We start from the raw sequence: 114,891 nt of genomic DNA on the forward strand, positions 1-114,891 counted from the left end.
ACCCTACTAAACCCTACTAAACCCTACTAAACCCTACTAAACCCTACTAAACCCTACTAAACCCTACTAAACCCTACTAAACCCTACTAAACCCTCGAAGAACTGTTTGGCTGCACTTAGTCCGCATCACCCCTGACTTGCAGCCCTACCCCGCAATGCAATCGGCTAACAACTTCTTCCGGTAAGGCTTTACATGGACAACATCAGGACGGTGTATTTCTGGCTGCCGGTGAATAGCGTTATTAGCTCAGTCACTTCATTCTCATCACGGTTAACGAGGTATCTTGCTGCATTTCAGTCTGGTCCACAAAGCGTAGATAGCTGCACGGCTGGCACCACCCGCGCCGTAAACCAATCCCACTCTTCCAGCGACATATCCAGAGTCACGAGCCACAATAGCGGAATGAATCCCAACTCAATCTGTATCTGTCGCATAAAGCTGCCCAGTCGGCGTAAGGTAGACAGAATTACACGCCCCGAGAATGCTGACTAGCTCGTCGTGATGATCGATGAGAGGGATGACCGTTCGTTTATGAGGCATAGTCACAATACCACCAGCAAAATTTGGCGCCCGAAAGATTTTTATGACTTCATCAATTGACTCCAGTTGCAAAAACTAACAATTCCAATCGAGTCCCAATGATTGCGCAATATATTCGTGTACATTGGGAGCGATAGAGTTGCCTCCCGGACCTCCGGTAATATATATGCGGTTTCTGCTTCTGATGATTTCTAGAAGTGACATACCAGATGGCCCTATCTAATAGTGTCAGGCAGAAAATTTGCCGGCGGTACGAAGTACAACTAATATCGCTAGTGAGATTGTAGAGGCCATAATCAGCTCAAGCCAGCTCTTTATATAAGGCAAGTATGCTCCGTAAATACTTCCGAGAGTACGCCTAAAGTAGTAGTCACAATATTTCCAATCTGACAAATTCGGATGTTACTCGAACAGAAATTTTGATGGACAGTCTTCACCAGATGTCGGATAAATCGTATAGCCGCGATATACCTCTAAACCCTATTGAAGGGATCGAAATCACCACCAGATATATAGAGGAATCAAAATATTCTTACTGAACTAACTGCAGTAGATTAATCCAAAATTTTAATATGTTTTAAGCTTCTTCTAAGAAAGGCATAGCTGACTTGACTATCGTGCATCAATAATCTGAGCTACAGATGACCCATGTGACAGCCGAAGTCTTAAAGATATAGACAGGCGAGGTTTTTTAATGAGAAATGTACTATTAATGAACAGATTACAATTCATATTCCTCAACTGCTTCCGTAGAATTATTCTCCACTGCCGTTCTTATAGCATCACAAACCAACAAAGAAGCGAGTCCTGCTCTCGCTGTACAGTTTGGCGTTTTTTCTCCTTGGATTGCCTTAATAAAGTGCTGAAAATGCGATTCGAATGGCAGCACAGGCACCACAGGATAGATTTCTTTTTTTAATGGAGTAGTCCATGACTTTACGCCATCGTGAGACCAGATTTTCATGTCTGGTACACTGAGCGTCGCATTAGTGCCAAATATTCGCCAAAAGTCTTCACCGCTCTTTGGATCTTGTAAGTACTCGCCGGTACCACCTTCGACGTTGTAAGGCGAAGGAACGTTATCCGCAATTAGGAAGGTGCCAACCATACCAGACTTAAAGCGGAGTGTCAAAGCAGCACCTTCCTCGGCCTCAAATCCACGTAGGGATTTTATCTTTTCTGCATGCACACTTACTATGGGTCCGAAGATAAAATGAAGGCAATCAATTTCGTGGATCATATTTATCAGAATCACGCCTCCCACCTTGGTTCGCCTCCACTCCCAGGGGTCGTTAAAGTAATAATCAGATCTAAACATAAGCCACAGACCATTGAGGGCAATAATATCTCCCAACTTTCCAGACTCAACAATCTCCTTTGCAGCAAGTATGTATGGATTGAACCGGCGATGATGGCCAACGAAGGCAACTACTCCGGTCTTATCCAAATGCTCCAATAGACTCTTGCCACTGGGAATGTCAGAACTAATTGGCTTCTCGATCAGCACATGAATCCCCGCAGCCGATAGTTCTCTAGCCACCGGCGCGTGCGTATCATTGGGAGTGCAAATAATAGCCGCATCAGGCTTATCCGGCGACGCGATGAGATCAGCAACAGACGAGTAAGACGTGGCACCTAGCTCAGACGCAAGACCAACGCCTGCTGATGACCGAGTAACAATGGCCACAAGCTGTGCATCCGGATTAGCAACAACAAGGCGTGCATGACGAGGGCCAATTACACCACATCCTATGACGGCAAATTTCAATTTCGACATATTATGTTGATAAAGAAGGCGGTCGGAACTGTATGTACTAAAGTGAAAGTAGTAGATCACAAATAAAAATAATACTGTAATGCATGAATCGAAGTAATTTATAAGACTTCATAAGGAGCGCTGTTGATGGTATAGCTTCAATCTGAATACACGCCTAAGCCGCACTGACGATGCCTACCTTAACTGCGGTGGTCGAGGGGGAATGAAAAATCTACCGCTGTGTAACCCGGCTTCATTCTCGCTTTTCCCCATTCGTAGATACCCCACAGCTTCTCCACTCTAACTTTAACTACTTGTAATATGCAGAAGGCTGATTCTTTTTGCGACGCGATCGCCGATATCGGCGAGCTGTGCTTCTGTTGGCGGTATGTCGCACCTTCAAAGGTCCTAGTCCCAAGCTTTGCTGCCGAGGTGAGGCAACTCTAAGAGGACAGAGCTTTATACACGGCCGTTAAACAAAAAGGTGATAACTGAATAATTACAACGCGATATAAACATGATACTACAGCATCTGCCAAGTAGTACTCCCAAGCTTGCCCGCACACATTATATACATCATTCGCGCTAATCTATAATGCCAAATTATAGTACCAACTTGTATGCTAATATACAATACCAGTTTACAGTACGTAAACCAAATAAAACTTCTCAAAACCTCCTCAGGTAATTATGTTTTTTGGTATTAATAGGCCTCTTGAAAAAAAACATTCTAGGTAAATCTATCAAGTTTAAAGTTTATCTAGTGTTGCGGCCTGCCAGGGTGGAAAAAACTTACTCCGCGCGAGGAGCTAAAGAATAACTAGACATATAACTATGGCTTGCTACAACTATTTTCTCTACTAATATAATATACATCATTTGCTGATCAGTTTTTTTTTGAGGTCAAGTACTGATAGGCTAAAGCTGAGGTATGCTATATATTTTTTTTGATGAACAAGATCGATGCTTATCTGTTTGTCAACTGACCGCTCCTCCAAGTATTAACGTATTCTGAATTATGTTCTAGAAAATCTCGAAGCCAAGCATAGACAAACTTTGCTATTTCTTTTCATTTTCTTAACAACATAACGCAATGACTGCTGACGCTGTGGCATTGGTGCCTACTGATCTGAAGGTACCCAAAAAGACCTACCTGTTTGGTTATCCCATCTCGCATTCTTTAGCCCCACTTTCACACAATACGTTGTTTGCCGACTTGGGAATCCCTTGGACTTACGAACTGCTGGAATCTACAAATAAAAATGATCTTTTGGAAAAGCTAAAATCAGAGGACTGTGTAGGCTGCGCTGTTACTATGCCTCACAAAATAACATTCATTCAAGAAATCGACGACGTCACGGAAGAAGGTGGTGAGATTGGTGCAATTAACACAGTCTTCAAACGTAAAAATCCAAGCACAGGAAAGATAGAACTCATTGGCACGAATACCGACTGCATTGGAGTCCGCGACGCCCTTTTGCTCAATTTTCCTGACATATTAAAGGATTCCACCGGAAAACCGTCATTGGTAATTGGATGCGGAGGAGCTGCTCGGAGTTGCGTGTATGCTCTGTGGAAATGGTTTGGAGTGAGCAAAGTTTACCTTATCAACAGAGACGAGGATGAGGCTCTGGATCTCATTGAGTACCTGAAGAAAACTTCAAAAGGAATTGTCCTCCAACTTGTTAAAACTGCCGAAGAAGCTGAGGCACTGGAGGCCGCTTCGGTTATAATTAGTGCAGTTCCTGATAGGCGACCTGTCTTGCCTACTGAGATTGTTCTGGATAACATAAAGAAAGTGTTTCTTGAAAAGCCTAATAAAGGTTATGCGCTCGAGATGTGCTATCATCCAAATCCTGCAACATACTTTTTCAAGGAATCTAAAGCTATGGGATGGAAAGTCATTAACGGCGTTGAGCCTATGATTTATCAGGGAATTGCGCAGCAGAAACTGTGGACCGGTCTTCCTGGTTCGGCCTTTAACGTCAAACACGTTGCAGAAGTTCTTACGAAGCGCATTAGTGAGATCTGAGTGAGAGATTCTGTTTTCCTAACTGTGAAGAATGATTTATGCTATATATAGATAAAGAAATAAGTAACTAAATAAGTGTAATCCGTTGTGCGTTAGCAGTTGTGCTAAATGTGTTACATTTATGACTGATAACTATATTCAGTTAAGTCAGTGTTATGAGGGCTTTCGTGCAAGACGAAAGAAGATAAACTACCTACTGCATTCGTATAATAACGTTAATAAAATTCTCTCTTTACAGGACCCTCTGGAAACATGGTAACTTCTTTGCATTCTTTGAAGAAGATCTGTGCTACTCTTCTAATGATGAACTGCTGCTACATTGTAATGTGTGCCTACAAACAGATACCCTATAAACTGAGCTATATGTTACTAGTTACTGCTGGCAATAGTAGGGTTTATTAGGGTTTCTGGTTTTATTTATTATCTGTTCTGAGCTAGAGTAAACAGCCGCACGGATAAGACTTACTCCGCTAGTACTTCCCAATCTACTTCCCAATCTTTGGCAACGACGACCGCGATCCGCCAGATATTCAAGACTTGACTCAACGCCATAGTCCTCTTCCTTCACTCCGCTGCTGTTCGAACTCTCATACGTTTGCAACCACTGTTTTCCAAGAATTGTGAGGAACAGTTTTTAATGCCTGTTGATTTGTTCACATTGAATCAGAGTCTTCATGGCCGAAATTCAAGCAAAAGCCCTTCCATATCGGGAGCAGAAGCAGCTAACAGATCAGCGCCGAGAGCCGCCAGTTCTAGTCCTAGTCCTCTCTTTTCTGTATCTGCTTCTTTGTTTCGACATTTTAATCCAGACTCTTCAATAGTCCTAGTTGGTATTCGTGGTTCAGGACTCTCAACTTTGGCCGTGATGGCTGCCAGTGCACTCGGTTTCCGTTTATTAGACGCAGACCAGCATTTTTACGACACAACCGGTCTCTCGCGGGCTCGATATAAATCTACTCGCGGAATATCTGCATATAAACAGGAGGAAATGCGTTTACTGTCTGAGATGCTGCTAGAAAATCCTTCCTCGGCGATCATTGTATGTGGACCGGGAGCTGTAGAAGCGTCTGGCCAGGCACTGCTTGCAAATTATTCGCAAAGTCATCCTGTAATTTATGTCTCTCGCGATCCGGAGAGTATCAGACAGTATCTTTGTCTTCCAAGTATCGACAAAATTACGACTCTTACTCGTCTAAGTGCACCAATCCTTCGCTCACTGTCAAATTTTGAATTTTATAATCTGTCTGATCTGGCACAGCCGCCTCGGCATTTACATCCTTCCGGGAGATACCTACCAAAATCGCTTGCCTTGAAACAGCTCGAGCTTGACTTTTTGCATCTACTTAACTCTTTGAAAAAAAACCAAAATCAGCTTCAACGTACACGGGGCCAAGATAAGAGCTATAGCCCATCGCTGAGTCCTATTGAAGATCGTCTCTTCACGCATGCTCTTACAATTCCGATCTCTATCTCTGACAGCTTTTGGGCAAAAGTCCTAGCAACAGATGTCACGGCCGATGCAGTCGAGCTTGTCGTCACTCTTTCGGACTCTAGCTTTAATAATTCGTTAGCCGATTATGTCAGTCGTCAATTTTACAATGTTCGCAGAACTATCCGACTGCCAATTATCATTCATGTTTTGGCGAAAGAAACTCAATATTTTAGTGTGCTTCACCATTGTCTGCGCCTTGCTCCTGAATTTCTTACCGTCAATTTGAATAGCGATGACGATTTAGTCAAACAGCTTGTCGCACATAAGGGAGCTACGAAGTATATCGGCCATAAGCAATTTGAAACGACAGGATGGACCGACCCTGACCGAGAAAGAAGTGTTGAGAGAGCTGAAATGCTAGAATTAGATCTTGTTCGCCTTTGCCAAGAAGCGACCATGCCAGTTGACAACTTCTCTCCTAGGCATTTTGCAGATGAGATGAAGGCAAGTGGAAAGCGAATTCCTGTTATTGCGTATTATACTGGACCTTTTGGAAAGCTGTCGCGCTGTTATAATACCATTCTCAGTCCTGTCACTAGCGGCCTTGTCATTGAATGTTCGGGGCCGTCGTCTCTACTCAGTACTCAAGAAACTCTTAATGCATTGTACTCATCTTTTGCTCTTGACTCAATGTACTTTGGTATTTACGGAACGTCAACCTCCTCGAGCTTCTCGCCTGCCATGCACAATCCTGCTTTTCGACTTTATGGCTTGCCACATAATTACTCATTTTTTCAAAGACCGACTATCGATTATCTAAAGCAGCTCATTAAGGATCCGCATTTTGGCGGTGCAAGTATATCTTCTCCTTTTAAAACCGAAGTTCTGTCGCTAGTTGACTACATGAGTCCAGAAGCCCGCGTGATCGGTGCTGTGAACACGCTGATACCTCTGCGATCCAACGATCCTAACTCACTTATGACTGACAGAAGTCGAGCCGGGCCATGCTTGGCGTTGTTTGGCGAGAATACGGATTGGATCGGAGTCTCCACTTGCATTCGCTCGAGCCTGTCGCCGATCAATGCTGTTAGGCGACGAACTACAGGACTGGTGGTTGGTGCCGGTGGAATGGCTCGTGCAGCCACATACGCGCTTATTCGTCTAGGAGTTCAAACAATATTTGTACACAATCGTACTCAGGAAAATGCCGAATCTTTAGTGTCTCATTTTCATAATTATATTTCGAGTGTTGAAGACGATAGCTATGGCGACAGGAATCGTGAGACTGGAAAAAAAGCAGTGAAGCTGAGGATTATGGAGAAGAAGACTGATAAATGGCCGAAGGATGAGTTTGATTACCCGACGATTATTGTGTCCTGCATTGCTACGACGCAATTGGCAAACGGTGATTGTTCTGCAGATACCAGTCTCCCTGCAAACTGGCTAGCTAGTGAGACCGGTGGAGTTGCCGTAGAGGTAAGCTAGTTATTGTTTTCGTTTTCATTCGTAATACGCGTATACTAACAATTTGAGCAGCTCTCTTATACCCCTTTAGAAACGCCATTGATAAAGCAAATTGGGCAAATGGGTGATAGAGGATGGATTGCTGTTGATGGGCTACAAGTTCTTCCGGAGCAGGGCAAGATGCAATTTGAAATGTTCACTTCCCGACAGCCACCAATTCAATTGATGAGAAAAGAAATAGACGGAGCATATCAGCGATACGTTGAAGCGCGGAAATGTTAATACGAATCTAGAATACAAACTTCTAATTGCGAGACTGCCTAATACCAAATTAGGACAGATTATATTCCAAGTTTTTTATATAATCTGCTCTCCATTGCAGATATTAATATATCAGCAGCTAGCTGTTTTTCTCAATTCGCTAGCTTGCTGTGACAGAATCTTGATAAAAGGCGCGTCAGTAAAATATGGAATATGCCTAGTCATAGTCGTGCCGATCTGTATGTATGACTGTCTTTCACGTTATATCTGTATATTACCATATTGAGAAATAAGGAATGAATTTGACTGCCGCGGGCCGTGATGTAATAAATATATCAGTGTGCTTGGATTTCCCTTGGCATCAGAGTATAGTAAATTAGGATGAGAAAATATTTTTATTACTGCTACACTTGCAATACGGCTAGAGTTGGAAATGCCTAAATATAAATCTGCTGGAAGTCGATTTAAAGTTATGACTGAATAAATGCTAAAGAGTTATTTTAATATATGCTATTATAATACAGCTACAATGATTTTATTGCGTACTTTGTAAGTCAGGATAACAGCGATGCTAAAACATAAAACAAAAAAAAAATGTAATTTGGCTAAATAAATAGTAAAATCTGGCTGGTTCTAATGCTGGTTCCAGCTGCCGCCTTCCTGTTCATTTCAAAATACTCAGCAACAGACATGCGAGAAAAATCTCTTTTAATTGTGCAAGATATATTTTTTTTATACAGATCTATTAGCATTTCTTTATAATAATTCATAATAAGCTATATTTATGTATATTCATAAAAGATTTATACAATTCAATGTAATGGGCAATGCAGCAATTTACTGACTCTTAAACTACAACGCCGGCCAAAGAAATATCCGGCGTCTTAAAAGATTAATAAATCTCGACCTGGCCAGGCTGCTTTCTTGCCAATCTGATTTACCAGGACGCGAACTACTAAATATATTATATTATTTTTTTTAAGCCTGCTTTGTACTCCATCACACGAATTTCAGGCAAACCGAATGCATAATGAGCTTATGCCGAGCGGCGAGAATGCGGTCGCTATGCAAATGCGGCTCATGACGCTAGTTTTGTCTTCCAGGCACGGGTTAGAAACCGGAATCTTAATTCACGACATAGCAAACTACTCAAGCAAATGACAGTCTTCCGTTGTTCGGATGTACCCGGGTTGGTCCTACAATATAAATCTCTGGCAACCGCTTCAATCATTTTTAGTTGCGCATCCAGTTAAACACACTAATGAAGACATTAACCTCGTCGAGTCTTTACACGGTTGCTACTGCGCGGTCCCCTGCTACTGCTTTATGCAGATTATCGTCGCAAACTTTTCGAGTTGCCCTACTTGAGCGCAATACTCGCTTATTTTCAACTACTCAGCAGTCAAAGAGCAAAGTATCTACTCCTCATGAGGCTCTCAAAAATGTCAGCTCGAATATTACCCTCTTATGCGGTGGATTTGGTCTATCTGGTGTTCCCGGTAAGGATTATCATTCCCGGCTTGCTAAATATTACTAACTTATGCTGCTTTTAGACACCCTGATCAATGCTGTTAAAGATCTGCCTTATATCAACAACATTACCGCTGTTTCCAATAACGCAGGAACTGCCAATTCAGGACTTTCCAAGCTACTAGAATCAGGCCAGATCTCTAAAATGGTTGCGTCCTACATCGGAGGCAATAAAGTTTTTGAGAAATTATACTTGACTGGTAAGATTGATCTTGAATTGACTCCCCAGGGCACACTTGCAGAGCGATGTCGCGCTGGTGGGGCTGGTATTCCTGCAGTCTATGTTCCAGCTGGATATGGCACGTGGGTGCAGACAGGTGAGTTACCAGTCCGATATGACGAAGAAGGAAAAGTTGTAAAGAAATCAGATCCTCGTGAAGTTCGTGAATTTGACGGACGAAATTTTCTATTGGAGAATAGTATTTTTGGCGACGTTGCGTTTGTAAAAGCCTACAAAGCTGATACTCTGGGCAATTGCTATTTCCGAATGGCGTCTCGCAATTTTAACAGTACTTTTGGTAGGGCGGCCAAGTTCACTATTGTTGAAGCCGAAAATATTGTTGAGCCAGGGGAAATCAAGCCCGACGATGTTCATTTGCCTGGAATTTACGTCAACAAAGTCGTGCAATCTACATCCGAGAAAAAGATAGAGATTTTGACAGTTCAGAAGACGAAAACTGCGTCATCAGAGCGCAAGAAGAGAGAGCTAACGGCGGATCCTAACTCACCAGAGGCTCGACGCAATCGAATTGTCCAGCGCGCAGCTAAGGAGTTTAGAGACGGTGACTATGCTAACCTTGGTATCGGCATGCCTACTCTTGCCCCAAATTTTTTGAACGATGAGATTTCCGTTACTTTGCAGTCTGAGAACGGCATTCTTGGACTTGGACCAGTGAGTAGTCCAGTAGTATTTCTCAGCCAGAACAGATTTTAAATATTGTTACTTTAGTACCCCAAAGAGGGAGAAGAGGATCCAGATCTCATTAACGCTGGCAAAGAAACTGTCACCGTCAAGCCTGGTGGATCTTTCTTTGGTTCAGACGAATCATTTGCTATGATCAGATCCGGCCGAATTAACCTTACAATCCTTGGAGCAATGCAAGTATCTCAATATGGTGATCTGGCTAATTGGGCACTTCCAGGGATGGTTAAAGGTATGGGTGGTGCTATGGACCTAGTTGCGTATCCGCAACGTACGCGTGTTGTTGTGGTGATGGATCTGGTTGACAAAAAAGGACGACCAAAAATCTTAAATGAGTGCCAATTCCCGCTGACAGGACCAAAATGTGTTTCTAGAATTATAACAGATTTGGCCGTTTTTGACGTTGATCCAGAGAAAGGGCTTACTTTGATTGAGGTCGCGGACGGATACAGTGCGGAGGATATCAAAGATATGGTTGCCGCTCCTTTTTCTTTGTCGCCGACTTTAGGGCCCATACAAATATAGGTATTTGACGGTCATTTCTCTAACATTTTAAGTTGAATTTGAACGTTGTAAGATTCCATGATTATACTGTTGGTGCTGCAGGAACTGCACAAATAACCGACCTGTAATAGTTGACTCTTTCGGAATTTTTGATAATAAACCCTACGAAACCTTACGTCCTAGGATCAAGGACAGTGTCAGTTGATATATCTGGTATACGTCATTTATGCAAGAGAGTAATAAATTTATATCATTTGAAACTAAGCAGTTGACTAATAGGCAGCTCATAAGCCTAATCTGTCAACCAGTTTTTTCCAAGATGCTATACCACGCTGAGCATGCTCGCGTGGCACATGCTCTCCTTCCTCCGCCATTGTCCGCGAGAATAACTCCATAGAAACAGGTCCTTTATAGCCCAATCCGAAAATAATTGCTTTTGCAACGTCTTCAACTGGAAGATAAGCACCACGATCGGTCTCGTACATGAATGTGCGCGCATTACGTGACCAGTTCATGCGAGCCGGATTACCTTCGACGTAAAACGGGTGACCCTTTACGAGAGGAGAATTCAAGCGTTCAGCATCGACAACTTGAATGTAAAAGACTTTGCGAACATCTATCTCCTTCACCATCCGTTCAATAGAGTCCTTAAGATCAGCGTCGGCGTTGAGTGTTTTACCGGTTGCCAAAGAAGGATCAGCCCAGACACGGCCTGCGATGTTGAAGGTATCAAGGCAGACGCCAAAGTTTGGCCGATCAACTAGTTTAGTAACTTTCCAGAGCATCTCCCATGTATCGACAAATGTGCTCCAGCACAGATTCTCATATGCAAATCTAATAGGCGGTTCTTCCATCGCACCCATATCGGCAACCTGCTGCAAATCCTTTGCGATAATGTTGAGGTCGCCAGTAAGTTCATTAGCCGGAAGAAAGTTAGCCGGGATCTGGATCGTATTAGTCTTCAGAATTTTAACAATTTTGAACCACAATTTTAGTTTTTCAATCAGTTTGTCATGCTGATCACGATCTACCAAGCCTTCATAGAATAGAAACGGCTGCAGCCCGATAATCTCAAGACCGTTTCTCTCACAAGCATCGTAGCAATGTTTGGTCGCCTCAAGTAGCTGATCCGCGTTAGGATTATCATTTCCAGCAATTTTGCGAGCGACATAGTCGAGGTCCTCGTAAAAAATCTCCACGCCTTTAAAGCCGGCCTTTGCTGCCTCATCCATTTTAAAGTCAAAGTCGTGCAGCCAACCTCTGCCGAGCGAGGCGCTCATGATTACTGGATAGTAAGCCATGCCAGATACTTGAATAAAATGATGCAAATTAATAACCGTTGATCCGTTGGGCGTCAAGGAGAGTGCCCGACTTCCAATGATTTATCTTGATCTTAGTTATATCACTAGCGACGGATAAATCCTTTTGTGTTCCGGAAACTGCCCGCCCCTGGGTCATTTCAGGCAGATAGTATAAGGAGTGAACTCTAAGCTAATAGCTAACGCTAACGCCGCACATTAGACGGCTTTGCTTCCCGCCGACCAGAATGTACAGGACGGAAAAAAGACGAGATAGGTTCGTAGCAACTCACTTTGATTTGTCTGTTATTTAATGATTGTGATTCTGATAGCTTATAAAATTTATTATTTCTCTGGTCTCATGCAGTTTACATTACTGTTGCAGCAGTGATTAAAAGTTGATGCCCTTGCTCTCTTCAGCGGCCTTCAATAAAACATTCCACGCGCCATCCTTATCAATCCGTTTAGAGTATTCCTCGCCTGCCCACAGCTTCCACTGCTGCTCAATCTGATATCCGATAACGTGTGTACCCTCGACGGTAGGCCAGCCAAGAGACTCTGAGAGCTTGATCATTCTAGTTCTGCGCGGCTTGAAGCACATATCAAGTAGAACGCCTTTCTCCGGACGCTCTAAAAAGCTCTTCAATATCGCGGCCACGTTCTTTTCTGCCTCAGTCTTGGGCTCAAAATCAGGTACCGTGCCGACTATATAATAGGGATCTTTCAGAGTGGCAGCCTGCTCGAGAGACTTGACGTGGATGATCTCTGGAATGATAGGAAGTTTCTTTGAGTCACGGACCAGGTCTGCAACCTCCTGATCATCACGATTTAGGATATAAACGACCCGACAGTGCAAATGCGAGGCAAGACAGTAGATCGCTGCGCGACTGGCGCCCCCTGCGCCAACAATAAGACCCGCCTCGGCAGTCGCGCGCTTTGCTTCGTCGCCTTTTTCAAGCAGACAGCCACGGATTCCGAGGTAGTCAGTATTGGTGCCACAAGTCTTTCCGTTCTTGTAGTAAACGTTGTTGCAGGCTCCAATCGCGGTCGCGAGCTCGTCTATTTCGTCTAGAAGAGGAATCACCGTGGCTTTGTAAGGCATAGTCACAACTAATCCTGCAGTTTTTGGGTCTTTGGCAAGAGCCATAACGTCGTCCATAGTCGGGCATTCGGTGGAGTAGAAAGTCCATGGCAAGTTTAGCGATTTTGCAATAAAATTGTGCATTCCGAATGCAATCGAGTGCGTGACGCCAATGCCAACAAGATGCAGCAACTTTGGGTCTTCCATGATGTCGATATATCGGATTGATCGAAAAGGGGAAAGAGAAAGTAGATAAATAACAGATCGCAATGTGTAACCGCAATTATCAATTTATTGTATTTGGAGGGGTGGATATTTAAAGCTGGGCGGGTGATGTCTTAGCCTCCATTTCCACGGCCGGATGAGAGTTCGCATCTTCTTTTATTTCTGTTCCCATTTTCTCAGAAATTTAGATAGAAATCAAGTTAACGAGAAGCAGTTTTGTTTTCTGGGCGCATTGAGCAAATAGAATAGATCGATTTTCTCTTAACTGCAAAGTATGATCAATTTCAGATATTGACAAAATCATTACAGGTTATTGGAACTACCCTAATCCAGAACGATTAAAAGTTTAAAGGTTATATGATTATGTAATAAATTTATAATAAGTTCATCACAATGAAGTAAACTGCTTACAGGTCTGCTCGAGCATCCTCGCCAGCCCATGCGCGTCTAATCAGCTCCTCAATCGCACTTCTCTCAACTTCACGCGGATTCCAGTATGGGTTGCTAACCGCGATATCGGCAGCTTTGCTGATATCCTCCTCCTTCATTCCGTATGCCTTTAATCCCTTCTCAACACCGAGCTTGCTAGTTAAGATGTTCAGACCCTTTATAGCATCGCCGTCACTCTCCGGGAGTGCCTCAGCAAGTTTTTCGAGGGCCTTGGGGATCTTTGGCGCGTTATACGCGAGCGCATGCGGAAGCACGATCGTGTGCGTCTCGGCATGAGGAAGATTGAATGTTCCTCCAAGGGTATGGCAGAGCTTATGATGAAGCGACATGCCTACACTTCCAAGGCATGTTCCGCAAAGCCATGCACCGTACTGCGCCTTTGTTCGAGCATCTTTAGATTTTGGGTCCTTCACTATGACGGGGAGCGACTCAGCGAGAGCCTTGACACCTTCCTGGGCAAGCAAATCGATGATCGGGTTGCCGTTCTGCGCATAAAGAGCCTCGACTGCGTGCGCGATAGCATTGACGCCGCTAGTAGCGCTAAGGCTGGTGGGCAAAGACATTGTGAGGTCAACATCGTAGACAACGGTTCCGGGCAAGATGCGCGGATCAGACTTTGTAGTCTTACGGCCGTCCTCAGTCTCGCCGAGGATAGGAGTCACTTCACTTCCGGCGTACGTCGTCGGCACAGTGAGATGGTAGATGCCAGTTCTGATACTGATAGCCTTGCCCAAACCGATCGTACTGCCTCCTCCGATCGAGATCACAATGTCGCATTTGGAAGCCACTGCAGCATCAACAGCTTTCTTGGTGATGTCGACCGGGGTATGCATAGTGGCCTGGGTGAAGATGCCAGCAACATTGTCCTTGAGAATACGCTTGAGGTCTTCGGCCTGCGAGACCTGCTGCGGTGTGCAAAGCAAGAAGGGGCGAGAGAATCCCAGACGAGAAACCTCCTCGGGAATTCGGTTGATGACGCCGCTGCCGAAGATGACGCGCGCCGGATGCGCGGTGTAGACGAAGCTGGTCATAGTAGTAATTGGTTAGAGTACCGACGGGTGGGTCGAAGGTGGAGTGATGTAGACAAGAGCACCTGATGTGAGCGACTGCGAGGATTAAAAGAATTATGTAGTAAAGCGTGAGATTGGCTGGAAATTGGCTATTTCTTGAGTATTCGATAGCCGGCCGGTAGATGTCAGATCCGGTGGGGTCGGAACCGAGTACTCAAATAGACGACAGCCCACTATCAGTAGAAAGCCCACTTCTATCTCAATTGTTCAGATTTCTTTCGGATATATTTAAATCAAGAGAATAAAATTACGAAAAGAATTTCAGATTAATAAAAAAATGCAGCATACTCCGCCTGATCTTCCTCCAATGAAGGACCTCACAATCGAAAACATTACCGAGAATGTCCACATCATAAACTCAAAATGCGACAAGCCGCGGCTCAAGTTCCTCATCAACACCCTCGTTACCCATCTCCACGATTACGCTCGTGAGACCAGACTCAGCACCGAGGAATGGGAGCAAGCAATCAGCTTCCTTGTCGCGGTTGGTAGGATTAGCACTGAGGTACGTCATGAGTTTGTGCTCTTGTCTGATATCCTTGGTCTGTCGCTGCTCGTTGATGCCATCAACCACCCTAAGCTGCCTGCTGCTACTGAAGGAACCGTTCTTGGTCCATTCCACACCTTGGACGCCGAGCACATCAAGCAGGGAGACACCATCTCGCATGATCCTGATGGAATTGCTTTGTTTGGTGTGTGCTCAATTAAGAACTCGTCCGGCAAGCCCATGGCTGGCGTCGAAGTCGATGTCTGGGAGACCGACTCGAAGGGCTTTTACGATGTGCAATATGAGGACCGCACTGGGCCAGATGGTAGAGCAGTTCTTGTCAGTGACGAAGAGGGCATGATCTATTTCAAAGCAATTGTGCCAGTGCCGTATCCCATTCCACACGATGGGCCTGTCGGAAAGCTACTCGGCTCACTTAAGCGACATCCTTATCGTCCAAGTCATATGCACTTTATGTTCAAGAAGGAAGGCTTCGACCGTCTTATCACGTATGTTATTTCTACCTCTGTTTTCTGACAACCCATCATACTAATATTTGCAGTGCTCTCTACCTGCGCGGTGACCCTTACGAAACCTCGGACGCCGTTTTTGGCGTCAAAGAAAGTCTTATAATTGAGCTGAAGAAGGTCGGTGACGTCGAAGGCCTAAGTGAGAAGCACGGGGTATCCCCCGATACTGTGCTCTTGCAGCATGATTTTGTACTTATAACCGATGAAGAATCGATGCAGGTCCGGACAGAGGAAGCGTGGAAGGCCGCCAAAATGGCGGACAAGGACCTTACTGTCGTCGACGGTCTGCTTGTGCCTCTGGACTGAGTTGTTGACTGTATTATCAATTGCTATCGCAAATTGTTTATATCTGCATATGCTCGCTACCTACATGAATTTTATGTAAATTTGATAAAATAGAAATTGTTTGAAACCAGAGTTCCGCACATTGAAACCAATTTAACCTTATTGGGTATTGCGGGGGAAGGGTATCCGATTCAGCAACTGAGTTCTTTTTTTGGCTAAGCTTCTATGTGGGGTATATTTCTCGGCCGCTCGTCCGATACGAAAGAGAATAGCAAATATCTACCAGAATGCGATGAATAAACAAAGAGACGCAAGATATCAGACAGAGTGTCTATTTGAAACTCTGCATGAACCACAAACTAGGCCGCGCTAAGTTGGAAGATGCAATCGAGAGCCGCATGCCGTAATTCATGACGTAAAAACTACATGAAGCAGATTTTCAGCAGTGACTCTTTTAATTAGTATTCCATTCATATTATTTGACTTATTCTTATTATATTTAGGTATTACTTGACTCGAAGCAGAAACATCTGATAGTGCTAAATTACGCCCGTCATACCGGGTAATCAGTCTCCGCCAGTGACTTTATATACTGACAGCAGGCGGATGCATACCCAACAGCTCACAAAACAGCCCAGTAACACAGATAACTATTAATGAGACGGAAAATCATTCAGCACTCTGCGCAGAATAAGAAAGGACTCCCTGTGCTTTGCGACGGACGGTATTCTTAAGTGTCTCTCATGATCCATAGTTTCGGCATGTAAGCACCGTAATTTGTACTTTACGATATAAAAGTCTTCTGGCCGTCTGTATTGCACCGGGCAAAAACAGGCAAAAACATGCAGGCAGACCGAGACGTCGACTGCTACGGCTTACAGTCATTCCAACCATTGTGCAGGTGCTGCTTCGGCGGGCATACATACAGTCAGGTATTTTGCAGGCTAAGGACAATAATAGTAGTCAGAAAAAGTGACGATAAGACAGCAGATCGCATGAATTGTTCTTAAAGTCGTGAGTCGATTGAGCTGAGGGTATATATGGAACCTAAATCCTTATAGATAATGTTAATCTAAATACCATGGTTAAACCAACCGTTGAGAATAGCTCTACCGGGTAGTCTTATGAGGACGGATTGAAAGCCACCTAGCAAAAGGTATCCGAGACCAGAACGCCAGAGCTGCCCTAGACCACTCATTATTTATAAAACCTATTCCTTTGCAACCGATTGGCTGGAAATCAAACCATAAGCGGCTGCTATGTTCTAAAGAGGTTTTCCAAGAACAAGTAGCAAATCATACTAGAATAATACTATATGAAACATCATTGTACCTTACTATCAGTTATCGCGTTGATAAGTTTTTGTATAATATATTTGAGTGTAATAATATCGCTTAAACCACAGTACAATTGTCAGTCATTTGTGCTCAGCAAGACGAAACTCTAACTTTAACCTACTTGGATGCATACGATAAAAGCCCAGGAACGTCCAGCTGAAAGCGCATTCTAATGGATAACTCTGAAAGAGTGAGTATTCTAACAGTAAACTACAAATAGCAGTACAGATTATAGAATCAATAGTTCCATAACTGAGCAAATACGAACAAAGAGCAGAGATCTATTGATATGAACGATAGAGTTCTGACACGGATTCCAAGGAAAAATCCGGGGCGGCAAAGTCTTTAGCAAGCACATCTAGCAGAAGCATCTTTATAAATATGCCAGCGCTCCGAATACTCAATGAGTCTTTTATCTAACAAACCGTTTTAATAGGTTTCTGTAAGGTTCAAGCAAAATGGTCAACTCAGTTCTTGTTATCAATGGCCCGAACCTCAATCTGCTCGGCCTTCGCGAGCCCCAGCTCTACGGCGCCACAACGCTCAGCCAGCTCGAATCAGGTCTGCATGAAAAAGCTGCCACACTCGGTGTAAAGCTTGAGACATTTCAAGCTAATTGCGAGGGCGCAATCATTGATCGAATCCATAAAGCACGTGGAGAGTTTGATGTCATTGTCATCAATGCCGGAGGTCTGACCCATACTAGTGTTGCTCTTCGGGACGCGTTTTCAGGAGTCTCTATTCCGTTCATTGAGTTACATGTCACCAACACACACGCACGCGAAGAATTTCGACATAAAAGTTTTCTAAGTGAGAAGGCAGTTGCTGTGATTATGGGATTCGGTGTTCATGGTTATTACTACGCGCTTGACCATGCGGCTCACAACGTCGTCAAGAAATGAGTATCGCTCTGTATCATCGACTTCGACAGCTGCCTTTACAATTGGCATTTGCAAACCAGAGATTGGAAATCTTATAGACAAAAACTTCTCAAAGTTCTCTAGCATTTTGTTGTTTTGCAATATATAGTAGGCCTCTCACTCCCGGTAAGTAACGGCATTGATTAATTTTTTGCTACGCCGTCAACTCACCGAGCTTGTATAGATTTCAAATATGTAATATTATTTGGTAAACATATTGCATATTGATTTATAAAAGCACTCCATTGTTGATTCTGTAATTTTGATAAAGACTCTAGTTTTTTTTTGTTTTATTGTGCATTGTAAAACCACTAGTACTGAATTGACTAAATGATCGATTCTAACACAAATTCAAGTATCTGAGCTATCAGCGATTAAGATTGTAACCTTACTGATTAGCAATTATTGAGACGTTAGATTCTCAATTTATAACTCCTGTAGATAAGTTTTGGTCGTCGGCTATGAATCTATCCACTGATAACAACGCGATTATATATCCCTAGCAAAGTCACTTTCTTAGTATTCAATTCCGTACTCAAATCAGAGATTCCTCAACCAAGCGGTCTAAGAGTGATAGGAAACCACAAATTTGTTATTTTTTATATTGGCAACTTATATTACTCGATAAGTTTCTGACAACGTATACGCTTCAGAGTTCTAATTTTTGACGTCGGACTCCATGTCTAAATAAAATCTATGCCAACAATGATACTTGTATTTAGCAGAAGCTCAATAAGGTTGTGATATATATTTAATCAGATGAAGGGGCTGGCTCTTCATGCAAGAAGCCAAAAATTCTACTAAAGAAAATGAGACAAATATACTCTTTAGTGAATGTAAACCAAACGAACTACTCTATAATGATATACACCAAACAGAAGACAAAAAAAGTAATAAAACCAATCTTATACTTTTTCGTTGTTAGTATCTTCAACAAAGTCAGATCCAGTCTTTTCTTCTGCAATGTCGACAACTTCACGACGAGTATCCTCATCCATTTCTCGTAGCCTCGACATTACCTCCTTGTGAGCTTTTCTAGGCGCCAGCCCCTTGGCAAAGAGTAAATCGATCTGCTCAAGAGGTACACCTTTGGTTTCTGGCACCAAGAAAAAGACGTAGACTGCAGATAGCAACTGCAGAGCAGCAAAAAACAAGAATACTCCGTATCCCATCTTGGAGAACATTTGAGGCGTAAAACGTGCAATAAGAAAGTTCCAAAGCCAGTTGTTAGCCGCCGAAAACGCCTGGCCAAGACTGCGCATATTTTGATCAAAGATTTCACTGCAAATACACCATGGCGTGCCACTCCAGGATGGCGTATAAAAGACTGTCCATATGTAAAAAAATGCCACGGCGGCTCTTCCACCAGCCGATTGTGAGCTGTTTGCGCTCGCGACAGGATGAGCACCACCGACGTAGCCCCCAACAATCCACAAGCTAATTGAGCCACCGATAGCGCCATAAATTAGCAAGTTCCTTCGTCCAACAAAATCAATAAGCCAGAGAATCCAGATTACAGTCATGACTGTCTTAACAATGCCAAAGATACCGGTCGAGAGAAGGCTTGAGTTCGTGCCCTGGACACCAATGCTTTTGAAGACGGTGGGAGAGTAGTACTGTAGACATTAGTTAATATATTTGCAAATAAAAGAAAAAATGATTTTGAGCAACAGACATTGATGGCATTGATACCAGATCCATTTTGCCACACAAACAAACTGCCGGCAAGAAAAAGTCGCCACTGAACGGATTTATTCTTCCTCGCCTCTTTAAAAGGAGCATAAAAGCCAAGGCCAATTGATTGAGCTTGAAAGTCAATGGCCTGATCAATAAGAGCAACTTCTTCGCGAATATAGGAGTGATCCGATGGAAGATTACGAAGACGACTCAGAACGTTGATTCCTTTCTCACGTTTCCCATTGGCAATAAGCCATCTGGGACTTTCGTCTGTAAAGCAGGTTCCTGCAACTAGAATACCCGCAGGAATAAGCTGAACGCCAAAGGGAATCATCCACTGTTTTCGAGACTCGGCCATAGTCTCGGAAAGAGCATAATTAATCCAAAAGCCAACCAAGCCACCAATCTGCCAGCCTACTTCCCACATTCCTACTAGTCGGCCGCGAATAGCAGGTGGAGAAAGTTCTGAGACATAGATTGGAATAAGATTGGATATTCCACCAATTCCCATCCCAGCAACAACGCGACCGGCGTAGAGTGGTCCCAGACCGCGCTCACTATTCATTGCCAGCATAATGCCGGCACCGACTGCAAACAGAGTACCAAAAGTAAGCAGACCAATGCGACGGCCAAGATAGTGCCCGCCCAGGTATGCAAATAAGGCGCCAAAAAAGGCACCTGCCTGATACAAAGAAACAATATTTGCCTTTATAAGATCAACTTCAGAAGAAGACTTGGTATTAAAACCAAACTCATCGCCAAAAGAATCTAGGGCAAGAGTACCGCCAATAAAGGCAGAGTCGTAGCCAATGGTTGCTGCGCCCGAAGAAGCAATCGCTGCAAAGAGATAGGTTTTGAAGTTGTATACTTCTTTAGGAGTCGGTCTGTCCTCTTCGATCTTTGGCAATAAGCGTACCATTTTTATTATTATTATTATTTTCTTGTACGCGGGTCAGCAGGGCAAGACAAAAAATAAGTAGCAATCAGATTTAGCTGCAAACGAGAGAGTAGCAAAGGTTTTTAATGCCGGCAACTGACTACAAACTGGGCTCGGTACCAAACGCGAAAACATTCTGCCGCCAATATAAATTGTGGAGAAACGCACGAATGCGGAGAAGCCGCACGCCATGAGCCATTTACCCCGCGAGCCCCACACTCTAGCACAAGGGCCTCGTGCTAGTAATCATTTTGTTATCCAGTATAAATCACGTGCCTCAGCATGCTGCGCGCAGCCTTGTCGAGCACGCCATGTTCGGTTTCCTGCTGGTTCTGAGGTTTGAGATACAATGCTGTTCTGCTATGTATGCTGACTGGGAACAGCATTTTCTTGATAATCTTGCTTCTGCGAGGTGCTGTATGCATAACCACGAAAATAGCAATAATTGATATACTCTGCGACACCACGTACATGTAGCCCTGTCTCAGGGCTCTATGCTTCCATCTCTAGCGCTGGCCGGCCAAACCTTACTTTTGCGTAAATTGCACGGTACCGCTCGCGTCACTTATCGGTGCATAGCTAAGTGCCTTACTGACGGGGACTGATGACAGGCGGCCGATAATTCATCCCTCCTTATGTTTGTATCAAAGAGCCGAAGGCACAATTCTCTAGGCATGCCATGAACTGGCATCAATTGCATCACCGTATATTTGCAGCCTACTCTAAATATGTGTTGGTATTTAATAAAGATAAATTCAGACAACTTGTCTACATGCTTCTAACTCCTGCAGTGACCACCTGTATGTTCGAGCATTATTCCTACATCCTAGCGAGTTTTGAAGACACTAAATCATACCTTCCGTATGCAAACCTTTCATAAATTAGCAAGAATCTTGCCAAATAATTAAAGAATATAAAGCGCAGCACTTGGGTGCACTCTTCAATAAGCGAAAGCCGAAGCTAATTCATCTTGTCAATACCCTACTCTTGTTGCTTGAAATAGCAACGACGCATCAGCGGATGGAATTTCCCATTCATACTTACCTCTATTTCTGCTTGAAATCTCAGGAAATCTCAGAAAACTAAATATTATGATTGACGTTAATTTCTCGTGACCATACTCTAATATCTCAAATTAAGCTGCAGATGGACCATGGAGAACAGACGGGCTTCATGTCTTCAGTTCTACAGAGTGAATGCATTTGGTTAGTTTCCATATAGCTTATTAGATTACCATGAATAAGTGCTTGGAGCAATTGGCAATTTACCTAGATGCTAGGAACAGCCGCCCCGAACTTCTTGTGTTTGTTTGTTTGCAGTCTTAGCTCTAAATATCAATTTGGAACTATATCGTCTCTCTTGCGTCGTACCTTGGGCGGATTTTATATAGAATGACTGCTCTATTTGCTATCCACAACTTTATATCTGCCGTTTTGTATTTACAATGGATGAATTATAAGTAGTTTCTGATTGGCAGATCGATTGCAAGCCTGAATATTAGCTACCACGAACTTTTACGGCCATATAGTACTCTGATTTACTTCACGCCTTTTCAAATCGCAGCATTCCTATATCCAAATGCACTAGCAGTTTCTAAAAGTATACAATGAATGATATCCTGATAATATTATGTAGTAGTAGAAGCCATTTGTGCCGAACTGTATGCTAGGGTTTAGTAGGGTTTAGTTCTCTTTCTGTAAAAAAGTATCAGTTGTCATTAATAAGACAGACAGGCTCGCGCGGAGTCTCGTCCGCGTTATCAAGTCTAAAGAAGCGGTTTAGTGCGGGGTAGACAGTTGGAATAAGGTCAGGGCACGGATCAACGGTCCAAGATATAAAAAGAAGATCCGGGGGCGGAAAAGTTAATCAAGAGCTAGTTGCGTCACAATACGGCTTGCGTTCTATTGGATATACACGATATACCTACTTATCTAATTTAAGGAGTTAAAACCAATTCACTCGAGCCTCTAAAGAAATGGTCAACTCAGTCCTTGTTATCAATGGCCCGAACCTCAATCTGCTCGGCCTTCGCGAGCCCCAGCTCTACGGCGCCACAACGCTCAGCCAGCTCGAGTCAGGTCTTCGTGAGCGAGCGGCCACTCTCGGTATAAAATTTGACACGTTCCAATCTAATTGTGAAGGCGCAATCATTGATCGAATCCATCAGGCTCGAGGAGAGTTTGATGTCATTGTCATCAATGCCGGAGGTCTGACCCATACTAGTGTTGCTCTTCGGGATGCGTTTTCAGGAGTCGCTATTCCGTTCATTGAGTTACATGTCACCAACACACACGCACGCGAAGAATTTCGACATAAAAGTTTTCTTAGCGAGAAGGCAGTTGCTGTGATTATGGGATTCGGTGTTCATGGCTATTACTACGCGCTCGATCATGCTGCTAATAATGTGAATTCAAAGAAATAAGTGTATGCTGAGCATCGCAATAAAATTGAATACATTCCATAAAGATAAAATAAATCAAAACTAGGTCGATATGGACGAAACTGCAGGAAACAGCATAGAACGAATATCAAATGCATTTAATTCTTTTCATATCTCTTTCTTTAGATCCTCAACGAAATCCTGTCCACTCTTGTGCTCTGCGACATCCACGACCTCACGACGAGTCTCTTCGTCCATGGCTTGCAACTTCAACATGACTTCTCTGTGGGCCTTTCTAGGTGGTAAACCTTTGGCAAAAAGTAAATCCATTTGTTCAAGCGGTACACCTTTGGTTTCTGGCACCAAGAAAAAGACGTAGAAAATAGATATGATCTGGAACGTTGCAAAAAAGAAAAACACACCGTAGCTCATTTTATCAAACATTTGGGGAGTAAATCTCGCAATAATAAATGTCCAGAACCAATTGTTGGCGGCCGCAAACGCCTGGCCAAGACTGCGCATATTTTGATCGAATATTTCACTGCAGATACACCATGGCGTTCCACTCCAGGAAGCCGTGTAAAAAACTGTCCAAATGTACAGAAACGCCATTGCCGCTCTTCCACCAGCTGATTCTGAGCTGTTTGCAGTCACGACAGGATGAGCTACGGCAATATAGCCCCCTACGATCCATAAACCGATTGAGCCACCGATTGCACCGATGAGAAGTAAGTTTCTTCTGCCAATATAGTCAATAAGCCAAAGAATCCAGATTATAGTCGTGACTGTCTTGACCACGCCAAAGATACCGGTTGAAAAGAGACTGGCGTTGGTTCCCTGGATTCCCATACTTTTGAAGACGGTGGGAGAGTAGTACTGTAGAAATAGTTAGTATATTCTCAGATGGAACAACAGATGATTTTGAGTAACATACATTGATAGCGTTGATACCAGTTCCATTTTGCCACACAAACAGACTGGCACCGAGAAACAGTCGCCATTGAACAGATTTATTCTTTTTGACCTCCACGAATGGGGCGTTAAACCCAAGACCAATAGTTTGAGCCTGAAGGTCGATAGCCTGATCAATAAGGGCAATCTCTTCACGGATATACGAGTGGTCGACAGGAAGATTTCGTAAACGACCTAGAATAGCAATTCCTTTTTCACGTTTGCCGTTCGCAATCAGCCATCTGGGACTCTCGTCGGTAAAGAAGATTCCTGTTATCAGAATACCCGCAGGGATAAGTTGAATGCCAAAGGGAATCATCCACTGCTTCCGTGACTCTGCCATAGTCTCGGAAATAGCATAATTAATCCAAAATCCAACCAGCGCACCAATCTGCCAACCCACTTCCCACATTCCTACTAGTCGGCCACGAATAGCAGGTGGAGAAAGTTCTGAGACATAGATTGGAATAAGATTGGATATTCCACCAATTCCCATACCGGCAATGACGCGACCGGCGTAGAGTGGTCCCAGACCGCGCTCACTATTCATTGCCAGCATAACTCCAGCCCCAAGAATAAATAAAGTGCCAAAGACAATTAGACCACGCCGACGACCAAGATAGTGGCCGCCGAGATAAGCAAATATGGCGCCGAAAAAGGCACCTGCCTGATACAGAGATACAATATTTGCCTTTATAAGATTAACTTCAGTAGAAGACTTGGTATTAAAACCAAACTCATTGCTAAAGGAGTCAAGAGCGAGAGTGCCACCAATAAAAGCAGAGTCATAACCAATAGTTGCCGTACCCGCGGAGGCAATAGCAGCAAAGAGATAGGTTCGAAAATTGTAGACCTCTTTAGGAGTTGGTCTGTCCTCCTCCATTTTTGGAAGTAGACGAATCATCATTTTTATCAAGTTGGTAGATAATACACGATCAAAAGCTTTGCAAGGGGTGAGTATATATTTTAGCTGGCAGAGGTGAAGCTTGTCGAGGGGCGACGGGTATTAAAAGGGGACAGACTCAGTGGTTCTTCAATTGTTCATCGCTAGCCTAGTCTCTAGGCAAATAAACTACGCAACTAGAAAATTAGCATACTGCAGGGATCTGGTGACAGTTTTGCGCAAAAGGATTCCTCCGAGAAAATAAACTTATGGCCAAGGTGTAGATTACTTGCGGTGGATGCGGGGAAAGGTTCAGACCTTCAGACCCAAGACCCAAGACCCAAGACTTCCCCGCACGCAAAGCGATCTATCTGGCCAGATACCTGGCCTTCGCTTAGTGTTGGTGGAGCATAATTGCAGATACTGTTGCGTGGCTTATGCGGACGAAAAAAAGGCAGTGGATAATATTTTCGACCCTCCTCTCACATGAATGAGGCTTGGTTGGTCTCAGCAGGATTATAGATAGCAATAGGCAATTGCTTTGTTGAGTCCCCGGTGTAGAAAGAAGCCGTAATTCTCACTTAGCCCTGGTCGTAATGTTTAGGACACTCTGCTTAGCCTGGTGTGTTTCAAGGGTACTTTCGTAGGGCTTGCTCGCGGGGATGGTAGTCCGCTGATTGCGGGGAACCTCCTAGTCTCATTTAGGTCCTGCACTAGCTTCTTTAAAGGTGTACCTATTGTTTGTACTGCAACATGTCGACGGGTCTCCAATCGAGCAAACCCATGACAACGGCATTCTGGTACTAATAAATATTTCTAGGCATTAAAAAAGGTTTCAGTGGTGCTATAAATTACTGTAGCAGGTACATATTTCCATGAGCACGGACCCCAAAATATCAAGTATGTACGTTTCTATCATAGCTATAGCGACGAGATGCTTTCATAAAAGTGGTATAGACTGAACGCTTTCAGAGAGCGGTTCGAGAATTTCGCTAGAAGTAGATATTAACCCTAGAATAAAGTGGCGAACGGTCTTTTTTCATTTGCTACGGTATTAAAGCTATATTTGTCACGCTACTACTACTAAACAAGCGGATGTGGTTGGTATCTTGTGTCGTAAGTATCTAGTCGAGAGCAATTTATTTTTTTCTGCATAAAGAAAATCTGTCACTACTCGAGAAGACAGATTGCAGTATTACAATTCAAATTTTGACATCTGCACTGTTCGCAAAGTAAAAAAAAAATAGTATGTCCGACAGAGATATCAGACATAATGGCGATAATTACGCACAGAATAATATATCAACACAATCACAATGATTAGCGCAATCAATGTTAAGCACAATAGAGCTAGTAGATAAGTGATAAATGTTTTTGTTGAAACAGCAATAACAAACTCTGATGAGATTATGCATAGTCAAACTGCTTGTCAGAAAACAGCAACTCTATTTTGTTTTCGCAGAGATCCAGTAATAAATGCTTTCTGTGTGAAGTATGAATAACACAAATGAGGAATGACTATCTGTGTGCTGATAATCACATCCCTTTTGACTACCAGTCGTAGATAGCTGTGTTATTTCTCTTTGCTTCGGGGTCTGTGAGTTCAACATTCATTTGGGCTGCTGATATCATTCGGTTGAAGCATCTGACATATGATACCCTGCTCTTTGAAGAAATAGCAATTTTCAAATTCTACAAGATGCTCTCACTATAGTAATATCAGAAGAATGAAGGAAAAAATTCTATTCTCGTTTAGTAACGGTTGTAAACTCTTGCAGTGATCAGTTCGGCAAGAAAAAATCCCAGGATTCTTGAATCCGCATTTATTGTCAAGACAGGCATATTCGTTTCAGAAGTGAAGTTAGCTGATATTTTAAGTCCTAAATAACTCATGATTCAAGTTTTCAGGTTGGGTACGAGCAGTAGAACGAAATCAGTGTGGTTTCTCGCGCTGACGATATATAGCCTATGTTCAGAACGCGTAAAAGTTGCGGAGCTTGACTCAGTCGCCATTTGCTTCATAGAGAATCTTTTGATTGCTTATTGACTCCAGCAGATTGAGGTGCTATTTGATGATACTGTCTAGCTGAGTTCTATTATCGTTCACCGTAATACTATTAGGTACGCCTGCTCTGCAGATATACCTATATTCAGTGCAGTCTTTTTTAAACTCTTCTGTCGCTGACACGCGAGATATAAAAAAATTCGTCTTCTGTCTCATAACTAATATCTTGGAAACTTGACATGGAAATTCTCTTGAGATGGTCGTGCTGTTGTATGTGGTTATACAAAATAGAGAAATCAAATTGATGAATGGACTGGCATTGCCGTCTGCTATATCCATTTCTATGCAATATGGATTCCAACAAATATGCGATTATATATGGAATACTGATAAAGTATTCTTTTTTTTTTTTGGAGATTAACCTATAGCATATCAAGCGTGCTTTTTTGAATAGCGCCTGTATTTGTAGTCTAGTAAAGGCGGTTAAACAAACAAGGGCCTCGCGGGGACAGAAATTCGCCATCAAAACTCTAAAGGACTTGCCTATCCGCTATTTTCCTACTCAAATATTTACTCATCTCACTTTTTTAATTTTATTGGTTGATTTGTTCTTATTTCAATTAAATATTTGCGAACAAGATAAAAAAATCCAACGGAAGCTGCCGTTCAACCCTCTGCTAGCAACGGTGCAGATGAATAAAGAGTGCTAGGCAATCAGCAGGTTTCGCTTTCTCAGGATACGCTCAGCGCTGGCTTCAAGTGAATACAAAGTAATGACAAAAGGAGTAGGTGCACATGGATTACAACTTGATAAATATACTTCCCATTTGGCTCTGAATTATGTTACATGGTATAAAATATCGTCGAGCTAGCAGCTGTTCACTTTTGTAAACGCTACGCTATTGATTCTTGATTTCGATCTGACGCAGTTCTTAATATTACCGTTTCAGATGTCAGATATTTGCAAATTTATGCGGATATATTTTCAAATGCAAAATACAGAGATCGAAAAGAAGCTGGAGCCAGTCCCTGATACCGATACCTCAAAGGTAAAACAGTAATACTATTTATATCAGCCGATATATTTTGTGTTGGATAAAAATGATTCTGAGCTACGCACTTTTTTCAGCATTGAAGACAGATTAATTATGCAAGAAAAAAAACTACCAGCAAGGGTGGGGAGATTCCAGAGACATAGATGGGAATAATACTAAAGATAACTTCGACTCGAGGTCGATAAAGAAAGAACCAACATGAAGAGGTTATACCACCCCTTGCCAGCATAACAGCAGCGCCAGCAAGAGGAAGAAATTCAAAAAATAGGGGACGAAAACGACGTCCAAGATAATGGCGACCGCGATAGACAGATGTCACAAAAAGGCTCTGGCCTGATACAGAGAAACAATTCTGTATTTTATAAGATTGGTGTCAGAGAAGTGTTAGCTATTTATACAAAGTTCATTGACAAATGAATCAAGAGTAAGACTGCTGTCAAAAATGCATAGTCAAAAAGCCAGCGCATGTGGCAGCTATCGCAGCAATTAGATAGGTTCGAAAGGGAAATCCTCCTTGATGGGTCATTCTGTCCTCTTCAATTTCTGAGAGTAAAGTAATCATCATCTACCAATTCAAAGAGCCAGCATGTAAGGTAGAGTCTTACACAGGAATATGACAATGATGGTGGTCTCATTTGGGAAATTGAAAGAACGAACCAAAACAAAATGAACGGTCATGAATATCGAGAAACGCGGCGCCACCAAATTCAACTTTCTCTTGGATGAGATGGTTGACCATCAATGGAGAGACCAACTCTCACTTAACATAGCAAAATATATTTTCAATTATCTTTATTTTTGTTCAGGTCTCAAGAGTCCCAGCTGCAAATTATTCATTCGTCTTTTGAATGTGACCAAATTGAATGAATATGACTAGAACTAGCTAATCTCGTTGTTTGAGTCTTTGACCAGAACCTAGTCACAAGATCATTTTAGCCCACTTGCAATGATATATTGCATGATCCTTCTGATCTTGTTCTTATGCCCCGCCGGCAGAGAATTGATTCTGTTGCTGCTTGTACTAGTCTCATTTAGATTTGAGTCTAATTTAAGGTTGAACTTTATGTGAGACTTACTATTTCGGCTCAGACGAGGTCGACACATCTCTCAAGTCAATCAAATACATAATTTTTTCTTCTTGTTATTGCATTCGTGCTTATCTGCTTTATTGTTTCACCTCATCTGGCCTAGTAAAAAAATACAGTCCTTCTCTCCCCGCAAATATGTGCTTCATACTTTGTGAGTGTGTTATGGTTTGAAACTTTGGAGAGGTGGTACCCTCACAATGGCGCTCTGGAAATAGCGAAATCGATTGGCAAAATACCACTGTCGTCTGAGTACTCGTAACTACTGTTTCAAAGAATATTTTGCTCTGGTGAATTCACATTCATTCTGTATACCATTTACACTCGCAGTTCTTCATCTGTTGTGTATGATGTTGCTCGGTACGGTTATAGTCCAACAGCAGTAGCAGCTTCATATTATGCGAAAGGTAAGCGAGAGCATACTAAATATAAGCCAAAGACTTCTAGAATCTAGCATTTCACATAACTAACTCTAGAGCAAAGTAAGCTCACGCTTTTTACTTAGCACGGCATTCAGTTAGTGATGGCGGTTAAACAAACAAGGATCTCGCGGAGATCAAGATCCGCTATCGAAACTTTAAATAGCTATACCTATCCGCTATTTTCGCCGTCGACCTTTGCATTTGACCATTAATCCCTTTTTATTATTTGTCCGTTTGGTGATTTTCTTGTTTTTATAGATAATCCAGGGAATGGGTTATGATACTTCTAGCCCTTCGGAAGCGGTTGCTGAATATGAGAAAGAGTTCCACATTTTTGGCAGTGGCATATCTTATAGCATCTCGCCCATAATTCATAATTCGGGCTTCCAGTACCATAATTTGCCGTATAGTTATGATATAAGAGAGTCTCCCAGTATTGACGATGTGGCTGATTTGATTTCTGCAAGCAATTTCGGGGGTGCAAGTGTGACAATGCCTCATAAACTCCACGCACACAAATTCTGTGATAAGCAGAGCGGGACAGCGATCGCCATAGGAGCAATAAATACATTGATAGTCAGTAACGAGAATGGCAAGCGACAAATACTGGGTGATAATACGGATTGGTCGGGTCTATATTCAATCTTACTATCCTATGCAGACAAACACGAGGAGCCAGAGATTGGTCTAGTTATTGGAGCCGGCGGAGCTTCGCGAGCTGCGCTATATTCTATGTATAGAGCCGGAGTCAAGCGAATCTACCTCGCCAATAGGACGCTTTCATCTGCCGAGAGTATCAAAGATAGTTTCAAGAATCTCTTTTCAATTGCAGTCGTGCCTACGGTAGCCGATCTCCCGGAAAGACCAGATGTGATCATCGGCACAGTTCCAGCTAACGCCACCACTGAAGATCAATTCTCTGGACTGTTTAAGACGAAAGGGTTATGTATTGATATGGCGTACATGCCACGTCAGACACCGCTGCTGACGATGGCGCAGAAGAATAAAGATTGGCAGACAGTCACAGGGCTGCAGGTATTGCTTGCCCAAGCATATGATCAGTACAGGCTTTGGACAGGATTAGAGCCGCCTCAGAAGGTGATGGCTGAGGCAGTCGCCGCGCATGAGTTGAAAATAGTAAGTAAGTGAGGATCAAAAGTTCTGACTTGTGGGTCTGGATCGTGTCGCTTTATGGATAGTCTAGTTCACTTCATTACCAAATATTTGTACAATTCATATTTGTATAAGTCAATCCTTATCAGCCATAGCTAGCCGTATTTGCGTAGTAGATCCAAGTATCAAAAACTTCTAATAGTTTTGCTAGGGTTTACTGGTAGGGTTTTGCCCACTACTAATAATTGAAGCTCATTTTTAATGAAGCAAATAATAGAGCTTGGCATTTCAGCCAATACTTATGAATTTTTCAATGAGTGTTGGTTTGCTCTGGTGTCTTAGAAAGTATTAAATGTCTGTAGATGCCAAATTCTAAATTGCTAAATGCTGATTCAGTTGGAATCTCTCCACTGAGCTAAATAATCAGGGAGATCATTCAGATTATTTAGATTATTCAGATCATTCAGCCCACAATCATATCTGATGCGTTATTATTTTCGCTTTTTATTTGCGTATTTTTTAAAAAAAAGATCATATTATCATCTGTTCATAGGTGATATTGTATAATGATATTCTCGGATGCGTACTTAACCCGGCAAAGCCAATCTCCATCGGATGTTTCATCTTCCGCAATCCAACCCCCGCTCTTCTCATTTTGACCAGATCGATAGATTTGATATAAAGTTACTGGTGCCCCACCAGCCTGTCTTGTCTTTTGGCCTTGCAGATATTTGGACATTAAGGGAACACAAGAATTGGAAAGGAAACATGCCGGATCTACACTCACTTCCCGCCGGCAGCAGGCCAGAGACAGCGATTCGCAACAATGGACCTGAGAATCTCGTCATTGAGCGATTGAAACTTCGGGAACTTGCAGAAGGGTGGCCATGCTACCGGTAAGTCTACAGAACGACGCATGATTTATTGTTATACAAACACGAACGGATTGCTAAATTGATGGTATCAGGGATGCCTGCGAATGGGAGAATTTCAAATCAATATTCCATCCGGATGCATACGTCTACACGACCTGGTCCGGACGTATTTTGGCTGACGATTTCATGGAGAGCTCAAAGATAGGTATGGATAAAGGTGCATTCATCATGCACCGCTGCCACGGTGTTACGACCGATATTACACCTGATGCGACGCGCGCGGTGACGAAGATGAAGGCGACCATCACACAGCGGTTCACTATTGATGGTTGCGAGGTCGATGCTGAGGCTGATTGCAGGTTCATTTTCTTCTTTGAGAAAGTAGGTGACAAATGGGGCGCGCGATTTGTGCGTCATTGGTATGAGAAGGATAAGATAATTCCAGTCAACCCAAATAAAGTCCCCAAAATCGACGAGGCAAAGTTGGAAGAGTATCCTCAGGGCTACAAGGGTCTGGCGTACTGCCAAGAGCTTACTATGGGCGTCTCTGTATCGAGAGATATGCCTGGTCATAGAAGAGATGCTGGAACCAAGTCCGGTGAGAAGCATGACCTGCTTTACCTCCAGGCAAAGGATTGGCTAGACGGAAAGGTGCTCGAATTTTGAAAGAAGCACACACAGCAAAACCAAAAGTCGATTTTGTTGCTTTTCCGCGACGCATTTAGAGACTATCATCATTGGCTTTCGCTTCTGGCTTCTCATGAGAATATTTAATTATAAGCAACTAGTTACTGAATTGTTTGAGGTTATATATTTCTTCTATCGTTTAGGGTTCTCTTATCCAGCGTGTAGCTTATATTTCAGGGATTATCAATCCGGAACGCTACTCAGACCATTGAACATAAGTGAATTATAGAAACATAAGAATACACCCATTTCCAGTACTCTTCTCAGACAATCCAATCCACCTTCCCCAAAAACAAAGAAAACCTGCATCAAAGGAAGTGGAGTAAGTCTTTTCCGCCCTCGCTGGGACCAATGCTCGCTAAGTTGATTTACCCTGCCGAAGTCGCATACCCCGCAGTTTTGTCAAGAGACTGGCTCTCGATGCCCTACCACTCTTCGCACGCGAAAAGGCAGAGAATTGTGCTCTAGGTAAAGAAATAGAGTACTAGCCGCGGCAGAATACAGCAAGAATCATTCGATTGAAGAACATATTGACTCAGCAAGATGGACGCGGCTGAGCGATCTCGTCGCCGGCACAAGAAGCGCAGCGTCGACGAACATGATGACCTCAATAGTGACCTTAGCAACGATAATAACCCATCCAGCAACAACAGCATCAATAGCAACAAAAGCAACAAAAGCAGCAAACTAGACGAGTCGAGTAGGCCTCGAGTGCGTATCACTCGAGCCTGCAACGAGTGTCGCCGACGAAAAGACCGCTGCGACGGCCAGCGACCTGCTTGCGAGTCCTGTCGTCAAATAGGCCACCCTTGTAGCTACAATCCGTCAAAGAAGAGAGGTCTGCGAACAGGCTACGTTCGTGCACTTGAGATATTGCTTGGCCTTGTTTTTGGCAGCGTCAATGGTACCGAGTCCTGGGTCGCTGGTATACTCGATGGTCAGCGCACTAGCGCGAGCTTCTGCCTCGCGCAGCAGCAGCCTGAGCATTCCGTCGAAACCATCATCGAAGTCTGGCGCAAGAGTAGCGTGCTTCACCGTGTTGAAACTCTGCTGACCGAACATGAAGATGATACAGAATCAAACATTTTTGACTGCTGCGTCACATTGGCACTTTCACGCAAGCTCGATGTAGTTGTTCCACCAAGCCCAATAGCTACGGATACAACTGACATTACTTCACCGACATCGTCGGTCAAGCAATCTCAATCACAGCTATTATCCTCATCTGCTTCATTATTATCGTCATCTTCACCGCCGCGGCGAAGGCCTCTTCCAAGCAATTGGTCGACTCTGCTCGACATCTACTTTAGCACTACACACTCATGGCTACCAATATCGCAAAAGCAAGATCTTTTACGGCCAGCTTACGTTTTTGCTAATAGTGTCACAGACTCTGACTCTGTATCTGACGGCGACCTTGCCTTTTTGATGGCGGCATTAACTTATGCGTCATGTCAAGCAGAACCTGCCGAGCCTGCTTCCAAGGTAGATTCTCTGCTCTCTTACACCCTCTCATTTTTTCCAGCCGAAAGTGAAAGATATGATATTGGGCATGCGCGAGCTTTACTTGTACTGGCCTTGTTGAGAATTTATCGCGGACAGCAGTCGGCGGCTTGGTTTGCTGTCGGTCGTGCAACCTACGTAATATCAGCTTCTCTGTACCCGTCGCTGTTTCACGAACCGTCAACTTTTAGCGAAAGTACGCGACGCACTATCCTGTGCTGTGTTGCTTTAGATACACTGGTAGCCAGCTGGGTTCGCGCGAGGCCGTATTTTCACTACGCGGATATTGCCGCAATTGGATTATTGACGACGAATGATATAGAAGAGTGGGAACCGTGGCGTCCGGCTTCAGATGGATTTGCAATGACTCAGGCGCCGGGTCGTGTGTTGAGCACCTTTAATAGCTTTATAGAGTTAATTGGTGTTTTGAATAGTCATTTGCGGCGAGATAAAAGTAAACCCTTCATTGATTGTGCGATTGAGGCAGGCGGAGGCGGGACGCCTCAGACTCTCAATTTGCAGGTTTTGAGATTGCTTAGTGTTTCTGAAAGTGAATTGCTGGTTAGTGATGAATTACGTGAATTATTTCATATTGTCAAGAAGCAAAAGAGTATTCCGCCAACGATGCGAATATACCGAGCGATGAATCCTCAGGTGGAAATCTATTTTAATTGTACGTATGATGAGATTGAGATCGACAAGCCGCTAGTGAGCAATGGATTCAATGAGGATATGATTATTGAGGATGCTCCTGCAGTCATGATAGCAGAACAATTGGGTCCATCACAAGAAACAAAGGAAGTAGAGGCACCGAATGTGCTGCTGGATACGTTGATGAGTTCTTTGAGTGGAGAGCTTAATGAGGACGGGCTATTTCAAAGTCTGGCAGAGTTAGATTCTAACGAATGGTATGTTCTTTTGTCTTTTTTATTTCAATTTTATCTAGCAGTGACTAAGCTTACTTGATGATTATTTAGGACTGTGAATCCGCCAGAGTTTATGAGACATCTTGGAGTCTTGAATGATTCTGCTACTGATTTAAGGGCATATTTTGATGATAAGTGTTAATTTGGGTATAAAATGATACAAAACAATAGAAGATTTGAGAGACAATTAGATTATGTAAATATAGTTCTTTTTATGTTCAATCAATTTTGAAGCTCTGATTGTATTACATTATATGGTAAATTCTGCGAGTTATAACTCATATGGCTCGAGGGTCTCCGTAGAATTATTATCCAAAGCAGTTCTAATTGCTTCGCAGACCATCAGAGCGGCTAATCCAGCTTGTGCCGTACAGTTCGGCTTTTCCTGTCCTCTAATAGCTTTAATGAAATGACGAACTTGCAGCTCAAAGGGAACGGCGTCTTGGACGGGGTATGTTTCCTTTTTGAATGGACTGAGCCAAGTCTTTACACCCTCATGTGACCATATTGACATATCGGGTACACTCAGCGCTGCTTCGGTACCGAATATTCGGTAGAAGTCAGCTCCGGTTTTTGGAATCGTTGGGTTTTCGCCTGTGCCGGACTCAAAATTGTATGGAGAAGGCACATTGTCTGCAATAACGAACGTGCCGACTACACCTGATTTGAAGCGGAAGGTAAGCGCAGCACCTTCTTCGGCGACAAATCCACGACGAGAGATAGCTTTCTCGGCATGCACGGTTAAGATGGGTCCCAATAGGTAGTGAAGGAGATCGACTTCGTGAATCATGTTAATCAAGATAACACCACCTGTACTGCTCTGCCGCCATTCTGTTGGCGGCTGAAAGTAGTCGTCAGGCTTGTAAAGTGTCCAGATACCATTGATGGCTATAATCGTGCCGATCTTGCCTGAATCAACAATCTTCTTTGCTGCCACCATGTACGGATTAAAACGGCGATGATGACCTACCAAAGCGGTCACGCCTGTCTTTCCCAAATGCTCCAATAGATTTTTGCCGCTTGGAATATCTGTACTGAACGGCTTCTCAATCAGGATGTTAATTCCAGCGTCCGACAACTCCGTTGCGACCGGCACATGAGTATGATTAGGAGTGCAAATAATTGCTGCGTCGGGCTTATCTGGCGATGCAACAAGATCGGCAATTGACTTGTAATGAGCAGTACTAAGTTCCGAGGCAAGTTTAGCACCACCGGGCATTGGGTCTACAATAGCGACGAGCTCGGCGTCGGGATCAGCAGCTACCGTGCGAGCATGACGTGGGCCGATTAGACCGGCGCCAATCACTGCAAATTTCACTTTGGACATGGTTATCAGACACGATAAGGGACAGAAATTAAGGAAGTGGTAGAAGTAGACAATATGGCCTCCATCTATATCTATATATAATAGTTATAGCAACGTTGTTGACTACTTCCCCTTTCAGAAAGCAGACATAGATTAGAACTTTAATGGTCCAATCTTTTTGCGTGGGTCTTGCGAAAACTTTACTTCATTATGCGGGGGGATGATGAATCCGCCGGCGGACAAGTCTATTCTTTGAACAATGGTGAGCCGGACGACTGTTACTTGTGACTTGATGTTTATTCGGTAAGTTTGTAAAATTAGAAACTATGTGGTCGAGCATGTCTGGAAATATTCCTATTTATCTTTTCTTACTGAAATGAGCGCAGAAAACTGTTAACGGCAGCCAACTCGGTGTTTCGCAGAGATCTATAGAAATGGTCAATGGCATAGTCTATGCTTAGTATTATTTCATTCATTGATTATTTATGCGGATTGCTATGTTTGTGAAGATTGATATATGCGTTTATTCATTTGGTTGTTGTTTGAATAGAACTTGTAGCTACAGCAGCTGCGTATATACACGTCGATGTAGATATCATATATAAATCACTACTTGTCTTACCTCTCCAAATAAGAATTCTTGTTCAATCGAGTTAGTTACTATGAAAAAGATAATATATTAGTATATGTACCATAAAAGAATTAGAGTTACTACAAACCCCTTAATATGTTCGCATTAGGCTCTACAATTGTCCGGACTAGAGCCGACTATTCTCACGGCTGCTCATCAATATCATATTCGCCTTTCTTGTTCACGGATGCATTATGCCGCCTAAGCAGTCTGCAGCCGCTATGGCGAATGCCGAGAGACCGCGTTTTGCCTGTCGCCATTGTTCGTCGACATTCAAACGCAAGGAACACATGACCCGTCATGAGCGGTCGCACACTGCTGAGCGTCCTTATGAGTGCAGTTATTGCGAGACTGCATTCACAAGAAAGTTAGTACAGAATTCTAAATTTTTTGAAAATAAGTAGAGCTTTTATTTAATTTGGAATATCAGAGATCTACTAGTAAGACACAAACGAACCTGCGCTGTCGCGAACGCCGCCCAAACCGGAGATGAAGAAGAGGAAAATATACAAATCAAACCACGCACAGTAACCATTTCCAACAAAAAGAAATTTCTTGTTGAAAACGACAACGAAGAGGAAGATGAGGCGATGGAGGATGATACGCTTCGAGTTGCCTCCGAATATGATCCTTCTAACTTAAGTCAATTTGATCATCTAATCCCCCCGGGCGAGCGAGAAGATTCTATGTATGAGACCGGGACTGAGTCGGAGACGTCTGCTAGTGGAGATTGGGATTCGGTACCGGATGATATATCTCCGTCAGATTCCGGTTCGCCTCAGCCTGATTGGATCGACGCCGCAATTTCAGACTCTGCCGTACTGTTCACCGAGCCACTACTTCACGACTTGTCATGGGTTTTGATGTCGACATGTGGTGTAGATATTTCGGCGTCTACTATTGCTGTAGACGAGCTCAATGGCTATATTGCGGCGTATCGCATGCATTATGCCAAGCAGATGCCAATAATACACTCGTCAGTGTTCGAGTGCGATTACATTCCTTCGATCGATATATCACTTCTTGAAGATATCGATTTATCTGTCGCTGCAAACTGTGTTCTTTTGTTAATGGCTGCTGCTCTGGGAGCCACCTACTCTTCAATGCATGAGCCGGCACGACTATTACGCGATATAAGTTTCAAATGCGTGGTAGCTCTGACAGAGTTACCAGCCACTCGTCAGTCGGAAGAGTTTTCGCTTGGAATTATGCAGGTGCGCCTCTTATGCGGTGTTTTTGATGCTTGGAGTGGTAATAAGCAGCTAGCTGAGCGGGCCCTTGACGAGCAAGCCGCTTTGGTACGCGCTTGTGTCACCGGGATCTCAAGGAGGTCTTCGCGAGCTGTAGAGTCATTTAATGCATGGAAAATTCGTGAGTCGTATCATCGCCTATATTGGGGGTACTATACTTTTATGTCAAATCTATATCTGTCTTTCGGAGACATTTGTCCGCTTCCAAGAATTGGTACGGAAAAGCTGCCCTTGCCAGAGTCTGATGCATTATGGGAAGAACTAAATGAGCAATCCTGGCAAGAGCTGCTGTGTCAAGTAGACGAGCCAGCGACTTCTGATGTAGCTCTTGCGCGTATCTTAGCTTTCAGTGATGTGAGTGGTTTAGTTACTGCTGATGCAGCAGATAGTTCGTACTCTGGCTTTGCAACCTGCGTTATGCTGAGAATTTTGCTGCATCATTTATCTACGACAAATCAGGTTCTTCGATTTGGTGGAATTCATAGTGTTCCCGCGACTATCGAGCTTGACTATCTGCGGAATTTGTCATTTGAACAAGTCGATCGGATTGTTGCTCACCTATCTGCGCGATCATCTCGTCAGAGTAAGTCGTCGACACGACCACAGTTTGAAACGCTCGTTCATATGATTAAACTGCGAAGGCTCAACCTGCCTGCTACGCGACGACTTGGGGTTTTAAGCAGTCTAGTACTAGATGAAGATCTTGGCCTTGATCTATTGGAGGCTCTGGAAAACAGATGCAAAAGATCTACAAACGTAACAAAGACGTTGTCTACGTGTCTGACCTATATCCAGCCTTATTTGTTCAAGCGAGGTCGCATTGACAGTATAGAGGAATTATTGTGCACATGGGAGTCTGTGCTTTGTCTGATAATTTGGATCCGAACTATTGAAATCAATTTTAGCTCTGGAATCAGTGTTCAGCCTGAAGAAGCAGCCATGATAGACGACGTGACTCGAATAGTGACAAACAAACGTAACACTTTTTTCCAAGCGACAGCCCCAGCTTCCGGTCAAGAGAAAATGTACTTAACCACCAGATTGGCTTATACCTGGTGCGGCGTATTGCAAAAGGAAGATATGCTTAGTTGCGGAGAGCAAGTGCGGGTATTTTTGGCAAATTTGATTTCAAAGCTATGATTGGGAATGTTTGTGAGGTTTTTTTTTATGGCATTTAAGTCGATTGGAGGCGTATTTGTGTTATGTCTTACTTTGAAGTACTAATAAATCGTTCATCTCGCAAATGCTGCTTGTCAGTGGAAGTATCAGACAAAGCAAAGTTGATAAAGCTGTTATCCATGTTGATAAAATAGCTTGCTGAGGGTTTTGTGTTAAGATTGCCACTGTTTTTATTTTAATATTACGAAACACGAAGGGAGTACGGGCTCAATATATAGACAAATATTAATCATTTCGGATAACTACCGGTTGTTATCGTTAGCCGGCACCTAGCTGTATGTAGGTCTTGTCTCAAGGAACCTAATTAGTCGAAAAAGGACACGATAGGCCTCGAAGTTACTTTATCGAGGAAGCTATTCAAGATAATAGCTTGATTCTTCTCTTCGTGGACTCAGAAGCAATGCAATATGTCACTTCATTTTCTCGAGGCGGAAGTTAAGATACGATTGGGGCGATTTGGTCGCAAAGTTATGTAAGCGCAATCGCCAACATCGATTTACCCTTCCCCGCACTTCAGGTGTAGAGTGAGCGCGGAATAGTGAAACGTCGGACCCATTCATTTTCTTCTCTTCTACAGTAGATTGTCGATCAAAACAATCAAAATAAAATGCAATCAGTTTGGCGAGCATCAGGATTTCAGCACAATCGTCAGCCATTGAGGACAGATGACGCAGCGAGTGCTGATGGTTACATCTTTATCTGTGGAGTATGCAGAGCAAGATTCAAGAGGAAAGAGCATATGACTCGGCATGAGCGGTCGCGTATGTTGAATAACCTATTTCAACTACATTTTTTTGCTTTGGTTAACCAATGCATTTTTTAGATTTGGCCATTAAACCTTTCAGTTGCAATTTGTGTGGAATATCATTTGGAAGAAAGTATGTATAAAATCAGTGACGCTAGTACAAGATACTGACTACAAGTAACAGAGATTTATTAGTTCGTCATGCTCGGAGGTGTAAAGACAAGAAACTTAAGAAATCGGAGCTCAAGGTAGATCATGAATCCGAAAATTGGGACTCGATATTTAGTGCAACGGAATATTCATTTTCACCAAATTTATCATTCGAGCCTATGGTTATCGAGGCGGCTCTAGCTTCTAATGGCCCAAGTGATGCTTTCCCCTCTTTTATGAATGAGTTATATGTACCTGAGTCTAACCTTGACTTGGTGGCAAAAAATGAAGCATACTCGGCAGCTATCCATCATAACCTACTCTCAGCTCTTCACTCCCAGATGGATTCTACGATAATCCTAGATATTAACGTGGAAGAGTTTAGGCTTCTGCTGCAGACGTACCAGCAATGTCCCGAATATCAACAGCCAATTACCCACAGTTCTGTTTTCTCAGATTTTGCAGACCTTGAAGATGTGACCAGCGCAATTGCTCATCAAGAGAGATGCCTTCTCTTGATTACCTGTGCAGCTCTAGGTGCGATATATTGCGGTCGGCCAGAAACTGCTCGCAAACTGCGGGATGTTTCCAAAAGATTTCTGACTCTGTTAATCAAACGCAGTCAGTTTGAAGATCTAATCGAGGATGAGAGTCTGGTTCATTTACTACAGGCTCGATTACTAAGTGCTTGTTTTGACGCCTGGAGTGGAGAAAAAGAGCTGGTCGAATCTGCTTTAGATGAACAGCTTTTGATGGTCCGAATGTGTATGAAATTTACGTCAGGGAAGTATGAACGTGACATCACTAATTGGAGACTATGGATTATAAGAGAGTCTTTCCATAGAGTGTACTGGGGTTGTTTTTCTCTAATATCTGACTTTAATATTGCGTATGGAGATATAACCTTAGATCCTCTAGTTCCGAGCAGACTCTTCCCTCTGCCAGAATCAGATGTACTGTGGGAGGAAGAAGATGAGGAGAGATGGATGAAGTTGGTTGCAATCTGTAATGAGCCGCCGACGGTGGACGAGGCGACGGCCAAAATTATCGAAAAAGTTGACACAGGAGATTATGTTCCGGAATCAAATTCGGATTTGTCGGCATTTGCAACATGTGTCTTACTTCGACTCGTTATGCATCAAATATCAGCTGCTAATCATGTTGTCAACTGTCCTGTGTATTTCAATTCTCAACATATGGAATCGCATAAGATGACGACAAGTCTGCTACAGCTTTCAACGACACAGATTGACCGGCTATTAACGCATTTATCTTTCAGGTCCATCCAATTTAATTACTCGCCCACTCGCTTTAGTACAGAATCATTGCTTCAAATTATCGAACTACGTCGTCGAAAATTGATGGACTCCAAACATTTAGGTCTATTGTGTAGTATTCTGCTTGAGTATGATGGAGAAAATACAGTCGAAGATTTTCTAGGCTACAAGACTGTGAAATCTTCAGAGATCTGTCAGACTGTGATTATTTGCATGGAGTATATCACGCCGTACGCAATATGGGGCTCCCGAATGAAAACATTCAAGGAGTTATTGTGTACATGGGAGACAGTGTTGTTGATAATAGCCTGGCTGAGAACACTTACCCTTCAAGGCGAACCTATGACTGAGCTCGAAGAATCGGTGGTAAGCCACGTTAAATGGGAAATAGGTCATTTATCATCCGAAGCTGATGTTGAGAAAGACAATTGTTATGAGTTGGCGAAAAGATTAGTGAAGATCTGGAGAGGAGTCTTGGGTGAAACTAGTAGCTATGGGACGCTGCGGAAGATGCAGCAATTTTTTGATCAATTGGCGTTGGTTATGTGATTATGAATACATTGTTCTGAATGCTTTAATCGTATTTTTAGCAATAAGCTCAGAAAATATGACTTTATTGCATCATTGTGCTCTCGGTAAAAGCTATGATCTTCACTTGCTACTGAGACTTTCTCTTAAGTAACTAGACTAATCAATAGTCTTCTACAAACTCAATATCAGCAGGAAAATTCATATTGTTCTGGCGTCGGACTTCGTCCATCAAGCTCATGGCAAACACGCTTTCATCGAGAGGATAATTTTCATCCTCCTTCTTTCCATCTCGAATATCGCGAGCGACGGCGTCGGCTTCCCAAAATAGACCCTGGCCGGGAATCGGATATTCCAATGTACAAGTATCCATCCCATTTCCCTTAAGTTTGACAAGGATCTTTTCAGGACGGGAGCCATGAATAGGGATAACGATCTCACCCTTGGTTCCCTGAATGCGGATAACGCAGTCGGCGGGAGAGTCGGTCATCATAGAAGCAGTGCCGATACACATGATCTGAGGTTTCTCCCAGACGGTTATGACAGTAGTCGACTCATCAATCTCAGGACAAATAGGAGAGCGTAGCATAGATGCTTTCAATACAGTAGGCGGAGAAAGCTCGTTATCAGGGTGATGGTAGCAGGAAAGGAGCGTCCAGACATTCATGTATACTCCTAGATCGAGCAGGGCGCCTCCGGCGGTGTCTGCACGATACATTCTCAAGTCCCTGGCAGGGTCAAATAAAACTGAAAAGTCAGAGAAAACTCTGTGAACCTTTCCAATGATCCTTTCTTCATGTAGCATGCGTTTAAATGCGATCGTAAGAGGGAAGAAACGAGTCCAGACGCCTTCCATCAAGAAGACATTTCTCTCCTTTGCAACAATTTGCAAGTGCTTTGCCTGAGCTGCATTCACAGTAAAAGGCTTTTCACACAGCACATTCTTCCCAGCACGAAGAGCCTCGAGGGTGTTTGCGTAATGCGAAGAGGCCGGAGTGGCGATGTAAACGCAGTCAACTGATTCGTCCTTGAGTAACTCAGTGTAGGTTCCGTAGGCAGTGATCTCCGACTTGAGCTCGATTGGGGCAAACTCGTCAATAAAAGCTTGAGCCTTTTCAATCGAGCGGGATGCAACAGCAACGGGAAGATGAGCGACGTCGCTGACTCCTCGAAGTGCCGGGTCCGCGATGAGATCCTTAAAGAAGAGTTCGGCAATCTATATCCTAAATTTTGTTAGCATCCTAAATAACTTCAGAGTAGGACTCGTCAACGTACTCCACCAGTGGCAATAATACCCCAATGCAGAGTGAAATGGCCAGCCATTGTGCTCTATAATCAATTGAGCGAGTAACGATAGTGGGCGTCGAAGGAGTAGGTGAATCCATCTAAACTAGTGTGCGGCGTGCGTGTTGATATCGGTCCCTTACTCTTGAGATATTGACTAGATACATACTATAGACTTAGCACAAACTTGTCTACTGTGAATGTCATCTACAGAGCCATTTGTTCAAGGACTGAGCATCGTGGAAGAGAGCGGGCACGGATTCTTGGCACTATTCATCATTTAGTCGCAGAGACCTTCTGGAAGAGACAACAGACTAACATGTTCCTCCAAAACCAAGAATATACTACTTTGTATCCAGGCATCATCATAGGCTCCGAATAGCAAATATATTCTAGCTTGAATATGAGAACTTGTGCAGGTGTGTGAGATTCCAGTTTAAGTATTGGATGTTGCGTTGCTACCGCTTTAGGAAATCTGCCGTTTAAATACCAATAATGTATTATCAAAGATTGGCTGGCTTGAATACTTACGCTGAAACAAAATATCCAGAAACAGTACACATGATAGTCAATTCGAAGATCTATCTTTACTTACTGCTCAACTTGATTCAACCAGCGGTCATAAAAGTAAGCTTGTTAGAAGATTCTACATTACACATTCTGAGTTGCACGCGCGAAAACTGCACGCATAAAAAAAACAAAAGCACTTATACAATCTTCTTACATAAATTCCGGAAGATAAAAGATAATAAACATATGAATTTAATAGAAAAAGTAAATGCGCACAAACAAAATATAATATCAAAACTCCACTTCTAAAGTCACGCAGCATATTTCTTAAAATCATCAATAACAAATGCAATCAAAGCATTCAGCACATTCTTTTAAGTAAATACAAGCGTAACAGATTTAATCACGTAAAGTCCAATTATGCAAAGACTAGCGACACTGCTTGAGCCCTCACCATTTTTTTACTCTTGTTTATATTAGAATAGGCATTATAGTAGCCAACATCAATCGCAGAAGTACAATTGATAATTCCCATACATACATAGCTCCAATTTGTCTGTCTGTTTAACAAATTAGAGCTTGGGCGGCTTATACACAATTCTTCTTGTCTTGATCGGACTCCACTTGAATCTCTTGACCCAGAGCGAGATAGCCCAAAGGGTACCAGTGATGATCAAAACCTTAAGACCTGTCTTCTTTCGCACGTCATGCTCAGGCTCAGCAGCCCAGTTCAAAAAAGTAGTCACATCCTTAGCCATCTGCGAAGTAGTAGCGGGAGTGCCATCCTCGTACTCGACAAGTCCGTCAAAAAGAACACGGCCCATAGCAATGCCACCACCGGGGAAGTAAGGGTTGTAGTTCAAACCAGGAGCAACAGTAGCACCCTATATATAACATAAAATCAGAATCAGGGTTACTATTACAACGATTCTCGAAGTATGAAAAGTACTTACAGCTGGGGGCTCATCAGGGTATCCTGTCAGCAAGCTGAAAACGTAGTCGCAGCCACCGTGACGAGCCTTGATGATCAAACTCAAATCGGGAGGGAGAGCGCCCTGGTTAGCAGCACGGGCGGCCTGCTCATTGGCATAAGGAGCCGGAATGTAGTCGGAAAGTTTACCCGGTCTCTTCTCAATTTCGCCCTCGTCATTGGGCTCGTCGTCGTATTCAAACTCCTCAGCCATAGCCCGGACTTCGTCGGAAGTATGTGTAACACCAACAAGTGTACGCCAAGCCTGTGTCACGAATCAGCAGCTTCTTTAAGAAAAGCACAGGACATTATTAAACTTACAACCAAGTTGAGAGAGTGGCAGGCAGCGCAAACCTCCTTGTAGACAAGGAAACCACGACGTAAACTAATCAACTATCCGTCAGTACCTCTCCAATATATTAACAACCAGAAAGCTATTTTTCGGTGCGTACCTAGAGTGATCAAAAGTATCCAACCATCCATTGTGCGACCAAGGATACTCAGCAGGATGGAGTCCATGCTCGGCCAAGGTGACGGCCTTGATTGGGTTTCCGTAGAGGTTGACGTACCACGCTGCTAAACCGCCGGTAGCGACGGTAGCAAGAACAGCATTGCGGGTAGCTCCCGAAACCTGAACATGGTCATATAATTAGCGTTCAATTCGTTTTGGGTGCTATCGATGATAGTTTGACATGCGCAATAGTTGATTTTCATGTGCATTCGCTCAATCAATTTGCGATCCAACTTGTCATCGCTGTAGTATTAGACAGGAATTCAGGAATCAATTTACCTCTCCAGATGCCTGCTTGGTCGAAGTCGAAAAGCCTCTCTGTTGTAAACAGTTAGCAAGTTGTAAAGACCGGGCCATCGGAATCAAAAGGTTTTTTCTCGGTCCTAAGTAGCCGAAACACGAGAACATGCAAGAAACAAATAACATACCGAGACAGAAGATGCCAGTCTCTTAAAAAGAGGAGATCCGGATAGTCGGTTAACCATGGCCGAACAGAGTGGGTGATGGTTAAGAAGAAAAGTACGAAATTCAACGGAGAGGAAGAGCGACGGGAACTTCGCGTCTGCCTCGAGACGCTGCGCACTAACACAAAACAGGCCCGCGCCGATTGGCTGAGCATAAATGTAACGTTTACTTTGCATTTGAGCCGCTTGACCTGATTTGCTCGCGGCTCGGATTGTGCCACGTTTTGAGTAACATTTATGCAGGGGCAAATTGTAGTCTAGAAGCAAGAGCCAAGTCTTCGGTGCGGAATCATAATAGTTTATATACTAGTTAGAACAGAAGCAATAGAAAAGCGCAGAGCTGCACCATATGAGCTAAAAATAAAAACAATTACTTGTCGTCATTTTCAAATGTCAATTGGTGATAAACCATCGAGTATAAGAAACTCTACAAGGAAGACAGAGAACAGAGAACGGAGAATAGTATATAGCGGAACATCACTATGTCAATTACGGCGGTGTAAGGCTGACCAGCAACCCAGTCAATATGTTGGACGGTCAACTGCCCTCGTCAATCTGCTAGAAGGAATAGGCCAATGGCAACAGCAATAGTAATTGCTAATTAACAAACGTGATTCGAAATCTTTGCAACAATGCAGACTGAAGTAAAGACTACAATGAGCTTTCGCAATTTTATAATGCGAAGCTGCATCCGATTGGTTAGGGAGACATCGATATCAAATATATTTGAAAAATTTGAATAATAAATCCAAGACTACCGAGAACATATGACTTGAATTCCATAGGAAAAGTCACCCAAAATACCCCGAACTGGTTTTAAGTAGCGCCTTAGCTCGATCTAATCTGTAATCTGGCTAGCGCCAGCATTAATGATAACTACGCTTCACGACAAGTCTCAGCTTAGTAATTAGTTCACTCTTTTGAGTCTTTTGGAAACTGTAGAGGGAATCCAAGACGTCTCGCACACTTTAACATACTGCTCTCTCGAAGCTTTCTCAGCTAACGTGGAGCCATTATGTCTGCAGCAAATGAGAGAGTCTAATCGACATTGAAGATTGGGAAACAAATATCTTGCTGGTTGCTGTATAAATTATCTTCATTGCAACGATTTCACATTGTAGATGATCTATGCCGTCATCCAAAATATATCTGGTGATTTCTTCGAAAGAGTCTCTCTCTCCGGCGACAACTCTCAAAAATGACAACATCAGGACTCAGGACGTCCAAGAATCCATTCAATAATAGCATATAACAAATTAATAAGAGAAAAAATTACCGATAGCATCTAACCCGCTTTCAAAATTCCTTCAAATTCTTCGAGAATAATGCGATACTTCCTTCATAGATCGTCTGTTGGCATATGCGTGAGACAATCCGAGCGCAACCTTCGTTGTTTCGCTGCGATATTTACAGCTTTTGCACCCTTATCAGCATCCATCACGACAGGTTCCTGAGATATGACACCGACAGAATGGCCAATAGTGCCATCCTCTTCCTGCTGCTGCTGCTGCTGCTGCTGCTGCTGGCATCATACAGCGGAGAATTTGAAGATACCTAGACTCCTCTTGATCGAAATCTAGCTTTTGTTCGGCAACTGTGTGCGTGGATAACTTGCGTTAAAGTTGCACAGGACAGTCAAGGTCTTGGGAAAAGCCCTCTGGAGGGTAAGCTTGCATTCGAAGCATTCTGCTGTATCGACGTCGTTGAGCTCTAGATCAAACTCGCGGATGTCGGCTGAAAGTTGGCGCCGACCGCCGACTTTCCGTTATTTCAAGGGCGTTGTACTAATAGTATCTTAGATAAGGAGCGCTTCTATTTCTCCATAAATTCTATATTCCTTTATCCAAACCTGTAGCTCCCCTTTTTATTCTATACTCCAAAAGCCCCTATTCAAACATTCTACGTAATCAAAACTACTCAAGACTAACTTCGTATCTCCGCTTGGCTTCTCTACTCAATGCAATACTCTTCTCAACTCCAAATCCATCTTGGAATAGTCCTTGGATATCCTCCAGTGTCAGATACGACGTCTCCGGATAGAAACAGTACACCAATGCTTCACCAATCAGACACATAACTGCATACAGCACAAACGTGCCGCCCGGAGTAATCCGTTGCATCAGGGTCAAGAACGAAGCACTGGCAATCAAATTCAGACCCCAGTTGGTCGCGGTGGCCATTGAGGTTCCAATACCACGTACAGACATTGGAAACAACTCAGATTGCTGCCATGGAACACTACCAATTCCGGTAGCATAAAATGCGACATATCCGATCATTGTGACAATCACCACTTTCGCCCAGGGACTCGAAGAATCTACCGCGGAGCCCATATCATTCAATACTTTTGAGATTGCAATACCTGTCAACACAAGCATCACCGCCATAACCCATAGCGTTGATAAAAGTATCCGTCTCCGACCACTCCTGTCAATAAGATTGAATGCTACCACTGTGAATATCAAATTCGTGCATGCGATAACCAGCGATACTACAGCAGGATTACTAAATCCAACCATTTCAAATAAAGTCGCAGAGAAGTACATCATCGAGTTAAATCCACAAACTTGTTGAATTGCCTGGAGCCCACAAGCAATGGCAAGGGATCGCAGATAAGCTGGTACTCCAAATATTTGCTTTATCTCAATTCCCAGCTTTTGTATTCTCGATATATCGCCATGTTCCTCGTGATTAAACTCAAGCAATAACTTGACCTTTTTGATGACCAGATGCTCATCGACCGGACCTGCACGGCCAGAGTAAATATTTCTTATTACTTTTTTCGCCTGGTCAATTTTATTGGCACGAATTAAAAATCGTGGAGTTTCCGGCATAAAAATAAAAACAACCAACTGGATCAATGCCGGAACACACCCGAAGCCAACCAGCGCTCTCCAACCCCCATGTCGATCTCCCAAAATTGCACCGAAAACATATGCAATGACTTGACCGCCTGTCACTGCGATAGTATTGATAACAACCAGTCTTCCACGATAGCGACCAGGAGCCATCTCAGAAATATATAGTGGGGCGACAAGAGATGCAATACCGACACCCCATCCCATAACAAAACGACCTTCGACCATTGCCGTCACAGAATGCGACCCGGCTTGAACTAACGCCCCAGTGACAAACAAGATATTGGCACCTAGGGTAACCCACTTACGGCCCAGTATGTCAGCCAGCGTGCCTGCAATGATAGCGCCCATGAATGCACCAAAAGATGTGGCGGACGTGATCAGTTCTTTATCCTCAGGAGTAATCTCCCGACCAAGGTCGGTTCCAGTTGCAATCAACGCGGCAGAAATATACCCGGTATCATATCCAAACAAGAATCCTGAGAAGGAGACCAGTACAGTCAATAAGAAGATAAATGGGATATTAGGTTCTCCATCTTCAATATCTGCATCATCACTTTCAAATATATCGTCGTCAATAGGTTCAGGCGGTGCCTCATAAAGATCGTAGAGAGAAGTAAGTCCTTGCTCAGTCAAGTGAGTTGGATGATTCCCATCACTGCGCAGTGGGTGGCTCTCGGATTCCTCTGTTATGTTCATTCTTTCGTATTTAAACTGTAAAGAATTATAACTTCAAATATTAAATAAAAACTATAGCTGGCTATTTAACACGGACATTCTTTTTGTTTGCTGAACGAAACCGCTCTTTGTTAGTCTGTCTGGCTGCACGCAACACAAGAACTGGGGAAGCTGCACTATCGCGGTAACCGCCTCGCATGGCTTTGAGGATCACGTGACTCATCTTTCTGATAACAACAGCGTTCATTGTTTGTTTTACTTCTGGTTATTATTAGTTATCAATAGGTATTTCTATTGTGGTTAGAAAAAGATAGGAAATGCAGGTAGAAAAGTAGAGATTCCTCTGTCGGCTGCATCGTAAACGAGAAAGATTCAGATAGTTCCAAGAAGGATCACAGTCAAAATGTATGTAATACGCATTTTAATCAGTGATATCAGCCAGTAATTTTCCATTAAGAAGGGATCTTATATATCATCTGCTAATGACTCAAATCCTGTCCACAATTCAGAATTTTCAGCAAGCAAAAAAGACAGAATCGAATTCTCAAATCCGGCAGACTCGGTAGACATTTCCTCCAGACGAGAAATTACATCATTTAACATTATTGCTTTCCCAATTGCGGTCCCATCACCAGCATCGTATTGCACATTTGTGACATGAATATGAAAGTGGTAGTAAGAAGGAAGGTAATGTACGTAAAGTCGGAGTTGAGAAGGATGAATGTCGCAGTATGTGGCGGCAACATTTGTGATTATCTCTTTTCGCACTTTTTTAAGCCACGGAATATGCGTTTTATTCAGACTTCGTACCGAGAATATATCATGGCGGTGTACTATGGCCACTAGATATAAGGAATCCATCGTGGTTCGATCCCACTTCCTTAAATATGATAGTCAATATGGTTTCTGCCGTACAGAACTCTACAAGAATATTTTGCGAACTCACAAATCTGGAAGTAATATGAATCCCTCCAATGAGTCGGAGTTTTCGTACACAATTCTATCTGTCTCCACCTTGTGTTCCAGAATGTTATACACCCTATCATCCAGTCAGCTGCCCAATCTATGCTACTACTTCAATGCAGTACTACCATTGAATACGACTGCCACGCATCTTCTCAATATATGGCAGATGAATAGATTTATACATTGCTGGTGTTTCAGTAATCATTCGCCGCCGAGGAATAGAATACTTTGCGATATGCTAAGAAATGAATGATATATCAGCCTCTGAATAGTGACCGTATAAATGTAGTGACCGTATAAATGATCTGATACGTACAGTCTGAGTTGCGGGCCAGATAATGGACAGTTTGGCTGCGGGAGCAGATTCAACGTCTTGCTGCAAAGTCACCATAAACCATCTATAAATGTCATTTTCGTCGAGTAAACGTGCACCGATCACTCCTGTACTAGTCAACTTTTCCATATTGTCAACGTCAAAAGCTGTTTTTTCAGCAATTATAATGGCAGATTCTAAGTTGATCTCTCCTAATAAATATATCATTTTTGTTTTAACATCTGGTTTAGGATTAGCATGCTGAAAATCTAGAGTAGGCAAGATTAGATATTAGGCTCACCGTGATTGAGCACTCTTTCGAACTTGAACAAACGAATCAGCTCTGTTCTGTTCTCCATCTGTGCCATTCTTCTATCGAAGATCTATTAAAAAGAGGATTGAAAAGTGAGGTCTATTTTTTAATGCTGTGACGTCTGAGAGAGTGTGGTTTTCATTGGCAGATTGATGTGAGCGCGTTTAATTAAGGTTGCTGTGTTCTCATAAGCCGTAACAAATAAACAAGCAACCATCTGTCTAATTGTCAACGACATATCTCGACTCTTTGCGTCATTAGGTTGATGGCAGAATTAGGAAGCAAAATATAGATAAAAATCATTTCTATGCGTTAGGAAATTTCTATTATGACTAATGCAATTTTTGAAATTGATAAACAAGATAAACTACAAAAACTAAACCCAGTCATATTGCCAATTTAAACGCCAATCCAATAAATAAAACATGCTGACAAGTAGAGTGAGATCGATGTTACTTTATTGTTCACGGTCTGGTATTGATACTGGTCGATACGCGCGAAAAGACAACATATGACAAGACAACAACACATAGACACATAAATTTGTGTGTCTTGATCCAATTTGTGCCGCCTCCACCATCACCATTTCTATTTATGCTAGTAGAGTGCTTTGAATCTCTAGCTGTTCCAACAGCAGCGGCATTATAAACTCCAAGTGGCGCCTTTCGTTGCGACGCCGCCGCGTTGTTGTCGACACCGATCGCCAGATTATTACTTGCAGGTCTGCTGGCCGATTCTCTTACTGCAGCAGCAGTAGCAGCAGCTACTTGACGCTCTGCTGTTTTCTTATGCAAAATTTGCTCGCGATTTTCTGCTGCTTCTTTCGGAAATTCTTCGAGGAACTTTCTGTTTGACAAATTCCATTCCTTAGACAATTTGGCCAATTTGATTTTCTCCTCATCAGACGAGATCAAAGCACCAGTTGTGAGTTCATTAGACGTCATAAAGCTCAAGAGACCAGTCAATATCGTGCTGACTCCCCAGGTTGGGTCCCAAGTCTTTGGATGAAAATCTGAAATCGATAAGCAAAGTCTTGTGTTTGGTTGGAACCGCCCGGATGGAGTAATCATTCTGATAGCAGGGGGCTTAAAGGGAAAATCAGCGGGAAAAGTCAGGGTACCATGGTATTGTCCACCTTCGTACGGCGTAGCTGGTGGACCAGTAATGATATAGTGCCATCTGAATCTCTCGTATCAGCCCACCAATCCTCATAATTTATTTTGACTCGGATACGTACATTAGAATATTCTTCTCACTCGGATGAGCGTCAACAAATGGAGTCGGACTTTCCTGCATGCGCTTGTAATCGCGCGAAAGCTGTAAAAGCTATTAGTATCCAAATAGAAACATTAGGAAAACAAAAAGCTAACAAGGACTTTTTCACACTTACCCGCTGAGTCGCCGTTCGCGTTGCCATATTAGTATTATTCTGTCAGATATTAAACTGAGAAGAAGATTCAATTTATTAACACTCTTGAATTGAATACTTGGTGCAAATTGTTAGCAGAGTGCAGAGACTGATTTAAATCAGGGTCAATATTTGCGGAATAATTAATCGTCCTAGAGCTAGCCTATTTACTATCTAATCACAAAACCCTTATGCTTACATTTATTCATTTATGAAAATAAAATGTTGTACAACAGTTACAATGTAATTATGAATAAACTTGAATATTATTAATCCTAGAGTCGAAAACCTCTAGCCACTAATTTACTTTTTCTAGAATCAAAAGATAAAGTACAGCAGTAGCAGCAAATTGGCATTTAAACCTCAATCTCTTCCATTTCTCTGTCTAAAACTATTTCATTGTCAATTCCAAGCTCACTGTTGATCCGTCTCATTCGCTCTGCCGTCTCCAAACTCTCCGAGCCACCCCACAGTTTATCCATTTTTTCCATGTCTACACCCTTAGTTTCTGGTAAACACAGCCAAGTCCAAAGAAATAAGGTGACTGTACAGCTTGCAAAAAAGAAAAAGGTGCCATACTTCAACTGACGCAGCATTATCGGGGTAAGCAGGCCTACCAAAAAGTTGGATATCCAGTTGATAGATACAGCAATGCCAAGGGCTTGTGCTCGCACGCCTAGAGGGAATATTTCAGATGGGTATATCCAGCTAATACAGCCAACAGAGTAAGCGAAATTGAATACAAAAAGCCACAAAAATACAGCTGCTGCCCATCCTGCACCAGGGTATTGATTCCAAGACTTTTCAAACACAGCATACAACGTTCCAATAATCACATGCGAGACTGTCATGGCTGAGGCACCAAGCATCAAAACACTTCGTCGGCCGTATTTATCAACAACGGCAATTGCTGGGATTGTCGCTAACACATTGATAATGCCAATGACGCCAGTCGCCAACAGAGATACTGATGCGCCGCGGAGACCAATGGCCTGGAACATCTTGGGAGCGTAATAAATAATGGCATTGATTCCACTGAGCTGCTGGAGAACTTGCATAAAGCAAGCCACAAACAAGCGCTTCGCAAGATGTCGTTGCGTGACAAGCTCCTTATACAGCTGCAGAGCGCGCTGGTTGTGTGTCTTTGCTTCAGGAAATTTCTCTTGCATGGTGAGTTCATCAAACATGGCACCGGCTTTGATTTGAAGCATTTCTTGTTCTAGATTAGGGTCATTTTCAGGCAAAATGCGAAGCTTACCCAAAACATAGCGTGCTTCCTGTTCGCGTCCCACTTTCATAAGCCAACGAGGCGAAAACTGTAATTGTCTGTTAGTACGGCCCAATCCTAAAACATCCCCTACTTACCGGCAGAACAAACAAAGAAGAAAAGAGAAGAACAGCAGATGGAATAACGCGAATTCCTAATGGTAAGCGCCAGGCCGTTTGAGATTGCGAGTCTCCCACGCCTCCAATATGTTGGGTGCCAAAATCAAGCCAGAATGCAACCATAATTCCAGTAGCAATTGCAAATTGCTGAAGACTAACCGCTGATCCGCGGATATTCGAAGGAGCAATCTCACTAATATAGAGGGGGATGACCATACTGAGCTGCCCTACACCAATACCGCCAACAAAACGGCCAACGAAGATCATCGCGGTATTGACTGCACCGGCTTGCAATAGCGCCCCTATCAGATAAGATACATTTGCTAGTGCAATACTGTATCTACGCGATAAGCGATCAGCAAGAGGACTATTGATCAGAGCCCCCAAAAATGCTCCAATTTGCATAATCGAAACTGCCCAGCCTTGTAAATCGCCATCGCCGCCAATTCGAGGGAAAGACTTGATAAAGTTGTTCATAACAAGCACACCGGAAATCACACCTTGATCATATCCAAACAGAAATCCTCCAAGACTAGCGATCAAAGATAAGTGCAAAATCTTGCGAGACTTTAACAAGCCACGAAATCCGCCGTGCTCAGCCGACTCCCACAATAGATTCTCATCATCTGATAGCTTATCGGCCTCCATCTTCTCAACTCCCACTACATACGACATACTGACAGAATTACAATGCGGGTATTATCAAGGAGAAAATATACATCAAGTGTAATGTGGGAGGCAAGAGAAAGTACTTGACATCTTGAAGTGGCCTGAACAGTGAACACTGTATCACGTGATGCGACAACAAATAAACTCGCGTCCAGTGCGCGTCTTACACGCGAGTTCTCGGCCGCCTGAACAAGCACTCTCATTACCCGTAAAAAGGGCCAACTCATGGTTGTATTATGAGCGGGTCTGATGAGGCCAAAGGCATACCCGATAGACCGAAACGATCTTTTGAACTGGCGTTTTCAAGTCAGCAAAATCGACTAGTTGATGCTCTCGAGGCTCTGAGATCAGTTCTTCCGGAATATTTTAATGATAACGGCTTTCTCGAACCAGGTTCTGACAGATTCCTTGGATATATAAAGTACTATTATAGTTTAAAAATATTCTTGTGAAATTGCTAGCTGACTGTTTAGATCCGGGAAGTTTGCTTCTGAGAATCGAGATAAGAAGTCATTGCTGTTACATGCATTCAGTTTCTTACCTTGTTTGAAAAGCCACACACTTGAAAAGTTCATCGAATTCCGATGCGCGAGATGTGATTCTAAATCCTGTCTACTGAGCTCTTCAAGAGTGGAAACATGGGTAGAGCAATTTCAAATTCTTGATGCGTTAATAGGGCTGGCAGATGATAATCTGCAAAAGTTTGAGGTTCTATGCGCAATCAGACGCTATCTGACGCATTATCATCCACCGATGAGCAGTGACTTATACAGTGATACACCCGTCTATTTGTGGAGTGTGGATATGATTAAAAGCAACTCTCGTGAACTCCGTCTAGCTGCTAGGTATGTGTTTATATAGATCATACTGGTACAACGCTAACAGATCTCGTAGCCGGGTACTTCCTTTATTCATTCATGATTTAGGGTCTAGCCGGAGAATATTTAGCTTGATCACCGATATAGATATATCGCCATCCCATCTAACTGAAGGCTGCATCCTGACTTGGGCGGAAATTGCAAAGATATCTGAAGGAGAGGATCTCAACGTTGCTCTGATCAAGCTGGTATCATATCTCACATCCAACCATGACTTCTTTTCTGCTCTTGCATATCATGAGGTAAGTAAGCTTTCATTGACTGTAACTAGGAAAAAAATTGACTGTTTTTACAGCTGAAACGAGTGGCCTCGGCTCGAAACGAAACACCGCTGCAACTGCTTTTGCCGTTTCTAGAAACAATCAGTGGACTAGTTTTTAGGCCCTTCAAGATGAGAAGTGCTCAAATGTTATGCAATTTATTGAATATTTCAATGGCTGAGTTTTTCGAAAAAGCTCAGGAATATGCCCTGCCGTATTTAGTATTAGAGCACCGCAGAAACGACATCCGCAAAATCGCTGAAATTTTAAAGAAAAATACAGCAGAACTATGCTTTTTGTATTTGCAGGCAATTCTTGCGGCACTGCTCAGTAGCGGTCTGGGTGATCCGATTCTAGAATCCAAAGCATACCTCACCGAGATTTCTGAAAAATTGTCGAGATTGAACATTGCGAAATATGTGCAGATCAACTCACTAATTATCTCCGTTGAGGTGCTGAAAATGTACTCAGACAGCGACGATCAAATTCCTGAGGAAAAAGTGTCTGTGTTTCGGACGATCCGATTTCTGGCTGACGTCGATTCACAGATCGAGTCCACTTCAGGTAGTAATGCGAATTTGGATAAATTTATCAGTAAGAATATTTTAGGAATAATGTGCCATTTCTCAGATATGCTGTACAAGAAGCCATTCTGGCCAGATAGAAGACGATATTTGCGTGGCTTATCGTCAACTATTCGTCTTGCCAGACACCACGCTGTTACGGCAACTCCACAAATCTGCTCAAGTCTTCAAGCTACTATTGGTGACAGAAACCTGCAGGACGTAGTAATTGGTGCTTGGATAAATATGATGCGGTACTTTCCGAAAGGAGACGCAGCCAAACTGATACCTTTGGTTTTGTCTGTTATGTTCAATAGTTGGGACAAATTTACTAATCTTGCCAAAGCTCGCGCTACGGAGCTACTGGAATATATTTTGACTGCGTATCGAGACCATCTTGGGAAAATGCGCATCTCGACGATTCCAACGACGATATATGTGAGTCATCAGATACAGTCAGTAATTGACCGCTTTTTAGAGTTACTGCTTCCCTGTGCCGACCTAAAATTAATGCTAAACGACATGTCAAGTCGTTGTCGACATGAAAATTTTGCTGTAGTGCATGAGGCTCTACTGGAGCTGCGTACGATGCTATTGCAAAAGCAGTCTCTCCTGCAGGATCTAGCTCTTGAATCATCCTCTGAATCTGTGATTTCCGAAGTATCTCGTGACCTAACGGGAGTGTGCCATAGGTTCTCGGAGCGACGCCCGGATATTACGAAGGTAGCGGTCGAATGTATCGGCTTGATTGGCAGTATTGGGTATACAAAGATCGTCGCCTCTGATAACCCGCAGGATTTCATATTAGTGTCCAATTTCATGAAGTCCAAGGAAAACACCGACTATATAGCATTATTCCTAGATAATTTTCTTGTCCCGGCATTTCAATCTTCTACTGATACGAAATCTCAACTGTTTTTAGCTTTTGCTATGCAGCAACTGCTTGCTACATGCGGTTTGAATACAAGTACAATTAAGCCATCTCATCTGCAGCAGTATACGACTTGGGGTGCGTTCAGCGAGGCTGCCAAGGTTACGCTTACACCCTTCCTATCGTCTAGGTATGAGCTTGGACATCGTCAAGGACATGAACTGAGTTTCGAAGAGTATCCTCTATTCTCGACAGCAAAAGATCACAAGGCCTGGGTCCAGAATTTTGCTCGGGACTTACTTTGCCGCGCCTCTGTACATTGGCGCAAGCTATGGGAAGCAGAAAATGGATCAATAAGCGTGACTGAGAATATATTTTTCATCTTCTCAAAAATTATTAACAATCAGGATGTTCGACTTGCGGAGTTTCTGCTCCCTTCTGTCTATCAATTCCTCGTATGTCACGGAACTGAATCGGAACGAGGCTATATCTTAGAGGAGCTTCTTATAGTTTTGAATGTTGAGTCAAATAGTAATGAAGTGAAACGAGATGATATCAGATTGTCATATCAGGTGTGTTTCAATTAATAATTGATTGCTGACAAGGGCTGACCAACTTGCAGACTGTCTTTTCGATTCTCGACTACTGCAGTCGATGGCAGCGGGCACGCCGTCGCCGTAACGCGAATGAACGACTTCAGGAGAGTAAACGTTCGCGCTCTGGTCTACCTCCAGAAGTTGCTATTGGCGACGATGAAGGCACGCTAAAGACTGAACAACTGATCAAAAGTATTCCCGTAGATATTGTTGCCAATCGAGCCCTTGAATCTCATTCATACGCACGAGCACTCTTTTACTACGAGCAATCTCTTCGAGAAATGAAAAAATCAAAGGATGACGCGAATTCAGTTTATCGAAAGCTTCAGCATATTTATTCGCGATTAGACGATGCTGATGCTGTGCAGGGAATATCTGCTTTACTGTTGTCATCTGATCTCGACCAGCAAATCGTGGAGCACGAGTCTACCGGCAAATGGAACCTGGCATTGAATTGTTACGAGGTCGGGCTTCAAACACAGCCAGAGGCAAAGGCGACAATGAGCTCCGGAATCTTAAAATGTCTGCGCGAGCTGAATCAGAATGGTAAGCAGCGCAATCGTAGTACGAGCGAGCTGATGCTAATAATGAATTAGATGCACTTTTAAGTCGGCTGGAGTCTTGCATGAGTGATCTAAAAGGCAATTCGGCAGCGGGAATCAATCTGGGAATTGAATCATCTTGGATGAATTCAAACTGGAACTTACTTAAAAAATGGCTTCACGAAGGAGATGCAAGTACGTTTGACTATAGTGTTGGTAAGGCTCTGTCTTGTATACATGATCAAGATTTAGTAGAGCTGTACAGGACCCTCTCTCAATCGCGAATCAATATCGCGAACGAGATTGCCTTGTCAGGAATGACTGCTCCCAAACAGAGTCACGAATTTATATTTCGACTGCATGTGTTGGCTGATATTGAGACGATATATATGTGGTCAATTAATCCGAGGAAAGATTTTTCCTCTTTGTCATCATATATGGCCGGTCGAATGAATCAATTTGGGGGATCATACAGAGAAAAGCGATACCTACTAACTCTTAGGCAGGCAATTTTAACTGTTGTAAAGTACGTTCTTGGTTGTTTTTTCTTTGTGTCTCGAAGAGAGATTCTAATTTTAGTTCGCAGAAACTCATTTCCAAAAGATGCCACGTTAGAGATATTATTAGAAAAGGCTAAGAACGCGCGCAAAGCACGGAATTTTGACGAGGCGTACTCATATGTGCTGGAGGCTTGTACTGATTTTGACTCGCCTCTGGCATTACTTGAACACGCACGATTGCAATGGAATAAAGGAGAACAGCGACAGGCGCTGAAGAAATTGGAAGGGGTGTTGCAGCCTAGTGAAAAGTCTTCTGATAGCTCTTCGCTCGGCTTGGCTGGATCTAACAGCGTGGTCAGAGCTAAGGTGAGTCAGACATTATTATGCATCGAATGCTGCGGATATTAATTATAGGAATAGGCGTTACTGCGGTACGCGAAATGGTTTGATCAGTCGAACCAGGGTAATTGGTCCGTGGTACTGCACAAGTATAAGATGGTGGCATCAGAGTGTGTATCGCTCGAGAGCGGCCATTACCATCATGGCAAATATTGTATCAAGATATTAGACGCTCAAAAGGCTCTTGCACCAGAGCAACGAAGCGCACAGTAGTAAGGATTCTTTCTTTGTGTTTGATCTGTTTCAATGACTGACCGGAAACAAATAAACAGTACGAACGGATATTACCACCGACTTGCTTGCAAGTCTTACTGTAAAGCATTGAAATTTGGTGTAAAATATGTCTATCAAACGCTCCCCAAGCTGCTGACAGTCTGGCTTGATTTTGCTGATGAGGAGGCTAGAAATGAAAAGACTGAGCGTTACGATAAAAAGAGGTGTGTTTTCTTTGTAAAACGTTTATTGGTGTTTTGACGAATATCTCGCTGACGACGAAGGCTGTAGCGAGCGGGTACAGAATCTAAAGGCGATATCGGAAGTTATTGATGCAGTCTTTGCAAAGATTCCTCGATATGTTGTGAGTCAAATTAGGTTTGCTATATGAGATTCTAAGCTAACTACGCAAACTAAAAGTTTTTTCCAGTATTGTCACAAATTCTGTCAAGGGTACGGACGGTAGATGATCGTACGCTTAAAGTATTGTCAAGGACGCTGATTGAGATTGGCCTAACTTACCCTTCTCAATCGTGGTGGCAGATTTTGTCGCTATGTAAGACGAGCGACAAGAAGCGGCCGCCACGTGCTACGCTGCTTGCTCGCGACCTGCGAGCAGCATGTGCGAAAAAGTCGAGCAAGCTAGCGAGTGCGTTGAGAGCTGCTTCAGAATTGATGGATGCTTTGAATGTGCTTTGTCACGAAAAAGTACCCGCTCAGACAAAGATCCTGAATATTAATTCACTGAGTGGAGTTAGCTTTAGCAGGGTACTTCCCTCTGAGCTTATAGTTCCTGTACAAGCCAATATGACGATAACGTGGCCAGCGAGATATGCAGAGGCCACTGACTCAAATCATACGGCGTTTGCACAGAAGGTGACGGTAGTGAATATTGATCCGGTAGTGGAGGTTCTTAGTTCACTACAGATGCCGAAGAAGGTGAAGCTATATGGTAGCGACGGTCAAGAGTATTATGTTCTGTGCAAACCGATGGATGATCTACGAAAGGATGCAAGGTTGATGGAGTTCAATAATATGATTAATATGCTGTTGGCAAAGAATATGGAATCTAGCAAACGAGGTTTAGGTGAGTTGTGGTTGTTTTCTTTATTTTCTATTATACCACTCTAACGAAAGCAGAAATCATGACTTATGCTGTGACGGTATTGAGACAAGATTCGGGTATGATTGAGTGGGTAACAAACACGAGGACGTTACGAGACATTATACGGTCGGGATATGTTTCGAAGAACATTGTTATTAATGTAGGGCTTCACTCCGTTTTCTGGAATCAAGAACTCAAAGACTAATAATGATATAGTTTCCTGAAATTCGACAATTGCTAGATAATGCGAGTAGCCGGCAGCAAGTGTTTGCGGACAAGGTGCTTCAGATGTAAGTTTTTCTATTGTAAATTGTGAGGTGAGGGCAGTGGTTAATAAAGTCCAAATAAGGTTTCCTCCGGTACTGTACGAGTGGTTCATAGAGAATTTTCCGATTCCGACATCATGGTACGAATCGAGGACAGCTTTTGCACGGACCACGGCGGTGATGTCGATAGTGGGATATATCCTTGGATTAGGAGACAGGCACTGCGAGAATATACTATGCGACGAAGATACGGGACGAGCACTGCATGTTGATTTCAGCTGTTTGTTTGAGAAAGGTCTTGATTTAGAGGTACCAGAGTGTGTTCCGTTTCGGTTGACGCAGAATATGGTAGACGCGCTTGGTCCATACGGCTACGACGGTCCATTTAGACGGTGCTGTGAGATCACGCTCAAGATACTTCGAGAGAACGAAGAGGTGTTGCTTCCATTTTTAGAAACGTTTATTCATGATCCGCTTGTGGACTGGACGCGGAAGAAAAGCTCAAAGGCCAGAGGAGCGCCGTCGACGCCAGAGGAGGCGCTGGAGAGAATTAAGAAGCGATTTCGGGGTACTACTGCTGCTGACTCGTTTGCGTTAAGTGTTGATGCGCAGGTGGATGGATTACTGAAGGAAGCTACGGATCTCAGAAATCTGTCTGCCATGTATATAGGCTGGAGTGCTATGTGGTAATATAATAATGTATAAGATTAATGCAGTGCTCAAAGAGATCTATTTGAGATGCTCGACGATAATCAAGCCGCTCACAGTGAGGCGCTCACGTGACTGTAGATGTCATCTGCACGCTCAGCTTCCGTAGCTGTTAGTCCGCTATCCGATAGCTGCAGTTTCTGAATATATTGATAACGGCAATGAATAGATTACGGTCGCGGTCGCGCCGGTCAAAATTTTGGATGAAGATAATAATACATGACTTGAATAATATTCCGCTTGCAAGCGGTACGGTGTACGTTCGGTGGCACATGAAGGGCAGTGATGCGCGGGGGAGGACTAATCGAGTACCAATCAGAGACCACAAGGCTTCGTGGGAGCACAGTTGTGAGGTGGAGAAAGTGAGGATGGGAATTGACAGAGATGGAGTTCTTGAAGGACGAATAGTGGAATTTGAAGTCGTGAATCTGCATTCTGAAGAGAAGGTTATACTAGGTGGACTGCGGTTGAACGTGGCCGAGTATGTGCGAGTCGAACCAGCTGGACGACGATATCTGCTCGAAAACAGCAAAGTAAACTCGACTCTCAAAATCACGATTGAACTTCGACAGATTTCTGGCGAAGAGAATTTTTCGACGCCGCCCATGTCGTCAGGCCAGGTCTTTCGCGGTATCACTGGTGTCATGCTCGAGCACAATCATCAGTCTCTACTCTCTGACACTCTTCATGCGCCTTCCATACCCGCCTCACTAAATACAGTTGCAGCAGCATCATCGACCCCTAGTTTGTACCGAAAAACACTTACAGCATCCTGGCAGCGGCAGGATGGCGAGCTGCCCGCCGAAGAAGCTATCGAAGATATCTTTGCAGGTGGCGACGGCTGGGCTAAGGACGCTAGTAGAAAACTCATCGCTGGGTCTGAATCCGCGACTACTGACGATATCATCGTTGGAAGTGTGCCCAATGCAGGCGTCGATGCCGTGAAAAGGAACGGGGAAATCATGCGTTGGGCAGAGAGCGATGATTTGAGGAGCTGGGTTGTGCCTACTTTTACCTAGACTTGCGCGATGGACGATTCTGCAGCTATATCCGAACTATCGTCTTATGCTTACATACGCGCAGATTACAGAATTGCATCAAGCTTCTGTTGCATAGTGTCGCTCATGCATGCGTTCTTTTGCGCACATTTTTAGCTCTTACTTGGGTCATGTGCATTTCTCGAGCTGCTCCATCTACGCCAATCTTGCGCGTGATTCGAGATCTTCAAACGAAGACCTAATCAGCCACTTCGTGCATTCATCATTTGTGTGTTTATCAAACAAGGTATCTGTATCACTAATAAATAAGGCACCCATCTGTTGTGACAGGTGTCTGTATGTATCATCCATAAATCGGAGTATACAATGTAGACAATTATATTATTCTATCGCCAAAGCTTTGTCTATTTAATTTTTGTTTTTATGTCATAAATGTAAACATCCCAAAAAAAAAACAGCAAAACAGCCAAAAACTAGGACACCTACGATTCCAGCGTGGTCTCCCACCGCAGTACTAAGTAGGCCTAAAGGAGCTTAACTAGAGTTGATCGGACGGGAAACGGTGCTTTTTCCTTAGTATGGTCCTAGCTGTTATTTTACATCTCCTGCTCACTGTAATTCACTCTTGTGCATACGTTTGTACTTATTACACTTCGTATATATGATTTGATTTGCTTTTATTTGAATCTTAATTGGGCGTCGGCAAAAGGGCTATTTATAGCACTATATTGTGGTTCAGGGATCTCGGATTATGATATTATAAATTGTCCATAGCAATATACCAATCAATCAAATATTGCGCCTTTATCATAAAAACAGGACTACAGTGCAATCCTTCAAATCAATTATTAATTTTAGATCTCATAGAAAACCAATATATGTATGAAAGTAAAAATGCTGATTTACAACGCTAGATATGTTTTTAGAATATAAAGAGGAAGATATTGGAATCAACAATGAAAGGCTTCGCAGCAGTAATAGTACAGTATAATAGCCTGATTCTAAAATAATCCCAAATCAAGCAAACTGCGCGCAGCTCCAAGTTGTCCTGGTGTACCTTTCACGGAAGAACTCGGCACATTACTCTTCAATGGGCTGCTAAACTGATTCTGTGCTGCGGATGCTACGGCTGCGGCGGAGGCAGACGCGGCCGCAAGCTTGCTAACCGCCCCGGAAACTGGAAGACTGTAACGCTTACGTGCGGGAGTAACCACCGTCGACGCTGCTGCCGGCAGTGTTGTTGGCTTGATCGAGCTCGAGGTTGTTGAGCGAGCGCGCTTGGCGTTAGTGGATGCTCTTTCAGTAGACTTGCGCTTTCGTCTCAGACGCTTATCATCCGCGTCGATAGCGTAATGGATGAATGTGCCGCTGCTACGCTTGCGTGGTAACTGTGGACGCAAGTCACCTTGAGCCGCGAGCTTTTTGGCTGTTTCTGACAGCACGGCTTGCACGCTCTGTAGCTTGGCTGCGGCGGCAGAAATAGGTGGAGGTTTCAGCACTGTATGGCTTCTAGTATTGTGAGAGTGGCTCCTATAGGTGTAGTTACTGCTGTGGATGATGCCATTGTAAGCATTCTGGTTGGCATAGTTGCTGGAGTTGATAATGTGAGGTTGCTGGATATTGTGATAAGATAGCTTCTCGAAAGAAGAGGGTAACAAAGCCATAGTCTGTGCCTTTTGAACTGGTTTGTCGCGAAGACAAAGCTCAGAAAGTGGCGTCGAGACCTCGTGATGCTTGACCTTGTAGTACGCCAGTCTAAGTCTTAGCCGCAATCGATCCGCGTGCTATATTGAAATGTCAACCCATCTTTCCTATTTGTGAGCAATGTTAAAACTGCTAGAGAGCGTACCTGTCGGCAAATTGGCTTCGCGATCGCTGTTGGTTTCTGCAACTCGGCAGCAGGCGTCAAAGGCTAGAACAACTTAGTATTCGATCAAAATAGACTAACAGTACAAAGAAGACTATACGTACAATGGGACTGCTAGCAAGAGCAATGCTCTGGCTTTTGTCAATCCGAATCTCATCTTCTCCCGCAGTCGTGTCTTTCTTCCTCGTTGACTCTTTGAGCATTGGCATTTTAAGCATCTGCATCTTTGTAGGCGACGATGAAATGTTTGCAGACACATCTGCCAGCGCCCGACGCGGCTGAGATAGACCAGCCATGCTCACACAATACTTAATACTTGATAGAGGAGAAAAAAGTGTGAGAGGAAGTGGACAAAGGTAAGAATCAGTGGGTAGAGACGAGGAATGCGCCAAAACAAACACGCGTATACACACGCCCCTTAGTGCTTACATATCTGGCAGCATTGGCGCTCTCCGACGCGTCGTCTTCTGCGGCTCAACAGCCTCCGCCTCATTTCGGCAGTTCTTACAATATACTCTCCTTCTTTCTAAACGCTCGTAGTTTCTTTTGTAGCTTTGTAATGTTTCTTTTTTATTGCATGCGCCTCTTTGGAACTAATAGTTACAGTTACTTCTTTCAAATCAATAGCCACAAATAATGACGAGTAATATTAGCTCGTCGCAGCATCTTCCTTGCCGAGCAAGCGGACACTGGGCCGACTCAGATGTCGGTGAGCGTACGAAATGGGTTGCAGATCGCTTTTCTTTGTGTCCATTGACTACAGCTGATGATACCAACTCCACCAGCTGCAGTACTTATAAAAGTGCCATATTGACCGATCACTGCGAAAGCGGAAGAAAACTCGATAAGAAAACGGAACAGAATCCTGAAAGAATGAGCAGACAAGAGACAAGCAGCAGGAAGGAAAAGGCAGGAAACGAAAAAAAAGATGTAAAAGAATTATCATATTTGAGTAAAGAACTACGGCAAATACTCAACTTAGAACCAAGCTCCTTACCTCCAGATTTCACCTCATTCAATCCGCACAAGCACAAGCACAAGCACAAGCACAGGTACCAGACTGTACATCAGCACACTGCTGATCGCAACCACAAACTCACAAAACCAAGTATCAAAAGAGAATTAGAACAAGAAGATGAGGCCGTTATTCAGAATGATGAGGATGATGAGGACGAGAAGCTAATTAAAGAGTTGGCGCACATATGTGACCTGCATGATCTGTATCCAGGACAGACAAGTAATCGCGAGAGTTTGACAAAAAAAGAAAGCAGATTAGATCGGATTATCAATGAACGCTCGTCAGCCACTATCCCTGCTCAGAAGCCACACAAATCTATTCGGTCTCGTGCTCGAGAAGTTACATCTCATTTTCTCAGGTGACGAGAATGGTAATGCCCATCGATAGTCAAAAGACAACCGGTCGCGAAAATGCATGGAGTCCAAGCACAAAGACGTGAGCATTCATTGTTGAATTCATACTCAATCAGTGAAATATAAAAAACCGACACCGCTCCCCGACAGTCAGCGTGATAATCAGCTCCGCAGACCGCGTCGTCGTTCGCGCTCCAGTTCTCGCCATTCTAATCGCCATTCATCAAGGATATCAGTAGCTTGTTCGATCAGTTCATCCCAAGTTTCATGTTCAGTAGCTGGTAATTCCGCCATTTGAGCAAGAATCTTCTTTAGCTGCTCGCATTCTGACGCTGTCGCCTCTGATGCACATGTTGACGATGATGAGCCTGCTGTATTGGGTGGAGTGACTAATTGTGAATTACTGTCTTCCATATCGTCTTGGCTTGTAAGAACTATTCTCTTTTTTGGTATTATTGTACGACTGGTGACCTCGCCTTTTCTTTGTAATATGCGGATTGTTGGAATAGTTATTCGCTTGCAGTGTTTGTTGATTTGCTTTTCGTTGTCATTGTTGTATATTATTTCCTTTCTTCAATAAAACATGCATCGTCAGTTATTTTGGAAATATTTCATTTTTGAATCCCACCCTCTTTCCTTATTCTTAATTTGCTTGTTTTATGGTTGACTGCAGTGTAACGAGTATAATCAACAGACTATTTCAAATAAGAACCATCAACAAGCCGCACGCCACAAATTTTTGAATTCGTCTAGTTTTTAAGTAGGCGACGACAAGAGAAATACAAAATCGCCAGCTTTCGTCTGGTAAGTTCTGATTGACATATAAAGAAAAAGCTAGAATTTTACAGCCAATTTTAATATAGAAATGAAAGTTCCTGTTTGAGATACTGTACATGATTTATCATATTTAATCGTAATTCATACAAAATACCAAACTTTTTCCATAATAACCCAAAAACTTATTATAATTACTATTAAAATAAAATTCATCAATCATCCAATCGCTGTCTACCGATGTCAACGCTTGCTCCTCGATCTCCTACATCTCCACCACCAACAGGCCTAGAATTAGCGGTCGATCCCCAAAAATCCAACCATGCAACGACATCATGACCGCGTTCATCCTCGTACACATACAAGATTTCGTTTGTGCTCTCATGCAAAAATCTGATATTTTCGCCTGTAATGATATGCACCAGAGCACCGCTTTCAACATGTCGGATCTCAATAAAACTAGACTCAAATGCAAGGATATAAGGATACGACAACGCAAAAGACTGTGGCAAACCTTCCCAATGAATCATCCAATCAGAACGGGACCTCCATCCGTTTCTATTAACAAAAAAGGAAAAGTCAGAGTAAGAAAGAAGGAAATCGCCATTAAGACGATAAATAGCAATCGGCTTCAATCCTTCGCGGTTCATAACAAAATCAAGGGAAGTATCAGCCGGATCAAGCAAAGACTGTGTATCAAGAGTCTCCAGAGACACAATTTCAAATCCCTTGGCACATCCGACGCAGACCTTCGATTTGAGAAACGAGAGCGAAATGGCTTCCGATGGTACGTAAAAGTCTTTGAATGATTTAAGACCTTCACTTTGGCCTTGCAACAATCGTCTGATGGTAGTCTGCTTACGGCCTCGTGAGTGAGGCTCTTCGGGCTCGAGAGCGCGAACAGTAGTCGTCATAGTATTAGTTTTGACTGTACATACAAGTACACGGCCAAGCGATACCCCAGATTTGAAAAAATTGATGTGCGTGGCGACCTTTTTAGGTTTACGAGCTGCCGCCAGAGCTGCGCTGTTGCTGGCACTGCTGCTGGCGTTGTTGCTAACGTTGCCGTTACCAGCATTATTGCTGCTGTGGCTGACTGCAGCGCCATTGCCATTAACAGAGTGGTGCACATCAGTCTCAAGTGCATCAAGTGACCAATACAGCAAATTTTTGTCCGAAAGAGCAAGCAGTATAGAATATTTCTCCAAGACATCAAGCTGCGTGATATTTGGAACCGCAAGCATGCGCTGAGGTCGTGCAATCACTGATGCACCTCGAGCGGGTCTAGTATCAGACATGTATATACCACTGTCGGTACCATAAAGCATTTTGCGACCACCATCAAGAGGCACGGCGCAGTTGACACGGTTGACGGAATCGAAGTATCCTGTACAAAGGATTGTAGCCGAATAGATACTATTACGCTCACGCAACTGCTGCTGCTGCGCCGCTATTGACTCTGCCCATTTCTTGCGCACAACAGCTGCAGGTGCATATAACGTCAAATCGTAGCCGCGACGTCCAAGATGAGTGAAGGTCAGAGGAAACTTGCCGGGGACGCCGCCGTCATTATTGCTGCGAGACGGTACCGCACGCGCCGAAGAGATTAGTGATGATGACTGGCGTTTGCCTAAACCTTCTTCGGCCTGCGCTACTACAAGCAATTCAAGTGGAATAGGCTGAATCAAAGTATTAGTACGATCGAATATTTAATAAATTGTTCTGATAGCTCACCTTTCTAAAAACCCTTGCTTGCTCACGGCGATTGACAGTCTTCTTGCGCACAAAGAGTAAGCAGTGGTCGAGTAAATACGCCGTAACGTCACCCTGCTGGTCCGTCAAGCGCTTCTTAAAGACTTGCTGGAACAAAATTTGGCGATCCTCGTCGGTTAACTTGAGGTCGACGTACTCTCCGGGAGGAAAGACAAGCGACTGCGAGAGCTGCATAAGTTCATACCTATCAGACGCCTTTCCTGTCTCAATATTGACCTTTAACAAAAATCCTTTGATTAGAGCAATGGCGGCAGCCAGATCGCGTCGATCATCATCATCGTCAGGAGATGTCAGCTTCAACACCGCCTCAAGAAGAAGGGGATAACGCGCAAGACGCGTGGTAGGCTTGGTCAAATATCCATTTAGCTCAAGCTTACGCGACTCCTTTTTGCGCTCAGTTTCCTCGACAAACTTGGCAAAGAGCGGGTTGGTCGACTTTTCGCGTTCAAATTCATGTTTGCCGTAAAGTTGGTTGGCACCATACTTGATAAAAGGAGAAAAGCGGGCGACGTGCTCTAGCATAATATCACCAATTCCACGCACGATGGGTGCGAGCATCTGCCGTTTTGTAAGCGCGTCGGCAAGACGCGAGTTGACGGCGTGTACTTCCATGACGTTGGAGAATACAGTGCGGATAAATTTTTCGCGACGGTGCTCGGGAATAATATTTGACTTTCGCAGCGGAATGATCCAAAAGTCGCGAAGATACTCAAGATCTTTGACAAAATCCCGCTCTGTGTATATTGCTTCACAGATTGTTTCTTGGCGTTTTTTCTCGCGCTCGTCAATGGAGTCAGCGATTTCTTGAGAGACGGAGTGAATCCAAAGTTTATTCTCCTTGTCTGACTCATCACCGGCATCTGAATTGAGCGACCAAGAAGAAGGCTGACGCCGCAGAGTTCCAGTAGAGGAAGAAACATGACCGGCGATGGTGCCACTAGCAGACGTTGCGGTAGCGGTCGAGCCAGAAGGAGCATCAGCCGAAGACGACGACAGCAAAGAAGGGTGAAGCTCCTTTGCACGAAACTGCTGCTCAAGCCGCTTAGGACAGTGCACGGCGTAGCAGACGTGGGAGCGAGTGCAGGTTGGCGAATAGCACTCAGTCATGAGCATGAAGATACCGGTGACGCCTGCAGAGACGCTTTGCAAAGCCTGCTTAGGCAACGGAGCAGCATTAAGGGCTACTACGTTGTTTTCTTCTTCTTCCTCATATTCTTCTTCTTCATCGTCGTATTCTTCAAGCTCGACGAGAGCAGGGGTGCGGTCACCGGGAGTGCGAGTGTCAAGGTCTGCAATGTCGCGGAGCTGGTAGACTTCGCTCGCATGATCGCGCAACTTGTGCGCATAAGTGACGTCGTGAAAAAGCTTAAGGGAGTCTAAGGCACGGCCAAGAAGCAAGGCGAGTGTGCGGTCCGGGGTTTGCAAGATGTACATGAGCAGGTCGACGGCTTCTCTGCCGGTGAAGGCGTTTTTGTAAGTGAGCGAGTCTTTGACGCGATCACCGGCCTGAAGCAGCTCGACAAAGGCGGAAGCAACTCTGGATAAAAGAGCCGGATAGACCAAAGGTTTGCCGCGCGAGGCCATGACGATGGTTGAATGCGACGGCGCATGAGGATGAGAGAAGGAGTAGGAAGAGACGGGAAGAGAAGGCAGTTGCTTCGCAGAGCTGATGCGATCACTAAGGCTGTTGCTCGAGCTGCTCGTTCTGCTAAGATTAATGTTTGAGTTAGCGTTGCTGCTGGTGTTGTTGTTGTCGTTGCTGGTGTTGCGATTGTTACTGGTGTTGCTGTTGGGGTTGATCACGCCCGCATGATTCGGCGCGAGGTTCGGCACAATCGGAGCTCGCATCCGTCTTGGCTGGAAAGCCTGCTGCTGCTGCTGCTGATTCTGCAGATACTGCTGCTGCTGCTGCTGCTGCTGCTGCTGCTGCTGCGTCTGATTCCGACTCTGATACTGCTGGCTCTCTTGCGCCTGATATTGAGGATGAGGAGAAGGTTGAGGATGCCGATGGTTCCGAGGATTCTGCTGATTCTGATCCTGAGCTGTTGCCGCGCCCGGTCTTGCCGGGAACGGAAAGTAATCTGGCTCGTCGGCGAGCTGTGCCATCTCTGCGTGCTGCTTCTGCTGTTTCTGCTTCTGCTTCTGCTGTTTGTCTGGCACAAAAGACTGAGCTGCGGAGTACTGGTCACATGATATATACATAACTGCACAGCAACATATTACATAGGGTTAGGTGTAATCATGCGCCGCTCTTATCGGGCGACTGTGGTTGGCCGCCAACCGCTATCTTCTCGCTCTTTTCCTGTCTCCTGGCGTCTTCTTCCATTCTTCGCACTCCTCTTCCTTCGGCGAACCCTCCCTTTTCTGCTTCCAAATCCCCTTTTTTGCGTCTATTATCTCATCATGGAGATGGAAAATGAGCTCTACCCGGCCTTCGCGCCCTTCTTCGGCTTTGCTGGGTGAGTTTTCTTTGTGTTTTCGTCGTGTTTTTCGTGGTCTTTGCAGCTCGTCACTTTCTTTACTATCGTGGTCTTTTTATCGAAAATCTATTCTTCAATCTATTCAAGTTCGTGTGTTGTGTTCAGAGAATAGAGAATACTTTTCTCCGATTTGTTTCAGCGATAAAACCACAACCAGAACTATACTTTGCAGGCGATCCTCTTTGTTCGACTCGATGCTCTACTTTTGACATTCAATCTTACTTCTATAATAATCACCATCATCGTCATCATCACAGCTTGAAGGCCATGAAGTCACTTAGATTTGGTGACTCGGTTAGACTAACATCAAATTCTAGATGTGCTTCCGCCATCATTCTCTCTGCTCTCGGCTCCGCTGTCGGTACTGCTAAGAGTGGCATCGGTATTGCTGGTGTCGGTACCTTCAAGCCCGAGTTGATTATGCGGGTATGAAAGATTAATTTTTTTTTTTTCAAGTTCATTCTTTCTTACATGATTATAAATCTTGTAGAGTTTGATTCCAGTCATTATGTCTGGTATCTTAGCCGTCTACGGCCTCGTAGTCTCCGTGCTCATCGCCGGTGACATGTCTCCCGACGACGATTACTCCCTCTTCTCGGGCTTTATGCATCTCGCCTGTGGTCTCTGCGTTGGTCTTTCTGCGCTCGCGGCCGGATACGCCATCGGCATTGTCGGTGACGAGGGTGTTAGAATGTTCATGCTGCAGCCAAAGATCTTTGTCGGTATGGTGCTTATCCTCATTTTTGCTGAGGTTCTTGGTCTCTATGGACTTATCGTTGCCCTAATTCTCAACACCAAGGCCACTGCTGTTGGCAACTAATTTTATATTCCATACAATCTATTTTAAACTTTTATGGCTGTTATACTTTTACATTTACATTTATAGAGGCAGGGCAAACATGCAGAGAAGAGAAAGAAAAAATCAAAGCGAGAGGATATGAGGATTTCATAATTATATGTTTTTTGGAAGAAACGGTGGATGGCATAGATGTGTATGTGGAGGAAGTTAGAGAGCACATAAGATGAGGAGTTTTGGGTTTTTTTTTTTCATTATATTATATTCTCGGTGTGTTTTTATTTCTATTTCAAATGTGATTTTCTTCCAGCTTCTCATTATTTTTGGTGTATGCTTTTCTCACGTATGTATTTTTTCACATATGTAGAGGAAGGAGTTAAATGTCGTATATAATCTGACTGTGACTCTAGTAGTCTCATAGCTAGCCAAGATTGAAAACTAAGTCGGTAATAAATTAAATGCCGCTTATATTTAACAATGGATAAAAGACACAACGCGACCCAAAACTAACAATAAATCATGACGATAATACCACATGTAAAACAAAGATATGAAAGACTATGAAGAGCAAAGCAAAACCAAGAATTTGACAAGAAACAAACAAAGTAAAGAAACTCAACAAAACTAAAAAACCTTACAAAACTAAAATACTAACAAAACTATAAGAGAACAGACTAACAAAAGTAATTAATTAAATAAAAAAAGAGTTGATAAATACCAGTACAGTGTCAATTAGCTGTACTAGAACCAATCAATCTCTAGAATTAGTTGAAGAAATCCGCAAAAAATTAATATCGTAGACCGTCGTAATAAATTTCAGCAAAATGAATACCAGCAATAAGAAATTAGTATAAGAATCACTCAGCTTTGAAAATGCTATAACATTTCAGCACTATCTCTTGTCAGCTTCCGCACGCGCTTCTTGAATGCAGGGTCTATGCATAATTGTTTGTCAATAAAAAGCGCTACCCGTAAATTATTACAAATTACACATACAATTTTCACGAAGTTCTTTCGCGGCGTCCATATTTGCAGGGGAATCCGGGTTTGGCGAAGAAAGCATAGCAATCACACTCAATAAGATTGTCTCTGCCGAGTGCACCGGCAACCAACGTTCTCTGCTCAAGTTAGTTGATATTCGTAAGTAGGGGGGTACATTTCACTTTTGAAGCACAGCCAAATGACTTTTAATAAGCTAATTAAAAGCAAGCCGAGCAACAATCTTTGGATAAAACTCACCCTGCATCTTCGTAGCCGTACTTATCCTCACCAGGCGGATGCAAGATGCTAATGCACACATTTCCATCCGGATAGACTGCACACTCCTGTTAGCTTCTCAATCTGTAATCAGCAAGTAATAGTTTTGTACGCACCATTTGGATGCCACATTGGCGTCTCAAAGCGCATCTTAGGAGGCATCAACGGATAGTCCTCTGGGAATGTGAGCCGCGCTTTAAAGAAGCCACCCTCGTAGAGCGTATCGTCGGGACCGATCAGCATTACTTCCCATTGATAGATGTTATCATCAATAAGACCAGCAGAGATGCCTGAAGATGAAAAAAAAGAGGGGAGTCAGCAGGTGAGCACTAGAAGAGGGTGCACTAGAGCACCAGGAGAGGGCGTACCCGGGATGCCGTTGCGCGAGATGTCGCGGAGCTGGCGGCGAAGGATAGTTTCCGAAGCCTTTGTAGCCATTTGATAGAATAGTGTATATATTAAAAAAAGCTGTACTGTTTCGCTTTCAAGACAAGGGATAGCAAAACAAGATAGGGCAATAACGGCGGAGTGGGCGGCGAAAGAGGAGGCGAGCGGCGGAGAACATGAGTCTGCGGCTCACGCTAGTTGTAGTTGTGAGCCAGGGTTTTCTTGATTAGATGATTGTTTTCAATTTATACGTTTTTATTTGTAAGTTACGCGTATGTATCTATGTATATAGGCTTATATCCTTTGCATCTCAAACTAGATCAATTATTTTTAATACCCTCAATATTCTCTCAAGCAGCGAAAACTTTCCACTCGCCACCAATGCTGCTCGCTGCCTCCGCGAATAACCCGCGCGCAGCAGCAGCATCTGCCTGCCCAGCAAGCTTTTGCACAAGATCCGCAAGAGCACTGTCGTCGATCTTCTCAAGCAGAGAGTCAGTCTCGTTAAGAGCGGCGTCAATAGCGGCTCCAGATGCGGCTCCCTCGACAAAGTAATTGGCATCTTTGACGGCTCCCTTGATAACCCGACGGTTTTTCTTCTTTGCATTCTTGGCCGCCTCCTTTGCCTTCTTGCTCTTTTCGCGCTCTTCTTTGACTTTCTCCTCGTCCTCTTTAGCCTTCTGCTCGGCCTCCTCCTTGGCTTTCTTCGCATCCTCGGCTGCCTTGCGTGCGTCCGCCTCGCGTTCCCATTTACGCTGCTCCTTTGCCTTCTTCTCGGCTTCTTTAAACATCTTCATCCGCGGATCAACGCTCAAGCAGTCGTCAACCATTTTGCGTAGTCGAGCAGTATCCTCCGTTTTGTGTTTCTGTCTAGCGGCCTTGTTCTTGCGCTCAATGTGTCGCTTGTGATCCCGGTTGTCCGAGTCGTCCGGAACATCCTCATCAAGATACTCAAAAGTGCGCCACGAATCAAAGCTGTAAAAGAAATTGTAGAAATGGTCAACCTCGGCCTTACTCGACTTTTCATCACCAAGCTTTGGCACCGGTGTCTTCTTTGAGAAGCGGCCCTCTGCTTCAAAGGCGGCACCCCATTGCCTATAGAAGTTGCCCTTTGACTTTTTAGATGGCGCAGGTACATTTGCGCCCTCATCAACTGAATCGAATTGGCGACGACGTACCGGATCAGAGAGGATTTCCATGGCTAATGATATTGTCAGTTTCTTTTTTTCTTTTTTTTTTTTTATGACAAATCGTGATTCGCAAGAAAAAAAAACCTACCTTTCTGAATGCACTTAAAAAAACCATCGTCTTCATTATCACCAGCCTGAGCTCTCTTGTCAGGGTGATGTTTGAGTACCTTTTTGCGGTCTATACTCTACGTTAGATGATATAGCAGAAGACAAAGAGACAGAAGGATAAAACCTACGTGCACGGCGGATCTGCTCATCGGTCGCCTTGTAGCGGTACTTAGACAATCCGAGAACCTGATAATGGTCTTGGTTCTTCCAGTCCTTGGGATCACGCGCAAGCATAGCGGCATCTTCTTCCTCCTCGTCCTCCGACACCTCCTCGTCCTCGATACTCTTCACGTTAAGCTCGGCCTGGATTCGCTCATCCTCAGACCAAGTACGCCCGCGGAGCATACGACGAGCATGAGACAAGTATTGAGGGCCCAAAGGCTCGATAGCTCGAGGAATGTGCGCTGTATATCTCAAATGTTAGCACTCGTACTGTTTCATCTTTCACTAGCAAATGAGTCGATGCACACCCGAAAGCGCGCCGTAGCTGGTAAACTCAGCTAGGCCAGTCTTTGCAGAAGGAAGAACAGCAGTCATTTTGATTTCAGAATAATTTATATAAATTAATGCTAAACCCGATATTAATTCTGAATGCAGAATACAGCTCTGGCTGACTACTGAGAGTGTATTATAATTGAAATCCAAAAAAATAAAATGAAATAGAAATTTTATAAAAAATTCGCGAGCGGCTTAGGTTAGTGTAGTTTATGGGTTTTCTAGTCACGTGCTCAGAGTCACTCGTCATCAGCGATAAGAACTACGCCTTTTTTTCATTAGTTCTTCTCACTACCGCAAAATGGTTACCATTAGTAGACTCGTTCTGGCTGCTCTGACCGCCGCGGCAACGGCAGCTTGCGAAAATGTATTTGAGCTCTCGCAGCCTTCCGCGCTGCCACCGGTGAAAACACCAAACTTGCGCGACATCGAATGGGGTCAAATCAACTTCATTTCGACCACCGACACCCACGGCTGGCTCGCTGGACACCTTCTCCAGCCGAGTTTTGCGGCAGACTGGGGTGACTATGCTTCATTTATTGAACACGCAAAGGAAATTGCCGACGAGAAAGGTGTCGACCTCATTGTCATCGATGACGGCGACCAGCATGACGGCAACGGGCTGTCAGACGCTACACCTGTGAATGGCCAAGTCAGCCAGCAAATCTTGATGATGGCTCCGATAGATCTCATGAGTATCGGAAATCATGAGCTTTACAAGTGTGAGGTCACACAGCAGACATACGACCTCCTAGCTCCACACTTTGACGGCCGCTATCTGACCTCGAACGTCGAAATCATGCTCCAGAACGGCTCTTGGGTTCATATCGGCCAGCGATCTTATCGCTTCACGACAAAAAACAAAAAGATAAATATCATGGCATTTGGATTCCTCTTTGACTTTAAGCTCAATTGTGCGAATTCTCGCGTCTCAGAGGTCGAGCAGGTTGTCCAACAGGCTTGGTTCCAGGCAGCCATTCGCGAGCCAGGTATCGACATGTTTGTCGTCTTTGGCCACTATCCAATTCGTTTCTGGCCCGAGATGTGGGCTATTCATCGTGCTATCCGTGCTGTTCACAAGAATATTCCAATTCAGTACTTTGGTGGCCATTCGCACGTTCGTGACTTTACGGTTCTTGATTCTCGAGCCACCGCATTGCAAGCCGGTCGCTTCCTCGAGACCGTCGGCTGGGTTAGTATCGATGGTATCGAGCCGGGTATCTACGAGGATGATCTGAGCTACTCTGCGAAGCCACTCAAGTACAGTCGCCGCTACCTCGATTTCAACACCCACTCCCTCAGCTACCATGTCAACAAGACAGAGAGTACTTTTGGCACACCTCTGGGCAAGAAGATTTCAAAGATAATCGACGAATACCGTATAGAACTCAATCTTACCTATCCTTTTGGTTGCGTGCCCACGGACTATCTTCTTGAAAAGGCAAAATACCCAGGTCCTAACAGTCTTCTGACATTGCTAGAAGAAAATGTGCTCATGAATCTCGAAAGCGACCACTCGGCCATCAAAGAGAACCCCCGGCTTATTTTCATCAACTCTGGCTCTCTCCGTTACGACATGTACTCTGGCATCTTCACCATTGATTCTGGCTACATTGTATCGCCCTTTGACAACAAATGGAAATACATCCCGCAGGTGCCTTACTCTATCGCGAAGCGCATTCTTGCACGACTTAACGCTCTAGACTATATCTTCATGGAACTCACTACACCCATCTCTCGCACGATGCTTGTACGCCAATCAAACCTCGGTGATACGTTTGACATTAATCTCATGAACTCATTTATCTCTGCCTCCGCAGCTCAAGATCTCACTCACGAAGATCTCAAGACGACAGGCTACGTCACTATCGACGACCTCGGCATGGACGGTGACGATACTCCTCATAAACCATATCCAATTTACTACCTTCCCAATGCTATCGCTACCAAAGATAACTTCCCTATTGACGGTTCTGAACCTGAAGCAGTCGACGTTATCTTTTTAGACTTTATGCTTCCGTTTATCCTTGATGCCCTGAAAGATATTGATCCCGCCATGCCGACAGATGACTGGGCCGTTCTTCTATACGGCGGTAAATCTGTAAAGGAACTGATAAAGGATTTTGTGCGCGGTTGGGGTACGCAATGTTTAAACCCATAAGGTCTCTTTTAATTTTGCATCCTTCCCTCTGGTTGGTTTTTAGATCATGTCATTATGTTTTTGACGCTTTTTCATATCACGAGCAGTTGGTGTTTTACTTTGTAATGGTGATTTTTTCCTCTTTCGTTATAGTAATAGATTTTCGAGATAGATGGCAGATCGGTACTTATAAACACTACAGCAAATTAACAATGAATACAATTCAAAACTTTTTTGCATTTTCCATTTACACAACACAGAACCTAAATATCTAGGCGAAGCAGTTTATATAAAAATTACATGCATATGTGGTTACATAAAAGATCCTTTTTCCCTCTCCAGCTTCACTTATATATTCGTTACACAAACCATCAGCTTATTTCAAAGCCTGGTTACGACGCTTGTCTCTCTCCTCAGCAATCGAGAGCTTGACACCCTTGCCCTTTGGCAGACTGATCAATGGCTTGTCCTCACCAATGACGAAAACGTTGCCCAGTCTGGTGGCGAAGGTGTTGTCGAGCGAGTCCTTGATGTGGCAGATATCGAAACCGCCCTCGTGACGTTCACGATGGGTGATGACACCAACACGGCCCATGTTACGGCCACCAGTGACGACGCAAAGAACACCAGTGTCAAACTTGACAAACGACTGGATCTTTCCGCTCTCGATGTCAATCTTGACAGTGTCGTTGACCTTGATCGAAGGGTCGGGATAACGGATGGTGCGTCCATCATGCGTGACAAGGTATGGGATTCCCTTCTTGCCGAGCTGAACACGCTTGACCTTGCCAAGCTTGTACGAAGCTTCCTCTTCGGTGATACGGTGAATGGTGAAGCGACCCTTGACATCGTAGACGAGACGAAAGTGCTCGCCGGTCTTCTCAAGCGAGATTACGTCCATGAAGCCCGCAGGGTATGTGGAATCAGTGCGAACCTTGCCGTCGACCTTGACGAGACGCTGGTGCAAGATAGCCTTAACCTCGCGGCCATTCAAAGCATATTTCAAGCGGTTTCTGAGGAAGATGATAAGAGGGAGCGACTCGCGCAACTTGTGGGGACCAGCGGAAGGTCTGGGGGCCTAGATATTTGCAATGATGTAAGTTATGTCGTCTTTTTTCTATTTCTCCGGTTGAATCAACTCTTTCTACTACTCTGAGTGAATCGCCACAGATTTAAAATAACCACAAGAAAAAGGTTACTCACGTAGACACCAGACAGCTTGTCCAAAAGCCAGTGCGAAGGCGCAGCCAAACGCTTCATATGTTTCTTACTATAGTTGGCACACAAAATCAGTATCATTCCCTAGCTGGAAATCGTCTTATTCTCGATAAATATACGTACGGTCCTCTGCCCATGTTGACTGTCGACAAATATTATTGGTGGTGAATAATACAGAGTGTGGACTTGCGTGAACTAGAAAACGACAACGACGACTTCTGGCGTTGGGTCTCCAATCCCAGCCTGTGCGTTACGGTCAAAAACGCAGTCACAAAAATATAACCCTACAAAGGTAATCTGCTCTACTTTATATCACGTGCATGTAGGGCTCTAAGCTTTATACATGAGTTATATAATCAGAGTGTTACTGAAAGGGTTTGGTACTGAAGACGATTCAATCCACCTTGTCTGAACGATCAGCTTACATCCAACTCCTCCCTGCGTCCTTTTCTTCCGCACGCACCCACAATATTTGTAGCATTCGTGCAGATATGTCTTTCTTTGGCTTTGATCCCTCTGCGGATCCAAATGCTCGACAAACGGATGCCTCTTTTTTCGACGACGACGCAAAGTATGTGCAAAGTTCTCACATCTTATTGAATGCGCAGTATGCTAATTTATATCCTTATGCAGTGACGACGATAGATATGACGGACTTGCTGAAGATCTTGACCAAGATTATGATCATCTGAATGATGAAACATTTGGTGCATCGGCTGAACCCGTCGGTAGGGACTTTGACTTCTCTGGCCAGAAATCTGACCCAGTTCGTGATCGCTTCGAAAGTGATAAAGCCCTTTATTCTCTCAGTCATCGTCCGCAGGAGAATACAGCTCCATATTCACCGAATAATACTTTTGCTGATCAAACAATCGCTGGGCCTCCACGATTTGACATCCCTGACTTGAAACCCATGGCATCATTATGGGAAACCGAAGCTCCTCGTGGGCCGCGACAAGCTCATCAAGGAATTTCGTCTGCTCCGTCAGCGGATACGCCTCCTGAGCCTAAAAAGTTTTTAAGTTTAGAGGAAGTTGAGGCACAGTTAATGGCAGCCGCGAGGTCCGGTGCCACTCCTTCGGACCCATCCTTGCAGCCGCTTTTGCCTGGTATGACGCCTTTGCGTATGCCTCCTCTCATGGCCCAGCAGTTTCCGCCGCAGATGATGAACACGCAACAGCAGAATGACAGACCGTCGATGCCACCCTTTCCCAAAACACCAAATATGTCATATATGCATATGCAGTTCCAAAACGGTAATCCAGGATTACCGTATCCATCTTCATTTATGGCTCCCCCGACAGCAGACCCGCCCCAGCAAAATACGAGGCAGCCGCAAGATCAATCATCTTTTGGACAGCAGCAACGTCAACCCCAACTTCCTTTAGCACCGCAGCATCAGCAACAACAACATCAACAACAACAGCGACAGCAACAGCAACAACAGCATCAGCATCAGCAGCAACAACAGCAGCAGCAACAACAGCAGCAGCAACAACAGCAGCAATATCGGACTGTTTCGCAACAGAATGTCTATTCCGAGCAAGGTTCGCAAAACAACCGCAAGCAATTCGAATCGGGGATAGCACAGATCTTCCCACTGTCGGATGAGTCCCCCAAGCCGATATTATCAGAGGCAGAAATGGAAAAGCAAACGAAGGATGCGCGGCTAGCTCGCTACAATGGATTGATGACTTCTTCAGATAAAAATCATGTTACTCGCCTCCAGCTACAACAGCTAGTGACTGAGGACCCGTTTACAGAAGATTTTTACAACCAAGTATATACTGCTCTGCATGCTCCAAAGGAACAACAGCTTGGCGGTACGACTGCTGAAATTGCTGAAAAATACTTAAATGAATATGGCCGTCGAACGCGCTATGGATTACGGCGACAGACGGAAAATATAGCGCGACTACAACAGCGAGCGATTGCTGCCGCGAAGGCGCGCCCTAAGCACGAACAGTATGTAATTGAGGGTGCTCTAGGAAAGATTGCTTTCGCGACGGTTAAAGCGCCGCGCAAGATCTTGGATGTTTCGAAACCTGCAGCTGAGATTTAGATATGAGGATATTTTGATTATTTTTAACTGAAATATTTTTGGCCAACAGTTTGCTTATTTGTAATTAATGTTTCGAGTGATAACTCTTTTTGTTGGATTGGACTGTACAATATGATTGCTTTCTTTCCTGTGAACAACTGTGGCTGGCATCTGGAGCCTGTTGAATCGCGTTGTCCTGGTAACGCATGTACTAATTAATCACGTGATTAACTTTCTGGGATCAATTCATAACAAACACTCGACCAACTTACAGCGCTTCTTTATCAATTAGCCTCGTTTCCTAGTGCTTCAATACTGTATCTGATATCATTTTATTAAATTTGGATTTAACTAGAAATTGCTCTTTCGAATGGATATCGCAAAAACAAAAATACCGAGCTCGGCTCAGTCGTGCCGCAGCAGCAGATCAGTACGAGATCTGCCAATAGAGACACCCAGCAAGCGGAAAGCATTTTCCGATGCAGCCTCATCGCCGTTTAGAAACGGAAGATCTGCTTCCAGTTCAGCTAAATCTTCCAAAATGCAAAAGCGACCTACGCCATCACCATCATCTGCCACTAGAAACGTGTTTTGCGAGCTAGAAAATGTCGGCTTCTCTTCTCGCGCATCACCATCAGAAACAGAATCTGAGAAGTTGACCCCTAAAGCGAGCAGGAAAGCAAACGTTTTGATTAGCAGCTCATATCGCTCTTCACCATCACGGACGCCTACATCTTTCAAAATGTATGCAGGCGCAATTTCCGACGACAAAGAGAGCTTACTGCTGTCTTCTCCTTTTGAAGAGCATCCAAGAATCAAGCTATCCATTGCATCTGAGCATATATCTAGGTGTCCTACTAGCACATATGATGAAAATAAGTCTTCTGAAGGAGAAGCCACTCCCAAAATGGCGAGTGCTCAGCAACAGCAGGAGCAGCTAAATACTCCTCAAACAGCTTTTCTTTTGGACCTACAGACTCCTATGCCCCAAAACCGTAAGATTATGCAGTCGCCTACTGCTCTGGAAACCACAAAGGCTCAATCCGCAGTAACTGACGACTTTACTCCGTGTTTACTGGATCTTGACGACGACGTTGCACTTTCACCACTTTCTTTGCCTATGATTTCATCACGAGAGCTTAAAGTAATTGAAGATAAGCACATTAGCGACATTGATGACTTGAAGGCCCGACTTGTTGAGGCACAAAAAAAGGTGCTGGATCTGGAATGTGATTTGAAGTTATCAAATGACACAAATAAGACTCTTGAAAAGCGCCTCGCCTCTGAGAATCAGAGACTCGAAAGCGTCGCAAAAGAATTGCATGTTCAGTATAGCCGGAAGCATGAGCTCAAAATATCAGCACTGAAGAAACAAATTGAATTAAAATGGGTCACAAAAACAGAAACGATTGAGCGTGAGCTTGAGGATGTGAAGGAACAACTTCAGAAGGAGAGAGAGGAGAAGAATGATTTAGTGATGTATTGGGATCAATTTTTGGAGGCGGAGAAGAATCAGGAGATATAATTAGGTTATTAAGATTTACTGTATACAAAAATGAGATATGCTCGAAACTTCTATCGATACATTGATAGTTGCGTCTTGAAACTGTTGATCAACAATCTACCTAATCTCGGGTGATGCAGTTAAAAGCCATCAGTATGCACTATCATTATATACAATTAAAAATTTTGATGCCAATCAGCAGTATCTTCGAGACTCAATAGTTTCATATATATATCAACTAGTATTAGCCAGCACCGATGCCAGCAATGATTTCTTTTTCCATCGGCGCCGACTTCGCGCATCCATTTCATAGCACTGTGTAGTTAAAATATCATAGGCACCGCCAAACGCTCGCCTTATATTCCTCAGATTGTATGTACCTCTACTAACGTTATTGGAAGAATCATTCGGATCCTCTATCGCCAAAGAATATTTCTTCCCGCGGCTTTCCAGTTTGTAATTTGTGTTTTTGTTAAAATAACTTCCTGCACCTGTGACTGAAACTCCTACGTTATCGTAATTAAAATGTTTCCCATAAAGCTCGAAAAATTGAATTAGTAGGACACCCAGATTATTCTCTGGTAAAATGTCGCCCGAAGCAATCTTGGGATGCATCTATGAAATGTCGTCAGATCTCCGCTAAGAAAACTCAGACCTCAAAAACCACTTTACCTGAAACAATGAGAGAACAAGACAAACAACGGCGAATCCTCCTAATCCGCCATTGGGTACGCTATTCAAATCTCTTACCGCAAGAAAGTATTTGATAACCATGACAAGCTCTCGAAGACCCGGCCTTTCAGCAACCCAATGGAGAATAGTGTCGGCCGCAACGACTCCGCCATATTTTTCAAACGATACGTCAATCTGAATCCCGCTCTCTCTATCTTTGAACTTGATGATTGGAACTCGCGCTTTCGCAATCACTTCCACATTTGTTGCAATTCGGGCAGCCTTTAAGGCATTAGCAAGTTGAAATAAATTGGATTTAGAACAATAATTCCCGCTGTCTGATACAATGACCAAATCTATATCTGAGTCTGGAAGATACAGATTAGTGGCATAGGACCCAAACACGCAGACAGTTGCATCATGCCATAAACCCTTCACACATTTCTGAATTCGCCCCACAGCTGCAGCTCTTGCCTGTACATCAACTGAGTTTGGAGACACAAAATCGACGAAATCGAGAATCTCTTTGTGGAGCCAGACAGACACTTCTGCTTCTTGAGAGTAATCTCGGCCATCAGTCCACAGCGCTTCACTCAAAAGATCTTCAGTGTCTTCTCTTTTACGCTTTTTCCCCCGATCGGCTATTCTTAAAGAGGTGGAAAGTTTCGAAAAGAAACCTGGTTTGGATTGTGTCTGGTCCAAATTACTGTCTTTGGAAAAAGCACTCGAATCGACAGGGTTGGTAATAATCTCATCATCCTCAAATTCGCTGTCACCCTCAGCATCGCTGAAATCAAACGCTATAAAACCATCGTTTTCTTGAGCTGCCAATTCAGTGATTTTTTTGGCAGGGCTATCATTATCTTCGGATGGCGACGACAACCGCGGAGAAGCTGATGTCGAATGTTCGCTTGATAGATGTTTCGGATTTGTCGTCTCCGCGAAGCCCTGAGTGCCAGGCTGACTGAGTGACATCAGAATATTATTTTCCCCAATTGCCGGCACTTCAAGAAAAGAATCATTTATTTGAGTGGTCTGCTAGAGTGAACAACGAACTACTTGATGAAAAATTGGACTGCTGGGACTTTTGCGATTATTTATTACTTTGTGGAACTGCTCGTAGAAATATAATAGGGTAGGGGTTATAATTGTATGACGCATCTCAAGACTCCGGTAGCAGATTAGATCTTCTGTCTCACTCAATTCTCAGCGTTTTTACAGCATATAGAATTCTACTGCTCTAGTAATGCAGAAGAGTGTCTTCAAAATTGTGTTTTGCTTTGTTATGGACCGTTTGAAGTGTCTGGTCATTAGTGGGGCATCAAATCAACTGACATAGTGGTGTTAACTGTTACACTCGTAGTCTCTTACAAGACAGCTTAGATTTTTTAAATGAGTCATGGTTGATATTTTCGGTAGCGTCTGAAGCTGTATGAATTGCAAGGTATGTAAGATCAGGATTTGTGAATCATTATTCTCAATACAGGTGATCAGCAGAGGAGCGTCATACTAGTGCGATGAGAATGTTCCCCTTTGCAGACGATGTACTACAGCTGGCCTTATACGCGGTAACTCGCTTCTGTATCGGCTGGGAAATGGCGTCGAAGGCGAAAAAAGAAAGATGTTTGCTGCTAGCAGCTCAGCAGAGCAGGAAGTAGATCGATCTTCAAGTCGTATAGACGCGAGTGAAGTTCACCAGGAATCGTTACGAGAGGCAGTTTTCATAGGAGAACGGAATTGATTATCGGTTGGATTCATAACACCACTGCTAGGAGTCAAATAGTTTGCTTCACCGCAGCAGAATCTGGAGCGCTGCCCATAGAATTTGTGCTGTTCCCAGAATTTGATTTCTACTCTCACTTTCTGTCTGGTTCTGGAGCGATATTTTGCGGAAAATAGTAGACGTTTGAAAGTGGATTTCGTGGACCCAGTTTTTGCCCATGCTTGTCCTCTCGGTTATTTCTCGGCTGGGACACTCGCGGCTCGCGCCTTTGTATTCTTGCAATGTAATTCGATAATACAAGATCCCGATATGGAAATACTGACTACAAATTGGCATTCAGGTGCTACAGAGTCAGAAGCAGGTTGTGGGCACGTTGGCTGGCGATAAGCCTACCACCCGATCATTTCAATGAGATGCGCAAGAGTCGCAAGAGTCTTCAAGCACAAATAGCCACTATTTCGAGTCTTTAGCTCAATGGGCAAGAGACAATAGTCATAGCGAGCAGCTCCTCTCCAACTCACAGCTCTTCGACTTCTTCTGTTACTAGGATATCGTTTCTTTTTTCTCCTTATTCGACGTGAGGAAATATGACGTCTCATACCGATGACTATGTCATCCCAGAAATGTTCAGAATGTTAATGTCACTCACTCTACGAAATTCATAATAGTTCTGCAGCCGAATCCTGGAAAGCTCTGTTGAGTGGTGTATCTGAGCTCATACCTTTAAAGGTCACGCCGCATACTATATGGACTAAATCAGTCTAAAGTCGCTTTGTTACGCGGTATGATGGTTTTCCATAATCTTTTACTGGGTAAAGACTCCTTCTCGAATATGTACGAGTGGAAGGCTATCCCGTAGATGAGCGGCGGCGAAAAATTTTTATATCACTTTACGTATGGTACAGTTCTGGATATTCTAGAGTAGAGACGAAAGCTACCAAAAACATCATGTTCGCTTTTTCAGCGCAGCCAGTCGCGCTAGAGGATAACGATAGACCTGTTGAATCACGCACCAGACGTATTTGCAATCGTTTCAGAAATACTGTGGCTTACCAAGAACTGCACCAAGCACATGAAGAGTTGAGCTAATTGATAGAAAGTTCGTCGAGTGGTTGCAAGGTTGTTTGGAGAATGTAAAATCTTACACTCTGCATTTACGCTGGACGGAAAAATTCTGGAGATTTGACATTTGACCTGGATAGTGCGACGCTTACTTCAGAATATATAAGGTGCCCGAATGTAGCTACCCCATATCGGTGGTCCAGATCGCTTCTATTTTAGCCACTAAAGTAGTTGCTCCATTTCTGTCTGAAGACTTAATCCATATGATCACTCCTCTGCGCTGTCTGGTAAGAAAAAACTCATGCAGGTCATTTCTCATCATTTGCAATTATGCAAGCTGCAAGTTTTTTTTTCGGTTCTGTCTTTTGTCACTCGTTGCAATATATGACTCTGAAAACTGCAAATATGGATATTCTCCATCCTTTGCGCCTCTCTCGTGCAGTGAGTGACCAAGGATGGATTGCAGCATGGCTGGATTTTGGTTCAGCTAAAAATAATCGAATGAGGCCGGAATGCATATGATTTTACATTATATGGGTGAGAAAACTTGGGACAGGGGATTCATCATTGAATGGAAATGCTATCCTCAGCTTCCTATCTGTACAGGTTGTGGCGAGCATATTCTCCAAAATCCAAGACTGTCTGAGGAATAATTTCATCTGATTATTCCAGTGATCTAGCGGAAAATCTAAATTCATATCAGCAATATCATAATACACTCTCTGCTACTCCATTTAATCACTGTGTGCATCCATTGCAGTATAATATCCCATGCATGTATTTTGTGGTGATCTATAACTGATACAGCTGTCTCTCAATATGCTGAAACTATAAGCATGATTTAGTAAAACTCAACTAGTAGAGACATTAACAGTGATGACAACATTTACAAATAGTAAAGATAAAACTGAATCCTCTTTATAATCACTTCTTTATGTCTTACTAATAATTGAGAATCAGTTAAGAGATTTACTTTCATTACATTTATATAGTCAGGTACTGGTTGCTCCATACCCTACAAAATTCATGTTGGAAATTGTGTTCCAATATCAGGAAAGTCTTAGAGAGAGCTGAGAGAAGTTCCAGAGGGAGGCTTAGCATGACTGTTCAGGGGGGGGGGGGGGCTTGACTGTCCTTTGTCTATATAATGATCACCAGATTCCCAGTAACCAGTATCTAGTAAAAACAATATCAGTATCAATATCAACAACCTCAACACAAATCCCTTGATAAGCTATCTCATCAACATGAATAACAACTCTATGAGCTTTGCTATGTCTGACTCTTCCACTGACAAGCAGCGTTTGCAAGAATTCACCCCTGTACTAGCACCTGTTTTATTTAGCCAAATAAGGCTTCCTTGGTGAATATGCATAGTATTCTCCCAGTTCTGAAAGCATACACCACAGCCCACTGTTATGCAAAATATTTATCAAACATTGAAGATTTGCGGTATAATCAGAACATTGGTTTGTTCTTTTGGTTTCCAGATAATGCATACAAACCTTTTGGCTTTTTTGCCATTTTTTTGTCAATACTGTTTGTCAATGGAAGAATCAGACATAGTAAAGTTGATAGAGTAGTTATCCATATCAATCTGATCACTGGTAGGGAATTTGGTATCAAGACTGTTAGTGGCTGATGTTTATGTTATAAAACAGATGACATAAATGCACAATATATATACAATATAAGAGCCTCTTCAGTGGCCTATTTTTAGGTGTCCTTGATGTCCTCATCCTGAGCTTCTTGAGCCATTCCTTACTTTGTGACACAGTTTCCAAAACTCCCAGTTGCTACAATGCATCTCATCTCAGTCCATTCCCATTCTTAATCTTATGTTTTGAAATTAATCACTAGCAATCACTTTGGTCAAAAGGTCAGCACCCATATTCTTAGTGCAGCATCCAAAAAATACTGATAATCCCATCTTTGATTGCTATCCAATATTCCATAGAGAAATGATGTCTTGATATCCATCTGGTGAATGTGATGATTATTGACTGCCGCATTTGTAAACAGTACTCTGGTGGAGTCAAATGTGACTGCAGGTGCAAAGGTTCCTTCATAATCAATCCCTCATACTGTTGTGTGAATCCTCAAGCCACAATCTGCAATTTATATCTTGTGAGTTGGCTGTCATTACCATATTTTTTTTTGAATACCCATGTAGAGGTCATTGGTGACCCTTTTTCCCACTAGGCAGCTGACTCCATTTCCATGCTTGCTTTTCTTTCAGAGACTTGAGCTCATCTTCACAACTTTGTCTCCAATGTGAATCCATTTGGTACTTGATTTTGCCTGCGCAACTGCTCAATCAATCTGGTTCTGATGCATTATTTGTTTATTTATATGTACAGTCATGCCAGAGCTGAACTTGAAACCAATTCATTGTCAGAATCAGCATTGTTCATGATCATTCTGTCTGCATTGATCCTATTTCCTTCCAGTCTCCTTTCTTAGCATTATCTGTCACAAATCTTGCATCGTCATCTTCATCTACATCATGCACATGCACATTCTCATCCAAGTCCTTTCTTTATCATCATAGGCGTCGAAATCGAAAATTTTAACTTGTATATCTAAATCTTGCTCTTTTGTTGCTATTTTCCTTCCTTCCACTAAGATCTTCTTCCTATTCTTCGTTCGCTAAGATCTTCTTCTTCTTCTTCTTCTTCTTCTTCTTCTTCATTCATTGATGTCAAATACTTGATTTGTTCATTTTGATTTCTTCTGATAATTCTTTCATTTGAGACTTCTGAATCTTTATATTCAATATTCATTTTATCATCAACTCTAGATTCATCATCATCTATATATTCGCTCCCAGTGAATCTATCATCTGCTGTTGATGCCCCAATGTGACAAGTCTCATCGAAAACAATATCCCGGGCAAAGATCACTCCCTGGGAAGTAATATAAATACGATATGCCTTTTTTTTGCTTGCATATCCAACCATCACCCCTCTGACTGCTTTAGGTAAAAATTTGCTTGCCACATTAGTTTTCTGCTGATGAAACCATTCTGTACTTCCAAAGATCCTAAAATATGGAACATCAGGCTGTCTACCAAACCAGAGCTCATATGGTGTCTTGTTCTTTTCCAAAGCTCCAGAGGCTTGTAATTCTGTTGATTATATGCACTGCACAGTTGACAGCTTCAGTCCAAATTGCCCATGACTGGTCTTGCATATTTGCTTCAATCAACATACTCAATGCCTTATCTATCAAAGTCCTATCGATTCCTTCTACAACCTCATTTTGTTGCGGAGTTTTGGCACTGTTGTTTGATGCTCAATCCCTTGATCTCGCAAGTATTCTATAAGATTATTTGAGATATGCTCTTCTCTATCATTGTCAATATGCAGTGTAGCTATCTTCCACTGAAGTTTGCTGCTTGACTGAGCAATATATGTACTAATAGCTGCTGCTGCATCTGACTTATTCTCTAGATAGCTGTCACATAATGTGAATAGTCAATAATCATAGTTATAAAGTATCTGGGGTCATCAAAAGAAGGACTCGCTGGACCACCGACATCACAATGCACCAACTCTAAAGGTCTTGTTGTCTTACTTGTGCTTTCACTGAAAGGTAGTTGTGTGACTTTGCAGCTGCACAAGAGTCACATTCGCATACTAAGACATTATCATCTAAGCCCCTGACTACCTTGTGCTTTTGCATTTGTTCAAGTACCTGATCAGAAACATGCCCCAGCCTCTTGTGCCAGATAGTACTGACTGCATTCATTGCATTCACTGCATTTACTCAAATCACTGAGAATTGTTCTGCAAACTTGCACACATACCTTGACCTGGTTCCAATTTGAATTTTCTGGCCTTCCTTTGTGCTCACAAAGCATCTCAGACCCACACCCACTGTCCACACTCCTGCATCTTTATGCAGCATTCCTGTAGACACAAGTCCCTTCTTTGCATCTGGAACATGCAACACATCTTTGAGAACAACTCTGTAGGTCTTTCCATTAACAAAGTCCTTGGCTTCTTCTGTATTTGCCTTGGCCCACAGCTCTCATTTATTGCCCATTAGCAACCTCCAAGGCTAAATCTAGAGGTTTGTAATCCTGGAGACATGCTTTGTTGGATGTCATATGCCTGGTAACTACCATGCCAATGAACCACCCTCCATCCTCAAGCGCTCCACTCAAGCTATTAACCACTGCCTCTGCTTTCTGAACTTGCTGCTGATCATCACAAATCTTTACTGCTGCAGCCTGGAACTGAAAGTCCCTGTTGCTTTCCTTCTGTTCCTTCTGTTCCTTCAGCTTTGGACATTCTGTCCTGTAGTGTCTCTCTTCATGGCAACTAAAACAAATAACCCTCTTCCTGGAGTTTCTTATGGCAAGTGAACTTCCACTATTACTGATTTGATTCTCCTGAGACTTCCTTGTCAGGTATGTTGTCACACCACTGACAGCATCTGCCACAGTGAGCTCAATTTTCTGCTGTTCCAAGACAGCAATTGTTCCTTCAAGCTCATCTGGCAATGCTCTAAGAAAGATAGAGAAATAGATGTCATGTATTTTGACATCCAGCTGATCCAGATGCTCCATCAAGCCTATAGACTTGCCCCCCTCAAAGGCTTCAAAACTTGCTGGGGTCACCTTCTCTAACATGAGAAGCAAAAGCTTTGCAACCAAGGAGGCCTTCACTCAGACTGCAACTCTCATGTATATGCACTCTGAAGATTTTTCCAGGCCTTCTTGGCATTATCACACTTCAAATAGTGTTGACCAGTTATTAGTGATATGATAGCCTGTCTATTTACAGTCTCAAATTCCAGATGCAGCTCCTATGTCTGCAGTTCCTGACCCCCAAATCACAACAACCCTTTCAGAATAGTTGAAAGCATAAGAATTGGCAACTTTAAGCCTGAGTCTGAGACTCTTGTAGGGCTCATAACCTATTGCAAATGCTGCTTGTCAGTGGAAGTATTTGAAATAGCAAGGTTCATAAAGTTATTCTCTGCATCAATGTGCAATCTTCTGTGTGCTTGGTATTAAAAGTGTTGTTTTATTGTTAATGCTAGAAAACATAAGACATACATCCTCAATTTGTAGGCAGGAAAGGAGCTTCTCTCTCTGCCTTCAGACTCTTTCTGAGTCTTTTCCTCAGAGTGGAACACAACATGACTCAACAGTATTTGTGAAGGATAATACAAAGAAAGGAGACTGGAAGGAAATAGGATCAATGCAGACAGAATGATCATGGACAATGCTGATTCTGACAATGAATTGGTTTCAAGTTCAGCTCTGGCATGACTGTACATATAAATAAACAAATAATGCATCAGAACCAGATTGATTGAGCAGTTGCGCAGGCAAAATCAAGTACCAAATGGATTCACATTGGAGACAAAGTTGTGAAGATGAGCTCAAGTCTCTGAAAGAAAAGCAAGCATGGAAATGGAGTCAGCTGCCTAGTGGGAAAAAGGGTCACCAATGACCTCTACATGGGTATTCAAAAAAAAATATGGTAATGACAGCCAACTCACAAGATATAAATTGCAGATTGTGGCTTGAGGATTCACACAACAGTATGAGGGATTGATTATGAAGGAACCTTTGCACCTGCAGTCACATTTGACTCCACCAGAGTACTGTTTACAAATGCGGCAGTCAATAATCATCACATTCACCAGATGGATATCAAGACATCATTTCTCTATGGAATATTGGATGGAGAGATTTACTTGTAGCATGCACCAGGATGCTGTCAGAATAATGGAGAAGTGTGGAGGATCAAGAAAAGTCTTTATGGGGCTAATGCAGACCCCTAGGTGCTGCAGTGAATGAGCCTTTGCATGAATATCTATTGAAAATTGGGTTTCAACAATCGAGTGATGATTATGGGATATATAGAAACAATAAAGTGAATTTACTACGGGTAGTATCAGTGGATGATTGCTTAATCCTAGGAAAGGATCTGAATGATATGAACAAGTTTGAAGAGAACATGAGAAATGATTTTGACAGACAGGAGAGAAACCGGTTTCTTGGAGTGGAAATAGAGAGAAACAGAGAGAAAGGGACACTGAAGATTGGTCAACAGAATTATGCAAAACTAATGTTGGGAGTTTTAGGATGCAGGAAGGCAATCCAGTATACTTGTGGACTTGAGTGTGACATTATCCAGAACATGAGTTCAAAAGGCAAGGATGAAGAAAAGGAAGTGAAGAAGACTCCTTATCAGAATGCACTTGGAAGTTGGAACTATTTGGCAATTGGAACAAGACCAGATATTGCAATTGGAGTGGGAGAAGTCTCAATGTCGGATTAATTCAAACTATGTCAAATAGTATTAGGCTACAGGCAGTTAAGAGAATCATGAGATATATCAGAGGAACTCTAAGCTTGGATATCACATTCCGCAAGGACCACGGAATTTGATCTCAGGGTACTTAGATGTGAATTATGCTACTGATATTGATAAAAGAAAACCAATTTCTGGATATGTGTTTGTTTGGTGTTTGTTTTGGGAAGAGGAGCTGCCAGCTGGAAATCCAAGAGACAAAAATCTGTGGCAGTATCCATTGCAGAGGCAGAATATAATATAAGGCTTTGAAACTGGCTTCACAAGGATCTAAATGGCTGAAAAGACTTTATAAATGTATCAGCAGAGTTTCCCAAGAACCAATCAAGGTTGCAGAAGACAATCAAGGAGCATTCAAATCGTTATGATTGTGTTCCAATATCAGGAAAAGTCTTAGAGAAAGCTGAAGTAAGTTTCGGAGGGAGGCTTAGTGCCCCTATACAGGGGGCGGCTTGATTGTCCTTTCTCTATATAATTACCGCCTCCCTCCCTAGTGACTGGTAACAATATTAGTATCAATATCAACAACCTTAACACAAATCCCTCGATAAGCTCTCTCATCAACATGGATAACAACTAACTTTGCAAGATGATCATCACTGTGAGGAAGGTATTATTGCTGAGCATAGTGTTGATGTGGTCATGTCTCATGGGAACTGCATGTGCATTTAAGGGATACAATTGTGCACCTGCCCTGATATATATAGTTGAGAGCAACTTTGATGATTACAGTTTGTGGCTTGGTTCTGAAGATGAACTGGCTTTAGTGAGAGCAGCATACAATGATAACAGATACTATGATATGCTCAGGCAGTACATAAGTGCTGAAAACAGTTATGTTGCTTGACAGACAAAGTCCAGCTACACCGATAGTTCAGCTATGACAGTTGAGAGTTGCATTGTCAAAGTTCTCAGTGAACCTAATGAGGATGGGGAAACTGATGATATTGGGTGTTTGCTGCAGATACTAGCAGACTCTGACGATTTTGACGTAATTAGACATCAGTTGGTATCACAATCTATAGCTAATTCTATATAGAATGCGAAGGGAGGATTTCAACAAGTTGGCCCAAATCCACAGTTTCATATAGGAGCCTAGTTCATATCATGATGTCTGTTATCATTTTGCCAGAGAAGCAACCAATGATGGATTTATCAGTATTTCTGGATACTACATGTACTATGAATATGGTTGATGACCAGACCCTTTGACCAAGGGAATTACCAGCGATCGATATCAAGAATAGGAACAGACTGAGATGCATTGGAGCAAATGGTAGTGTTGGAAATTGTGTTCCTATTTCAGGAATTACTCAAGAAAAAGCTCAGGAAGAGTATAACAAGGATACCTAAAAATTGGCCACTAAAGAGGCTCTTATATTATATATATATATTATATATATTGAGAATTTATGTCTTGAATTTTGTAATAACAATAAAAAGACCAAGCATTCATCCAACTATCTCATCAATATGGATAATGGGCTCCATCAACTCCATTATATCTGAATATTCCACTGAGAAGCTGCATTTGCAAGTATAAGTTGGAGGTTCAGTCATAACCTAGTTGCTTCATAGGGAGAGCGACCTTGAATCATTATCATTTTACTAGAAATATGATAAGAGCAACATAATGCTGGGTTAATGATATGTGATTGATTAGTAGGAGCTCAAATTCATTTTGAAGTTGTGAGTAGTGCCTATTAGCAAATGTGAATCACAAGTAAAACTTTAAATCTTCAGATATATATAATCCTTTCAGCTCACTGTCTTTATCATATTTGTGATGCATATCATGTCACTTAAGAGAATATGGTTATTGAAGCAAAATGGTCGCTGTCTATAGAACATAGCATATTGAGGAATGTAATCTTTCACTCATCTCATCCATAAATAGCTGGCAATATAATTTAAGCAGAAGGTGCACTATAACTTGTGCCCCATTAATTCTGGCCTTTGATTGCCAATTTGGCAGATTTCTCTCCATGTTCTTTGATTTGAGACAGTCACTGTCAGTTGTTGCATGCCTTGCTATTATTGCAGAGTTTAGCGAGTATAATTTACTCCTGGCAAAAAAACAGTCTGATATATTATAAAAAATCAGAGCGTACAGTGACTGTCTCAAATCAAAGAACATGGAGAGAAATCTGCCAAATTGTATGCAGCTGAGATAGCCAGCAGTGGGAAGTGTTCCCAGACTTGAATCCATATAAACAGGAGATATTTTCGACTATCTATATGTTCAGCAGTCCAGCGCATCCGGCAGTAAAATTGGCATTGGTTTAAATAAAATATATATATGACATGTCAATCCAATTTATAAGTTGGCTTTAAAGATAAATATTCTGCCTGAAGCATATTCTGGGGTTGTAGTGTTAAACATGAGTGAATTTCAGTTAAATTGTTATAAAACAAATCCATTATGATTGTAATTTACCCTCTTTATATAATAAATCTGGGTAATCAAGTGTTGTCAAACATGTTGTCTTGAGCCGTTAGGGATATCACTGTTCATAACATGGAGTAAAATTGTCTCCTTCTCCTTTCCTGAACGTCAAGCAATTGTTCCCTTAAAAGCAAGAGTATTTTATGGCAAGAGTGATATTGAAAGGTCCATCCATTTTAGTGAATCGTTCCAATTGCATCTAGTCAGCAACATTGAAAATAATTTCTGATTCTCCCACTTGTTTGACTATGTCAATTGACGGCAGTATTACTATAGTGTTGCCTGGCATTCGTGATTATCTCATGTATCTCGGTTATATAATCACTTCCTGATGATAGTATCCAATCTAGACAGTCGATTCTCTCAAAGTCCGAACTATCTGCCGCCTCCATGATAACCTCATTAATGTATTCCAATACCGTCGGAATCGCATTAGGCCAGTCTTCTTGAACTTGCTCCATTTGCACTCTATGATTCCCTGCGTCTATGTATTCATATAGCATGTTATAATACCTTCTGGATTTATAACTCGCTGCTATATCTCCTACTAGCGCATATTCATTGAGCCACGAAGATTGATTGTGCAGGTTGTATTCTAGGCCATAGATCAACAGTGGTGTGCAGTTGAAATTTAAAAAAGCTTCTACCCTCCTGAAGCTTGATACAGCAACGAGGAGAAAAGACGTTATAGTGGTTCTAAGCACAAATAACGAAGCCATCCTACGTATATTACGATACTGACGATTTGGTAGAACTCCTGAACCAACTATTGTAATAAAGTAAATCGGAAATTTTGACAGCTAAAATGAGAATTACTACAGTAGCATGGGAGGACAAGAGGGCAACCAGGAATTATCGCTTCTGCACAATGGTCTGGCTAATATTGAGCTTGCGGGACTTATGCTGACTAAGTGATACTTAACTTTTCCACACTGCGCTACCGTCGCCAATCAAGCTCAGTCTCTTCAATTTTGCACCCGTACATATAATAAATGCCAATTTATTTAGTGAGCTGTGAAATATATATCGGAAAGACCCAGAATTATAGAGGGCGACTGGCAAGACCGGCCCTTGTTCCTATCCGAGAACTCGCCGTGAGAGCAGACTATAGTGTGGCGCACAGTGCTGCTTGTCATTGGCCAGCCGGCAAACTGCGGCAAGTGTGGCTGGTGGTTGCCTCTTCTCCGCGCTCTTCATTGCCGGGATAGAAGATCCCGGATTTTGCAGACTCTACATCCTTTTCTTGGTCCACATACTCTCACAATGGTTTTGATTGCTCGCTCTTCCTTCTTCAACGCTCAACGCCGTGCTTTCTCGTCTTCGGCTGCTACCGTATGTATATGCTATAATCAATCAATTGAGCAATTGGCTGTTGAGCTAACCTCTTGTGTATAGGCCTACAAGGTCGCCGTTCTCGGTGCTGCAGGTAAAATTTTGATCAATAATAGAATACAGCTTCTGCTCGGTGATGCTAACAATCATAGGTGGTATTGGTCAGCCGCTGTCGCTTCTTTTGAAGCTGAACGACAAAGTCACCGACCTTGCGCTTTATGATCTCCGCGGAGCTCCTGGTGTCGCTGCGGATGTGTCGCACGTTCCTGCTAATTCGACCGTCACCGGATACCTTCCTGCCGATGGCGGTCTTGAGAAGGCCCTCACAGGTGCTGATGTTGTTGTGATCCCGGCTGGTATTCCCAGAAAGCCTGGTATGACTCGTGATGATCTTTTCAACACTAACGCCTCCATTGTCCGTGATCTGGCTAAGGCTGTTGGCGACTATGCGCCTAAGGCCTTCACCCTCATCATTTCCAACCCTGTCAACTCGACTGTTCCTATCGTCTCAGAGGTGCTTAAGTCGAAGGGTGTCTATGACCCCAAGCGTCTCTTCGGTGTGACCACTCTTGATGTTCTCCGTGCCTCGCGCTTCATCTCGCAAGTCAAGGGCACCAAGCCTGAAGATGAGCCCGTTACTGTTGTTGGTGGACATTCTGGTGTCACCATCGTTCCCCTGATCTCCCAGTCGAACCACCCTGATATCTCTGGCGAGACTCTTGATGCTCTTACCAACAGAATCCAGTTTGGTGGTGACGAGGTTGTCAAGGCCAAGGATGGTGCAGGTTCTGCTACTCTTTCCATGGCTCAAGCTGCAGCCCGTTTCACCAACTCTCTTCTTACCTCGTTGTCTGGAACTCCGGTTACTGAGCCCACTTTCGTTGACTCGCCCCTTTTTAAGTCTGAGGGAATTGAATTCTTTGCTTCCAAGGTCACTCTCGGACCGTCGGGTGCTGAGACCATCCATGAGTTGGGTGCTGTGAGCGAGTACGAGGAGAAGCTCATTGAGGCTTGCAAGGTTGACTTGAAGAAGAACATTGCAAAGGGTGTTGCTTTCGTTGAGCAGAACCCTTAAATTCTCTACAACTTTGATAGTACAGCATATAAATCTATTTTCTGTTAGGAGACACTAGTAGTAAAATAAAGACGCAAATTTATATAAAACTATCTTGACTGTCGCGCGAGCAAGAGACAATCGCAGTGAATGAAAACCCCAAAATTGTTACGTTAAATAATTGAACCTTATTTAGTAGACCCTGGTCTAGTGGACATCAATGATTTATATTGCAGTACAGATTGTAGATTCTGGTATCAACGAGGGTGTTGGTTGTCGCATTGCCTTCTTTTGTTAACCCAACTTCCTGCCACTACTCTAGACCGCTCATAATATGAAAGTAGTCACCATATCTCAATGTGAGGGTAAACCAGGTGAGTTGTACTATCCTCTCTCTGTGCAGGAGTTGGCTCCCCCGATCCCGCAACCCTCTGAATCTCAGATACTAGTGAAGATCTCTGCCGCCTCGGTGAGCTCATCTTGACACACTTTTATTTTCGACAATATTATGGACTGCCACTGACCAGTTCTAATCCAGTTGAATCATCGAGACCACTTTATACGGCAACACCTTTATCCAGGCGTAGCATTCAATGTGGTGCTTGGATCTGACTGTGTAGGCCGTGTCGTATCTGTTGGCCCAGATGCAAAAAATGAATCGCTTATAGATCGGAGAGTTTTAGTATACCCTGCAAAGGGCTGGATCTCAAAAGTCTCCGCTCCTGAAAATCCAGGAGCATTTGCAATTTTGGGAGGTACCAGCTTTTATGCTTCAGGCACATTGGCCGAATATCTTCTATTGGAATCTGCAGATCTTATCAGCGATTGCCCTGCTCATCTAGATGATTTACATGCTGCGGCTTTGCCTCTTGCCGGACTTACTGCATATCGTGCTGTTGTCACGCAGGCGCAAATAGGCGCCGGATCTACACTACTGGTAACGGGCGCGGGAGGTGGTGTTGCAATATACGCAGTTCAGATAGCTAAAGCACTTGGTGCGAAGGTTTTCGTCACCTCTGGCAGTCAGGAGAAGTTGAATTTTGTTACCGAGACCTTAAAGGCTGATGGAGGGGTACTTTATACCGCGAAGGACTGGGGTAAGAAGCTTCTGCTTCTGCTTCATCAAAATGGTCTATCTGGTGTCGATGCAGTTGTTGACGGTTCTGGAGGCAAGACTTTGAGTCAACTAGTCAGATCTCTGAATGCGGGGGGAAAATTTGTAAGCTATGGTATGACCACAGAACCGCGACTTGAGGTTGCAATGGGCGCAGTTCTCAAGCATTTGAGTGTGAGTTATTAGCTGCAAGTAGTTACTAGGGGTTTTGCTAACCACTCAATAGGTTATTGGATCTACTATGGGATCCAAGCGCGAATTTGACGGTATGATTGAGCTAGTACATAAACACCGCATTATTCCTATAGTTTCGTCAGTTATACAAGGTCTGGAGAACACAGAAGAGGCTTTTCAGGCACTTGTTGCTCCGGGAAGAGTGGGAAAGGTTGTAATAAATATACGTCAGCCAAAATACGCTAACATTTAGCAAGCCAAAAAATCGATCTCGCTCTACAAGTTTGGCAATGTGCGATATGGGTCATAATATACAATTCACCTTCATTGTACAAGAAATTGAATAATCTAAAACCTGCAGTAAAAACTAGAAAACGAATGAAATATGCGCTATCAACAGAACTTGGAAATCATACCTGTGATAACGGCTCCTCATGATACTATACTCATACAATAACAGATACGTAGTAAAATCATCTGAGTCCAACTGAAGACATGCCTTCCAAGAACCCCGTCAAGTCATCTTTTCGGACCTCAACAACAGAGCTTTCAAAGCTGTCAATCTTGACTCTGGCATGAGCTTGGCCAGCCATCTCTTGAAAAAGGATACCGAACGAGTTTGACGATGTAGTTTCCTCTTCGTCAGCCAAAAGTCGGTCTCTCAAATCATTAGCTACAGCTTTCTCAGCTACTTTAGCAGGTAAACCAACGACTGTATATGCGTCGCGCTGCTGATCAAGTACAGCCATCACCATCGGACTAGGCCGATCAGTCTGCTCCGATTTGCATTCGTTAACCCAAGATGCTAGACGTACCAAAGTAAGTGGATTGTTAAATAATTCCAAATCGGGACCATCTTTCAAGATGACAAGTCGAAAAGATCGCAAGTCATGCACCTGATCCTTTTCTAATAAGGCTGTGGCTGTTCGGACAACAGCTTGTTGAACAATTTGAGCTCTCTCGAGTCCGTGTAATAGCAGCTCGATACTAAACGAGACGGTCAGTTGCTGTAAAAAAATACTTTAGCTAGCGTGAGCTTACTTTTCGAGGGCATCCCAAGCAGTCCAAAAGTTGTCGATCCAGACCTCCTTAAATTCTTTCTCTTCTTCATCCGTCCTTTCTTTATACGAGATAGTTGGTTTAATATTCTCTTTATCGGTAATGTTGATACCTTTTCCACACTCAAGCAATGCGGCAATCCCTTCGACAGCATCTCCAGCGCTGACCATCCCTCTAAAACCAAATTTTCGTACGACACCCGTACGAACCACGTTACCTATGCCATTGACTTCAGCAACCGCAGCTAGTCTGTCTTTGAGTTCACGTTTCAATGACACATCTGTATGCGTCCATTTCTCTCTCGCAACATGAAGTGAAATGCCCATTTTGGCAAGCATTTTGTGAAGCTTTTTTCGTCCTTCATCATTCCATAAAGTTAGTCGGGATGCCACATAGGGCGAATGATTTATTGAGTCATAGAGGGACCAGTGACGTAGCAAAAAAAGCCTATAATCCGGCTGGATCACAAGAGCAGAGTCATCAGCTGATAGTCTAGATGCATTAACTTGCGGGTTTAAACGTAGCACTTCATCACGCAGCAGTGGAAACAACCGCCGATAGAGTTGAGGAGACGTATTGTCGACAGCAGTTGTGCCTACAACAGAAAGCCATAGATCGGGATTGGAAGCGTAGCCAAGAAACGAGAGGAGTGTGTAGACTTGGGACGCAATCGGCGTAGAGCTAAAAGTACCGCGTCCGTAGTATGCACCCACAATTTCTTTGCATGATTTGATATAATCTCGGACAGACTTCTGTCGTCGAGGAGCGGGTGATGGACACCGGGACGACAGAGATTTTCTTTTGCTAGAGGCAGTTCCACTAGATGTTGGAGAATCGAAGACCGTCTCAGAAGCGCCATTATAATCGCGATCTATACCTGAGTCGGCTGCATCACTGTTTTGATTTGCGTTTGAGCTTTTGTGATTGGTGGCATCGCTTGTTGTTGCGTGATGGTCTTTAGGATCGTAGTCTAAATCGCCTTCATCTGCATCTTCATCGCTGTCATTCTGAAGTTTCTCGTCTTCTCTAGCAAGACCATTGTCGTTGTCATCCTGAAGTTTCTCGTCTTCTCTAGCAAGACCATTGTCGTTTTCATCATTAATAGTATCACTGTCCTCAAAAATTTCTTTCTCATCTGCATCCTCATCGTTGTCATTGTCGTCGTCATCGTCGTCGTCGACGTCGTCGTCATCGTCATCATCAAACTGTAGCAGGGCCTGATAGGCTTCGCGCTCCTTGTTAAGCAAACCATCGTCCACGTCGCCGTCATCAAAACAGACAATGTCAGTCGAGCCAAACATGTTCTGCAAATTCCATGGTCGGTGGCTGTCAAAGACATAAAGTTTTCGCGATGCGTGGAGTTCAGTTGAATCCTCCTCATCGTCGGTCATCAAATACTCGTCTAGATCGACCAAAGCGCCACAACCAAGGAGAATTACCGAGGTAATGCTGTCCTCAAGCTCTGCATAGCGCCTCCGAAGCTCGGAGTACCCAGTTACTGGGCAGGTACGATGCGGAATGAGGTCGCGCTTGAATATACCAGAGAGGATCCTGGCAGCACAGAGCGCGTCAACATCGAGGCACGCGACGAAGAGAACGAGACGGCAAGATGTGTGCGAAAGAGCGGCTGAATGAAGCGCATCAAATTCAGCTGCATAAGAAACTGGCGATACATACATCGTGAAACCGCTCAGTGGCGGGCGCTGCTTTGTTTGTTCGTCGTCTGGCTGTTGTTGTTGGACGAGAGGAAGAGTGTACAAAATCTTGAACGCGTCTGCGACACGCGCGACAGAGCTGCTCAATACCCCAACCCTAAAGCTACAGATGCGTCTCATCTTCGCATTTTCTATATTTACTAATTTATGGCTCACGACTATGAAAAGGTGCCATTACAATAATTACAATACACTAAGCAAAATACACAAAAGAAGCATGAATAGCACAAACGAATATGCTCGCATCAAAAAAAACTGCAATCACGGGAGAATTGTGCATCACCCATTTCTAAAATATGACTTCTAAAAGATGACTCGCTACACAACATTATTCCAAGAAATACACAAAATTCAGTCTTTATAAAACAATTTAAATAGCTGAATACAAAGTACTCTCTCTCTCTCTCTTCTGGTCTTCTTATACTTTTGAGTTTTCTTACTCCGCATCAGGAGCCGACGCCTCGTTCGCGATCTCCTCGGTAGGCGAAGCAGACTCTGTTGCGGGTGTTTCCTCCTCTTCACCATCCTCGGTCTTTCCGTTTCGTCTAGTCAATCGCTTCTTCTGGTCTTTGACGTTGTCAGTCTCGGCTTCCTTCTCTAAGCGGTCGATCTCAGCCTGTGCCTTTTTAATATTTTCAGCGGTAGTCTTTTCTTGGTTGTCGCTGAACCATTGGATCTTTTCCTTCAAGCTTGCAACAGTGGCCGGAACTTCCTCGCGACTCATCGGAACGCCAACAGACAATTTACTGAGAGAGCTAACAATCTCAAAGTTCAAAGTAAATTTCTCCTTCTCAGGCTGAGTATTATTGTTCGATTTCTTCTTTCCCTTCTTGCCTACAAAGTAAATATCGTCATCTGTGGACTTACGCGACAGAACTTGAGTTCCTGGGGGAGGTGCCGCATCGATAGTGCGCTTAGCCTGTGCAGCAAGACCGCTTGCACTCTTCACAGCGCCCGAAGAGGGTTTGAAGGAGGGGTCAAAATACTGTAACAAAGACTCGGCCTGTGTCAGATCCGCAGCAAAAGCTGGCTCACTAGCAGCCTCAAGCTTAAGCGCAGCACGTTTCTTTCGACGCTCGCGTTCAAACTCCTCACGTTCGGCCTTCTGACGCTCCCATCTGCGCTGCCGTTCCTCTTGCTCAAACTTGCCATATTCTTTCTTCTGCTGGTAGAACTCATTCTTGAATTTTCTCAATGCATTGAAGGCTTCATCTTTGGCCTTACGGGCTTCATTACGCTTCTCAATCAAACTGGAGCGACTCTTGTATGCCTTGTCGGACTCAGCGCGATAAGCGTTAAGCTCATTCACAATTTCAGTATGCTTAGCCGAAAGCTCTTTAGACTCGGAATCTTCAACTTTGGAGCGGAGGGCGGAAACCTTCTCCTTACTCTCTGCAATAGACTGCTCAATTTCACGAATGCTTGCAAAAGATTTGCGCAACTTCTTCAAAGCAGTAATGTCACTCAGTAAGCGCTTCTCTTCCACTAGCTTTAAAGTACCAGAGTCAACCTGGCTCTCAAGTTTTCTGAATGAAATCGGCACGTCAGCACATGATTCTGTCATACCAGGAACATTTGCAAAGGTAGACTTACTTGATATGGGCATCCAAATCCTCAACAGACTTGTAGTTGAGTTTCGCCTTAGTGGCCTGAACATCCTTGATCTGAATGCGATTGTTAGATACGATCTCAAACTTTCTGTTTTGATCAAACTCTTACCTTTCGCTTAATACCCTCATCTAGCGCTTTGATCTCCTCAAAGACCTTCTGATTGGCAGCGCGGATCTCGGACTGACGCTGCTTGATCGCATTGAGAGAGGCACGTAGCTCCTGCTGCTTTTCATTTTGAGGGGAGTCCGAAGACAAAGCCTTTAGCTGGTTGACATAATATTCCTAAACAATATACATGATTAGCATTGCATGGCCAAGGCACACGAACAAGGCCTTTGTGTCGATTTCAAGACGATCGTTTTCAGGCAGGATAGCGCGCTAATCAGAGGTATAACTACAGAAAGCAGTACAGCCTTTTCTCTCTCGATTTCTGCTCAAATCCGTGGCAATTGCTCACCTGCTTGTCGCTCTTCGCCTTGAGGTCTTTCTCAAGGGTGTCGAGTCCAGACTCAAAGGCAGCCTGGTCGGGCTTCGTCGGACGAGCCTTGGGTTCAGCAGTCTTCTTGGGCTCGTCGATTGTTGCCATTGTTGCAACAGCGAATAAAGTTGAATGTGGAGTGGGTGCTGTGGAGAACAGGGAAAAGAATAGAAATAAGAGTGTCGGAGCGTTTCCACGCGGTTGAGATTTTTCCTACACCGCCTCGGGCACACACTTGCGTAGAGTTAGTCACGTGAATTGCGTATATTGTAGCACCGCTACGTTTAAAGTTTCAAGAGTTTTCCGTGCGAGCAAGTCTTCAAAATAAATCTCACCGATCTTTTTTTGCGCTCTTCTTCCATTTTTACCCTGGTTTTGTATTTTTAGCCAAAATGGACGAGTCTGAGAGACAGGCTTCCAGGCTATGGCGCACTTTCCGAACCGTCAAGGAAATGGTGAAGGACCGAGTATGTCATATTTTTTGTTTTTTTGATCTAGTTGTCTTTGTTGCACCCTCTCTGACTGTATACTACTCAGGGATACGATATCAGTGACGACGACCTAAACATGACTTTGGATGTGTTCCGTTCAAGGATGTGTGACTCTATGGGAGTGCCTCAGTATGTCGCAAACGCTGATCTTCATGAATGATGTCTATATGAAACTGACACAAGAATTTCTAGACGGCAGCTGATGGGTTTCCAAGCCACTCCAACCGCTGAAGCTCAAGCAAAATTCCCCGATCTGGGAAGTTTATGGGTCGAGTTTTGTGAGGAAGCGGCGGTCGGGATTAAAACTATGCGACAATTTTGTCTGCACATCATGGACAAGTCGTTCACAAGTGGTATTTTCATTTATCAGACCTCCATCACCCCTTCAGCAAATAAAATGCTGCCTACCGTTGCGCCAGCCACGATAGAAACATTTCAAGAATGTGACTTGCTCGTCAATATCACTCATCACGAGCTGGTACCAAAGCACATTCGTATGTCGACTGAAGAAAAGAAGTTGTTGCTTGAGAAATACAGACTCAAAGAAAGTCAACTTCCCAGAATTCAGCGTGAGGATCCTGTTGCACGCTACTTGGGCTTGAAGCGGGGTATGGTTGTCAAAATTATCAGACGAAGTGAAACTAGTGGACGATACGCGAGCTATAGGATATGTTTATAAGAGTAGGCCATGATGCTATAAAAAAGGGAGCGAGAGATATTGGATCGCACAGGTAGTTCAGAATTTGTGTTTTATTTATAAATTATAATACTTTATAAGCTTTGTAACTTTCATCTAGCGCAGAAATGGTTTCAGCATCTACTAGTAACCAAATTTTTCTATATTTGCCCTGGACTGAGAACACCAGCTAGTGAAGCCATTTCCCTGATTAATATTTCAATGTCTGTAGACTTGCGCGTAGCGGATACGGGGATCGTCTTCCAGCCCAAGATATCAGCAGAGTTCAGCAGATGCAAATACTTCTCCTGAGTTCGAGGCAAATCAGCTTTCGTGGCAACAATCAGTTTTTTCTTGCCGTCCATACGCTCCGGTCCCAGCTCGTTTATCAGAATTCTCAAATTGTCTGCAGGATTGGGACTATCTAACCCGATCACAAACACTAAGCCTTTAGTTCGCTCGATGTGCCTCAGAAAATCGATGCCCATGCCACGGTTTAGATTTGCGCCAGCAATAATTCCAGGGATATCAGCAACTGTAAACGACTCATCTGTAGAAGCAATGTCCAATAGGATTGTTCCTACGGATGGCGACAGTGTCGTAAACTCCCAGTGTCCTATCCGCGGTCTTGCGTTTGAGATTGCTCTAAGAAGCGTGCTCTTACCTGCATTAGGTAATCCTACCAGTCCCAGATCGGCCAGCAACTTCAGCTCAAATCTGAAAATTCCCTTTAGGCCTGCTCGGCCACAAGTTGCAAATCGCGGATTTCTAATATCAGCTGTGTGAAAATGTCGATTACCTAGTCCACCTCGACCTCCTTTCAGCAGCAATATAGGCGGCCCTGGTTTGATGAGATCAATACCATCAGCAGGAAATGCATCTTGAATTTGTTCGTGCCTTTCCTGAGCACGGTCATCTAGAACTTTTCTCTTTACCAAGTCCTGAAAAAATTTTCGCTCTTCGTTGAATTCTTGAAACCCCGACGAGTGGATCCAGCCTTGACCAGGAGGTGGATTATCACGCTCCAGCGTGGTGTCAGGAGCCAGCGTAATATGCGTACCCACAGGAACCCGGATTATGATATCTTTCCCGTTTGCTCCGTCCATCTGCGAGGGCCGCCCCGACTCTCCGGACTCTGCTAAAAATCGCTTCTGCAGCTTGTGTAGAGAACTATCTCCTTCAACAGCCTGAACATATATACTCCCACCATCACCTCCATCTCCGCCATCTGGAGGACCTTTTGATCGTCCCGCGTCTCGCAGAAAAGTCACATTACCATTACCGCCTGCTCCCGACGCCAACTTCAAGACCATAACATCAGCAAATTGCGACTCTATTCGTCGTACTGGCTTCCGCTTGGAAAGAACAGTGGTAGGCCGAACTTCCACAGCTGTTAATCCGGAAATGACTTTTGATGTGGGTAAGTGCTTTAGGTGTATGTTGTGTGTGAATAGCTTTTCGTCCGGAATGTTCCTTGCGATGTCGAGAATATTATATGGTTCTCCATCTGTGCCCGACGGTGAAGGCTGCCGGGTATCGGAGGGATAAACCGTGAAACCGGTTCTCTCATGACTTATGTAAGGAGATATAGATTTATGAGAAGTTGTAGGTTTCTTTAGTCGTTGAGATCCATCACGAGTCTGAAAGTCATTTGAAGGATTTACTTTGCTGAATATTCGTGAGGAGGTGGCGAATGCGCGTGGGTATGAGCTCTGCGAGCGCACTTGTAATAAACAAAATTGGCTCCTTAGGAGCAGTCGCATTCTTTATCGTCACAGCTTGCCAATGGACTGCACATATATGTTGCTCCTCAAGAAATCGATTAATTCGAGAGAATTCAGGAATTTGCTTTCGGATTTCAAGCGTGCGGCTCAAGGTTGATGACCACTCCCCCTGACTTCGTCTGCTTACTTCAATGTAGCTTTTTATTTACGATAACTTCATGGGTATTTATTCTAATAAATTATAGCGGATACGCTAGGAAAATCTGAGAAATGGTGAAGCAACTTGAATGGCGTTTTTTAGGAATCCTTGTACCATCACTGCTAATTACGGTTCTGGGTCACGCAGGAGACTATTTTGTACTCAGATATCGTCTTAATGAAACTCAGCTGCTATGGCATCGTTTTCGAATGGTCATGATCTGGATAACGTATGTCCTTGCAATATTTGTGCCTCCAGGTTCGCCTCCTCGACCAGATTTCCATCCGGACGAAGGCCTGGCAAAACTATCGACTTTCTGTAAGAAATGCAATGCTGTGAAGCCGCCCAGAGCGCATCATTGCCGTATGTGCAAGACATGTGTGCTTAGAATGGATCATCACTGTCCATGGACCAATAACTGCGTCGGTCATAGAAATTTACCTCATTTTATGAGGTTCTTGGCGTGTGCAGTGTGGGGGCTTTCATCATTGTTAATTACGCTTTGTGGGAGAATAGCAGACCTTTGGGCGTCGAGGCATCGACCGATGCTAGATTCTATGATAACTGTAGCTGAGCTGACAGCCACATTAGTGATGACTCCGTTGACTTTGCTGGTTTGGTTTTCTCTTGTTCTTTTATTAATCAGAACGCTATGGAGTCTTTGTGTGAATACTACGATGATTGAGTCTTGGGAAAGAGAGCGAGTCGAGGGCCAGATTCGAAAAGGGAGATTACCATCAGATACAGGTGAATTTCCATACGATCTTGGAAGTCCATTAGATAATTTACGGGAGTGCCTTGGCCCGTTTCTAAGTTGGTTTAACCCCTTTTCAGAGCCTGATGGCGACGGGATGCACTTTCGGATGATTGAGGAGGCTGATCTCGATATGCCATGGCCGCCCGCAGATCCTGATGAGATTCCAGTACATAATTATTCTGACCTGTCACAGGCTCCATCAACAAGTTCTGCTAGAGCAATCGTTATGGAAAGACATATTTCAACACAAACACCATTCTTCGACGAACGTATGTCGCGTGCTACAAGTAGCGGCGATCAACACGATCAACAATACGGCTGGGATAGCTCAGATTCGGGACCGGATGAAGGATCCTCTGCGGAGGAGTACTGGCGAAAGGACAAATGGCAGTCATGGGAGGGCGAGCGACTAGAAGATTTTGGAGTTGATACCGAAGCAGAGGTGTATTCCTCTACGGTGGCAGAAGAAGACAAGGAGGAAGATATTCCATTGGGTGTGATAAAGCGGAAACTTGCTACCAATTGCAATCGAGATGCTTGATGAATTGTATATAGTGTTTGAGATGTTTCTATGCTGCTCAGAATTATTGTATGTATATTAACGAATACGACAAGATAAGCCAGACACGCACTTTAGCGGCAATAAATAACATAATCTTTAATCAGACCACCACAAAATTGAATATCTATTATAGTTATATTCATCTAGATATATAAGATTCTTCCATGGTATTCTGGTATGTTCGTACGTTACAACCAGTCCCGCCGCAACCGCTATACCATGTAGACTTCGTACGGGCTGCTGTATGATGACCAAAGTGCTCGATCCAAGCTTAACAAGCCTTTCTGGTAGTCCAGCCGTTGTCAGTTGTTGCTATACACCAGTCAATCAAAAGCACGCCCTTTTTAGTCCAGTTGACGAGATGCTATTGAGCGACGAGGTTGATGATTGACGGAATCGCCCAACCAAGTGCGTTAATGCCTTGGGTTACCCATTCTCGCTTTCCAGTGTGAACTAGCTTAGCTCTTAATTATCAATAAGCTCTAGATCCTCGCGTTTAGTCCTTTAATAATAGTATGTGCCGGACTAACATACACGGAGCTCTGGCTGGCGCTTGACAAAGTTTTGTACCCACATCTTGCCGACAGGTAGCCCGTCGCGTACAGGTAGTAGATGGTTGTCTATTGCTTCAGCATTACGCAGCTAATGAAAAACCGATCGCGTACGAGCTCAAGTACCAATTATGTAATAATAAGCTCTTTTTATTTTGTAAAATTTATGGCATCTGGCCTTGTACTGCGTCGAGCCGTACGACCGTCGCGTCGATTACGGACCGTTGTTGTGGGCACATTGTAGATCTTAGGTGAAGCTCGAATGCTAAGTTTTTATTGCTCTCAATAGCTTAAAGAGTAAGAGTAGCCCTAGATTACATTGAGAGCAGTTCCACAATTGATTGTGGAGAAATTTTATATATAAGGTAATAAGTACGAACTACGGTGAGGGCGCGACTCGCACGTCGTATATATTATTTAATAGTTAGCATTTCCTTATTATAAAAGATATGGCACATATGCAAAGATTAATGTTTTTCAAGGACATTTCAGGATTGAAAACCCTGATTTGAAATCGTTGAACATCAAAAATAATCTTACCATATATCATCCTTAGCCGGATATAGTTTCGAGTGTGAATAGACGCGTTGACGCCGCACATGATCTCTATGCCGCGTCTCCAAACTCAAAACCCACAACAAACACCTTACACCGCACATAACGTCCCCTCCATCTTCAGTCGCGAGCAGCATGTCTAAAGATATGGATGATCAAACCTCTGCTTCTCTACCCACCAACCCCGGTAAAGCTGCTACTACAGGATCAGATAGTATACGGCATCAACGGCTTGTTGAAATATTTCAGCGATCGATGCAAGCTACAACAGGAGCACTGACTTTTGAGAAACTAGCACAATGCTATCCGTATGTTGCTGAGAATGGCTCTGCTGGTTTACGAGAGGCGTTGAATCAAGCTATGCGATTTTGGGATTCGAGTTCATCGGTATGTTCGAAAAAAAAGCCAGTCGATTTGCTCATTATCAGCGAAAGATGTGTTTATTGATAATGAATATGTTAAGACAAAGCTGACGATTACATAGCGCGAGTTTTACGCGATTTTAGAAGAACGAGATGTAGCTTCAAAACTATCAGAGCTTGATCAGCTTGTTTTAGAAGCGCGAGACCGCAAGCAGCGAGCAGACGACAATGTGGAGGATGCAGACTCTGGGTATGGCAGGCAAGTTTATGTTGAAAGTCTGACCCCGGAGGATATTGTGAAGGCGCACTTAGGACCGACGAATTTAAAGGAGACAGAGTCTTTAGAAGGACGGATTCGAGCGGTAGGTAGAGATCAATCAGATTGCGTCTTTTATTGGCATAGGCTGATAACTTGAATGAATTAGGTCCAGTCCGCGAACAAACAGCTACTGAAAACAGTAGAAAGCCAAGAAAAAGAAATCTCGGAATTATTCAGCACTATCTCGAAATCTTTGAATGATTTACAAAAGGTTCAGCTGACAATAGATATAGTATTCATACGTACATACTGACTTGATGTGTAGGCATCGGATGAGACAGATGGACTCCCAGATCAGGCCGAGTTGTTTATCTCCCTAGATGAGCTCAATGAGTTGGCGAATAGATGATTGGGTTGATGCGGGATTGAGGATGTACGATATATTTGAGTCAAGTGTGCAGAGACGATGTTTTGATTCTATGAAGTTGACTAATGCTTATTAATGTTACGAAACAGTTCCTTGGATGTATTAGAACGTCAAAAAGTAGAATCCGCAGACGTTTCTTCCAATTATTCAATATTGTAATTGTGGTTGCTTACTTCTACATGTTAAAGCATGTCATTTACTTCATACAACTTCGCGATATGAGGGAGGTAGGAGTCCCTCAGCACAAAGATCATCCTCATCATTATCAGTAGTAGCAGCAGACATCTCAGCCGACTCCTAAAACTGCGACAGTGCATTGCCATTAGTAGGGTCCATCGAGTCCATCGAGCTTGATCTTGCATGCCCATTGTTTGCGTTTAATAGTGCTAAATGATGTATGCTGTCGTTCCTGACTCGTTGGCCGTCGAAACCGGCGCGGTCACGAGATGCACCAAGAATCTGACCGCCTGTGTTGGCGGTCTCTCTATATGCAAGCAGTGTCATAATGCTCATCTGTCTGCCAATACCAGATGAGTCCTGCAGTCTGTTCGCAGCGCGGGGTTTGAGATTGGCTGTCTGTGCCAAGACTCTTGCGCGCTTAATAGATGCTACGAAAAAAGAATCCAGAATGACGAAAAAAGTAGGAACCAAAAATAAAAAGAAACAAAAGGAGTTAGGTCATTTGAATTTGCGTATCAGATTTTTTTAGAGACCATTCACTAGCAGATCCATATTATAGAGTGATGGTATGTATACAAAGTCAATGCTTAGCCATTTATTTTCTTTATCAGGAGATAGAATGAAACCGAGCCTCTGTAGCCAAGGAGAGAGAGCAACGTAAAACTGTTCAGCTACAGCTGATCCTTTCTCTCACATCCGTTACCACATCGGCTACTCTTAGCAGCCGCTTTTGTGATATCATTATATGTAAGTGATCTTTTAGTACTCGGCTTTTTCCTATCTATTTTCCGCTGACGCAGAGCCGCTTTTATTTTGATGCCAGATGCCCTGCTTCATTTGAGCTAAGGATTTGCGTTGACGATGGCTTTAATGTGTTTGGTTGTTAATCATACATCATGGTATTTGTAACTATTCAAATAAAAATAATATTAGAAAAATTAAAAATAATCTTGCCTTTTCGTCACATAATCTATGCAGAAAAACAGATGCAGTATATGATTTTCTCCCAACCAATTAAAGAAAGATAAAATATTAATGTTATCGTACAAGTCCCAAAAACTGGTAATAAAAAAAATAAAAAAGGATATAATAAATAAGCCATGCAGAAAATTAAGAAAAATGAAAAAAACGAACAAAAAATAAAAGCAATATTTTATAATACAAATACAAGCAAGAAAAAAAAAACGCAACACAATAAACCTCGCATAAACTCCAACAACATAAGAAAAATAATTAAAGCACAATTCTATTAGCAAGCCTCCATATTCTTCAGCAGATCCGAAGCTTTGGCGTGCAAAACCGCGTTCTCGCGATCATTAATAGACAGCAAAATCATGACGGTATCGTCGAGCCATCCATGATTAAAATCATTTGCCAACAAATTCCTCAAAGGCGGCGCACTGCGCTTGGCACTGGCATAGTCCGCACGGGGCGGAGCCACGGTCGTTGACGAGGTAGAATGCGAACGGAAATGCATGTGGTCCCATGCGATTTGGTTAGTGAAAACCAGGTCGTGCTCGGCGATGCCGGAGAACTCGAGCGGGGAACTGCGGGCGAGGATCTCGAATGGAGCAGCGGGTGCCATAACGACGAGGTGACGCTTATAGTGCTCGTTATCCCCCTCATTGTGCTTGACGTGCATGACCGAGATCAAAACTGTGTTTTCAATCGATGGATTGCAAGGGTATTCACAAAGAGTAAGACGAAGTGCGTTTGTGGCCTGCTGCACTGATGTAAGTTGATCAACGGCCGGATCAGAACTCGCAGAGCTCTGGTGAAGAGAGGAGATGCACTGCGGAAGGGCAGCAGGAATATCAACAGGAGCAGGGGTTGATGCGCCACTGTCGAAGGTTGTGATTGCACGAGGCTCAAGGCTCTGTTGAACGTACATTTGATCATCAACCCCGAAGAGTACAAGATAGTCCTGCTCAAGCTCATGCTTGGTCGCCGGACGTGGAAGAAGAGTAGGTAGAAGAAAACGAATAGGCGAAGCAGTGCCATCGAGTTTCATCTTAGACGCTAGATCCGGGATAAGTGCACGCAGATCAACGATGTACTGCGACACGCAATTGTCCTTTGACGAGGAACCAAACATGAGCAATGGCTCACCTTTGCCAGAGAAAAAGACCCGAGGCTCAATATGTCCCAATGCCTGAGGCATATTCTTGTGCGACACGCATGCTCCAGCAGAGGCCGGCCCAAAGGCCGGAAGCTGTAAACGGATCGGTGCGTGGCGGCATTGCAATACTTGGCGACCAGCAGCCAAATCAGACATGACCCAATCCATGTCACAGTAATTAATAGTATATCTATCAGCAATGATGCCATGTGGATCCGGAGCGGGACTCTGCTGCGAAAAGCCAATATAAGGATGCACAGCACCTCGCGGGTACGGCAGGACGTTTGCGCGGAAGCGTCTAGGGGCCTGGTGGCTAAATGTCGGAGCTGACTGACGGAAAAGCATTTGCGAGGCGTCCCCCTTGAGACCGGCGACGTTGGAAAGTACATTGACGCGTCCCTTTTCACTGGCAGATTTACTGCTGAAAGAAGCGAGCATAGTGCGGAGGAAGTGCTTGTAGTCGTAGCTTGATCTTCCGAGGGTTTGCTGACCGCTGAGCGATCCTAGCTTGGGCAGTGCGAGTTTTGCCGAAGCCGGAATGAAGCGAGAAGAAAAGTCATTAGATTTGGCACTGGCAGCAGAGTGCAGACCCGAGGCAAAGGCGGGCTGCCTTGTTGAGGAGATGACAGTGCAGGCAATGCAGAAGGTGATGAGGATGCATGCTACTGTTCGCACGAAGTTTGTACGAGGTTGCCGTAACATGACAGTCATCTTGATATCGTGGTGCGGGGGATATGAACAGGAGGAGGCAAAGAGAAAAAAAAGAAGAAAATGTACAGGGAGAGGGAGGAAGCAAAGTAGAAATGGGCTGAAGAAGGTATTAAGTAGTGTAGTTCCGGGGAGGAGCTAGTAGAGTTGTAAATAAAAGCCGGTAAGCTCAGGAAAAAATAGCAGGAACGTTGGAATATGGTTTGCGAGGAGCGTTTTAGCGGACTGGAGGATGGAACCAGAGGACATGGTCTGCATTATTGTCTAATACTGCGGTCTGAGTGCGATGATAGTGCGATAGAGCGACTTGGAGGTCTACAGCAGGTACGAAGACCGTCAAGCGCACCATCCCAGCCAGCCACGCGCAGCAAGAATTGAGTGGTAGGCAAGTGTCATTTTGCATTCAACCACTGAGAAGGGGATGTGTTGCTGGCGTTCTGCCAATTGATACAGCGACCGGGAGGTCGGCAGTCTAACGAGAGGCGAGGCGAGGTACGGCCAGGGTAGGTTTGTGCGCTGGGAAGCAGATTGGGTTTACGAGTAGAGTTCAGCCCGGCTTTGTAACCGTGCAACCGCAACTACCAATAACTAATGATGGGTATTTAAATACAGATTTACCTATTTAAAACTGAGGTACTGATGAAGCCATCACAAAGAGCAATACAACGAGGTACGCTAGTAGTACTAGCGAGCACTCACTATCTTCCGTCTAACTTTTGAGGGTTAACTGGCTGGGCATCGCAGAGTTTGCCCAGGGGTCGCACTACCGCTAGTGCGACTTTCGCTTTTTCCTTACACATAACCGACCGTATCTAACAGAAGAGAGGAGAACGACGCTGAGTAGCAGCCGGCGCAGCTTCAATACGGTCTAAGTCATCGCAGTGGGGCGGTACCAGCGAGCGAAGCTGTTGCCACCGTGCGCGAAACCGTATGAACGGAAGAAGAATATATGCAACGACCGGGATAGGAATAAGAAGGCCGTTTAAACGCAGAAGACCACCAAAAGCCAAAGGGACCTAAACGTTGTGCAGCAAAACGAGGATGCTCTGGGCTGGGATGAATAAGCGGGAGAAAACTATCAGCTGTCCATGCGGATCGCCAGAAACTTTTCGAGTCTGATACCAAAGATTTGGGAAGCAGCCACATCAGCAGGTCTGTTTATCTTTTTACTGATGTTTTATTTTGACAGGCTCGGCTGGTTCAGGTTGAGTATTTCACGACATACTTCGTGATATGACGCCGCGGACGAAGAGCACATAACGGACAATTGCGTCCGCCGTTTCAGCAATGCACAGAACATGAATATGCCAGAAGCAGACAACAGAGCACCATATCCGGAATAAAATAACGAGATGCGGGATCGTTCGACGTCGAAAAACCACTTAGGATGCCGTTTGTGGAATTGTAAGTTGTTGCAACCTGCGGCTCATCTGTGAGGTAATCTCACAATTTGCTTACATCTTCCTGCGCCTAACTTATTTAATATAGCCAGAGGCTGGTTATGATAACCCAGCTGTGCCTAGAAGCCAATGGCGCTCAACAGTACTCATATGGTATTTACTTTCTTACACGGATAGTGCTATCAGCTATCGGAGCTATTCTCTTTCACTTTAAAGTGGGTGGCGGCGTCAGCACTAGATTGGACAGTAGCGCACTATAAACCGCTCAGCGGTGCGCATCACCATCGTATGATTTCTCAGTGAGCAGGATCATGGTCGCTGACCTTCCGCAAGCGATCATTTTGTCTCGTGCAGTGGGTGGCAACCAAGAGACTACGGAACTAATCGTAAAAAGCCCGAAAGTTTACAACGGTCGAGCTAGCCCTATTCGCGGCCACCGCACAGAGTTCGTCGACCCTCAGCCGGGATCGGGTCAGGTTCAAATATGTCATGTAAAACAGTAGGGAAAAAATATGACAGGGCTATTTATCGCTGCTTCTCGTCTTTTGTGACGTCGGAGTACAGCTTGCTTACTTTCTTGCTTGACAACATTTGCTGCCACTTTATACAGCTACTTTTGTCTCTCCTCAAACTTCTTTCCTTGGTATAGCACGATAAGTTTTATTTACTGATAATGAATTAGCAGAGCCGCACTATACTGCACACTGTACGTGCAATACGGCATGAAATTGAAAATAGGCCAGTCCCGACTCTGCCGTTGCGGATCCGGAGTCTGTTCTTGTAGCAGCCATTTTTTTTTTACTTATACTGCTTAAGCATATAACATCTAATAAAGAGATTGAATATTGTCACTGATAAGTAACTACTGATAAGTAACTACAGCTACGCTATGCAACAAATATGAACTACATCATAAAAATTACCATTTCACTAGTATTCAGAAAAAACTCTAAGCCACAAAAGAGCCAAGTATGTAGAGAATTAAACCTCAGACTTCTCTTGTTAAGTCGTCTCAAGCGTAGTCGTACTCGCATACCAATTGATTTCAGTATTTTATAGTTTTAGTGTCAGTTTATCGTGACTCTGTTTCGTAGATCTGTTGGATCATGGTTCAAAGATAGAAGCACTAAAGCTCAGACAACTAAACTCCTCTTGCCATGTGAGACAGTTGCGCTTTTTCATTTAAGAATCGCATTCCACATGTTTGGATATCTCCAATAATATATTTATCATTCCTGAAGTAATCTCTTTCTTTAAAAAAAAATCTTTAAAAAATCCTTTAAAAAATCCTTTAAAAAATCCTTTCTTAAATAAGCTGACTGCCGGTGATCGAAAATACGCTATCAGTATGAAATTCTTATAGACAGCCATCTAGTTGCCAAAAGATCAGTTTCATATTGATTTTCTTATGTTTTAGATCCTAGTTCCATCTTTTATAAATCTGTCTCTAATTGCCTAATTTGCTGATAGCTTTCATGAAAGCTATTCCAATTTACGGGAAGCAGCAGCAATTCATTTCTACTCAACAGTTATGAGCAGCAGTGTAAAACAAGAAACCCAGTGAAATTCCATAAGTGAAACATACACAAGCCGCAGATATTAAGCGCATGCCTTAATCATGCCCTTAAAATGATTTCTAATGGTAGAAAATATCAGACAGCAGCAGATCTGGCATTATTGATCATTTCGCGAAAAGTGATTCAAACTATATCTGGCAATTTTACTTACGAGCAATGTTTAGTAACTGCTGGTAATACAAACGAATCTCCATCTGGAATGCATATTGAGTCAAATAAGAAATAGTCAGTTACAGCAGCAACTATACTACA

General features: G+C 43.5%; 47 protein-coding genes across 47 annotated transcripts; 24 read left to right on the top strand and 23 right to left on the bottom strand.

The window, feature by feature from the left end:
• Window positions 1-1,262: 1,262 nt before the first annotated feature.
• V2V93DRAFT_359523 (uncharacterized protein) lies at window positions 1,263-2,318 on the bottom strand (the record flags this gene model as incomplete). Its single annotated transcript, XM_066908095.1, has 1 exon — window positions 1,263-2,318. The coding sequence occupies one exon, from the start codon at window positions 2,316-2,318 to the stop codon at window positions 1,263-1,265; it is 1,056 nt and encodes a 351-aa protein (XP_066764831.1).
• Window positions 2,319-3,124: 806 nt separating this feature from the next.
• Window positions 3,125-4,572, top strand: V2V93DRAFT_371373 (uncharacterized protein). Its single transcript, XM_066910492.1, has 2 exons — window positions 3,125-3,226; window positions 3,325-4,572. The coding sequence occupies exon 2, from the start codon at window positions 3,391-3,393 to the stop codon at window positions 4,327-4,329; it is 939 nt and encodes a 312-aa protein (XP_066764832.1). The 5' UTR covers window positions 3,125-3,226; window positions 3,325-3,390; the 3' UTR covers window positions 4,330-4,572.
• A 394-nt stretch (window positions 4,573-4,966) lies between these two features.
• On the top strand, window positions 4,967-7,507 carry V2V93DRAFT_380924 (type I 3-dehydroquinase-domain-containing protein; the record flags this gene model as incomplete). The annotated part of the gene is made up of 2 exons (XM_066912083.1): window positions 4,967-7,237; window positions 7,298-7,507. 2 exons carry the CDS (start codon window positions 4,967-4,969, stop codon window positions 7,505-7,507), a joined length of 2,481 nt encoding a protein of 826 aa, XP_066764833.1.
• Window positions 7,508-8,430: 923 nt separating this feature from the next.
• V2V93DRAFT_371377 (uncharacterized protein) lies at window positions 8,431-10,706 on the top strand. Its single transcript, XM_066910493.1, has 3 exons — window positions 8,431-8,985; window positions 9,040-9,908; window positions 9,966-10,706. Exons 1-3 carry the CDS (start codon window positions 8,748-8,750, stop codon window positions 10,461-10,463), a joined length of 1,605 nt encoding a protein of 534 aa, XP_066764834.1. The 5' UTR covers window positions 8,431-8,747; the 3' UTR covers window positions 10,464-10,706.
• Window positions 10,595-11,915, bottom strand: V2V93DRAFT_273907 (xylose isomerase-like protein). The gene has a single exon (XM_066907177.1). It carries the CDS (start codon window positions 11,741-11,743, stop codon window positions 10,727-10,729), a length of 1,017 nt encoding a protein of 338 aa, XP_066764835.1. The 5' UTR covers window positions 11,744-11,915; the 3' UTR covers window positions 10,595-10,726.
• A 1-nt stretch (window position 11,916) lies between these two features.
• V2V93DRAFT_273902 (uncharacterized protein) lies at window positions 11,917-13,129 on the bottom strand. The gene has a single exon (XM_066907176.1). The coding sequence runs from the start codon at window positions 13,026-13,028 to the stop codon at window positions 12,132-12,134; it is 897 nt and encodes a 298-aa protein (XP_066764836.1). The 5' UTR covers window positions 13,029-13,129; the 3' UTR covers window positions 11,917-12,131.
• Window positions 13,130-13,351: 222 nt separating this feature from the next.
• On the bottom strand, window positions 13,352-14,882 carry V2V93DRAFT_371380 (uncharacterized protein). The gene has a single exon (XM_066910494.1). The coding sequence runs from the start codon at window positions 14,525-14,527 to the stop codon at window positions 13,454-13,456; it is 1,074 nt and encodes a 357-aa protein (XP_066764837.1). The 5' UTR covers window positions 14,528-14,882; the 3' UTR covers window positions 13,352-13,453.
• V2V93DRAFT_273938 (Intradiol ring-cleavage dioxygenase) lies at window positions 14,686-16,340 on the top strand. The gene is made up of 2 exons (XM_066907178.1): window positions 14,686-15,562; window positions 15,616-16,340. The coding sequence occupies exons 1-2, from the start codon at window positions 14,844-14,846 to the stop codon at window positions 15,887-15,889; spliced, it is 993 nt and encodes a 330-aa protein (XP_066764838.1). The 5' UTR covers window positions 14,686-14,843; the 3' UTR covers window positions 15,890-16,340.
• Window positions 16,341-17,332: 992 nt separating this feature from the next.
• Window positions 17,333-18,489, top strand: V2V93DRAFT_371385 (dehydroquinase class II). Its single transcript, XM_066910495.1, has one exon. It carries the CDS (start codon window positions 17,664-17,666, stop codon window positions 18,105-18,107), a length of 444 nt encoding a protein of 147 aa, XP_066764839.1. The 5' UTR covers window positions 17,333-17,663; the 3' UTR covers window positions 18,108-18,489.
• Window positions 18,490-18,846: 357 nt separating this feature from the next.
• V2V93DRAFT_347518 (quinate permease) lies at window positions 18,847-20,840 on the bottom strand. The gene is made up of 2 exons (XM_066907914.1): window positions 19,801-20,840; window positions 18,847-19,741 (listed from the first exon to the last, which is right to left on the bottom strand). The coding sequence occupies exons 1-2, from the start codon at window positions 20,719-20,721 to the stop codon at window positions 19,031-19,033; spliced, it is 1,632 nt and encodes a 543-aa protein (XP_066764840.1). The 5' UTR covers window positions 20,722-20,840; the 3' UTR covers window positions 18,847-19,030.
• A 1,625-nt stretch (window positions 20,841-22,465) lies between these two features.
• V2V93DRAFT_371388 (dehydroquinase class II) lies at window positions 22,466-23,292 on the top strand. The gene has a single exon (XM_066910496.1). It carries the CDS (start codon window positions 22,715-22,717, stop codon window positions 23,159-23,161), a length of 447 nt encoding a protein of 148 aa, XP_066764841.1. The 5' UTR covers window positions 22,466-22,714; the 3' UTR covers window positions 23,162-23,292.
• On the bottom strand, window positions 22,995-24,959 carry V2V93DRAFT_371389 (quinate permease; the record flags this gene model as incomplete). Its single annotated transcript, XM_066910497.1, has 2 exons — window positions 22,995-23,995; window positions 24,054-24,959. Coding segments are annotated over 2 exons (1,614 nt in total), but the record flags the coding sequence as incomplete, so codon positions are not given.
• A 4,831-nt stretch (window positions 24,960-29,790) lies between these two features.
• On the top strand, window positions 29,791-30,669 carry V2V93DRAFT_359535 (shikimate; the record flags this gene model as incomplete). Its single annotated transcript, XM_066908096.1, has 1 exon — window positions 29,791-30,669. The coding sequence occupies one exon, from the start codon at window positions 29,791-29,793 to the stop codon at window positions 30,667-30,669; it is 879 nt and encodes a 292-aa protein (XP_066764843.1).
• A 262-nt stretch (window positions 30,670-30,931) lies between these two features.
• On the top strand, window positions 30,932-32,456 carry V2V93DRAFT_371395 (uncharacterized protein). The gene is made up of 2 exons (XM_066910498.1): window positions 30,932-31,529; window positions 31,601-32,456. The coding sequence occupies exons 1-2, from the start codon at window positions 31,249-31,251 to the stop codon at window positions 32,172-32,174; spliced, it is 855 nt and encodes a 284-aa protein (XP_066764844.1). The 5' UTR covers window positions 30,932-31,248; the 3' UTR covers window positions 32,175-32,456.
• Window positions 32,457-32,606: 150 nt separating this feature from the next.
• On the top strand, window positions 32,607-34,866 carry V2V93DRAFT_371397 (uncharacterized protein). The gene is made up of 2 exons (XM_066910499.1): window positions 32,607-34,606; window positions 34,676-34,866. Exons 1-2 carry the CDS (start codon window positions 32,739-32,741, stop codon window positions 34,764-34,766), a joined length of 1,959 nt encoding a protein of 652 aa, XP_066764845.1. The 5' UTR covers window positions 32,607-32,738; the 3' UTR covers window positions 34,767-34,866.
• Window positions 34,755-36,017, bottom strand: V2V93DRAFT_371398 (quinate utilization oxidoreductase). Its single transcript, XM_066910500.1, has one exon. It carries the CDS (start codon window positions 35,949-35,951, stop codon window positions 34,896-34,898), a length of 1,056 nt encoding a protein of 351 aa, XP_066764846.1. The 5' UTR covers window positions 35,952-36,017; the 3' UTR covers window positions 34,755-34,895.
• A 632-nt stretch (window positions 36,018-36,649) lies between these two features.
• Window positions 36,650-39,274, top strand: V2V93DRAFT_274053 (uncharacterized protein). The gene is made up of 2 exons (XM_066907180.1): window positions 36,650-36,928; window positions 36,992-39,274. Exons 1-2 carry the CDS (start codon window positions 36,756-36,758, stop codon window positions 38,949-38,951), a joined length of 2,133 nt encoding a protein of 710 aa, XP_066764847.1. The 5' UTR covers window positions 36,650-36,755; the 3' UTR covers window positions 38,952-39,274.
• On the top strand, window positions 39,275-41,782 carry V2V93DRAFT_273998 (uncharacterized protein). Its single transcript, XM_066907179.1, has 3 exons — window positions 39,275-39,751; window positions 39,814-39,868; window positions 39,920-41,782. Exons 1-3 carry the CDS (start codon window positions 39,598-39,600, stop codon window positions 41,709-41,711), a joined length of 2,001 nt encoding a protein of 666 aa, XP_066764848.1. The 5' UTR covers window positions 39,275-39,597; the 3' UTR covers window positions 41,712-41,782.
• On the bottom strand, window positions 41,783-43,241 carry V2V93DRAFT_274118 (uncharacterized protein). The gene is made up of 2 exons (XM_066907181.1): window positions 42,966-43,241; window positions 41,783-42,906 (listed from the first exon to the last, which is right to left on the bottom strand). Exons 1-2 carry the CDS (start codon window positions 43,011-43,013, stop codon window positions 41,854-41,856), a joined length of 1,101 nt encoding a protein of 366 aa, XP_066764849.1. The 5' UTR covers window positions 43,014-43,241; the 3' UTR covers window positions 41,783-41,853.
• A 340-nt stretch (window positions 43,242-43,581) lies between these two features.
• On the bottom strand, window positions 43,582-45,531 carry V2V93DRAFT_371409 (cytochrome C1 family-domain-containing protein). The gene is made up of 6 exons (XM_066910501.1): window positions 45,394-45,531; window positions 45,245-45,283; window positions 44,907-45,085; window positions 44,776-44,839; window positions 44,438-44,719; window positions 43,582-44,368 (listed from the first exon to the last, which is right to left on the bottom strand). The coding sequence occupies exons 1-6, from the start codon at window positions 45,448-45,450 to the stop codon at window positions 44,057-44,059; spliced, it is 933 nt and encodes a 310-aa protein (XP_066764850.1). The 5' UTR covers window positions 45,451-45,531; the 3' UTR covers window positions 43,582-44,056.
• Window positions 45,532-46,768: 1,237 nt separating this feature from the next.
• V2V93DRAFT_380942 (uncharacterized protein) lies at window positions 46,769-48,986 on the bottom strand (the record flags this gene model as incomplete). The annotated part of the gene is made up of 2 exons (XM_066912084.1): window positions 46,769-46,951; window positions 47,358-48,986. The coding sequence occupies 2 exons, from the start codon at window positions 48,984-48,986 to the stop codon at window positions 46,769-46,771; spliced, it is 1,812 nt and encodes a 603-aa protein (XP_066764851.1).
• Window positions 48,987-49,135: 149 nt separating this feature from the next.
• V2V93DRAFT_371413 (HIT-like domain-containing protein) lies at window positions 49,136-50,712 on the bottom strand. The gene is made up of 5 exons (XM_066910502.1): window positions 50,546-50,712; window positions 50,248-50,486; window positions 50,057-50,169; window positions 49,912-50,004; window positions 49,136-49,845 (listed from the first exon to the last, which is right to left on the bottom strand). Exons 1-5 carry the CDS (start codon window positions 50,610-50,612, stop codon window positions 49,431-49,433), a joined length of 927 nt encoding a protein of 308 aa, XP_066764852.1. The 5' UTR covers window positions 50,613-50,712; the 3' UTR covers window positions 49,136-49,430.
• Window positions 50,713-50,866: 154 nt separating this feature from the next.
• On the bottom strand, window positions 50,867-52,090 carry V2V93DRAFT_371417 (ubiquitin-conjugating enzyme/RWD-like protein). Its single transcript, XM_066910503.1, has 3 exons — window positions 51,948-52,090; window positions 51,795-51,874; window positions 50,867-51,736 (listed from the first exon to the last, which is right to left on the bottom strand). Exons 1-3 carry the CDS (start codon window positions 51,972-51,974, stop codon window positions 51,022-51,024), a joined length of 822 nt encoding a protein of 273 aa, XP_066764853.1. The 5' UTR covers window positions 51,975-52,090; the 3' UTR covers window positions 50,867-51,021.
• A 133-nt stretch (window positions 52,091-52,223) lies between these two features.
• On the bottom strand, window positions 52,224-54,082 carry V2V93DRAFT_371420 (general substrate transporter). The gene is made up of 2 exons (XM_066910504.1): window positions 53,331-54,082; window positions 52,224-53,281 (listed from the first exon to the last, which is right to left on the bottom strand). The coding sequence occupies exons 1-2, from the start codon at window positions 54,024-54,026 to the stop codon at window positions 52,322-52,324; spliced, it is 1,656 nt and encodes a 551-aa protein (XP_066764854.1). The 5' UTR covers window positions 54,027-54,082; the 3' UTR covers window positions 52,224-52,321.
• A 118-nt stretch (window positions 54,083-54,200) lies between these two features.
• Window positions 54,201-61,056, top strand: V2V93DRAFT_371423 (uncharacterized protein). Its single transcript, XM_066910505.1, has 14 exons — window positions 54,201-54,441; window positions 54,494-54,865; window positions 54,915-55,140; window positions 55,194-57,164; window positions 57,215-57,734; window positions 57,785-58,256; window positions 58,317-58,596; window positions 58,651-58,841; window positions 58,902-59,066; window positions 59,134-59,206; window positions 59,263-59,929; window positions 59,983-60,107; window positions 60,164-60,237; window positions 60,297-61,056. Exons 1-14 carry the CDS (start codon window positions 54,257-54,259, stop codon window positions 60,901-60,903), a joined length of 5,928 nt encoding a protein of 1,975 aa, XP_066764855.1. The 5' UTR covers window positions 54,201-54,256; the 3' UTR covers window positions 60,904-61,056.
• V2V93DRAFT_274329 (N-terminal C2 in EEIG1 and EHBP1 proteins-domain-containing protein) lies at window positions 60,980-62,027 on the top strand. The gene has a single exon (XM_066907182.1). It carries the CDS (start codon window positions 61,083-61,085, stop codon window positions 61,938-61,940), a length of 858 nt encoding a protein of 285 aa, XP_066764856.1. The 5' UTR covers window positions 60,980-61,082; the 3' UTR covers window positions 61,941-62,027.
• Window positions 62,028-62,653: 626 nt separating this feature from the next.
• Window positions 62,654-64,133, bottom strand: V2V93DRAFT_371429 (uncharacterized protein). Its single transcript, XM_066910506.1, has 3 exons — window positions 63,891-64,133; window positions 63,769-63,831; window positions 62,654-63,703 (listed from the first exon to the last, which is right to left on the bottom strand). The coding sequence occupies exons 1-3, from the start codon at window positions 64,080-64,082 to the stop codon at window positions 62,921-62,923; spliced, it is 1,038 nt and encodes a 345-aa protein (XP_066764857.1). The 5' UTR covers window positions 64,083-64,133; the 3' UTR covers window positions 62,654-62,920.
• On the top strand, window positions 64,101-65,363 carry V2V93DRAFT_371430 (uncharacterized protein). The gene has a single exon (XM_066910507.1). The coding sequence runs from the start codon at window positions 64,423-64,425 to the stop codon at window positions 65,164-65,166; it is 744 nt and encodes a 247-aa protein (XP_066764858.1). The 5' UTR covers window positions 64,101-64,422; the 3' UTR covers window positions 65,167-65,363.
• A 627-nt stretch (window positions 65,364-65,990) lies between these two features.
• Window positions 65,991-69,850, bottom strand: V2V93DRAFT_336518 (CNH domain-containing protein). Its single transcript, XM_066907730.1, has 2 exons — window positions 67,666-69,850; window positions 65,991-67,610 (listed from the first exon to the last, which is right to left on the bottom strand). The coding sequence occupies exons 1-2, from the start codon at window positions 69,808-69,810 to the stop codon at window positions 66,147-66,149; spliced, it is 3,609 nt and encodes a 1,202-aa protein (XP_066764859.1). The 5' UTR covers window positions 69,811-69,850; the 3' UTR covers window positions 65,991-66,146.
• A 257-nt stretch (window positions 69,851-70,107) lies between these two features.
• Window positions 70,108-71,004, top strand: V2V93DRAFT_325760 (V-ATPase proteolipid subunit C-like domain-containing protein; the record flags this gene model as incomplete). The annotated part of the gene is made up of 3 exons (XM_066907510.1): window positions 70,108-70,163; window positions 70,502-70,610; window positions 70,675-71,004. 3 exons carry the CDS (start codon window positions 70,108-70,110, stop codon window positions 71,002-71,004), a joined length of 495 nt encoding a protein of 164 aa, XP_066764860.1.
• An 852-nt stretch (window positions 71,005-71,856) lies between these two features.
• V2V93DRAFT_405923 (ubiquitin-conjugating enzyme/RWD-like protein) lies at window positions 71,857-72,843 on the bottom strand (the record flags this gene model as incomplete). The annotated part of the gene is made up of 5 exons (XM_066912663.1): window positions 72,606-72,843; window positions 72,354-72,527; window positions 72,220-72,295; window positions 71,977-72,098; window positions 71,857-71,945 (listed from the first exon to the last, which is right to left on the bottom strand). The coding sequence occupies exons 1-5, from the start codon at window positions 72,673-72,675 to the stop codon at window positions 71,857-71,859; spliced, it is 531 nt and encodes a 176-aa protein (XP_066764861.1). The 5' UTR covers window positions 72,676-72,843.
• Window positions 72,844-74,577, bottom strand: V2V93DRAFT_371440 (DnaJ domain-containing protein). The gene is made up of 4 exons (XM_066910508.1): window positions 74,393-74,577; window positions 74,051-74,326; window positions 73,903-73,992; window positions 72,844-73,825 (listed from the first exon to the last, which is right to left on the bottom strand). The coding sequence occupies exons 1-4, from the start codon at window positions 74,457-74,459 to the stop codon at window positions 72,975-72,977; spliced, it is 1,284 nt and encodes a 427-aa protein (XP_066764862.1). The 5' UTR covers window positions 74,460-74,577; the 3' UTR covers window positions 72,844-72,974.
• Window positions 74,578-74,674: 97 nt separating this feature from the next.
• Window positions 74,675-76,790, top strand: V2V93DRAFT_371442 (Metallo-dependent phosphatase-like protein). The gene has a single exon (XM_066910509.1). It carries the CDS (start codon window positions 74,719-74,721, stop codon window positions 76,576-76,578), a length of 1,860 nt encoding a protein of 619 aa, XP_066764863.1. The 5' UTR covers window positions 74,675-74,718; the 3' UTR covers window positions 76,579-76,790.
• V2V93DRAFT_336533 (40S ribosomal protein eS4) lies at window positions 76,775-77,972 on the bottom strand. The gene is made up of 3 exons (XM_066907731.1): window positions 77,899-77,972; window positions 77,761-77,827; window positions 76,775-77,635 (listed from the first exon to the last, which is right to left on the bottom strand). The coding sequence occupies exons 1-3, from the start codon at window positions 77,910-77,912 to the stop codon at window positions 76,934-76,936; spliced, it is 783 nt and encodes a 260-aa protein (XP_066764864.1). The 5' UTR covers window positions 77,913-77,972; the 3' UTR covers window positions 76,775-76,933.
• A 174-nt stretch (window positions 77,973-78,146) lies between these two features.
• V2V93DRAFT_371447 (topoisomerase II-associated protein PAT1) lies at window positions 78,147-80,096 on the top strand. The gene is made up of 2 exons (XM_066910510.1): window positions 78,147-78,346; window positions 78,409-80,096. Exons 1-2 carry the CDS (start codon window positions 78,267-78,269, stop codon window positions 79,835-79,837), a joined length of 1,509 nt encoding a protein of 502 aa, XP_066764865.1. The 5' UTR covers window positions 78,147-78,266; the 3' UTR covers window positions 79,838-80,096.
• Window positions 80,097-81,491, top strand: V2V93DRAFT_371448 (uncharacterized protein). Its single transcript, XM_066910511.1, has one exon. The coding sequence runs from the start codon at window positions 80,187-80,189 to the stop codon at window positions 81,339-81,341; it is 1,155 nt and encodes a 384-aa protein (XP_066764866.1). The 5' UTR covers window positions 80,097-80,186; the 3' UTR covers window positions 81,342-81,491.
• Window positions 81,329-83,073, bottom strand: V2V93DRAFT_371449 (uncharacterized protein; the record flags this gene model as incomplete). Its single annotated transcript, XM_066910512.1, has 2 exons — window positions 81,993-83,073; window positions 81,329-81,935 (listed from the first exon to the last, which is right to left on the bottom strand). Coding segments are annotated over exons 1-2 (1,352 nt in total), but the record flags the coding sequence as incomplete, so codon positions are not given.
• An 8,290-nt stretch (window positions 83,074-91,363) lies between these two features.
• Window positions 91,364-92,208, top strand: V2V93DRAFT_387007 (uncharacterized protein). Its single transcript, XM_066912281.1, has 2 exons — window positions 91,364-92,100; window positions 92,149-92,208. Exon 1 carries the CDS (start codon window positions 91,699-91,701, stop codon window positions 91,954-91,956), a length of 258 nt encoding a protein of 85 aa, XP_066764868.1. The 5' UTR covers window positions 91,364-91,698; the 3' UTR covers window positions 91,957-92,100; window positions 92,149-92,208.
• A 2,193-nt stretch (window positions 92,209-94,401) lies between these two features.
• Window positions 94,402-96,148, top strand: V2V93DRAFT_371470 (lactate/malate dehydrogenase). Its single transcript, XM_066910513.1, has 3 exons — window positions 94,402-94,887; window positions 94,951-94,981; window positions 95,040-96,148. The coding sequence occupies exons 1-3, from the start codon at window positions 94,819-94,821 to the stop codon at window positions 95,960-95,962; spliced, it is 1,023 nt and encodes a 340-aa protein (XP_066764869.1). The 5' UTR covers window positions 94,402-94,818; the 3' UTR covers window positions 95,963-96,148.
• V2V93DRAFT_371473 (uncharacterized protein) lies at window positions 96,149-97,589 on the top strand. The gene is made up of 3 exons (XM_066910514.1): window positions 96,149-96,410; window positions 96,480-97,229; window positions 97,282-97,589. The coding sequence occupies exons 1-3, from the start codon at window positions 96,276-96,278 to the stop codon at window positions 97,480-97,482; spliced, it is 1,086 nt and encodes a 361-aa protein (XP_066764870.1). The 5' UTR covers window positions 96,149-96,275; the 3' UTR covers window positions 97,483-97,589.
• Window positions 97,528-100,035, bottom strand: V2V93DRAFT_336546 (CDC45 family). Its single transcript, XM_066907732.1, has 3 exons — window positions 99,341-100,035; window positions 98,271-99,295; window positions 97,528-98,216 (listed from the first exon to the last, which is right to left on the bottom strand). The coding sequence occupies exons 1-3, from the start codon at window positions 99,965-99,967 to the stop codon at window positions 97,703-97,705; spliced, it is 2,166 nt and encodes a 721-aa protein (XP_066764871.1). The 5' UTR covers window positions 99,968-100,035; the 3' UTR covers window positions 97,528-97,702.
• A 120-nt stretch (window positions 100,036-100,155) lies between these two features.
• V2V93DRAFT_371479 (uncharacterized protein) lies at window positions 100,156-102,475 on the bottom strand. Its single transcript, XM_066910515.1, has 5 exons — window positions 102,428-102,475; window positions 102,072-102,326; window positions 101,723-101,896; window positions 101,597-101,667; window positions 100,156-101,529 (listed from the first exon to the last, which is right to left on the bottom strand). The coding sequence occupies exons 2-5, from the start codon at window positions 102,198-102,200 to the stop codon at window positions 100,440-100,442; spliced, it is 1,464 nt and encodes a 487-aa protein (XP_066764872.1). The 5' UTR covers window positions 102,201-102,326; window positions 102,428-102,475; the 3' UTR covers window positions 100,156-100,439.
• On the top strand, window positions 102,404-103,514 carry V2V93DRAFT_371484 (RNA polymerase). Its single transcript, XM_066910516.1, has 3 exons — window positions 102,404-102,559; window positions 102,630-102,712; window positions 102,776-103,514. Exons 1-3 carry the CDS (start codon window positions 102,485-102,487, stop codon window positions 103,260-103,262), a joined length of 645 nt encoding a protein of 214 aa, XP_066764873.1. The 5' UTR covers window positions 102,404-102,484; the 3' UTR covers window positions 103,263-103,514.
• On the bottom strand, window positions 103,316-105,079 carry V2V93DRAFT_371485 (uncharacterized protein). Its single transcript, XM_066910517.1, has one exon. It carries the CDS (start codon window positions 105,020-105,022, stop codon window positions 103,421-103,423), a length of 1,602 nt encoding a protein of 533 aa, XP_066764874.1. The 5' UTR covers window positions 105,023-105,079; the 3' UTR covers window positions 103,316-103,420.
• A 108-nt stretch (window positions 105,080-105,187) lies between these two features.
• Window positions 105,188-106,601, top strand: V2V93DRAFT_371486 (DHHC palmitoyltransferase-domain-containing protein). Its single transcript, XM_066910518.1, has 2 exons — window positions 105,188-105,256; window positions 105,330-106,601. The coding sequence occupies exon 2, from the start codon at window positions 105,392-105,394 to the stop codon at window positions 106,478-106,480; it is 1,089 nt and encodes a 362-aa protein (XP_066764875.1). The 5' UTR covers window positions 105,188-105,256; window positions 105,330-105,391; the 3' UTR covers window positions 106,481-106,601.
• Window positions 106,602-107,754: 1,153 nt separating this feature from the next.
• Window positions 107,755-108,637, top strand: V2V93DRAFT_325421 (Nnf1-domain-containing protein; the record flags this gene model as incomplete). Its single annotated transcript, XM_066907501.1, has 4 exons — window positions 107,755-107,994; window positions 108,092-108,331; window positions 108,395-108,499; window positions 108,554-108,637. 4 exons carry the CDS (start codon window positions 107,755-107,757, stop codon window positions 108,635-108,637), a joined length of 669 nt encoding a protein of 222 aa, XP_066764876.1.
• A 1,447-nt stretch (window positions 108,638-110,084) lies between these two features.
• V2V93DRAFT_391701 (uncharacterized protein) lies at window positions 110,085-111,122 on the bottom strand (the record flags this gene model as incomplete). Its single annotated transcript, XM_066912449.1, has 1 exon — window positions 110,085-111,122. One exon carries the CDS (start codon window positions 111,120-111,122, stop codon window positions 110,085-110,087), a length of 1,038 nt encoding a protein of 345 aa, XP_066764877.1.
• Between the last annotated feature and the right edge of the window lie 3,769 nt (window positions 111,123-114,891).

This window comes from Kockiozyma suomiensis (genome assembly GCF_038497685.1).
Source record: "Kockiozyma suomiensis strain NRRL Y-17356 unplaced genomic scaffold V2V93scaffold_9, whole genome shotgun sequence".
Lineage (NCBI taxonomy): Eukaryota > Fungi > Ascomycota > Lipomycetes > Lipomycetales > Lipomycetaceae > Kockiozyma > Kockiozyma suomiensis.

Bases quoted from the DNA above. Each gene is read 5' to 3' on its own strand.
- V2V93DRAFT_371373 (XM_066910492.1), top strand. From the start codon at position 3,391: ATGACTGCTGACGCTGTGGCATTGGTGCCTACTGATCTGAAGGTACCC.
- V2V93DRAFT_371377 (XM_066910493.1), top strand. From the start codon at position 8,748: ATGAAGACATTAACCTCGTCGAGTCTTTACACGGTTGCTACTGCGCGG. The intron at 8,986-9,039 runs GTAAGGATTATC...TGCTGCTTTTAG, and splicing joins TGGTCTATCTGGTGTTCCCG to ACACCCTGATCAATGCTGTT. The intron at 9,909-9,965 runs GTGAGTAGTCCA...TTGTTACTTTAG, and splicing joins GCATTCTTGGACTTGGACCA to TACCCCAAAGAGGGAGAAGA.
- V2V93DRAFT_273907 (XM_066907177.1), bottom strand. From the start codon at position 11,743: ATGGCTTACTATCCAGTAATCATGAGCGCCTCGCTCGGCAGAGGTTGG.
- V2V93DRAFT_273902 (XM_066907176.1), bottom strand. From the start codon at position 13,028: ATGGAAGACCCAAAGTTGCTGCATCTTGTTGGCATTGGCGTCACGCAC.
- V2V93DRAFT_371380 (XM_066910494.1), bottom strand. From the start codon at position 14,527: ATGACCAGCTTCGTCTACACCGCGCATCCGGCGCGCGTCATCTTCGGC.
- V2V93DRAFT_273938 (XM_066907178.1), top strand. From the start codon at position 14,844: ATGCAGCATACTCCGCCTGATCTTCCTCCAATGAAGGACCTCACAATC. The intron at 15,563-15,615 runs GTATGTTATTTC...TAATATTTGCAG, and splicing joins GGCTTCGACCGTCTTATCAC to TGCTCTCTACCTGCGCGGTG.
- V2V93DRAFT_371385 (XM_066910495.1), top strand. From the start codon at position 17,664: ATGGTCAACTCAGTTCTTGTTATCAATGGCCCGAACCTCAATCTGCTC.
- V2V93DRAFT_347518 (XM_066907914.1), bottom strand. From the start codon at position 20,721: ATGGTACGCTTATTGCCAAAGATCGAAGAGGACAGACCGACTCCTAAA. The intron at 19,742-19,800 runs GTCTGTTGCTCA...TAATGTCTACAG, and splicing joins CTGGTATCAATGCCATCAAT to TACTACTCTCCCACCGTCTT.
- V2V93DRAFT_371388 (XM_066910496.1), top strand. From the start codon at position 22,715: ATGGTCAACTCAGTCCTTGTTATCAATGGCCCGAACCTCAATCTGCTC.
- V2V93DRAFT_371395 (XM_066910498.1), top strand. From the start codon at position 31,249: ATGTTTCATCTTCCGCAATCCAACCCCCGCTCTTCTCATTTTGACCAG. The intron at 31,530-31,600 runs GTAAGTCTACAG...TGATGGTATCAG, and splicing joins GAAGGGTGGCCATGCTACCG to GGATGCCTGCGAATGGGAGA.
- V2V93DRAFT_371397 (XM_066910499.1), top strand. From the start codon at position 32,739: ATGGACGCGGCTGAGCGATCTCGTCGCCGGCACAAGAAGCGCAGCGTC. The intron at 34,607-34,675 runs GTATGTTCTTTT...ATGATTATTTAG, and splicing joins GAGTTAGATTCTAACGAATG to GACTGTGAATCCGCCAGAGT.
- V2V93DRAFT_371398 (XM_066910500.1), bottom strand. From the start codon at position 35,951: ATGTCCAAAGTGAAATTTGCAGTGATTGGCGCCGGTCTAATCGGCCCA.
- V2V93DRAFT_274053 (XM_066907180.1), top strand. From the start codon at position 36,756: ATGCCGCCTAAGCAGTCTGCAGCCGCTATGGCGAATGCCGAGAGACCG. The intron at 36,929-36,991 runs GTTAGTACAGAA...TTGGAATATCAG, and splicing joins GAGACTGCATTCACAAGAAA to AGATCTACTAGTAAGACACA.
- V2V93DRAFT_273998 (XM_066907179.1), top strand. From the start codon at position 39,598: ATGCAATCAGTTTGGCGAGCATCAGGATTTCAGCACAATCGTCAGCCA. The intron at 39,752-39,813 runs GTATGTTGAATA...TGCATTTTTTAG, and splicing joins GACTCGGCATGAGCGGTCGC to ATTTGGCCATTAAACCTTTC. The intron at 39,869-39,919 runs GTATGTATAAAA...TACAAGTAACAG, and splicing joins GGAATATCATTTGGAAGAAA to AGATTTATTAGTTCGTCATG.
- V2V93DRAFT_274118 (XM_066907181.1), bottom strand. From the start codon at position 43,013: ATGGCTGGCCATTTCACTCTGCATTGGGGTATTATTGCCACTGGTGGA. The intron at 42,907-42,965 runs GTACGTTGACGA...TTTAGGATATAG, and splicing joins GTATTATTGCCACTGGTGGA to ATTGCCGAACTCTTCTTTAA.
- V2V93DRAFT_371409 (XM_066910501.1), bottom strand. From the start codon at position 45,450: ATGGTTAACCGACTATCCGGATCTCCTCTTTTTAAGAGACTGGCATCT. The intron at 45,086-45,244 runs GTAAATTGATTC...GACCATGTTCAG, and splicing joins CCAAGCAGGCATCTGGAGAG to GTTTCGGGAGCTACCCGCAA. The intron at 44,369-44,437 runs GTAAGTACTTTT...TGTTATATATAG, and splicing joins ACCCTGATGAGCCCCCAGCT to GGTGCTACTGTTGCTCCTGG.
- V2V93DRAFT_371413 (XM_066910502.1), bottom strand. From the start codon at position 50,612: ATGGCACAGATGGAGAACAGAACAGAGCTGATTCGTTTGTTCAAGTTC. The intron at 50,170-50,247 runs GTACGTATCAGA...TTCATTTCTTAG, and splicing joins TCTGGCCCGCAACTCAGACT to CATATCGCAAAGTATTCTAT. The intron at 50,005-50,056 runs GTAGTACTGCAT...ACTGGATGATAG, and splicing joins CGTGGCAGTCGTATTCAATG to GGTGTATAACATTCTGGAAC.
- V2V93DRAFT_371417 (XM_066910503.1), bottom strand. From the start codon at position 51,974: ATGGCAACGCGAACGGCGACTCAGCGG. The intron at 51,875-51,947 runs GTAAGTGTGAAA...TAGCTTTTACAG, and splicing joins CGCGAACGGCGACTCAGCGG to CTTTCGCGCGATTACAAGCG. The intron at 51,737-51,794 runs GTACGTATCCGA...CGAGAGATTCAG, and splicing joins AGTGAGAAGAATATTCTAAT to ATGGCACTATATCATTACTG.
- V2V93DRAFT_371420 (XM_066910504.1), bottom strand. From the start codon at position 54,026: ATGTCGTATGTAGTGGGAGTTGAGAAGATGGAGGCCGATAAGCTATCA. The intron at 53,282-53,330 runs GTAAGTAGGGGA...AGACAATTACAG, and splicing joins CTTCTTTGTTTGTTCTGCCG to TTTTCGCCTCGTTGGCTTAT.
- V2V93DRAFT_371423 (XM_066910505.1), top strand. From the start codon at position 54,257: ATGAGCGGGTCTGATGAGGCCAAAGGCATACCCGATAGACCGAAACGA. The intron at 57,165-57,214 runs GTGTGTTTCAAT...ACCAACTTGCAG, and splicing joins ATATCAGATTGTCATATCAG to ACTGTCTTTTCGATTCTCGA. The intron at 58,597-58,650 runs GTGAGTCAGACA...TTATAGGAATAG, and splicing joins ACAGCGTGGTCAGAGCTAAG to GCGTTACTGCGGTACGCGAA.
- V2V93DRAFT_274329 (XM_066907182.1), top strand. From the start codon at position 61,083: ATGAATAGATTACGGTCGCGGTCGCGCCGGTCAAAATTTTGGATGAAG.
- V2V93DRAFT_371429 (XM_066910506.1), bottom strand. From the start codon at position 64,082: ATGGCTGGTCTATCTCAGCCGCGTCGGGCGCTGGCAGATGTGTCTGCA. The intron at 63,832-63,890 runs GTACGTATAGTC...AAGTTGTTCTAG, and splicing joins CTCTTGCTAGCAGTCCCATT to CCTTTGACGCCTGCTGCCGA. The intron at 63,704-63,768 runs GTACGCTCTCTA...ATTTCAATATAG, and splicing joins CGAAGCCAATTTGCCGACAG to CACGCGGATCGATTGCGGCT.
- V2V93DRAFT_371430 (XM_066910507.1), top strand. From the start codon at position 64,423: ATGACGAGTAATATTAGCTCGTCGCAGCATCTTCCTTGCCGAGCAAGC.
- V2V93DRAFT_336518 (XM_066907730.1), bottom strand. From the start codon at position 69,810: ATGGCACAGCTCGCCGACGAGCCAGATTACTTTCCGTTCCCGGCAAGA. The intron at 67,611-67,665 runs GTGAGCTATCAG...ACTTTGATTCAG, and splicing joins AAGCAAGGGTTTTTAGAAAG to CCTATTCCACTTGAATTGCT.
- V2V93DRAFT_371440 (XM_066910508.1), bottom strand. From the start codon at position 74,459: ATGACTGCTGTTCTTCCTTCTGCAAAGACTGGCCTAGCTGAGTTTACC. The intron at 74,327-74,392 runs GTGTGCATCGAC...TGAGATATACAG, and splicing joins CAGCTACGGCGCGCTTTCGG to CGCACATTCCTCGAGCTATC. The intron at 73,826-73,902 runs GTAGGTTTTTTT...CAATATCATTAG, and splicing joins TTTTAAGTGCATTCAGAAAG to CCATGGAAATCCTCTCTGAT.
- V2V93DRAFT_371442 (XM_066910509.1), top strand. From the start codon at position 74,719: ATGGTTACCATTAGTAGACTCGTTCTGGCTGCTCTGACCGCCGCGGCA.
- V2V93DRAFT_336533 (XM_066907731.1), bottom strand. The intron at 77,636-77,760 runs GTGAGTAACCTT...GCAAATATCTAG, and splicing joins ACAAGCTGTCTGGTGTCTAC to GCCCCCAGACCTTCCGCTGG.
- V2V93DRAFT_371447 (XM_066910510.1), top strand. From the start codon at position 78,267: ATGTCTTTCTTTGGCTTTGATCCCTCTGCGGATCCAAATGCTCGACAA. The intron at 78,347-78,408 runs GTATGTGCAAAG...ATCCTTATGCAG, and splicing joins TTTTTCGACGACGACGCAAA to TGACGACGATAGATATGACG.
- V2V93DRAFT_371448 (XM_066910511.1), top strand. From the start codon at position 80,187: ATGGATATCGCAAAAACAAAAATACCGAGCTCGGCTCAGTCGTGCCGC.
- V2V93DRAFT_387007 (XM_066912281.1), top strand. From the start codon at position 91,699: ATGATCATCACTGTGAGGAAGGTATTATTGCTGAGCATAGTGTTGATG.
- V2V93DRAFT_371470 (XM_066910513.1), top strand. From the start codon at position 94,819: ATGGTTTTGATTGCTCGCTCTTCCTTCTTCAACGCTCAACGCCGTGCT. The intron at 94,888-94,950 runs GTATGTATATGC...TCTTGTGTATAG, and splicing joins TCTCGTCTTCGGCTGCTACC to GCCTACAAGGTCGCCGTTCT. The intron at 94,982-95,039 runs GTAAAATTTTGA...TAACAATCATAG, and splicing joins CGCCGTTCTCGGTGCTGCAG to GTGGTATTGGTCAGCCGCTG.
- V2V93DRAFT_371473 (XM_066910514.1), top strand. From the start codon at position 96,276: ATGAAAGTAGTCACCATATCTCAATGTGAGGGTAAACCAGGTGAGTTG. The intron at 96,411-96,479 runs GTGAGCTCATCT...GTTCTAATCCAG, and splicing joins TGAAGATCTCTGCCGCCTCG to TTGAATCATCGAGACCACTT. The intron at 97,230-97,281 runs GTGAGTTATTAG...ACCACTCAATAG, and splicing joins CAGTTCTCAAGCATTTGAGT to GTTATTGGATCTACTATGGG.
- V2V93DRAFT_336546 (XM_066907732.1), bottom strand. From the start codon at position 99,967: ATGTATGTATCGCCAGTTTCTTATGCAGCTGAATTTGATGCGCTTCAT. The intron at 99,296-99,340 runs GATGACAACGAC...GAGAAACTTCAG, and splicing joins GAGAAGACGAGAAACTTCAG to AATGACAGCGATGAAGATGC. The intron at 98,217-98,270 runs GTAAGCTCACGC...CGTCTCGTTTAG, and splicing joins GCTTGGGATGCCCTCGAAAA to TATCGAGCTGCTATTACACG.
- V2V93DRAFT_371479 (XM_066910515.1), bottom strand. From the start codon at position 102,200: ATGGCAACAATCGACGAGCCCAAGAAGACTGCTGAACCCAAGGCTCGT. The intron at 101,897-102,071 runs GTGAGCAATTGC...TATATTGTTTAG, and splicing joins AGGCGAAGAGCGACAAGCAG to GAATATTATGTCAACCAGCT. The intron at 101,668-101,722 runs GTAAGAGTTTGA...AATCGCATTCAG, and splicing joins ATGAGGGTATTAAGCGAAAG to ATCAAGGATGTTCAGGCCAC.
- V2V93DRAFT_371484 (XM_066910516.1), top strand. From the start codon at position 102,485: ATGGACGAGTCTGAGAGACAGGCTTCCAGGCTATGGCGCACTTTCCGA. The intron at 102,560-102,629 runs GTATGTCATATT...TATACTACTCAG, and splicing joins AGGAAATGGTGAAGGACCGA to GGATACGATATCAGTGACGA. The intron at 102,713-102,775 runs GTATGTCGCAAA...AAGAATTTCTAG, and splicing joins GACTCTATGGGAGTGCCTCA to ACGGCAGCTGATGGGTTTCC.
- V2V93DRAFT_371485 (XM_066910517.1), bottom strand. From the start codon at position 105,022: ATGCGACTGCTCCTAAGGAGCCAATTTTGTTTATTACAAGTGCGCTCG.
- V2V93DRAFT_371486 (XM_066910518.1), top strand. From the start codon at position 105,392: ATGGTCATGATCTGGATAACGTATGTCCTTGCAATATTTGTGCCTCCA.